General features: G+C 45.4%; 1 protein-coding gene and 1 long non-coding RNA gene across 3 annotated transcripts; one reads left to right on the top strand and one right to left on the bottom strand.

Annotated features, from left to right (window-relative positions):
• The first annotated feature begins 39,436 nt into the window (after positions 1–39,436).
• Positions 39,437–135,454, top strand: UXS1 (UDP-glucuronate decarboxylase 1). Of its 2 annotated transcripts, none has more exons than XM_058684593.1 (15): positions 39,437–39,648; positions 68,733–68,760; positions 70,028–70,091; positions 71,167–71,210; positions 76,236–76,296; positions 87,506–87,686; positions 101,455–101,559; positions 104,572–104,631; positions 107,419–107,540; positions 117,934–118,053; positions 125,493–125,536; positions 129,021–129,081; positions 132,159–132,216; positions 134,125–134,228; positions 134,586–135,454. In XM_058684593.1, the coding sequence occupies exons 1-15, from the start codon at positions 39,555–39,557 to the stop codon at positions 134,715–134,717; spliced, it is 1,278 nt and encodes a 425-aa protein (XP_058540576.1). In that variant the 5' UTR covers positions 39,437–39,554; the 3' UTR covers positions 134,718–135,454. The 2 variants fall into 2 exon arrangements, with proteins under 2 accessions (XP_058540576.1, XP_058540577.1); XM_058684594.1 differs by having other exon boundaries at positions 39,438–39,648; positions 70,043–70,091.
• Positions 111,300–113,651, bottom strand: LOC131485286 (uncharacterized). The gene is made up of 3 exons (XR_009248751.1): positions 113,228–113,651; positions 112,179–112,292; positions 111,300–112,057 (listed from the first exon to the last, which is right to left on the bottom strand). It is a non-coding gene; the product is annotated as an uncharacterized LOC131485286 (long non-coding RNA).
• Positions 135,455–143,599: the final 8,145 nt, after the last annotated feature.

Genomic DNA, 143,599 nt, shown 5'->3' with positions numbered 1-143,599 from the left:
GAACAATCATATATATGTGCATTGGTAGAGGGTGTATGTGGATTAATACTCTAATCAGGCATACATGCTCTAGGGAGGGATGGTTAGTGAGCAAGCTGAAAGATTCTAATCAAAGCCCCTGTCTCAAGAAACTACCACAGCCTTCATTATCTTCATCTTGAACTAGCAGAGAAGGTTGTGGTCTGTACACTAAATGGACCACAAGGATACACTCGAAGACCAGATTAGTGTATTTCTATGCCTACTTGACAATGACTGTTCATGTTGTGGCACTGTTGTATTTATGGACATGGTGGATTGTTCATACAGTGTCATTACCTTTTAGTGCCCGTAGTGACGAGCCTGACTCCATTGCCGATTCGGGGATCTTCCGTTTTGTCTGCACCTCTGTATCAATGCCACTTATTCTTTCAAAGCTTTCAATTTCTGTTGTTCTCTCCATTGTTTTTCTGCTTTTAATGTCATTTTTAGTCTCTGTCTTTACCAGTTTCTTATTTCTGCTTGGTTTGGACTTTACCTTGCTTTTCTTCTTTCTGGTTTCTTGATGTGGAAGGTTTTATTACCAATTCAAGACCTTTCTTCTTCTCTAATATAAGTCTTTCATGCTGCAAATGTCCCATGAGCACTGCGTGAGCTACAGCATGAAAATGATATACGACCTTTCGTTTCCTTTCTATTCAAAACATTTAAAATTTCTTTTGAGGCTTCTTTGACTCTTAAGTCTTTTATAAGTATGATATTTAATTTCTAACTGTTAGAGAATTTTCTCTTAAATGTATTAAGATTTGTTTTAGGGCCCAGAATGTGGCTGATCTCGTAAACATTCCATGTGGCACTTGAAAAAAAATATGTGTTCTGCTGTAGGGGTCTATAAATGTGTGTGTTCCATAAATGTCAACCGGGTCAAGTTAATTTATGGTGTTGCTTATGTCTTCTTTATTTCTACTGATTTTTTTCCTACTTGCTCTCTTGGTTACTGAGAGAGCAGTGTTGTCGTCCCCAACCATATGGGGGATTTGCCCACTTTTCCTTTCCTTTCTATCAGTTTTCGTTTCGTGTTTAGAAGCTCTCTTGTTCAGTGCATACACCTGTAAGATTCCTATATATTCTGGGAGAACTGACCCCTTCATCAAGTCTTGTCCCTCCTTACCCCTGATAATACGTCCTGTTTCAAAGTCTATTTTGATATTAACAGAGTTGCTCCAGCCTTCTTCAGATTAATGTTTGCACCGCATACATTTTCAACCTTCTGCTTTCAACCTATCACACCTTTATATTTCAAGTGGGTTTCTTGTAGATCGCATAAAGTTCAGTCTCATTTTTCCATCCAATCTAGTATTCACAGTCTTTTCATTGGTGTGTTTCGACCATTTACATTCAATATGACCACTGATAAGTTTGAAGTAAAATCTGTCATGTTTCTACTTGTTTTCTATTTGTCCCTTTTGCCCTCTTTTCCAGATGTCTCTTCGGTTAATTGAACTTTTCAATCACCCATTTTATTTCCACTGTTGAGTTATTATTTACACTTGTTTTTGGTTTTCTTGTAAAGCATTTAGTGAACCTCCTCCCATGTGGTTTCAAGCCACCAGGTCACAGCCCTCCACCCCAAACACACATCCCTCATCTTCAGTTCTTTTGCTGAAGAATTTGGCCTTCACCCTGACAAGCTGCCTTGGGAACTTTTCCTTCCCCAGAACTTTGTAGCAGTCTGGATGCGCCACACCAATGATGGGAGCGTCACAGTCTTGCTTTTGGCAGTGTTTACCCATATTTGCTTGCTGACCAACGTCGGCAGATTATCAAGGTTGACAGTCGGGCAGAAGTTCGGGGTCCTGTTTAAGTGGTAACCCCTGACACCAACCTTCCCTGGGCGATATTTGTCGAAATCGGTCCTGTGGTGACGCTCTGCCTCCAGCATTACCTGGCCTCCCACATCCGTGGCTATGGCTCACATGGCTCAGAAGTTTCTGGGTCTTCCCCTGTCTGCACAGCAAGTTGGTGGTCAAGATGAAAGAACATACCTGGTTTTTAAAAATGTAGTGGCTGCCTTAGTGTTTGCAATGTGCATCTTTAATTAATCAGAGTCTACCTTCAAATATTACACCTCTTCCCATGTAACATAAAGACTTTACAACAGTGTATTCCCAACCCCTCCCGTACCCTCCTTTGTGCTACTGTGGGCATGCATTCTGCTTTTATATATTCTATAAACACATCATATGTTCCCACTAGTTTTGCTCTACAAACACAGCTAAATTTCTTTTAGGGCAATTAGAAAGAAGAAAACATTTTACCTTCATGTACTTCATTTCCAGTGTTCTTTCTTTCTTTGTGTAGATAGAAGTTTTGGTCTGGTATCATATTCCTTCTTGTCTGAAGAACTTCCTTTAACATTTCTTGAATTGTAAATCTGCTGACCATGTATTCTCAGTTTTTTGTTGGCCTGAAAAGGTCTTTATTCTCCTTCATTTTTAGAACACATTTTCAGTATATGTAGAATTGTGGGTTGATAGCTTTTTTTTCTCTCAGCTTGTTAAAGGTGTCTCTGGCTCACTTAACTTCTGACAAGATGTCTACTGTAATTCTATTTATTCCCCATTTCTTTCTCTGACTGCTTTCAGAATCTTCTCTATCCCGTGTGTGTGTGTGTGTGTGTGTGTGTGTGTGTGTGTGAGAGAGAGAGAGAGAGAGAGAGAGAGAGAAATTTTAAATGATATGCCTAGGCCCATAGGTTTTTTTCTTTATTTTGTGGTTGGTTGGTTTTTTGTTTTGTTTTTTATTTACTTTGCTTGGTATTCTCGGAGCTTTTGGTTACATAGTTTGGTATCTATCATTAACTTTGGGAAATCTGCAGCAATTGCTACTTCAAATATTTCTTCTGCCCTTTCCTCTCTGTTTTCTCTTTTGGGGATTCCAATAACATGCACGTTAGACCTACTGATGCTGCCTCTCAGGATTCTCTGTACTGTTGTGTTGGTTTTTTTTTTTTTAATTTTTGTGTCTCAGTTTACATCTTTTCTATTTATCTATCTTCAACTTGTCTGATTTTCTTCAAAGGCATTAACTAAGTAGGTCAAGGCAGCCACGGCATGACACCTATGTAAGTGCTCCCTCCCTCGGAGAAGGGGAACAGGCCTGTTGGTTGCCCACTTGGCGAGGTGTTGAGCCCCTGGCCCCACCTCATTCAGGCACAGAGTGGCCCGTTGCACATGTAACATGAGCATGGCCTCAACTCACGGTCCCTGGGGTAATGGGAATTAGAGCAAGCGTGTTAATGCTTCTGCCATTTGCTGTGCTATGGGTAGTAGACTGTCGTGCTCTGGGGCACCTGGGTGGCTCAGTCAGTTATGTGTCGAACTCTTGACTTCAGCTCAGGTCGTGATCTCACAGTTTGTGAGTTTGAACCCCACATCGGGCTCCGTGCTGACAGAGCAGAGCCTGCCTGGGATTGTCTTCTCTCTCTCTCTCTCTCTCTTCCTCTCTCCCTGCTCCTCTTCTGCTTGTGCTGCCTCTCTCTCTCTCTCTCTCTCAAAATAAATGAATAGACTTAAAAAAATAAACTCTTTTGCTCTGAACCAACATGTCTCTTGTCTACTCTTGGCACTTACGGGGGAAATTATACTTATGACGAGGAGGGGCTCTTCCTGACAGGTATGTTACTCTTTTTACTTTTATATTGTCTGTCTCCAATCAGAATAGAAGCTTAAAACCACTTTCTGTAATAGTTATTTGTGTCACCTATCATATGCAAGGCGTCCTCTTAGTTGGGACAAAAGAAGTGACAGATTGAATGTCTGCCTCAAAGTGTTGTGATCCTGGGAGAAAGAAAAGAAGAACTCAGATATCAAACCACAAAGACTCAAGAAACTGCTCTCCACTCTCATTATTGCGGATTCCTTAAGCTTAATGTTATCCTTACATCATCCCTAATATTGTCTTGGAATTCGACATACTGCCTTGTACATAATGCCTTATATATAAGCATACAATAAGTCCATCAATAGATGTTAAACTGATGTGTACAGTGTTTCCTGGACTTTGGCACTAGGATGAATCATACAAAATGATCGATATTGGACCATTATAATTCTCAAAAATAGAGTCTAGATGTGGTTCAACTTAATATTAAGCTTCTAATAATTATTTTGAAATCCCTTCTTGAAAGAGTCCCAGGCTGAGAGCCATGCCAAATTTAAAAGACAGATTTAGTCCTAAAGATTGCACATTGAGAGACCTGGATTTTCACTCTGGATAACATTCCTCAAAAACTTTTTTTCCACAACCTCTTTGGCACTTCGTTTCACACCTACCTTGAAGGTTGAAGAGACAAAGTGATGCCAAATACGAATTTGAAAAGACTGTAGAGTTATGAGAAGCAGTACGTGGCCCGTTGTCTTGGCTTTCTGTGCAGGAAATAGGCATTAGTAATCAGGCTACGTCAACAGGATTAAAAATGGCCACAGCTTTCGGAGGGCATTTTGCGATAGATACCAAATCGGAGATCCAATGGGAATGCGTTCTGCAGCGGCCATTTGCACCCCTAGAGTCTAACCCACAGAGACATGTGACATGCACCAGAGATAACCTTACAAGGATGTTTACTGCAGAGCTATGAATAGCGGCAAAATGTTGGAAACAGCTTACGGGCTCATCAATATGGGAATGGTTATTAAACGAATTGCATTGTAGCCGTATGACAGAATACGATGGAACTCTCAAAAATAACAAAGGCAATGCCCTTATTGCAAAAACATATCCAAACTCTAGGAAAGGAAAAAAAGAATGTTGCTAAATATGTGAATGGCATACTAAACCTACCTCATGTGTATGAATGCTTTGAGATGCCATATATGTGAGATATTTGTGAAGTCAGAAAACAAAGCTGTTAAAGATGTGTGTTTATGCGCCTGTGTGTGTGTATGTACATGTGTGTGTGTTGAGAGGTGGATTTGGAAAGAGGAAGGCAGGAGAATTCGATCTGTCAGGGTTTGATGAGGAAAACAGTAGCTGTTCTGAGCACAAAGCATTTAAGACAGAATCGGGGCTTCATGGCTGTTGGAAGAGCTGGAAGAGAAGATCTCAGAAAACAGCCACTGAAGTTCAGGGAAGTCCACAGGGAAAGTCTTAGCCTAAGTGCCCAAAGGTAAAGGTAGAGCTGGAACCCACCACACCCACAAAGCAGGGGTCCCTGGAGAAAGCTGCATAGCTGCTGTGACCATGAAGGTGGAACTTGGGCAAAGGTCTGGAAACCTGCTTTGTCTGCCCCTAGCAACTCACCAAATGAGCCCCTACTGTGTTCCACCTTCCAGACCTCATGAATCTTTCTCTTGGGCCAATTCTAACCCAGAGCCTCAAGCTCAGGTGGCATGGCAGCGCCCAAGCCAAGGTGATGACAAGCCATCCAGCTAGGGGCCTGTCCTTTTTTACCAAACAGAATGTTCAAACCTTGCACCTTCTCTAAATCATGTTATCACATGTAACTCCCAGAGTTCTTACAGGCCTCCCACATTGAAGTTCCACTTGGGAGAAATTGTTTTCTAATACAATTACTGAAAATGTGACCATAGTTCCCATTAATTAACATGTCTTTATTTTCCTTTGCGCAGAAATAGATCCCAGAAAATTGATGGCCCTCTATTCAAATGAATCGCTAATAGCCTGCTGACAGCTGCATGCAGACAATTGTAAATGCCTATCATAGTGATTTATGAGCCATTGAAAAGCAGTATACTTCGCTTGCTATTTTCATTGAAAGTGAGAAATCCACAGGGGGCTTACCCTCAGGACTGTTCTCCAGACACATCTTAGCCTGTGTCTCTTTAGGCTGGTCTAAACGTCTTGACATTTAGGCCGACATATTTATTACCTACAATGGCCACTTCCCTCCTCCATGTTGGCAGAAGCCCCATTTTGCTCTGAGACTCAGGTACATTGTGACGGATCCAAGGCAAACCTGGCAATCCCATACCAGGAATTGGTTTAGCAGTGGCCAAATGAGCCCTGAAGGGAAGTCTGCCGAGGATACTTCTTGGAAAAGTCTTCTTCAGTCATTCAAAGAGCACCAAGGAAGACGGCGACTCTCCTCCCACCATACCTTGTGTCTGGATGTGATGCTTGGGACAGTTGTGGTCATCTTGAAGCCATGCTGGGACGCAGCCTTCAGACAAGGGCCAACCTGAGGACAGCACAGCAGAGAAGATGAAGGAAATTGATACCTGATAAGATTCCAGGACCACTGCTGTGTTGTGCCCCTTCTTTGGATTTCCAGGGACTTTTGACACCCAGTGTCTTTGCTTTAAGTCAACCGACTTAAGATTATTTGCATCCCAAAAGCACCTTACCTGATAACAACTGTTCTTACTCAACTTCCTGAATTATGACGATGGGTCATCTTTGTAATAAAATTTATTGATGGTGGGAGCACTAGATCATATTAAAATCTAAAATTGCCATTACTCCAGCCTCTTAGCTGCCCATATTCTATTAGTTGTTCTTTTATTAGATAATGTGATGGCTAATATTTCCATTCAGTCATGTTATGATTAGTTGCTAACTTTATCCATTCTCATTTGATTTGATTGAAATTCGGTAACAAAATCAGATACAACTCCAAAAGGAGACACTGGAGGAACAAGATGGTCTATAAGAGATTGAATAAGTGCTAGCACAAATATTTATGCAGCCTCAACATCACTAGGATCTTACCAAAGCAGCTGAAAAAAATCACTACTCCGAATAGTTGAACAGGTTTTACCGTTTATTTTTTTACTGGTTTTACTCACTGTTTTTGCTTTTATACTTCCTATTAATAGGCTGCCTCAATAATAAATGAGTACTTTCTTTTAGGAAAAAAAAGACTAGGCTAATCTATTAAGGTTAACATCTTTGGGGACATACCTCATCTTACCCCTCAGAATACATTACATAATAATTTGTCTGTGGTATGTGCTTAATCAGTGTATGAGTGAATGAATGAAGCAACTAGCTATCTAGGCAATGAGAGAAAAGACACTATTGCTTCTCTAACTCCATCACCTGTCAGTTGAGTGAGGGTTCAATCCGGGCTTGTAACCTGGTTTTGATTCTTACCAACTGTGAGATTCAGGAACATTACTGAAACTCTTCAAGCAACAAGAATGTTCTTGTCTACAAGATGAGGGTACCAGCAAATATTCTTGCAGAGGGTTGTTGTGATCATTAAACCAGCTTATGTCTGCTCCCTGTGCCTGAACACACACACACACACACACACACACACTCACGCATGCACACACACACACGCACCCTGTAGAAATAACAATATTGTAATCTCAGATTTAAGAACTCCCATGTTCCCAAAGACATGCACCTTCTGTCATTCTGGGTTGCTGTGTCCATCCCAGAGAGAGCACAGCTGGAAGGAGAGGCTTGTTTATAGACTGCAGGGCTGTGCGTCCATCTCTCCGGGCTCATGTTCCGTCTCCCCTCCCAATCCGCCTCTGCGACTGACAAGAGAGGAAGTTACTCCCCGCCAGAAGGACAGAAGGACCAACATCATCGACCAAGCTAGGGCCACATCCCAGCAGGGGCTGCTAACACCAAAGCAGGAAGATGCACCCTTAGGTGTTGCTAGCCTGGTCAACGTTGCTGCATCAAAGCCACCGAGATAGAGTAACCTGTAACCTGAGAATTCCCACGTCAGCACTTGTCTAATGTAACATTGAAATATTTCCACTCCAGAGGCCAACTTGAATAATTTAAAGATTTTAGAGACTGGCAAGTTAATAACCTGCCAATTATCAACACAATCATTCAGTCAAGCCTAGACTTCAAAGGGTCGTCTATTTTCTGCTAGTCTTTCTTCTGTATGAAATTATAATCCACGTTTTCCAGAGAAGACTACCCGAGAAAAAGTCTATAAATGAGACCCTTGATTAGGGAGCTGAGTCATCACAGTGCAGTGGTCCTCAAAGCGGGGTCCGTGGACCCGGAGCATCAGCATCACCTGGGAACCTGTCAGAAATGTAAATTCTCATCCCTCACTTCTCAGACCTACTGAGTCAGAAATGCTGCAGTGAGACCCAGCCATCTGTGCTGGCTGCACGCCCTCCAGGGGCCTCCTCATGCTCATCAAAGTTTAAGAATCTCTGTAAGAGTGGCTAGGAGGAAATTAGCAGGACAGGAATTATCTCAGACAGACGCTGGGAAAATAAAGCCCTAGTCATAACAGCTTAAAACCAATCTATTAACACCCAAAAACCCTCAACAAGGTTTAAAATAATAATAATAATAATGCCCTTTCTCTCTCTACAAATTCCCTTGGGGACAAATACGTTGGGATTTAGTTTTCAATGATGCCCAAACCATTTAGGTTAATTTACGACAAACGCTAACATAGAGCATCGCTTATGTGCCAGGCTCTATACGAAACCCTCTGTTACCTCATTTAATCCTCACCAATAAACGATGACACAAGCGTTATTACTATCACCTCACAGACGTGTAAGTTAAAACTGGGGAGGGTTTGGGGGATGCGCCCAAGGTAATTCTGTGCCCGTGGGTGCAGAATAGAGCCGGTTTCCAGTCCTCTGTCACGTGCCGTCAGGATCCGGTTCTCTTCCCCAGGCACTCAACAGCCTCCCAGACTGTGCAAACCAGCGCTGAACACTTACGACTTGCAAAACACCGTTCAGTGAGTGGAGGAGAGAAACAAGAAGTGTGGCCCTTCCGAAGAAAGAACAAGCCATCAGGTGAGGAAGGCAACCGGAATGTGCCGCCCTGGGGCGCCTGGGGGACTCTGTCGGTTGAGCATCAGGTAATGATCTCACGGGTCGTGGTTCAAGCCCCGCGTCGGGCTCTGTGCTGACCGCTCAGAGCCTGGAGCCTGCTTCGGATTCTGTCTCCCTCTCTCTCTGCCCCTCCCCCGCTTATGGGTATGTGTTCTTTCTCTCTCTCTCTCTCTCTCTCTCAAAAATAAACATTAAAAGAAAGAAAGAAAAGAGATTGTGCAGGTCTGATGCCAGGCACAAGGAAACAAATGTTCTAACGGTAGTGCAAGCATGGTATTGTGGAAGGCCAGAGCGAGGACAGTTAAATCCAACTGAAGGTTTGGGGAGGCTTCCCAGAGTGTTTCAATGGGCAAAGAGGAGGGAAACCAAGCCACAAAGAGGAGAGAGGATGAGCCAAACGTGACGTGACAATGGCTGGCAGGCTCCAGGCAGGGCAGACGTGTACCCAGCACAAGGGGCAGCGGGTGTGTGGAGTAGAAAATATTGTTGGAAAGTAGAAAAGTCCCATCCTGAAGGGCTGGGGGCCTCGAATGCCATGGTAAACAGCTTGGATTTCTGTTAGTAGGCCGCTGTGAGTCATGTACGAATTCATGGGCATGGGAACGTGCCCAGAAGACCTGGGACATGTCTTCATGGGACATGTCCCAACAAACAACAAAAAAAAAAAAAAAAAAAAGATAAGAGAAAGAGAAGAAAATAAATCTTAAGGAAGCTTATGTTTAAGAAGTCAGCGGGGTGCCTGGGTGGTGCAGTCGGTTAAGCGTCGGACTTCAGCTCAGGTCACGATCTCACGGTCCGTGAGTTCGAGCCCCGCGTCGGGCTCTGGGCTGATGGCTCAGAGCCTGGAGCCTGCTTCCGATTCTGCGTCTCCTTCTCTCTCTGCCCCTCCCCCTTCATGCTCTGTCTCTCTCTGTCTCAAAAATAAATAAAAACGTTAAAAAAAAAATTAGAAAAAAAAAAGAAGTCAGCAAAGGAAAGCCATTGAGATTTAAAAAAAAAAAAAAAAAAAGATAGGGGCACCTGAGTGGCTCAGTCGGTTGAGCACTTGACTTTGGCTCAGGTCATGATCTCACGGTTTGTGGGTTTGGGCCCCGCGTTGGGCTCTGTGCTGACGGCTCAGAGCCTGGAGCCTGCTTCGGATTCTGTGTCTCCCTTTCTCTCTCTCTGCCCCTCCCCCACTTGTGCTCCGTCTCTCTCTCTCTCTCTCTCTCAAAAATAAATAAATGTTAAAAAAAAATTTTTTTTAAAGATAATTTGTCTGCATGAAATGAACATGTTCAACCGAGGGCAGCCCATATGAATAAGTGACTTGAATGAATGACAACAACAACAACTTTGACAACAAGTGTCACAGTTTACAGAAAGGCCAAGAGCATCAACTCTCAAAGTGGATTTTGGCCCTGGGGGTGGGAAAAGCAGAGTGGGACTTGTCCCTGCCCCACCCGCTCGTTGGAGCAGGCCTGTGTTGCAGTAATTTATAAGCACTAATTACTAGTGCTTATGAAATGCAGAAGTGTGTTTTGAAAAACAAAATATATCCCTTTGACATTTCAAACTCAGAAAAGAAATTTCTGGGAAAACATATTGTGACCATCTTTTTAGTCTTTCGGGGGACCTTCGCAAATAAAAGGGCATGTGTCTCATAAACTAGCCTAATATTACTTCTCCGAAATTTATGGCTCTTTCAGAATAGTTGCCTCAATTAGAAAATAGAGGATGTGTATCTCTCACAATAGGTTGCCTTAATTGATGCTTTTGTAGTTAAACACAGAATAAAAAATCACCAAAGACAGCTTAGGCAAAAATGTATGTAACATCTAGAAGCATAGCATGTGCTAGAACCTGGTGGCAGGACAAACATCCGGCCCTCCTAAAAGAAGAACCAGAAACCAGCAAGGGGACTGAGGACGTCCTCTCTATCCCTGATCAGGTGCGGTCCTCTCCCGGCTGTTTATTCCAAGTCGGTCTCACTGTGACTCCTGCACAACCACTGTCTCTATTCCAGTGTAGACTTGTCTACAGGTGAGTCGGGGTTTACAGTTCTTTCCACATCAGGAACCTGATAGAGAGTATTCCTAAAACTCAATCCCAAAGTTGAGGGAGAAAATCCGAGTAGCCCAGCTTGAGTCAGGGGATCAGGAAGCATGGCCAGAAAGGGCTGTGTCGAGTGTCCATTCTGTACATCTGGAGGAGGGAGGTGGGGCCCTTCTTGTGGCCCAGGCTGGGCAGACCCCACTGAAATCATCCACAACAGGCATGCTGCTGAAAAGCTATGTGCATACCACATTTCAGGAGATCGCGTCCTACTCAAAATGCACTACAAGTAATTAACATTTACATAGCAATGCTGAAGTTAAAAAACTGTTTTCACATTATTCCAGGTATGCCCACAACAACCCCCTTGAGGCAGGCAGTATAATCTCTGTTGTGCTGATGAGAGACTGAAGGCCTCAAAGGATGGATGAACGAATGACAGATTGTGACACAAGCGATCATCTTTGTCAGGAACAAGCATCAAAAGAGCCGGTAGAGTATTCACAGCACGAGATGCTGATTGTTTGAGGGACTTGGGGCTGCCATCAGGGGCTATCACCAAGTGGGTAAAAAGACGAATGGCCAAGTCAGATCACACATGATGTAAACCAAGTGAACAGGAAAGGAAGTGAGGGCTGTAGTGGTCAGAGACGGCAGAGGTCTCAGGGCTGGAACAGTGGAAGGAGTTTGCCCCAAGGAGGTCAGACTCCAGTGGCTCCTGAAGGACACATGCGACATAGATGAGCTGCAAGACAGAAGAGCATGTGGCACTAGGTTCAGAAGCAGAATTACCCTCAGGTGTCCACTTCATGTCTCCACACACACAGAGGACAGAAGCCATCGTGTAATGGAATCCTCCTTAGCGAATGAGTTTTTCCATGCTAGTGAATTTTCCAACCAACTGCAACTTGAAATACCAAAACATTTTTAATGAAAACCATTTTGGATGGAAATAGTTCTCAAATGAGATGACCCCTATGAAGCATTTAGCACAGACCTTGACACATAGTGCCCCATAAATGTTAATTATTATTGTTGTTGTTATTCATAAAATATGTCATGTAAGTCCCAGCCTTAGGAATCAGAGTAAATAGAGTATAATTTAAATTTTCTGGATGGCCAAAGGTCATCATGAACATTAATGATTTCATGAAGCTGTGAGTACAGGAATGTCTTGAGAGTTACTGCCCCGGGCTGAAAGGCATGGCTAATGCTGAATCTGGTGGTTGGCTTGGCTTTCCCTCCTTTGCTGTCAGACTGTCACTTCTCATGGCTGACACTGTGCCTGCCCCGGCCATCCCCACCCCTGCCTTTAATTTCCTACCATTGTCTGTGAGATGAGACATTGAGCCCTTCCAAACTTAGAAGAATATTCTGTAATTGAGCAACCCATACAGTCTTTCTCAGCCTCACTTTCCCATTTGTCCACATAATCTTGATGTTTCCAGCTCTAAAATCTATGAATCTATGAAATGTTTCATTCAAAGTGAGAGTCAGAGGTCTTCCGACCGTCTTGGGCTTGGGGTTCCATTTTGTGTATTTCTTTTTTTATTTAAAAAAAATTTTTTTTTAACGTTTATTTATTTTTGAGACAGAGAGAGACAGAGCATGAACGGGGGAGGGGCAGAGAGAGAAGGAGACACAGAATCGGAAGCAGGCTCCAGGCTCTGAGCCATCAGCCCAGAGCCCGACACGGGGCTCGAACTCACTGACCGTGAGATCGTGACCTGAGCTGAAGTCGGACGCTTAACCGACTGAGCCACCCAGGCGCCCCCCATTTTGTGTATTTCTGACAGTACTCTAGGGAACTGAACACTTGCCAACTTTCTGACAGTCCCAAAATTAAAGGCTTCTTTCATTTTCAAAGCAGGAGAAACAGCAGCGAAAAATCGAGATTGATTTGCTGTGCTGATAGCATTGCCTTCACTAGGATTGTTTAAAAATTACATATGACTGGGGCACGTGGGTGGCTCAGTTGGTTGAGCGTCCGACTTCAGCTCGGGTCATGATCTCACAGTCTGTGAGTTCGAGCCCCACGTCGGGCTCTGGGCTGACGGCTCAGAGCCTGAAGCCTGCTTCCGATTCTGTGTCTCCCTCTCTCTCAGACCCTCGCCCATTCATGCTCTGTCTCTCTCTGTCTCAAAAATAAATAAATGTTAAAAAAAAATTTTTTTAAAAATCACATATGACTTAGGAAGGTTCTTCCTTGGGGCACCTGGATGGCTCAGTCAGTTAAGGATCTGACTCTTGGTTTTGGGCTCAGGTCATGATCTCACGGCTCATGACTCTGAGCCCCGCATCAGACAGTGAACTAACAGTGCAGAGCCTGCTTGGAATATTCTCTCTCTCCCTCACTCTCTTCCCCTCCCCCATTCGTGCTGTCTCTCTCTCTCAAAATAAATAAATAAACTAAAAAAAAAAAGGAAAGTTCTTCCTCCTCCAGTGTGCCTGTACTTTCCCATGAGGATGGAAGGAAGGGCCCAGAAAGACGTGCACCTTGTGGAGGAGACAGATCTGATGCCGAAGGAAGAGCATTGGATTTGGAGCCAGAAGATGCAAATTCTAGTCATCTGTGTGATTGGAAGGTCCTCAGATAACCTCTCTACACCTTAGTTTCTCTGTTTGTGAACGCGGGATCGCGTTACTTGACTCATCGGAATGTCGTAAGCACATCAGTACTCGTCTGCTAGGGCGGCCATGACAAAATGCCGCAGCCTGGGCGGGGGGTGGGGTGGCGCGGGGGGTGTTAAGCAACAGAAATTAATTTTCTCATTTTCTCACAGTCCTGAAAACTAAGAGTTAGAGATGAAGGTGTTGGCAGGTTTGGTTTCTTCTGAAGCCTCTCTCCTGGGGTCGCAATGGTTGCCTTCATGTCGTGTCCTTACATGGTGTTTCCTCGGTGCACGCACATCCTTAGTCTTTGTGTGTCCAAATTTCCTCTTCTTACAAGGACACCAGTCGGGTTGGATTAGGTCCCCACCTAAAGGCCTCATTTATTTTTTAGCTTTATTGAGATATAATTGACCTGTAACAATCTGTAAGTTTAAGGTGTACAATGTGATGATTTGATAAACTGATATGTTGGGGAATTACCACAACAGGGTTAGTTAGCACCTCCATCACTTCACATAATTAATTACCTGTGTGTGCATGTGTGTGTGCAGTGAGAACATTTAAAATCTACTCTTTTAACAATTTTCAAGTATAATATGTAATAGCATTAATTAGAGTTAACAAAGGCCTCATTTTGACTTAGTCAGCTCTTTAAAGGTCCTGTCTCCAGGGGCACCTGGGTGGCTCAGTCAGCTAAGCTTCCGACTTCGGCTCAGGTCATGATCTCTTGGTTTACAGGTTCCAGCCCCACGTCGGGCTCTGTGCTGACAGCTCAGAGCCTGGAGCCTGCTTCAAATTCTGTGTCTCCCTCTCTCTCTGCCCCTCCCCCCTCACGCTCTCTCTCTCCTTCAAAAATAAATAAACATCAAAAAAAAAATTTTTTTTAAGGGTCCTGTCTCCAAAACAGCTACATTCTGAGGTTCTAAGGGTTAGGGCTTGGACATAGGAATTTGAGGGGGACATAACTCAATCCATAACACTATCCACAAATGTGTTGTGTGAACTCCTTATAGATGAAAGGTGTGGTGTCTCCATCCCCAAAGCAGAGCAAGTCGCTGACGAGTGAGGCCTGCTGGGTGCGCCATGGCTGACACAGGATAAGCAGACTGGTAACACCAATAGGTGGTCATTTTGTACCCAGCAGCTGGTTTTACAGCTGTGTCCCTTCAGCACTTATCGAGTGGGCATCTGCCTTGCGTGCCAGGGCTTGGCTGGGCAACCTAAGGCTTGGGGCAGTGCTGTCCAGTGGGAACTAAGTGGGTCAAGACATGGAACAAAGACGTCCTGCTGCTCTTCCCTGTCTCGAGAGCCTCCTGCGTCCCATGACTAGGGCACTGGGCACTTCCAGATACATATGTTTCGTACTCTTCTCAAGAAGAGAAGAGCTGGGTTTTGAAGCCCAGGAATATGCAGTAAATTGCCCAAGGCCAGACTCCTAAACAGCAAGGTCAGGATTTGACCCCAGGTCTGCTATGCCAAAGTCTAACACTTTTCTGTTTAGAAGCATGGTATTATCAGAGAGAGGGGGGTCTCAGGGATAGAACCAAGTGTACTCATGCTCGGTTTCTTGTGTGAGTTTGGAATTGGGGCATGTGGCCATCCCCACTGAGAATGAGGGGCCAAAGGGTTGAACCTGCCCACCCAGAGGCTCTGTTTCCTTCTTCCTTCCTTGACCTCTGTCCTTTGCTGACCTCTTCTTCCTTATTCAGTGGACCCTGGTTCTCGGGGAACCCACCCTGGGGTGGGGGCAGGGAGGAAAGGCCTATCCACCATTCTTCTTGGTCCTCGGCAGGTTTGCCTCAGTGGGTAGATCATGGAATGAACTAGTTGGAAGTCTGCACTGCTCTGACTTCTTTCTTCTTGGTTAATAACACAAATGCAATGTCAAATATGCCACAATAAAGCTGAGAAAAAGAAAAGAACTGAAGGCCATGTTTTCTCTCAGAAACTATTCACGGGTTAGTGGTGATTTGGGTTTTTGTGTTTGTTTTTTTGTTTTCTTGTTTTTTTTTTCACATAGACTTTCACAATTAATACACTAAAAGCCCAACATGAGTCTAAGCAGCCCCAATAAGTTAAGAAAATAAACAAATGAATAAACAAAAAAATTAGAGATTAAAAAGGACCACAGAATTGCTAAATTTTGTTTTATTCTCCAAGTTCTAGCGAATGCAGAATAGGAGATTCATGAAGAATAATGTGGATCTCTTCTAATGAAGGCACGGTACCCCTCTTTCCTGCTGTAAACTATAACACCTTACCTCAGATTAAAATTGTCTTTTTGATTTTTCTATATAAGAGAAAGAAAACACCCCAAGTTTTGACTATCTGCAGGAATGCTGAAATCAATTTATTTTCTCATACTTAGATACCTTTGTGTCCAAGAAATTTTCACAGCATTAGTTAAAATTGGATATTTGAGGGAACACATCTAAGTGGAGACTTTATGCAATTTTCAGTGGAATCTTGTCCGAACAATGCACACATACCTTAGACACAACAGGGGACAAAGGAAGCCAGGATAAACGTTAATATTCTGTCTAGACATAATTTGATTGTCTAATGCAGGAACCAGGCACAACATGGAGGAAATGGAAATTTATAAACAAGCTTTTATTTTTTAATTTTTTTAACATTTTATTTATTTTTGAGACAGGGAGAGACAGAGCATGAACAGGGGAGGGTCAGAGAGAGAGGGAGACACAGAATCTGAAACAGGCTCCAGGCTCTGAGCTGTCAGCACAGAGCCCGACGCGGGGCTCGAACTCACGGACCGCGAGATCATGACCTGAGCCGAAGTCGGCCGCTTAACCGACTGAGCCACCCAGGCGCCCCTAAACAAGCTTTTAATATCTGATTTTGATTCATTGTCCAAACAAAGACAAGTCACTAATGAAACTTCAGAAGACCTTAGTAAGTAAGAAGAGTCTGATCTAAATCTATAGAAACTGTACCAAGATGTAACTATATTTTCTCCTTGGCTAAATCATCTTATGGGACAATTTAGGAAAAAAATATATTTCTTTAATTCAAAATTACATAAGTCAATACCCGTCTCTAAACCCTCTGATGGCTTTCCTATGTATTTTGGGCAATTCGCCTGCTGGAATTCCTAACACAAAATGTGTCAAGTTGAAACAGATGTTGCCTTGTGAAATTGTTTTCTTTCATTCTATATTACAAGTAGGCTGATCAATTGGTTGGTTGGTTAATTCTAAGCAAATCCTCAGAAGTCAATGAAAACTCTGTGAAGGGACGCCTGGGTGGCGCAGACGGTTAAGTGTCCAACTTTGGCTCAGGTCATGATCTTGCAGTTCGTGAGTTCGAGTCCCTTGTCAGGCTCTGTGCTGACAGCTCAGAGCCTGGAGACTGCTTCAGACTCTGTGTCTCCCTCTCTCGGCCCCTTCCCTGCTCATGCTGTCTCTCTCTCTCTCTCTGTCAAAAATAAGTAAACATAAAAAAAAAATTATTTTCTCTCGAACAGAGAAAGCTACAGAGACAGAAAGTAGATTAGTGGAGGCCTAGGGATGAAGGGAAGGGAATAGGGGGATGGTATCTAAAGCATATGAGGTTTCTTTTGGGGGTGATGAAAATGTTCTAAAATTGACTGTGGTGATGGTAACACGTGTCTGTGAATATACTAAAACCACCAAATTATGTATACTTTAAGTAGGTCAATTTTATGGTATGTAAATTATAGCTCAATAAAGTCGTTTTTTAAGAAAATCATTGGAACACACAGTCACATACACACACACTGGGGACAGACCTGGGAACACGGCAGTAGCATAGCGGTATAGTTTTTAAATCTTCCCAAACCTAAAAATCAAAATAAGAAATCCATAGAAAACAGTTGCAACAAAACTGCAGAACAAGGTATTTTTATGAGCCCCCAAAATACAAAGGGGGAGGGACAAACCACCAAGAGCCAGAACACATGCTTGGGAGCATCAGCCTCTGTGCAGAAGAAAGCAGAGGGATGCCCACTGAGCATGTACACCAAATTCGTCCAGGGAGGTGATGACTTCCAGACTCCAATTGTTTCAAATATTTGCTTCAAAGTCTAAAATGATTTGCCTTTGTCCTTACCCTTTAGAATGCAGGGTTTTTAAAACAAAGATCCTAGGAAAAATAAAACCAGTGTGCACCCCACCTCTGCACAACTTTGTGTCACATTCTAACGGTGACTCCACCTTCTTCCCCTTATTCTTCCAGCCAGATCATGTCCTGTAATTTTTTAAATTCCAACTCAAAACTCATCTCCTGAGGAAAGACTTTTAGGATTGATCCTTCCAGATTAACGGCTTCTCCAGGATAACTCAGGATGACCCCCTCCAGGTCTCAAATGCCTAGTTTCCACTGAATTAATTTCCTCTTGTTGAGGTTTTGTGCTTTTTCCAATTGAGCCTGTCCAATAAGATGAGACATTCCTGGAGAGGAGGCTGTTTTGTCTGCATCCCCCACTGTATCTAGGATATTAAGTAGGAAACAACTGGAAGGCAATGCTGGTGCCAGTTCTTAAATGATTGTGGGCAACTGGGGACCTTTCATGCAGCACTTTGAACAGTTCACCAACAAATGTATGATTTCAGCTTGCTCATCGAATTGCTATACATTGCTTTAAAACGATGAGCTATCCCGAAAGAAAACCGCAGTGTTCTTTCAAGTAATCCCGAGGAAAGTGTTGAAAGGGTTGGCCTATGAACAGTAAAGCTCCCAACAGCTTTTCTGTTTTTAAGACAGAGCTATAACTGTTTTTAATTTAAAAGGCAAAATGGTTTCTAGGTGAGCCTACATTAAGTTCTGAAACACATTCTCCTTATCCCATTCTGAGCATAATTTGCATCTGGCCAAAGGAAAGAAGAGAGGGGGACATCATGCAATGCCAATTGAGGAGCATGCTTTATAAGGCTGTCCTCCCACATGAAGAGTAATAGATAATACTGATTTGCAATTTACACACTAATTAAAGCATCTGTGTATTGGACCATCTTTTCCAAACAGCCTCAAAACCTTCCTTTCCATCTCAAACAGGTTTCACCTCTCCTCTTGGGAAAGGAAGAACCAACATGGGCTGTTAACACTTTTTCTGCAAGCCTTTTGCATTTTCACTCTTAAAATTGTCTGGTATCAGTATGTAACCATGTAATTAGAGTGCTTAAAATTAATTGGACTTCTAATAATGAACAGATTTATAGTTGATGAAGGTGACGATTTAAAAGGCAAGGAGTCTGCCTCTAAACTTGATAACAACCATTTTCGAAAGCAGACTTTGTGAATCGTGGTGTTGTGTATCTGACGGCTGCTTTTTTTCTCCACTGATGGGAAGTTAATTACTCAACACACCCCAGAGAAATAAGCTTCTTTAATGGGTAATGCAAACTTCACAAAATAACAAATTAAAAACGTAATTCGCCTGTCTAATGCACTTCCCTAAAGTCAGTTGGTCGATAAGTATTCACAGAACATCCACAGCTACAGCTGGCATGCCCATTAACCACGAGAATTTATTGCCTACTCATCAGAAACCTCTCCCAAGCAGAGAGACAATGTTACCACCCAGATACACAAATGACAGTTCACGCTTTCCTCTTGCAAAAGGACAAAAGAGGGAAAGCCTTAAGGAATTAGTGAAGAAAGCTTCTTTTTTTTTTCTACTCTATTCCTCACTCACAGATACTTCGGCACACAGGTCTTTGTGTTTTCTTCTTGTAGATCTTCCAAGTTCTACAGAAGCTTGGAATTAAGCACTTCAAAAATTACTAGTCACACCAGAGTGATCTATTTCTAAACTTGGACTTAGCAATTGCCAGTGAAATCCTCTGTTCTGATGCTCCAGGGCATGCCAGCGAGGGGGGCCAAAACGCTGTCATCTGATGCCTGCAAACAGCCTTCGAGGTCCTTGACTCCTTCAAGTGCCTCACTCAGCCCACACCCTCCAACAGACTCTGTCTGCCCCATAAAAGCAAACCTCAAACACCGGCAGGGGACAGAAGCAAGAGCCCCAGAACTGGCCCCCACGCCCCATAACATACATACTTAAGGGACTGGCTCTCCCTGGCTGTGTTACCAGCTTCCCATTTATTCCTTGTGGTCGTGACCATCCCTGGATTTCTTGTCCGGCTTGTGGGTGTCTCAGCTATGCTGGCTCTCTGCCCGGCTCAGTCCCTCGGGTATTTGGTGCCTCCTCACTGTCTCGAGTGAAACAGACTGCTTCCCAGCCAACACTGGCTTCTGGAAGCTCAATCCAGAGCCCATCAGGCCCCTTCAATAAGGGACTTGCAGGCAGCAGAGGGGAGGTGGAGCGTGGCTACCCCCAATATTGTCACCTCCTCAACAATCATCCAAAGATCGTTGTTCACTCCGACGATGAAAGACCACGGTGAGATGATACTAGGGCAGGATGCACACATGCCAGGTCTACATGTGGACAGGGAGTGGCACAGGGGTCAAGAAGTGTCCCCCAGGGCTCGGCATCACTGTCAGACCTGTGGCCCAGACCAGGCCTCAGCTCCGTGGGAGGAGGGCCTGGGGAAGAGAGGCAAAACCCCCCTCTTCCTCGCTTTTTGGTTTTTTGGTTTTTCTTCCAGTTCTTCCTGCAGGCAGCTGCTGGGAGGCTATCTGATGGAGGTGATCACACAGGCACTTAGCTTCTTGCTGATTGGTACAAACCTGACCGCCTCCCTCTCTTCTCCGCAAACTCTAACTCACAGGTGCAAGACTACTGCCCTCACGAGCAAGACCCCTGCTCCCAGGGCAGCCACAAGGCCATGCTGAGTCACAAAGGCAGAAAGCAGGTGTTCATTCTGCTAGGGTGTTTGTGGGTCTGATGAGGCAAGATTTCTATTCAAAACCAAGAAAACATTTATTACCACGTGCTAAGAACCAGGTCCTGTGCTCAACGCTTTCAGTATTTACCCAGAACCGTTTGTTTTCTTTTGTAGACCACTCGAGTACGGAAGTTTGATCAGGGTGAATATAGATTTGATCAGATGCTTCCCTGTAATACTTCTCTCACTTATTAATTTCGCTGTGATACATGCTACAAAAATATATTCACTAATACATAAATGTAGAAATATTAATTTTCGCACTCTCTTATTTCTTCAGTTTTATTCAAACTATGTGGTGTTGACATAAGCATCTCTCTCATTACCAGAGCCAACTTTGAGGCTCTAAAACCATTTTCTAGAGCCCGCAACCTTTAGCCCTTGACTAAGTTGAGATATAGAACTTTTTGAACAGTGTATTATGCGGCCAATGGAAAGTTCTGCCCAAATCACAAATACCCATTCTCATAGTACGTGCTGAAAGGCTGGTTTGTGCAGGCACACCCTGATTGCCCCTGCTAATCACGACTTGAGAATGTACAGATCCTGTCCTCCTCTACATTCCATCAAGCAGAACATGTAGAAGAACCTGTTGTTGGGCACTCAAGGTCAGGGGCTCAAGGGGTGGTCGCCCCAGAGTGTCTCCTTTGTGACAAGGAATGTCTGGGTGGCGGGCCTTGATCTCCTCGGAGCGTGCTGGCCATTCAAGGGGGGCTACGTACAGACAGTTGCTAGGCTCGTTGCTACACCGTAAAAGCCTGCTGCGTGTAAGTTCCAGGCTTAGAGTCCTTAGATAGTTGATTTTTCATTTATCCTGTTCACGATCTCCGTAATTTGAATAATTACTCGATTCCTTTCTTAACTGATCTTTATAAAGCCTGTGTGCTATGAGTAGTTGTGCTATGAGTAGCTCAACTACTGAGTAGTGCTATCAGTAGTTGAAAGCTGAGGTCATACCCTCAGGCTCATTATTAAACTGCTGCCAGATGTCTTCCTTTTTTTTTTTTTTTTTTTTTTCAATAAATGATTCCTTAGGTAACCTCTGGAAACGTCCAAAACTAGCATTTTTTAAGTCCCTTTCGAGCTTACATGTTCAAAATAAAGTAATTGAGATTGCATCTCATTTTCTGAATCTTTGTAATGCAAGTATAAGGTGACTTTTTTTTAATGAGGAGCAAGCTTTAGAGGAAGGAGAGACCCTTTGCTGTATGTTAGGGAATAGATGGTACATAAACTTGTTTGGTCATCACAATGACACACTTAAGAGTATAAAAGTGAAAACAATTTTACGACAGAATAGAATAGACCCTGCTCACCAGTAGGAATTTAATGGCTTTCTTAAAGACCAAAGATTTGGAATAATATCCAATATTATTGAGCATGTATAATATGCCACTTTCCTGAGTGTTTTCCGTGTGTTAATTCATTTAATCCATAAAAAAACACTATGTGGCAGGTACTATTCTTGATTCCACTTAAAGAGGAAACCAAGGCACTAGGTAATTTGTCTAAAATCCTTGATCTCATACCTCTTGCTCATAAAAAGTGAGACAACTGCTGGAGAACATATATTTTGTTCCTTCTTTAAAAAAGTCCAAAATTTCAGTGCTTGATGTACACATTAGAACCAGCAAGTGATGATCAGGCCCTAACCCAGATCAGCTCAGGCCAAATCTCTGTGGGGCTAGGTAGGGGTGCTTTTTTTTTTTTTTTAATGTTTTAATGTTTCTTTACTTTTCTGAGAGAGAGAATGCAAGCCTGGGAGGGGTAGAGAGAGCGGGGACAGAGGACCCAAAGCAAGCTCCATGCTGACAGCAGAGAGTCTGATGCGGGGCTCAAACTCGCAAGCTGTGAGATCATGATGTGAGCCCAAGTCAGATGCTGAACCAGTTGAGCCATCCAGGTGCCCCTAGGGGTGCTATTTTTTGTAAGTGCCCCAGGGGATTCCGATGTGCCACCAAGTTGAGAACCTCTGGCTAGATCCGTGGTTCTTGAGAATCTAAATAAGATCTTAATACACTGTTACCACATCACCATGGCCATCATCACCACAATTAGTTTCTCTTTAAATTGAAGTAAGTAGCAAAGTACAGACCAAGCAATGGAGAGAGAGTAACAATAGAAATAAAGACACCAATGGCTGGAGCCATTGTCCTCAGGAACAACAGAGATTATGGTCTCTCCTCTGCCATAGTATAATCAGGGTGTCTCCATGTATATACCCTCTCCCCCTCATAACACACATTGGTTTCACTTTCGAATCATGGGGTCATTTTTTAAACATTTTTTTAATGTTTATTTATTTTTGAGAGAGAGACAGAGTGTAAGCAGAGGAGGGGCAGAGAGAGAGAGACAGAGGGAGACACAGAATCCGAAGAAGGCTTCAGGCTCTGAGCTGTCAGCACAGAGCCCGACACGGGGCTTGAACTCGTGGACTGTGAGATCACGATAAATGGGGTCATTTCAATCCATACAAATGATTGCTTCTTACCTGCATTTATTCTACCACCACAGGAGGTTGCATTGAATGCCTATAATGAAAAAAACACCATGGAAAACAAGAAAATGGGCAAGATGTGGTCCCCACCCTCAAGAAGCTCCGTCTATCGGAAGAGATAATAAAATGCTGAGAAAATCCAGTGCAGAAAGGGATGACTGCTAACCAGGGGATCCAGAAAACTTCACAGTGGAAGTGCCATTTCAGCTGGACATTGTGGATAGTGAGGGGTTTTAAAGAGCAAAGCAAAGAGCATAAGATTAAACTCAGAGAATCACGTGAGTCAGTGCAATCGCCTGAGTTCAGTTCCACCAGCATTAGGTTAATGGGAGGAGAAAGAAGAAAAACAGATAAAGTGCCCCGAGGTTCAAGACCCAGCCTCTTTGCTCTCAGATCCATTTCTTGCCATTCCTCTGCTGTGTTCCGTATCTCGCAGGGGCTCAGGCTGCACTTCCCAGAGCCCCAACCAGCCGGCCTCCAGCTTGGTTAGCCAGGAGGCACGGCCAGATGGCTAGAGGCAACAAGAAGAGAGAAGCTGGGTGTGTGTTCAGCCCTTTTCCTGCTCAAACCTCAGACCCAGCTCCTGCAGTACCTGTTTTCTCTGTGACTCCAGCTCCTACTGGACAGGCTCATGGTGCTTATAGCATCTGCTGGTGACCCTGGCTTCTGTGCTCTGGAAACACTGGCAACCCACCTTTGTCCCTCTAGGCAGTGGGGGTGTCTTACTCAGTCTGGGCTGCTATATGCTAAAGTACCTTAGACTGGGTAGCAAACATTCAGTCCTTTGTGGGAAGGCAGGGTGGCAGTAATTTTTTGCCCGTGCCAGTCGCTGGAGTGCTTCACCATCCCAGCTGTCACCATTGTAACAAATTCCCTGTATTATATTCCTTGGCATTCTCTGCATTTAAAGTATTTTGAGCGGTGGGGCACCTGGGTGGCTCAGTCGGTTAGGCATCTGACTCTTGATTTCAGTTCAGGTCATGATCTCACAGTTGTGAGATAGAGCCCCATGTGTAGCTTCCCTCTGGGCATGGAGTCAGCTTGGGATTCCCTCTCTCTCCCTGTCCCACTGCCCCTCCCAGGCTTGCGCTCTCTCTCTTAAAAAAAAAAATTAAAAAATGAAAAAAAAAAGATTTTGAGTAGTTGCTGTTTTTCTGGTTGGATCCTGACTTAATCAAATGATCATTTAGCAGGAAAAAAAAAAAATCCCATGAGGTCTCTACAAACAGGAAGATTGCATGGGATTCTGGCTTAAAGAATAACCCTACCAGTACAGACTTAATGCTTAGAATCCAAATCTTCTCCTGATGCTTCTTGTCTGACTTTTACGTAGCATCCCACATTGCTGCCTCACCACTCACTCTTCTCTGGGTTTTTGCACTTCCACTCTGCTTTCTCTACTCCTCTGTCATTAGCTTTCCTTTATTCTCACTGCAGTCTGTCTCCCTGAGCAAGTTAATGTTTTGACATCATTCTATTCAGTTCTTCTGAGCCTCAAGTTCAAATTTGTATCTGTCTACTGGACATTTTCGGGGGGGGGGGGAGGGGGTATACATCTCAAAGTGTCCAAAATAAAAGGAGTTCTTTCCTCCCACCCCAGCTGTTTATCCTTCTTTCTCGACTAGTCTTGGTGTCCTTCTGTAAGTAGGAAACTCAGTATTTGATGTTAGAAATGTCTTCATTTCACCTTCCTTCTTGAATGATGTTTTAACTGTGTAGGGACTTCACAGTTGACCATTACTTTTCCCTTAGTACTTTAAGTTGTCCCATTATCTTTTGGCTTCCATTTTTGGTAACTGAGATGCTTACTCATAACGTAATTGTTAGTCTTTTAAACTGTTGATAGGTCTTTTCCCTCTGTTAGCTTCTAGAAGTTTCTCTTTGAATTTGAGTATTTGCAGTTTCTCTGCTGGGAGGGTCTTTGTATGGGTTTGCGTGTTTGTTAATATATGAGGACTTGTTATTTCTTTCCATTCTGAAAAAATTTAAGACACAATTTCTTCAAGCACTGCTTCTACCCCTTTCTCTCTATGGTCTCCTTCTGGATTCTTAGTCACATGTTGGATCTCTCATTCTTGATTCCATGGGGTTTTTTGTTTTGTTTTGTTTTGGGTTTGTTTGTTTTTTTTTATTCCACGTGTTTTATCTCTCATCCGGTATTTTCCACACCTCTGTGTTACATTCCTCATGGTGTCAACTCTAGCTCTCATCAGATCAAAATCCAATGAGGTTTTTAAAAAATTGCAATGTCTAGGGGCACCTGGGTGGCTCAGTCAGGTAAGCATCTGACTCTTGATTTAGGCTCAGGTCATGATCTCACAGTTTCGTGAGTTAGAGCCCTGCATCCTGTGCTGGCAGCGCGGAGCCTGCTTGGGATTCTGTCTCTCCCTCTCTCTCTGCCCCTCCCCCACATGCTGTCTCCATCTCTTTCAAAGTAAATAAGTAAACTTAAAACATTTTTTAAAACTTGCAATGTCTAACTTTTTTTCTTTCTAAAATATATATGTCACCACTTGTAATGTGGTCTTAGTCTGCTTTTTTATCTCTTTTCAACTAACATACTGCTTTTCAGATCTCCCAGTGACAATTTTTCCTGACTTTTTCTCATTCTCTTTTGTCATTCCACCTTGCAGTTACATGGGCACTGCTCGGGCTCTGTGTCATCCCTCTGGCTGCAGGGACTGGCCGGTGGCCCAGGCCCATCCAATCATAGATCATAATCTTATTGGCCACAGTTTTTGATTCAGGGATAGGATCATGATGAGAGTTTGGCTCATTCTTCCTCTTTCTTTCTTTCATATTTTTTTAAATGTTTATTCATTTTTGTGAGGCAAAATGTAAGTGAAGGAGGGGCAGAGGGAGAGGGAGACACAGAATCTCAAGAAGACTCCAGGCTCTGAGAAATCAGCACAGATCCCGATGCGGGGCTCAAATCCATGAACCGTGAGATCACGACCTGAGCCAAAGCCGGATGCTTAACTGACTGAGCCACCCAAGCGCCCCTAATTCTTCACTTTTCTAAGTGGAATCAGAGGTAAAAATCTCCTTTCTTCTTGGGCAAGTGTTGACAAACTTTTTCTTTAAGGAGCCACCTAGCAAATATTTTAGACTTTGCAAAACAAGAGGCAAAATAAGGATATCGTGTAAGTACTTATATGGCAAGAGAGAAAACACATTTCTACAAGAATTTTACTGACAAAATTCAAAATGTAATAATTGAGCGCTCTTTTGCATAATAAGTTTATTAATGAGAATAATAGAATTCTTTTTTGTGAGATACGATTTTGCTAATTTGGTGTTCAATGTTAATGTTCTTATTATAATCACTTACAAATGTTCATACGCTAATACTGAGACAGTATATATTTCATCATTGAAAATGTCTTTCCATACAGGTAAGTATGGCCAAATACTGGTATAAACCCATGAGCCTATGATTTTATTGAGAATATTCATTCCTTTTTTTAAATTTTTTCAATGTTTATTTTTGAGAGAGAGAAAGAAGAGCGAGAGCAGGGGAGGGGCAGAGAGAGAGACGGAGACACAGAATCCAAAGCAGGCTCCGAGCTGTCAGCACAGAGCCTGACGCGGGGCTTGAACTCACAGACCGTGAGATCAGGACCAGAGCTGAAGTCGGACGCTCAACCGACTGAGCCACCCAGGCGCCCCGAGAATATTCATTCCTCGGAAAGCACTGCTACAATTCTGTGATTGTTTTGATAATTGTATTTAGCATGCCATTGCATTTAAAATAGCCACTACCAGGGTGCCTGGGTGGCTCAGTTAAGCGTCTGACTTCAGCTCAGGTCATGATCTCAAGGTCTGTGGGTTTGAGCCCTGTGTTGGGCTCTCTGCTGTCAGCGCAGAGCCTTCTTCGGGTCCTCTGTCTCCCGTTCTCTGCCCGTCCCCTGCTTGTGCTCTCTCTCTCTCTCAAAGAAATAAACATTTTAAAAATAAATAAATAAAAGGAACCACTCCCAATGGACGGTGAGGGGAAGCTCCTGAACCGCACAGTTCAATAGATTTTGCAATACGGAAATTTCCTTTTCCTTTTGGCTTGCCTCAAGATTTGATAAACACTACTAGAACTGCAGTTTGAGCTAAGGATATATATATATATCGTCCGCAAATTCGTGTGGGAATGGAGATATCATTTCTTATTTTAGCTTTTGACAGCATGAGAAGTGTATAAAGCTGCTTGATGCTATATGTGATTTAAACGTTAGTTGCTATTGAAATGGCTTTACCACAGTTTAAAACAACACGTACAGTGTTGTTTTGCCTTCTAGTTTTAGGATGAATTCATTAAGAAACATTATGAAGCCTGCAGCAGAAGTTAATTTCGAGAGCTATTCGATGTGTGATAATCGGGGTTAAGTGCAGTTCTTTTTGTTCAGAAATTCAATCTAAGCCCTGAGCTGAAACTATTGCAATAAAACGTTGCCATTGCCAAGCCACTGAACTGCTGTGTGGTCGGTCAATTCAGGATATGCAGCTTCTATTTGGTAAAAAAACAAAACAAAACAAAACAAAAACAAATGCATGAAACTGACAATGGGTAAGCCCATTAGAGTGAATGAAGTCCACTGTTGATGCTATTTGTTCAGTAGCACATAATATGTTTAAATATTTTCTACCAAGTACCTACTGATAAATAATACAATGAGTAACTACAGGCTTTAAACACCTTAGGTTTTCACAAATTTTGTAAATCTCTCCAACTAAGCTGTTTTTCTACTTTATACATATTTAAATCACCATCAGAGTAACACATCTTAGGAAATTTCACTTCAAGTTGTACTCAATTCACATGTTCTCAGCCTCTTTGGAAATATTCTTACCTTCAGCTCTTCCACACACACTAGAGGAGCTAATTCTTGGGTTACTTCAAGCTCACCATTGATTTCTTAAGCAAACAAGGACAGCTGAACACATTCAGTAACATTTGCTAATTCATCAAGGACAAAGGAAAACCACTTGAAATCATTTACCTTTAAAAAAAAAAAAGTCCTCAAATCTGAGAGGAACTATTTCTCACCAAAAGATAATATATTTAAATAAGTTTATTTTTTCTGGACCCATTTCCTTGGCTGCTGCAATAAAATATGGTTTAATTTACTCACCATTGGTAAATAGCTGTCCTCGCTTAGCTAACAAATGAATTATTAGGAAACTTACTTTGTAGCCTTATTTTCCCGTTTCATTTTTGTGCAGGAATCTGCATGATGACACTTCCTATTTTAAAGGTTCTAATTTTTCTAGGGGCGCCTGGGTGCTCGGTCTGTTAAGCATCTGACTTCAGTTCAGGTTACAATCTCGCAGTTTGTGAGTTCGAGCCGCTCTGTGCTGACAGCTCAGCGCCTGGAGCCTGCCTCTGATTCTGTGTCTCCCTCTCCCTCTGCCCCTTCCCTGCTCGCACTCTGTCTCTGTCTCTCTAAAATAAATAGTAAAACATAAAAAGAAAAAAGAAAGAGAGAAAAATAAATGTTCTAAATTTTCTGACTGTTGCTTTCCTGTGAATTGGGAATACTGCTGTGAGCATTAAGTCTGATAACACTAATCTATGTCATATTCAGTTAGCATGCTGTAGTGTCATTGCATGACAAAAAAATGCTTTGCCATCTAATCCAACAAAGTAATCTACATTCTCCTGTGCCTTAAAGGCAGATATTCAAAGCCCAGTTTTCTCTTCGCTTTTGTATTTTGGCATAATGAGTACTCATTGGTGATAAAACTTAAGACCCTGTAATCTACTGGTATCTACGGCAGTGAAACGCCGTCATGTTTCAGTGTCACTGCCATGTGTAGTGTTTACAGTGACAAGTGTCATACATGGTGTCTGTTGTGTTTACTCAACTCTGCCCTTGTGGTGCCAGTGCAACCAAATGAAGGAGTGTGTTTATGTTCCAACACTCCAATAAAACTTGATGGACACGGAAGTGTACATTTGATACAATTTTCACGTCACAAAATAGCATTTTTTTTAATTGTTTTTAACCATTTAAAATGTAAAACCATTCTTGACGTGTAGGCTACCCAAAAGCAGGTAGTCAGTAGGCTGTAGCTTATTGATTCTGTACAGTAATCCTCGAACTCCTGGGGACCCATGTTTCCTGTCTTTAGAGGCAGTCTTATCCAGGATAAGAGAATTTGAGCGTGTGTGCATATGTGCGTGTGCCCTTGTGTGTGTGTGTGTGTGTGTGTGTGTGTGTGTGTGTGTTAGACACTTATTGGGCTCCCAGTTCTAGGCCCTAAGGCCCCAGTTCCTATTGTCCTTCCCTTGATTGTGTGAATAATTCCAGCCTCCTTCTTCAGGGGAAAGACTAGGATGAATTTGGTCATTTGCATTTGTAACTGTCCTAACAGTACAGCTGAGTTTATCACTTGCCAGCAACCTTAGATTAGGCAAAGACATTTGCTTCTCAAATGCTAAGAGAGACATAGCTGTAAGAGTAATAACACCACACTTGAAGGCTCCATTTCACTAATCTGACGAAAACTGCTGCAGGGATGAGGAGGGTTCGGGGGACGTTTCTCCTGGTGACTGACTTCCTTATGGCACCTACTGCTAAGTCCACGACCTGTAGTTTTCAACATCTGCTGTGTGTGATCATCCTGATAAGGTGATGCAACACATTTAAAAATAGACATTTCCTTTTTCTTCACTTAGTGAAGGCAATTGTCAGCAGGCCTTAATACGACATTTTCCATATGGTATTTCTGTCCCTGCGAATGTGAAGTTTCTCTCCAGAAAATTATCAGAAAAGTTCAGAGTTAACAAATCCAGATGTGAACGATTTTACTGAAATCATCCAATAATGCTATTGCTCATTATGGACACTCTAAATTCAGCATTAATATCAAAGTTTTGAAAAAGCACACTTTTTGCCAAAGCATATTTATTGTTTTAAGAGTCCGCCGTTGGGAGCAAACACTCTAACAAGGACAGCAATGATAAAAGCAATAGTGACCAGTGTTAATGGAGTGTCCATTCCCTGCCAGGCACTGTATGGCTTTACATATATTGTCTCCGATCCTCAGAGCAACCCTGAAAGGTGTTATTCAACCCATGTTACAGATGGAGGCTCGGAGGCTAAGTACCATATCCAGAGCCAGTTCAGGTATGGGGCCAGAACTGGAAACTGAAATCATGACTTGACTTTAAATGTTAAATACTGTGCCCTCCCATCCTTCCTCACAGTGTGGCTACTAGCCATCCTACTAGCCACGTTAACATGCACAAATACATACCTCTTCTCAGCAGGAGGGACATAAGAGTATGGGGATCAGAAAAAATCCTCGAGAGTGACAAGCTGTCACCAATGCCTAGGACTCATACTATTTTTGGACAACATGCGTAAGTCAAAAGAAGATGTCCTCTTTTTTTTTTTTTTTTTTTTTTCAAAGAAAGGATGTTGTAGTGAGGGTCAAAGAAGGGTCTGATGGGGAACTACTCACAACAGTGGCCACAATGCAATCAGACACATGTACCTTTATAAAGTTCTATAAAGCTTCAGAAAGGCTATCGAGGCAAAGAAATTGAACTTCTAAGTGAGAGTTCATGCAAATTGCATACGAAATGTTATAGTCTACCCTACAAGGCCCTTGCTGCTTTGTAGGATGGCATTGCTTTAATTTCAGCAAATCACAAAGTAAATGACCCCTTCTATTTGATGAAATAACTCAGGAGAATTTCCTTTGGGAGGTTTTGATGGACATCTTTGAAAGGGCTTCGGTGGGTATTTTAATGTCATTTTTTTTTCATTGTTAAGAATACATTTACAGTACTGGGAGAGAATACCAAACCAGAAGAGTGACACATCTGTTACATAATTACAAGTCAATGAAGTTCAGATTCTTATCAAGTTAGAGTGGTGAAAGTAGCAGTGTTCCTCTTTTTTTGTTGTGCAAAACACACATCACATGAAATTTACCAGTTTAACCATTTGTAAGCATACAGTTGGGTGGCATTAAGCGTATTCCTATTGTACAAACATGACCACCATCCATTCTCAGAACTTTCCATCTGTCCTAAAGACCCTGTACCCACTCAGTGTAACTGTTCTCTCCTTTGGTTTCCGGCAACCAATATTCTACCTTCTGTCTCTATGAATGTGTCTACTCCAGGTTCCTCATACTAGGGGAATCCTAGTGTTTGCCCTGTTGTGTCTGGCTTACTTACTACTTAGCACAGTGTCCTCAAGCTTCCCCCAAGTTGTAGCACGGGTCAGAATTTCCTCCCTTGTCAAGGCTGAATAATATTCCATTGTGTGTATATATCACATTTTGTTTACCCATTCATCTGCTGTTGAACACCTGGGTAGTGTTAATTTTACTTAGAAATTCACCTGGGGATATCTCTTTAGAGGTTCTTCTGTTCCAGTGAAAATATCCCTTAAGCCAACCCAGCATTCAGGACAAGTTGCTTCCAGCATATGAAGGGAGGAAGTCCTTTGGCAATTCTTGAGCTGCTATTTTATCACTGCTTCATGGGTCACCTTGAACCTGTATATGAAAGGAGGCTTCCCTATCTTTAAAACGAATAAACTGATATCTACTTGTACTCAATCTTCTGCCTTTTCTGCCTTCCCACTCTGGGTTTTGTTCTGCCCAAACACTTCACTGTTATCCCATTAACACTGGAAAATCCCCCCATCTCAGCCTTGGTTCTGACACTCCCCGATGACAGAGATCTGCTACCTGCATAAGGTCTCTGCTTTTCCCTGATGTCGGTAATTTAAAAGCAATTAGGAAGCTGCATATGAAGTGAAACATAAAGTAACTGATTTTTTTTAAATGTATGTCTAAATATACGTTGTCCTTCAAAATTATCACCTCCTCTAAATGTCTGTGGAATTATCTTCACATCTGTGTTACGGGTTTTATTACTTTATAGGCACAGGGTGCTGTCATGGCTGATTACCTCCTCCCTACTTGACTTAATTCCATTCCATCGCATCCCAACTTACCCTGCTGCTGTCAGTGACTGTGGGCCCAGACAGTGAAGTGGACGTGGAGGATGTGAAGATGCAGACTATTTCATGTGTGTTTTTTCATGACTCGGGTGCTTGCTTGCTCGACGTGCTTTACTAAGTTATCATTAGTTGTGCACCAGAAAACCCATCAGAGCAGGTCTCATTGTTATAACTCCATGGCTTCTTATGCTTACAGGGAAGCCATTTTCTTACTATCTTCTCCCCTTCTTGCAGTGTCACTTCATCTCACCCCACTCCTGGCCATGTATACCACATACAGTTGTGCAGGTTGTACACTGATTAAAGGCCTACTATCATAGAAAACATAGATTTATGTATTTACTATGACAACTTCCTGCCAGATAGGAGGAAGGCATATTGAGAAAGAAGAGCCTTTTTTCTGCTTCCTATGAGAATGCTGTATTTTGCATTCTCTGCTTCTGAAGATCCCATGCAGATGTTTGCTTACACGTGTGCACATGCACACACGCACACACAGAATTTTCTCTCCTGACCACTGTTTGTGCCTAAAAATTCTCATTTTAAGCTTTCTTCCTTAATATGTAAAGTATCACAAGGTCTGAAAAGCATGGTTTGGTGTCCAATACCTAACCCACTAAGGTAACTGATTACTTCGCTGTTGCCTTGTAACACAATGCTCTGACCAAAGTCCTAGGTCAATTTTAAGGTACTCATTGTTACCAGGCTCTCTTCCAGCTCCTTGGTTATTTTAGTCTGGAATACAGGACTGTCTTTAGACTAGACAAGGAAGGATGATGCCTACGGGATATGATACAGAGGCTTTGCTCAAAATGATCTCCTCCAATGGTAGTTTGTAGTATGTAAAATTAACCACAAAACCCCTGAACTAGAAGGAAGCTTGCAGATAGAACCACAACAACCAAAAAAGGCCTGGGAGACCCTGCCCCACTCTTCCCCAGCCACGCAGGCGTCGCTAACATCACAGCATATTTCCTGCCATGTCTGGATGCAGGAGCCCTTCCTAACTCCTGCTTCGGGCAACCGCAACATTGCTGCTGCAATTGGCATGCATTTGAAACCTCTTTGCCAATTCTGAATTCAAGACCAGGAGTCTCATTAAAATGCAAACCCCTGGAGGAAAAATGCTTTCAGTCTTCATTGAGTAACACCTCAGGAAGACCTGTCGCTCCAGCATGTGACATGACAGTCTTATGTGATTAATTTTTCTCCCCTTTGACCTCTGCAATCAACTAGAACTTCCACTGTTCTACTTTCGAAATAATCCTCAAATTTGACTCCATGCCCTTTCCACCATGACTGCTAGTGTGTTCCTGCTCCTGTCTACCTGGGCTGTTGTGTCAGCCGTCCACGCCAGGTGCCTCTCCCGTGACACCAGGAGACCAGCCTGATGATGGGAGCTGCTGCTCAGGGCCGGCCCAGCACACTCACTGTCTATAGACCACAGACCAGACCCGGAGTCTGATCGAGCTTAAGAAGATATTTTCATGGCACCTGCGTGGCGCAGTCGGTTAAGTGTCTGACTCTTGATTTTGGCTCAGGTCATGATCTCACAGTCTGTGAGTTCGAGTCCTACATCAGGCTCCGTGCTGACAGTGTGGGGCCTGCTTAGGATTCTCTCTCTCTCCCTCTCTCTCTGCCCCTCCCCTGCTCACACACACCCTCTCTCAAAATAAATAAACTTAAAAATAAAAAAGAAGGTATTTTAAGGGTGACACCAGAGTATTTCTTAGAAAGGGAACTGTGTTTGCTTAGAAAGATAAAAAGGGGAGGCCAGCAGGGTATGGACTAACCCAGGGGAAACAAACCGCCCAGCATAGAAATTCCAGGGTTGGGGTGGGACAGGGGGTCTGGGGGTGGGGGTGGGCAGAGGAGAGAGGAGGGGAAAGGGGCGCATGCGTGCGCCGGTGTGTGTGTGTGTGTGTGTGTGTGTGTGTGTGTGTGTGTAGGGAGAACGGGGTGGAGGACTGCACAGACGGCCCTCCCCAGGGATGCAGTGGTCAAAGAACTCTTGGGTGACGCTGCTGTACATAAGCACTGGAATCAGGCAATGAAGTGAATGGATGGTGGATGGCAGGGGCCAGGTTTCTCACTGATGGAGTGGGAAGTTGCAGCCAAGCAAGGGAGGAGGGTAGAAGGATCCACGCGGCAATGGATGGGAGTTGGGGACATCAGGATGAACGCATGCTCAGCGTGACACACATTGTTACCTGCAGAAGTGCTTACCGCCACATGCATGTGAACACACACACGGTTCTTTGCCTTGTCATCTAGGAAAGCCCGGAAACAACAACACTCCTGTACTAGCACATCCAGCACCCAGATGGTGGTTTCCAGTATCATTCTCCAATAAAAGGAGCGAGGACTCTTTGGAGAAATAGCTGATTCTGGGGCTGGGGCAGGAAGTATACAAGATGAACCCGGAGCACTTGTAGCCCCAGGAAACTAAACCAACAAAGGCAAAGTAACTACAATGAAGAGAGTTTATCAAAGGTGCAGAGGAGCCAATTCAAAGAGCTTCTAGTGACCCAAGCTGGGACAATTTGAGCAATGAAACAAACAAAGCAGTATGGCATTACAACTCCAAGTACAAAATCAACAGCCACGAGTCCCATGGAGGATGGATTGGATAATTAAATGACTGGATGTCTATGAATGGGGTAGAAGAGACAAAAGTCCCTTCAGGAAGAGTTCCAGATAATTCGTATACATACTACACCCTCAAGGAGATGACTTGTGACTCCCCGCTTCATATGTGCGAGCTGTGCAGAATGGCTTTCTTGCAAAGAGGACAGAATGGAAAGGGGACAAAGAGTAGCTACAGAGTAGAGAAACCAGAAAAACACACCTAAGCCTGGCAGTCAAGGCCAACATCAGCAGTCACAAATCATGTTGACAGTATGAATCCCTGACATGAAGGGACGTAAATCCTATGGGAATTCAAGATATCAACAACAGGGGGAAATGGGTGCGTGGGGACTTTCTGTATTATCTTCTCAATTTTTCTGCACATCTACAGCTGTTTTTTTTTTTTTTAAGTCTAAAGCTGTTCTAAAAAATAAAGTCTATTTTTTAAAGAAGACTCATGGTGGGTCTGAGTGGCATAGTCGGTTAGGCCTATCTGACTCTTGATATTGGCTCTGGTCGTGATCTCACATTTCGTGAGTTTGAGCCCCACATTGGGCTCTGTGCTGATGGTGCATAGCTTGCTTGGGATTCTGTCTCTCCTTCTCACTGGACCTCCCCTGCCTGTGCTCTCTCTCTCTCTCTCTCTCTCACACACAAAATAAATAAATATACTTAAAAAAAAAAAAAAAGACTCATGTGGTGGGGGGGGGCCTGGGTGGCTTAGTTGGTTGAGCAGCTGACTTCGGCTCAGGTCATGATCTCATGGTTCATGGGTTCGAGCCCCACGTTGGGCTCTGTGCTGACAGCTCAGAGCCTAGAGCCTGCTTCAGATTCTGTGTCTCCCTCTCTCTCTATCCCTCCCCCGCTCACACTCTCTCTCTGCCTCTCAAAAATGAATAAACATTAAAAAAATTTTTTTACAGACTCATAGGAATGGGAATGTTAGATATACAATTTCAGACTATTTAGGTGGCTGGCATATTAAACCCTCTTGTGTCCCCACACCTGATGGAAGGTACAGTACACTCATTCATTCTGATGTGACATTGGGGCAGGAAACAGAGATTGAGTACAGAGACCTACCTCCCATTTGTCCCTCTTCTGAGATCCATGGACGTAATGTCTTTTACGGAGGGACTCCAGTGAAGGAAAACAGCAGTGACCTGTGACACAGCTGGAGTGGCATGGAGGAGAAGCTTCATGACAGGCAACTCCAGAGTAAAGCTGAGCCTCTTCTTTCTCAAATATCTTACCAGAAGATGTATCAGCCAAGGTCTAGTCAGGAAAACTGTAAGTATTTCAAACATAAGGACTTTAATGCAGGAGATCGGTTACAAAGCTGTTGGAAGGCCTAAGAAGACAAAGGAGAGGAATTCTGAAAGAACAAGAAAGAATGGAGTGATACCCAGAGATGAGAAGCAGTGAATACCCACGGGTGGTCAGCCCTGGAGCAGCCCAGAAGAGAGGCCTTGATTCTCTGACAAGATGTTGCCTGGCTCGGGACGGCTGGGGTCCGGAATCACCCACCTTCGCTAGCAAATGCTAGCAATGTCCGGCAACCGCTAGCCATGGCCATATTGGAAGAGCCAGAAGCAGATGTCTCTTTGTCCTGCTGGTCTCCCACCGGGGCCTCCCACTGGCAGGACCTACCAGCAGCTGGATTATGCAGTGTACGGACTCCCAGCCCCAGCAGAACAAGCACAGATGGAGACTGAGGCAACTGGTAAGTAGCTAGCAAAGAAAGTGACCCTTGACCAGGACCAGACTGACTCTTGGTTTGTACCAACCCTCAAGGCCTTCCAGAATCTTTCCTTTCCAACATGTATACCTTCTCCTCGCAATCCCTGCTCCTCCAGCCAAACAAGCATCCCCACTACGCCCTATGGTATCCTTTCCTTCCCCAGTGTCCCTGCCCTTGCTATTTCCTGAGGGAAACCCCTGCCCAACGTGTGTGAGTAAAAACTTCCCCATGCTTTCAAATTCTGCTCACATAGCTCCTGTTCTGCCAAATGTTCCTCTCACTATTCTCACCTGGAAGCCGAAGTGTGTGGGTTAAAAGGAAAAAAAAAAGAAAAAGAAAAAGAAAAAGAAGCCCTGATTCAGAGCGACTGCTTATTTCCATGGTATAAACGCTCCCACTGGAGGTGCGGCCACTCCGCTTTGGTGAGCGTGTACCACAGTACCCGGAAGCAGTGTCTCTGTCTTGTGAAATTCCTTAGCCATCCATGGAGTCTGTCCCACAGCACTCACCGCTTTCTACCATGAATTACAGTTGTTTCTGCACACCTCTTCACCCTCCTGCAGAAAAGCATCCTTAAGTAGCGCAAAGGCTCGAGCTAAAATCCCAGCCCCGGGGATTTCAGTCCCTCCTCTATCAAACACAGCAGCAGCAGCGACCCTATACCACAGAGCTGTTAAAAGAAGCAGAGTGCCTGGTTGGCTCAGCCGGTTGAGCCTCTGACTCTTGATTTCAGCTCAGGTCATGATCTCAGAGTTCATGAGTTCAAGCCCCACAGCGGGCTCTGTGCTGACAGCACAGAGCCTGCTTGGAATTCGCTCTCTCTTGCTCTCTCTCTGTCTCTTTCTCTCTGCTCCTCCACCAGTGGTGCATGCACACACCGTCTCTGTCTCTCAAAAATAAATAGACATTTAAAAAAAAATTACATGACGCAACATGTCAAAACATCCTGCGTAACAGTCCCTGGCACGTGGTAGAAGCTTTATTAAGTGCAGTTTCCTACCCTTCTTAGGATTTTTAGCACTCTAGGAGAAGAGCCATATTATGATTCAGTTTTTAATCACCCCTTGTAACTAGTAATTGCTCAAAAATATTCTTGTTAACATATCCATTGAAAGAATGAAGTAACTGATAGCAAGGATGGGGTAGGGGTTGGGGACGTGAGCCCGGACCTGTTGGAGGAAGTGGAGGTGAGCCAGTTGGAGAAAGACCAGAGAAAACAGAGAAGAGGAGCACAGGGAATGACAGGCCTAAGCCCGCGGTTTCCCTGATGAGCTTGGAGGGCCTCTTTGGCATCCCCTTCCCCCTGTGCCTTCCCACCTCCACTGGGCACAATGTGTACTACTGCCTACGCCCCAATTCTGGCTTTGGTGGAGCTGGAAATCGGGATCCTGGGCCACTAACAGCCTTCTTGGTGGTAATAACGACAGCAGCAGAATTTTACCTACAGCTGCTGATGGCATTTCCATGTATTTACTCCAGTGGGGCAGGAGCAATGGAGCATTGGCATTGGTGCGTGGTGGCAGAAGAGACGCTCGACTAGGAATGCAATTACACACTGTTGTACAGAAATAGCATGTATTTCACAATTTCTGTCCCGTCTGAATTGATAGATACCTATCAACGACATCCTGCCGATAACCGAATATGCTTGAAATCTGCTTACAGCTTCAATCTGATTTTCCCAGTAGGACAAGAGTCAACAAAAATCTTTTCTCACATCTCTGCTCCTCACCTTTAATCTAAAAATATTAGAATCAGAAAAGCCCAAAGCTCTACCTGCTCTAGGCACTTTTGTGCAACAATTATAGAACTAACCCAAACCCAAAATGTTAATGAGAGGTAAACTAAGCCTCACAGGCAAAAAGTGGTTTGTTTCAGGCTCACAGCTGGGCTCTGGAAACCCCGCCACTGTGGGAACCTAGGCTTCTGGCTCCCAAGGCAGGGCTGTCTCTGCCTCCAAAGGAAGCGAAGGAAATGTCACTTGGCAGCGTCCTTTGATACTTCAGAGACTGGGATGGGGCTTCTTGAAAGTAGGCCACACCGTTTGTGGGTGGCATGATTGGAGGGTGGCTCTTCCTAGGGCAAAACCCCTCAGCATGTTTCCTCCCATTCAGTGATTCTCAGCAAGTTACTGGGGAGACCAGGTTTGGGGGGAGGTTGTATTTAGAATCATACAATCACAGCATTTGGGCTGTGTAGTTTAAGGCTCTAACATATTGCTGCTTTGATTTATTGCTACTTGTTTATTTTTCTTGGAGGTTTCTAATAAAGCTAACACAAAGTGTTTGATTTTGGCAAAATGGCCTGGCACTCCAGGGATGCCGCTGGCTCCTCTGACTTCTCTCTGTGGCTGATCAGCACTTTTAGCCAGTACCCCAACATTTTCTGGGGTCTCACTTGACTTGGCATCGCAGATCTATGTGTACCATCTTTTCTTTTCTACTGGGACCAGCTTTCTGTGGCTCCAATGACGAGCTTCTGGTGTCCATGTATCCTCTGACACACCTCCTTGTTTGCAGCAGGCATTCAATAAATGCCTACGGAATAAATACATTCAGCCACCACACACGCAATCGGTACACCACAGCAATTCACTTCCATAACTACTTTACAGTATATACACTCAACAAAAAGCTTGGAATGAAACACATGTGATGACACGTTTTTCTCTAGGCAGAGACAAAGCGCGGCTTCACCCTTTCCTTTTCCCGGTTTGTCCTAATTCTATATCACCAGCATTACGTTTTCACAATAATAACAAAATATTTTAAGAAAAAAGACATCCCAGTCGATCACAGCAGAGAAAAAAGGCATCGGGTTTTCACTTTAGCACAGTTTAGAGGATTAATAATTTTCGCTGCTGCTCCTAACGAAGTCAACACAACAGTCCACAGAATTAGTCAACTTTCTGAAAGAGGCGTTCAAAGAACTTCAAAGACATGGCCAAATTTAGCATAAATATTTCTTTTGATCGCCACATATGAATGCCCACAGCTTGCCACCCCCTGGGCCGGGTTCGGAAACTGGCGACCGCGGTCCCGCCCTCGGGTCTGGGACGTACCTCTTCGGTACAGCGCGCCAGCAGCGCTTCGGCAGGGGGAAAACACGCCGGTACGCGCATGCGCCGCGCCCGCCCCGCCTTCGGTTCGCGGCCACATTCTTCGAAAACTGAGCAGAGGCGCAATTGCGCCTGCGGGCAGAGCAGGCGGAGGGGCTGCGTGTTGGGAGGGCGAGGGAGGAGGCGGGGCGAGGGCGGAGTGGCGCATGTGCAGTGGTCCCGCCAGCAGGAAACCCGGCACGCGGGGGCGGGACCGCGCGGGCCGGAGGCAGGAGGCGGGGCTCTCCCCGGCCGCTGCCGCCGCTGCTGCTGCCGCCGCCGCCGCCGCCGCCGTCCCCGCCGCCGCGCATTGTGCAGCAGGCGGGCCCCCGCGCGGCAAGGGCCCTGGACCGGCGCGGCTCCCGGGTATGGTGAGCAAGGCGCTGTTGCGCCTCGTGTCTGCCGTCAACCGCAGGAGGATGAAGCTGCTGTTGGGCATCGCGCTGCTCGCCTACGTAGCCTGTGAGTTCGCGCCCGCGGCCGGCGGGGAGCCCCATTCATTCCCGGACGCCGCGGCTGCGGGGCCGGGGGTCGGGGGGCTGTGGGCAGGGTGGCCCTGCTGCCCGGTCTCCCGCCGCGTACCGGACGGGACCTAAGCTCCCTGCTTTCACTCCTTTTCGGGGGCTGCGAGGACCCGTTTCCCCTTCTCCGCTCTTGCGGCAAAGCAGCTGGCCAACTTGGGCGCAAACCCTCGAGCGCTTAGGCCCCGGCGCGGAGACCTGGCGGTCCGGCGGAGGGTCCTTGCCCCGGAGCTCTGGGACTGCCGGGCCCGGCACGGCCGAGGCGCCAGCCGAGGCCCCAGCCCGGTGTCCCAGTCCCCCCGCCCCGACGCGTGGGACTCCCGTCCACGTCGTCCCGACAGCCGGCGAGGGTCCGGCAGGCGATTCCCGAGCGTGCCGCGCGGGGACACCCTGGGGACAGTCGTGGCCGCGCCGCCGTGTTGGTTAAGTAGGATAAAAATACTGTTGCCGTTGGCAGAGCCCCCGCTCCGACTGTTTGCTCCGCAGGAAAATTACTCAGCATTTAACTATTGGGGAGCCAAGTGTTGCTGATCCCCGCCGGCCCTCGGCCGCGCCCAGATGTCCGGGCGCGCAGGGTCCCCGGGGCGCGGCGGATCGGCCCAGTGGGGAGGCGCAGCTCCCGGAGACCCGGGGCGGTGCTTTGCTATGTAAGGTCCTCGTGTCTATCCTGACTCCCGGCCTCTGCCTGAGACAGGGCAGGAGGGGCACTTCGCAGGCAGGTGGTGGACCCTGTGTTTTCTAAGAGGCAGACCCCCCCCCCCTTTTATGTTAAGATCTTTTCGATGAGCATATATTATAATTGTTGCTATTAATACTTTACCAAAGACCACAGTTGGACTAGAAATAGCTTACAGTGTAAGCTCCCTTTGAATCCTAGTCACCACACAGACATGCTCTTAAATGAAACAACCTGCTAACTGGTTGAATTACCAAGATCTGGTTCCCGAGATGAGAGGGGACTTGGGAAAGTGACTTCAGTTGAGCTCTAGGAGGACATGTGTTATTAAGACCCAGATTGTCCAGCATAGCCCAGCTGTTCCAGGAGGTGGAGCAGAGAAACCTCAAGCAGGGCTTTTGGATCCTAGGCAGAGGTTCATGCCGGGTTGGGTGTTAGATGGGAGTAGTTTGAAAGGGAGAAAGAGCTCTTAAGTGAATGTGGTCAATCTTGAGCAAGAAAGCTGAGACCCAGGGGAAAGATCACTTAAAATTGCATAATTATTGTTATGAAATAATAATAGCACCTAAATTTGCTAAGTGTTTACATATGTGTGCAGGCATGAGTCTCATTGGCTTATTTAATTATCTCAACAATCTTGGGAAATACTATGGTCATTCCCATTTTAGAGGTGGGAAAATTTAGACCAAGAGGAATTAGGAACATTTATGGATGATTATACAGATGACAAGCTATAGAGAGCCAAGTTTTGAACCTAGAAAGGCCAGGGAGCTGGGGGTAGAACCCAGGTCTGCAGACGGTTCATTGTTGATCTAGGTTGGACAGAGGTGTTTAGAATTAAATTTTTTTTTGATGTTTTATTTTTGAGAGAGAGAGAGAGAGACAGAATGTGAGTGGGGGAGGGGCAGAGAGAGAAGGAGACACAGAATCTGAAGCAGGCTCCAGGCTCTGAGCTGGAGCTGTCAGCATAGAGCCCCATGCAGGGCTTGACCTCATGAACCATTAGATCATGACCTGAGCTGAAGTCAGACGCTCAACCAACTGAGGCACCCAGGTGCTCCATCGTGATTAGAATTAATAAAGGGAGATTTAGGGAGCCCTGGGAAGTTTTTCAGCATTCATTCAACCAGGAAATCCTGCCAAGTCTTTTCCCTTGGCTGTTACTGTGCATGGTGCTGGGGGACACTGAGGAAATGCCATCTTGGTGCCTAGAGCAGGGGTTCTCAAACTGGGGAGTATATCAGAATCACCTGGAGGGTTTTCAAAACACAGATTTTTGCCTCCCACCTCAGGGTTTTGATTGAGTAGGTCTGGGTTGTGTATTTCTAATAGTGTCACCTGGGAAGTTGTTGCTATGGTCAGGGGACCACTGGTCTAGAAGGTAAGGTGGCCAAGAATGAGATAACCACCTCGTTGAGGGCTGAATTACAAACTGGTATAAAGGAAAGGAATGCATGAGAGATCATGCATGGGACTCCTGAATTAGGGTGATCAGGGACATTTGTTTCCGTGAGAATTGAGGCTTGAGCTGAGAAGTGAATGATGTGTGGAATAGGGAGGCTTAGGGGGGAATGTGTTCCAGGAGGACCAGCATGTGCAGAGGTCCTGTGGCAGCCAAGGGCTGTAGGAATGCAAAGAAAGATAGTGTTTTTGGAGCATGAAAATGGTACAGTGATGAGGCTGACCAGACAGGGGCCAAGAGCTGGCCGGCTTGGGAGAGGCCTGGTGCCAGCTTATAAAATCTGATTTTAGTTATGAGGGGCTCAAGAACAGGGTGGAGCAGTGTTACTAATGAGCAGGGATGGTACATCTGAGACACTGCCGGAAAAACGTTACGGGGCTCCTGATAGGTGGTGTCCAAGGATACTGAGAATGTAAGTCAGCAGGGAGTCTTACCGACAATCTTGCCCTCCCTGTTAAGAGTGAAATCTCTTTGAAAAAACTGTCCATACTCCCACTTAACACAGCCTCACAGCTAGCCAATTCCCTTTCTGGAAGTGCACTGTCTGCTCCTCTCTCAAGTTCTGCCAGTCTTTCTCATTGCACTTGGATCTTTCTCAAAGGGCTGTTTTTTTGCCTACTTGGGCCGGAGTCTCCCTTCGTGCATCTGAACTCTTCTGGACCATGCCTAGTGGAGTCAGCCCATGACACCTTGCACTGCACTAAAGGTCTTTCCCATGCGTGTGTTTTCTTCTCAGTAAAATTCCCAGTCCTTGAGAACAGGGCTTCTATCTTCAGTGTTTCAGCCCATGGAGTACTGAAGAGCTCAGAGGTCTGATTGAAAATCTTGCCAACCTACTAGGTAGGTAGCTCCCCAGGTAGAGGCTCAACTGGAATTACCTTTAGTGTTTCTTTAACATGCACATAGTTTGAAAAGTCAAATAGAGTCTTCAGGGTTTGTTAGGCAAAACAGAGTCCCTGCCACTATTTTCCCCTGCTGGGAGGCAAGCACTTCCCTTAGCTGATTGTTTTTGGTGTTTATCTTTGTGCCATAGAATCATATGCTCGTTGATTTTTCATTTGTAGGTATTACCTAGTGACTTTATTCTTTGCAAGATGATTGATTATTTTCTTACCTCCCTGCTTCCCCGGTGTTCACCATCCCCCATGTAGATGTGGTGTAATTTTGAGATCAGCATTTAGTGTATATGTGTATGACTAAATGCTATTCTTCTTGTTAGTGAGCTGTGTTGTGCATGACTTTTGTTTTCGCTGGAGTTAATGAATGGCTTTTTCTTTTTCTTTTTCTTTCTTTTTTTCCCCCCCCCTCTCTGTCTACTATTTCTGATTCAATTCCACATGTTTTGTCAGTTGCCCTAAGATGTTCAGAAGCATCAGGACCTCTTGATGGGGCACCTTCCTGAAGAATGGCCCCCACAGCCTTCAGACCTGCTCTGCCCATTACAGATGTCTTATTCCCTGACTTCCTCTTGCTTATTTCGCACTTACTTCACTTGAATGTGCATTGGAGGAGAATTTTGAGACATGTGATAAATGTCTTGTCTTCACGTTTAATTGGTAGATTGATGATGTAGAATTCTAGACGAAGATTCCTTCAGAACTCTTCAGGGATTATTGCATTACTTTCTGGCTTCTACCGTAGACCAGTTGTGTCAGGTCAGTGCCTTTTGTGGGGCTTGTGTTTTCTTTCTGGAAGGTGTCAGGATCTTCTTTTTGCTCACAAGGGTCATTGTAGACCACACGTTTCCAGCTCTCTGCTGCCTGGCCTTTCCTCTCTCCCAGAGCTTGGTGGCCTCATGCAGTCAGCATGCCCAGGAGCCGAGGGGGGTGCCCTGCTTCAGTTCTGGGCCCAGCGATTAGTTGTAAACATGTTTCCTCCCCTCTGGGTTGATAACTGACATCATTCAAGGTGATGGTGCTCAGTAAAGAGCCTACCCCCACCCCCCTACCCCCACCCCTTCCTTAGAGTGACACAAACTTGAATAATACATCTTCGTTTTTAAGCCTCATAGGGTCTGGGCTCGCTCATTGCTGCAGCTCAGCAGAGCCTGCCCTGACGCACCTGTCCCCTGATGTGGGAGGTGCACATAGCACCTGTGCCCCATGCACTGGGTCCTCTGGGTCCTTGCAACCCAAGAAACTCTTACTTTTCAGTTCTGGGATTTTCTTAAATTATTCTTTGTTTCACCTCCTCAGTCTCTGTTTTCTCTCTCTGAATCTTATTACGCTGATGTAGTATTACCTGCTCTAGTCCTTTTATTTCCTGTTTTCTCCCCTTAAAAAAAAATTTTTTTTAAGTTTACTTATTTTGAGAGAGAGAGAGTACAAGTGGAGGAGGGGCAGAGAGAGAGGGAGAGAGAGAATCCCAAGCAGGCTCTGCATTGACAGTGCAGAGCCTGATGCAGGGCTCCAACTCACGAACTGTGAGATCATGACTGAAACCAAGAGTCGGATACTTAACCAACTGAGCCACCCAGGTGGCCTGTCCACTCTTTAAAAGTTTTGCTCGGGGCGCCTGGGTGGCTCAGTCGGTTGAGCGTCCGACTTCGGCTCAGGTCACGATCTCGCGGTTCGTGAGTTTGAGCCCCGCGTCGGGCTCTGGGCTGATGGCTCAGAGCCTGGAGCCTGCTTCCGATTCTGTGTCTCCCTCTCTCTCTGCCCCTCCCCCTTCATGCTCTGTCTCTCTCTGTCCCCAAAATAAATAAACGTTTAAAAAAAAAAAAATTGTTAAAAGTTTTGCTCTACTTTCTAGACACTTCTGCTTTATATATTTAAAAAAAATTTTTTTTTTAATATTTATTTTTGAGAGAGTGAGCATGAGTGGGGGAAGGGCAGAGAGAGGGAGACACAGGATCCGAAGCAGACTCCAGGCTCCGAGCTGTCAGCACAGACACAGGGCTCGAACTCACTGACCATGAGATCATGACCTGAGCCACGGTTGGTTGCTTAACCGACTGAGCCACCCAGGTGCCCCTACTTTACATTTTAAAGCTTCTAATGATTTTTTAAAAAAATTATTTTTGCTATCATTTTTCATTAATATGAGTTCTTTTTTCCTCTGGATTAAAAAAAAACAGAAACAAACAAAAGCAGTGGCCTTTATTTCATGGCTGTATTCTTTTCATGGTAGTTTTGTTTATTTTTCATTCTCACTAAAGAATCTCTTCCCTCCTGGTCCCTTCCCACTTTTCTTCTTGGAGGCTTTCGTTGGCCTTCTGGTGGCCCTAGGTTGTCCACTCCTATTTGAGAGAGTGCTGTAGGTCTGTCCTCTGAGCCCTGGTGCCCAGGCTCTGCCAGCTGTCTGCTGGACGAGGAGGCCTGGCTGCCCGCATCCTGGAGCCCCCGTGGGGACAGGACTTCAGGTCTGAGCGGTACCGTGATCACCGTCCCAGGTGGACCTGGGGCTCCCCAGTCTGAGACGACCTTCCAGAGAATGGACTGCCTATCTGCTGCCGGGCGGGGAGTACAGCTGCCAGTCATGCTGCTGTTTGCACACATTTGAAAGCCAGAACCCCTGTCTCGGTGGACTTGTCACCCCATTTCCAGAGGCACAAGGCAAGACCATTCCTGACTCTGCCGGGTGCGGCTGGGCCTCCCCACTGTCTGTCCCAGGTGTTCTCTTGACTTTGCCTCATCCTCCTCTTGCCTTCTAGCTGCATTGTGTTCCCCTTTTCCCACCCCCACCCCCCAGGCCCAGACCTTAAACAAGAATGGAAAAGAAGTCTCCTTTCTGCTGTAGTGATTTCAGGAGCCATTACTTTCACCCTCAGCTCTTGAAAGCTAGAGTTGTGATACCCTGTCATCCTCATGTAAGTTTTGGCATATCAGGGATCTTGTGGTAATGACGCTGCAGCCATGGCACCCTTCAGTCCTGTCGCTTGCACCCCACTGAAGAGAAACGCTACGAAATGAAACACTGAAAACCATATAAAAGCGCGGTTTATGTGTGTTTGCTTTCCATTTGTGGAAACAGACTGCAAACTTGTCTGATTCGGGCTTTCGTTAGAACAGCTTTGCCCTTAATCTGATCAGCCCCGCGTGACTAGGGACTGTCCCTCGAATTCACTCGGTAAACATCCACCGGCCTGCTGCCAGGGAGATAGCATCCTGATGCCAGCTGCCTCCAGGGAGGAAAGGGGGGGGAAAGACAAAGCAAATAGTACAGGTGCTCGTTCTAGACTTACCTGAGCATGAGGATCAGCCAGCGCTTGTGAAGTGCACGTTCCCAGGATCCTTGAGACCCTGGGAATCCATTCCTTGGGGGTTGGGAGGGGCACCTCAAAGTTGTTTTGAGCCCTCAGCATTTTAGTTTAATAATTTACACACCTGTTTTCTCTTATTCCTAATGAAAGACTAATTCAGCAAACAGGCAAATACTCTTCTGCCTAGATTTACCAGCTGTTCTTTGTTTCCACATTTGTTCTTTTTCTCTGTTTTAACGTGTACATCTTTGTGTTGAAATATTTGAAAGTTACCCCACCTTTAAATACTTTCACGTAGATCCCCTAGAACTAAAGGCATCTTCTGTATAATGTCACCACCATTACACACTCTAAAAATTAACATAAATAATACTGTCTAGTGGACAGTCCATGTTTGAGTTTCCCCCAGTTGTACCATCAATGTCTTTGATAGCCTTTAAAAAAAAAAATCTTAATGTTTATTCATTTTTGATGGGGGGAGGCAGAGAGAGAGGGAGACACAGAATCAGAAGCAGACTCCAGGCTCTGAGCTGTCAACACAGAGCCTGACGCGGGGCTCAAACCCACAAACCATGAGATCATGACCTGAGCTGAAGCCGGATGCTTAACAGACTGAGCCACCCAGGTGCTCCCCACCCTCCCCCACCTTTTTTTTTTTAAACTCTAGGATCAGTTAAGGTTTATATGTTGCATTTGGCTGTTACGTCTCTAATTTTTTTTTTTTTTAATAACATGTACCTTTAAAAAAAAAGCCAGTTGTCCTGTAAAACATCTCACATTCTGCGATGTGATTTGTCTGATTGCTTCCTTATAATTAAAGTCAGCTGAACATTTTTATAATAGTGCTTGATGATTTGCCTTCCATCAGGGTTGCCCCACTGTTGATGACACGTTTGATGCCTGGAAGGGTTGGCCATCGCCGCACTTCATATTAAAGGTGCAAGGTGCCTTTTCTTGGTACAAAGTCCCAGAGGTGGTTCTCAGAGACGGAGTGGCTTCTCGTCCAGCGAGTGCATTCAGTGCCCATTGGCAGTCCTCGCCTAGATCACTTTTCACACTGGGAAATCCAAAATGCTGCTTTTCTTGAGTTTATTTTTATTTTATTTTTTAATGTTTATTTTTGAGAGAGAGAGAGAGAGAGAGAGAGAGAGAGAGAGAGAGAGAGAAGAGCGCGCGCAAGCGGGGGAGGGGCAGAGAAAGAAACACACACAGAATCTGAAGCAGGCTCCAGGCTCCGAGCAGGAGCCTGATGCGAGGCTCGACGCAGGTCAGGTCAGGTTAGATCTGACCTGAGCCAGAGTCGGATGCTTAACTGACTGAGCCACCCAGGCGCCCCTGCTTTTCTTGAGTTTATTAACTTGCATTCTTCTGAAAAGAACTTGCCTCCCTCTATCTTCTCTCTCTTTCTGTAGTAATTTCCTGTGCCTGTTGTAATGTTGCCACAAACAAGGTGGTTTTCAAACGAGAAATTTATTCTCTTACCGTTCAGAGGCCAGACGTCTGAAATCGAGGTGCTGACAAGGCTCCTCTCCCTCCGAAGTCTCCATTGAGGCTCCAGATGTTTTGGCGTGTGGATTCATCCCTCCCATCTTCCTCTGTGGGTGGTCACGTTGCCGCCTCTAGCTGTCACATCTCCCCTGGGTCCCCTATGAGGACACATGGTGCTGGATTTAGGGCCCAACTGAATAATCTAGGGTCATCTTTTGGTCTCAAGATCCTTAATTACACCCGCAAAGCATCTTTTTCCAAGTAAGGTCATAGTCAAGGTTCTAGGGATTAGAATGTGGACATATTTTGGGGGGTCACCAATCAATTCACCCCTCCTGTTTAAAAAAAAAAAAATACCACTGTGGACTCAGAGTCTTTGAGCACTACCTTGATCTCCAGATGTTCTGGGCTCATCTTTCCCTGCTCCAGTCCTGGAATTAGCCATTTCTCCAAGGCTCCCTGCTTTCTCTCACTGGAGAATGTTGTTTAGGAATCAGAGCCTGGGCCCTGGTTGTGCACATTGCCATTGAGGTGTCCTTGCTCCCAGGGCTTGTAGGGAACAGAGCCGGGAAGCATGCACACTTTATCTTCCTTACCTTCCCCCATTCCATATTGCTGTCTCCTTTTTCCCACTGTGAAAATCTCATTTCTAGCATCAGTAAAAAAGTCATCAGCTCTCTACCACCATACAGACAGAACAGTTTCAGAATTGCTATGTCAGTACCACTACCAGTAACAAACTTGGCGAAATTCAGGATTTCTTTGGAGTTCTTTTTGTCCTCAGAATATGTCCTACTGAGGATGTGCAGTTAGAGTATTGTGTTCAGAAGCTACTTGTGATAATTTTTTTTTTTAATGCTGAAACAAGTTAGGGTCATGCTTTGGTTTGCGACCAACTTCTTTTTACTAAAGTATTTCAGCCATGTACATGGTTCTGAGTCGAACTACATGAAACATTGGATTTGGGGGCAATCTCGAGCCATCCGCACACTTCTGGTTTGTTTTACGCATCTTATTACAAACGTCAGCATTTAGTCCAGGTGTATGTATGCCCTTGCTATCCGTTTTTACTGAGCGGGTAGCATCCTGTGTAGACTGTTTGCCTCCCTTTCCTGGAGAGTGAGGGCTCTGTGTGGGTGCACACAGCCGCCCCCTGTGCTGTTGTGCAGCTGCATAGTACTCCTGTGTGCACGCACCAGTCACCTATGGAAGGCGTTTATTTCCAAAATGCTGCTGTCGCAAGTACTGCTGCAGTGAATAGACATGTGCGCATGCTGTCACCAGGGGTTGTGAGCAGCCGTCTCCTCTCAGCCTCCCCAGCCGAGGCTGCTGGCAAACGTTTGACTTGTCACCAGCCTGAAAATGGCATCTCCTTGTTTTAATTTGCATTTCTTTTATTGTGTCATGAAGCTGCTTTTGAAATGTTTAAGGACTATATATATATATATATATATTTCTGAGAACTGTTTATGGGTTTGCTCATTTTTCTATTGAGTTGTTGGTTCTCTTTTGCGCTTATTTATTTATGTAGGTTTCACACCCAACATGGGGCTTGATCTCATGACCCTGAGATCAAGAGTCTCATCCTCCCCTGACTGAGCCAGCCAGGCATCCTTCTTTTCCACTGATCTCTCAATCTCTCTCTCTATATATGTTAACTGTCCTCTGTGAAGTGAATGGCGACTATTTTCTCACGCCTGGTGTGGTAGGAGGAAAGTATATTTGGTCTTTGTCTCCTATTCTTGGCAGAAAGCTCCTAAAACCCTTGGGATTTCCTGAGCGATGGGAGTGTCTTTTGTTATTCATGAGAGCCTCTCTTTGATCACAGGTGAGCTGATGCCAATGAGGTGACTTAGGGTGGGTCCCTAGGTAGCCATGGTGGGCCAGTCATGAGAAGGACCGGCCATGTGCTTAGAGGGTTGGCACTCCGGCCCCACCCAGCGTCCTCCAGGAAGAGAGTGGGGTGCTGGAGATAGAGCGCTACAAAAACTTGAACAGTGGGATTTGTTGAACTCCCCGGTTGTTGAATGCAAGGAGGTACTTACGGAAGGCTGTGGGAGCTCCAGTCCCGTCACCCTGCCTTGCCGTGTACATCTCTTTCACTTGGCTGTTTCTGGGTTGTATCCTTTATAATGAACCAGTGCATGTAAGTAAACTGTTTTCCTGAATTCTGGGAGCCATTCTAGCAAATGATCAAACCCAGGTATGGGGTCATAGGAGCCCTTGCTTTGTAGCCACTTCATCAGAATAGGGACTTGTGATTGCCATCTGAAGTGGGGGGAGTCTTGTGGGATTGAGACCCTAACTGGGGTCTGTCCTAATTCTAGATTGTTAGTGTCAGAATGAATTGGAATTGTTGGACACCCATACAGTTAGTGTCCAGAGAGTTGGAGAATAGGTTGTTAGTGTGGAGGAAAAAAAAATCCACACATTTGGTGTCAGAGGTGTTCTGACGGCAGAAACAGATTGGACCTGGGAATCTTTGTTTCCAACAGTTCTATTTTCCCCACATTGTTCTTAAGAAACTGGTCAAGGTATTCCTTGAGAGAAATGAGACCAGGGACTATAAAGGAATGGAGATGCCCTCAAGGCCCAGGGGTTGCTACTTAGAGGAGGGATAAGATTTGGACGGTAGGGTTGAAGGCAAAGATGCCAGCATGACCATGGCATTGGAGGAGATAGGGTGCAAGGAGCAGGAGTCCTTCAGGCCCTTAAAGGCAGCATTTGAAGTCTGTCCCCAGCATAATCTTTATTCAGTGAGACGAATTAACATTTGATCAAAATTCATACGGCGCAAGAAGAGATGTTGGTGAACATACCCTGAATTTTCAAGCATTAGGGCAGGGTCACGTGGAATCAGTTTTGCGTTTGGGGGCAGCCTGTCTAGCCGGGATGTCGCAGTCTGCTGTGTGCATCCCGGACCTTGTGTAGATGTGCTGGTGGGTTGTAGGCCTGCTGTGTGGTACTGCTGTGTAAGCCAGGAAACCCAGAGCATGGTTGTTGTGATGTGGAAGAGCTTTCACGAATGGATGTTTAACAGGCAGGGCCTGTTACCAGATTCTCCATGTGCCTTGAATCCACATTAATGCCTGCTTCACTTTTTCCCCCCTTGCTGTATGTTCTACAGATGTCTTGGGTCTTAGGAGTTCCTGAAAGATCCATGTGGGAGGAGTGATTCCTCCCACAGAGAAGGGTAGTTTCACTTGCTCTTGTTAGCCTCCATAGTTTGGCTTGGAGACAGTCACCTAACCCTGTTGTTCCATTTTTACGCACTTATAAAATTGGAATACTATGTTCTCTTACTACCTTGCAGGCAGTGGTACTTTTTAATGTTTATTTATTTTTGAGAGAGACAGAGACAAAGCTTGAGCGGGGGAGGGGCAGAGAGAGAGGGAGGCACAGAATCCAAAGCAGGCTCCAGGCTCCGAGCTGTCAGCACAAAGCCCGACGCGGGGCTCGAACTCACGAGCTGCGAGATCATGACCTGAGCAGAAATCTGATGCTCAACCGATCGAGCCACCCAGACGCCCCAGGTAGTAGTACTTTTTAAAAAGCATTATGAGGAATTGAAAGAATTTCTTTAAAGAGATGATAGCTTCAGTTGATGAGCCACCTGGGAGAAAAGATGTTTCCAGGTGTAGGTGTGAGAAAGTGACCTGTGGGGAGGGACTGTCCTTGCTCAGGAAGGGCAGTGACAGCGGGCAAGTGGGTGCTCCCCAGACGGTGGACCGAGGAACCCCTTTGAAGAGCAAGGGTGAACATCAAGTTAATCCATCAGTTTTTTTGAGTTTCTGGTTAAGCTTTCTATGTTTCTAACCAAAATAAGTTACGTGCTGTAAAGTATCAGTAGCAAACGCTTGGACTGCTTTATCGTAGTCTTTTTCAGAAAGGGTCTGAACGTCTTGGAAAGTGAAAACAATTTTGTTAGGGTGGTGAGACCTTGGAATTTTATTGTTAGTATCTTTGAACATTTTTATAGTCTTTCTGAAAACAGACATGCTGTTTCTAATTTAGAATTCTGTTGACATATGTAATGTAAGTGATCTGAGTTTCGTTTATTTATTTTGAAAGATGTGAGCAGACAGCCATGTTATACCAGCAACAGAAGACTGAGGGTTAGGATGGCTCCATTGGAGTCAAATGAAAGAATCCCATTAATCTGACGTGACAATCCTTGGGAAATGGTTACTAGCTGTGAATGATAAGGGCCACAAACAGTGGTTCTCCACATAAGGATCTTAGGTCTGTTCTTCCTTTTAGTTTTTTTGTTTTGTTTTGTTTTTGGATAGAATCTTATTCTAATTCCTTGATCTCTTTATTCCCAGTGCATCTTAATTATTTAAAAGACATAATTCCTGTCCCAGGCTCTCAAAGTAATGAAAGCCCCCCCCCCCCCGCCCCACTTCCTACTCCCACCCCTGGTGCACATGCTATAATGCAGCATGAGGAGTGGCCTGCTTTGATAATGCTACTGTCTGGCAGGGAGGCGGGGATAATCTCCCCATTTTATAGATGGGGAAAATGAGACATAGGGTGATTATATGACCTGCCCTGGCACTTAGCCTGATACTCCATCATGGTGTAGAGGGACCTGAAGGAACCCCATTTCTTAGCTTCAGTGTAGACTTTTACAGACACTTGTGCTGAAACAGTGTTTTACTCTGAAGCAGCCCCAGTGGGGTGCCTACAAGGCGGAGGGGCCAGGAGGTTTTGTAGAGGACCCTACTCCTGGGCATTGGTCCTTGCTGGTGGGTGATCGGCTGGCTTCTGGTCCTCCGTTTGGCCCTGCAGTGGGAGCACCCCCTCTTCTTTGCGACTGTAACCTGGCTGATGAGCACTGTGGGTCTAGGTGGCTGCTGGGCAGCTGGTCTGCGTTGAAGCCCATGCAGCTTGGGTGGTTGGAAGGCCTGTTCCTCTGTCCCAGCAGCAGCATCCTGTCCAGGCCAGGGTGCTGAGTTTGTAGGGCCCGCAGCCCTTCTGAGCCAGAGTGGCGGGTCTTGTACCTGCATCTGCCTGGCTCACCTACCCTGACCCCCACCACTGAATGCCGGGACCTTCCTGAGGCCTCTAAGGCACCTGCCCACCTCACGCCTTGTGCTCCAACACCCTTGCCCCTCGTCTGCCTATCCATTCTTCCCCTCCCCCCTTCCACACTCCCACCTCCCCTTTCTCACACACCCACCTCACCTACAGTCCCTGCTACTCCCTGCACTGCCCACTCCCTTCTGCTTCCTCTCTCCCTCTCCATCTCCCCCTTCCTCATTCCCCACCTGTCCCCTCACCCCCTCTCCCACCCTCCTCCCCAGTCGCCCACCCAGTCTGTCCTGTCCTACTCATGTCTCTCTCTCTCCCAGCTCTCACCCCCAGCCCCACACAGACACCCCCGTCACACTCACCCCCTCATCTGGCTTCTCCCAGATACCTCTTCCCTCATGTTAGTCAGGGGCTTTCCTCATGTTCTCCAGGGCTGTGCTATTCCTGACTAACGCCATGGGTAGAAGGCTGGCATTTTCCAGGCCTGTTCGGGTGACCTACGGACACAGCCATTTCATGGGCTTCTGTCCCTGTGGATGGCCACCTACCAGTGGGGAATCATTGCATTGGTCATGGGTGTGGCACACGTGGCTGTGGTCTAGATGACTCCAGTGGGCACTGTGGTCTGAAATGTCCCTCCTGAGTCCCTCCCGCACCTTCTTTCCTTCTCCACCTCTTCAAATACAAAATGAAAAGGCCAACTTAAAACCATCCTCAAGGGGCGTCAGGGTGGCTCAGTCACTTAGGCGTCAGACGCTTGGTCTCTGCTCAGGTTGTGATCTCACGGTTTGTGAGATCGAGCCCCAGAGCCCCGAGTTGGTCTCTGTGCTGACAGCGTGAGGCCGCTTGGGATTCTCTGCCCCTGCCCTCCTCCCCCAACCTAAATAAATAAACAAATAAGAGTAGATAATTCGTAAATAGGAAAATAATGTACTTTACTCAGTGTGGAAAAACAGAATGAAGTACAATGATAAAATCAGTCTTTCAAATTTTAGGATAGTAAAATGTCTTCCCACATACAGGTAGTGATGTCTCTTCATTTTCAATGAGATCTTTCTTTTTGGCCCTCAGTAAAGTTTTATAATTTTTTTCATGTAGGTTTTATTTTTGTGGAATTTATGTCTATCAAGTTTCTCTTTAGTATTTTACATAAATATCCAGTAGCACACATATTATTGACAGCAACTTAAAAAAACAAACAAACCATGTTTATTGATTTTGAGAGAGAGCACACATGAGCCAGGAAGGAGCACAGAGAGAGAGAGAGAGAGAGAATGAGAGAGAGAGAGAGAGAGAGAGAGAGAGAGAGAGAGAATCCCAAGCAGGCTCCGTGCTATCAGCACAGAGTCCAACATGGGGCTTGAACCCACAAACCGTGAGATCTTGACCTGAGCCGAAACTGAGTCGAATGCTTAACTGACTGAGCTACCCAGGTGCCCCGACATAGCAACGTTTTTTGTTTTTTTTTTTTTAATGTTTATTTATTTTTGAGAGAGAGACAGACAGAGCACTAGTGGGGGAGGGGCAGAGAGGGAGGGAGACACAGAATTTGAAGCAGGCTCCAGGCTCTAAGCTGTCAGCACAGAGCCCCATGCGGGGCTCGAACTCACGAACTGTGAGATCATGACCTTGAGCCAAAGTCGGATGCTTAACCTACTGAGCCACCCAGGCACCCCTCGACACAGCAACTTTTAACAGCAAGCTGCAGAATTTCCCCCAAAGTTGTATTCCATTTTTAAAAAGTTTCTCCTTCATGCTTTGTACTGATCCTTACATATACACATTTTCTTTTTCCATCTTGTTCTTAATCATAGTGTTCTACTTTCTAAAAACGGTTACTACACCTTTATGTGTTCTGTCATAGTTTCACATTCTGGGTTTGGCCACATGAAGGCTCCTTCCTCCATTTGGAAGTTGTGGTGAAGAGTCTGAACTGTCCTTTCCTTCCTACCTACTTAAAAAAAAAAAACAAAAACAAAAACCAAAACAAAAAAAAAACCCAACCTTTTCTTCCGGCTTTCTTTGCCTTCGGCAATCTAAAAATAGATCCAACCAAGCTTACTATCAGACCTAATCAGTGATGCTCATTGGAAGTTAGTTGAAAAGGAAGTCGAGCTGTTGCTTGTTAGTTTTCAGCAGATTCATCATCTACTTGGGCAGCAAATGTTTTTTGAGTGGCCTGCTCTGTGCTAGGGTCTGGAAATGGAGGCTTTCTATGGACTTCTGTTCCCACTGGGTATTAATTGATCAGAGGGCAAGAACTCTGGGTCAGTTTCAGGGTGAATCCTGAGAAGTGAGGTCTGCGATTGTGATTTAGGCTTTGTGATCTGCTACAGCGATGGTAAAGGCATGCTCTCGTCTCTCCTGCCCATAGCACTGATGCTGGGCTGGACTGGGAAGGATTCACCCTTTGTTGCTCTCCTTTTTCTTTAATCTGTTTCTTCTTTTTGTCAGAAAACTAAAGAGATGCCCTTATTTGGTAGCCTTAGGCAAAGATTGAAGAATCCAAGTGCATGTTTGCTTTCTGGGGTGGTCTGGCATTTTTCTATCTTATTCGTACCTGTGTCTCCAGATTTTATGTTACTGTCTTGTGCAGATTAAGCGGTTTTTGAATGTTTACTTAATTGAATATAATACCATGCAGTAGAACCTTGAGAATATGTTTGAGTGGAACGAGTTTACAAATTTTTTGCCTCCTTTCCTGAAGAGGCAGTAGTGGTTTTCTCAGGTGAAGATTTGGGAACAGAATGTATTTTAATTCCAGCTGCGAGAAATAAACACATAGTTGTTACAAGTATCATGGTAAATACCATGTTATCTTTCTGTTGATAGGTTGTTGCCTCTGAGTACCCAGCTGAATTAAACCTGGAAGAAAGAAAGGTTTTCAGTGGTTAAGGGTAACTTACATTTGGATAGTAAGGTGCAGAGGGCATTGATATGTGTCTTTGGGGGTCTATTTTTAATTCATAATTTTAACATCCTAACAGTATGGAAGCACTTGGAAGATCCTCTCCCTGCTCCTCCCCCTTCTAGCTAACCCTGTTTTCCCTTCCTGTCTGTTACTTGTTGACAATTTAGATGTATGTATGAATCACCTAGATAGTTTCCTGTGCATTATGTGTTCATAAAATATATTTAGGTGTTTTTGAAATGTAAATGTTTTTATACTATGGATTTTCTGTGATTTGCTTTTGTATTTAATATATGGAAAAAATCTTTTAACACAGATTTCATTCAAAAATCTAAATGGTTGCTTAGATCTCAGTGATGTATGTATCATAGGCTGTCCTCATTTAAAGGAAGGTTTTGCATGGCTGAAGTTTTCAATGGGAGAGTTCTTTCCTTTCAAACTCTTGTTCTTACAGCTTTCTTGAATAAGAGTGACACCTGTTACAGATAACTCAATATTTGGAATTTTAAAGCTTTATTTTTTTAAATGTTTTTATTTTTGAGAGAGAGAGAGAGAGAGAGAGAGAGAGACAGTGCTAGTGAGGGATGGGCAGAGAGGGAGGGAGACACAGAATCTGAAACAGGTTCCAGGCCAGAGCCCAACACAGCACTCGAACTCACAAAGTGTGAGATCATGACCTAAGCCGAAGTTGGACGCTCAACCGCCTGAGCCACCCAGGCGCCCCTTAAAGCTTTACTTTAAAGACTGTCTTGGGTTTTCAAGGTCAGTGTGTGGAAGTTCGATTGTAATTTTCATTCTGCTACATTGTTTATGTGAGTGATAGGATGGACAGGACAGGGGCCTTGACCTCAGTGACCTTGGTGAGGAGGTAGAGACAGAAGCAGGTATAAAGCTCTGCAGTGGTACCAAGAAAGGGTCAGAGAGGGCATCTGAGGGATGGTAAGGCCCACATAGGGCTTAGAAAGACGACAGAAGAGAGTCACCTGACCCAGAGAAGTGGAGGGTTGGGAGGGCCTCTGTGAAAAGGGGAAGAACAGGGCCAGGATTTGAAGTCAACGCAAGCACAGTGCACTCAGACATCAGGGTTCAGTGTTACTGTGCCGGGGGAGAGCGTGAAGGGGCAGTGAGTAAAGCTGGAGGGGGCTGCAGAAGGGTCCCTCGGGTGTCCTGCCCAGGAGGACAGGCAGAGAGAACCCAGGGATTGGCTTGCATTTGGTGAGGGCACTCCTCCTGGGCATGGGGGAACCAAAGGGAGGGAGCAATAGCCCCTTTGGGGAGAAAGTCAAATGCTGTGATTATGTCAGGACTTGGCTATGCAGTGAATGTAACACAGAGGCTCTGTCCCTAAGTGTGCTGGGTCAAGCTCATAGTGACCCATTCCTAAACAAACTTTATCTTAACAACTTGGTTTCTATCAGAGACGTCAGACCATCTATAAGGCACTGATTATTTCCTAAGTGGGAAGTAGAAATATGATGTAAGAATCCCTAAGACATTCGGTGGGGTAGGAAGCCTAGGGAGGTTTGAGTATGTTCGGAACCATGCTGGCCTATTCATGACAGGTGGAGGAGTGGAGGCCAGGATACTGGGGATGAGCTGTGCATCCTGCGTGGCTGGCATTAGGGTGGGGGAGGGTGTGCCCTGGGGAACCCTCCTTCACATGGCGGGGGGCAGTGAAAAGAAATTCTGGAACTTTTCTAAAGTATGTTTGTTTACTTTGAGAGAGAGATCAGGGGTGGGGCAGAGAGAAAGAATCTCAAGCAGGCTCTACTCTAGTTGCATGGAGCTTAACGTGGGGCTCAAACTCACGAATGTCAAGATCATGACCTGAGCTGAAGTCAGTAATTGGGCACTTAACTGACTGAGCCACCCAGGCGCCCCAACTCTGTTGTCCTCTTAACAAAACATGGGGTGTCTGAGAATGTGAACATGGGAGAAGATCAAAGGGAGGCTGTTTCCTGAAGAGGTGCTCAGATTGTAGGGCAACTGGCATCACTTGGAGCCCTTGTTAAAACCCAGTGGCTGTGCCCCACCCCTGTGCCCCACCCTACAGTTTCTGATCTGAAGCCCTCAGTGGGCCTTAGGCATTTCAGACAAGTCCCCACATGATGCTCCTGCCACTGCTCGGGGACACACTTCGTGTAGCTCTGTTCTAAACAACCATTTGTCCTGCGCACCTATGGAGAGTCCCCATGGAAGAGAGTTTCTCTTATCCGGGCTTTAAATTGTTTTTTTTCTTTTTTTACATTTATTTTATTTTTGAGAGACAGAGCACAAGTGGGGCAGGGGCAGAGAGAGAGGGAGACACAGAATCTGAAGCAGGCTCTGGGCTCTGAGCTGACAGCACACAGCCCAACTTGGGGCTGGAACCCATGAACTGCAAGATCGTGACCTGAGCTGAAGTCAGACAGATGGAGGCTTAACTGATTGAGCCACCAATGTGCCCCTTATCCGGGCTTTTAAAACAGAATAGTAGTTTCTTGAGATGATAATTGAATTAATCGTTTTGGATTTCAAGTTTTTCTCACCAGTTTGGGAGAATTTAATAGGTCACCCTGTGCTTTGCAGGCTGTGATGCTGCCCTACCTGGAAGGGACAGAAGGAACTCAATGTCCTCTCCAGACCAAAAAAACATATTTCACACTTTCTTCTTGCAAGATGTAGAAATTAATAGAAAAGTATAGAAACGTATTCTGTGAATACACTTGTGGGTAGTTTTAAACATGTATACAGTTTTAAAAGGCAAAAAATATTGGTTCTACTAAGTTTCTGTTCTCACTTAATATCGACATTTTTAACATGTAAATACTCTTTGGAGGACCAGATGTCCTGTGTAAAGCCCATGCTTTCTTGCCTTTTTAACCACTTTGTAAAAAAAAGGAACTTCCTGGGACAAAATTTTTTCCCATGGGAATGTTGGTACGCTTTTATTAGGTAAGCCTGTGAGGAGGTCAGAATCATTTCAAGTGTTTTACAGCTCAAGTTCGGGACCTGCCAGCCTCGAATGCAGGGAACACAGGGCAGGCTCTAGAAGGTGCTGTCCCTGCAGCCTGGCCTCCGGGAGGGCCCAGAAGAGAGCTAGTGTCGCAGGGAGGTCCGATAAGCAGGTGCTTTCTGTGAGGACTGTGAAGCCTGCCAGTTACTGGGGTCTGCTCGGCCACCCCAAGTATCCTTTTCCTGTGGGGCAGTTTTCATCCTGTGTAACTGCTTAGGACAGTGACAGACCTGGCTGGCTGCCCAGCGTTCAGGCTTTGGAGCTAGACTCCTTCAGGTCAGGCAGAAAGCAAGGATCCCCATTCAGTAGCTTCTTGTTTAAAGAATTAAAAACAGAAGAAGATCTCCTAATTTGAACCTTCCAATCCATTTAAACACTTTTAATACTTTTCTTATTACGAGAGTAATGCATGAAAGAAAAAGTAATGTGTATTCTTATCTTGTTTGAAAAGCTTCAAAGGTTACCCAAGGGGAGTCAGATATTTGCTGTCTCCTGGTACTAGGATTGTTGAGGCTCATGGCTGGGAGCAAGGATGCATCTTTCCTCAGCACATTTAAAGTTTTGTTCAGGCGGAGGCAGGCAGCCCAGGTGGTTGGGGAGGGAGGGATTCCCCACGACTGTAGCCCTGACCCAGGGTTTTACCAAGGCGACGAGTCTGTGCAAAGCTGTGCTTGGACGCGGTGAAGGGTACACATGTACTTGGTAGGGGATACGTCGAGTGGGGAGGAATTAAATCCTGTACCCTGGGTTGAGTCGAGGTCTGCCTCATCGGTAGACGAAAGGGCTAGGGACATACCTGTCTGTTTCGTTTCTATTTATGTTGTACTGCTTTACCAGTTACTTCAAAACTTAGTGGTATAAAATAGCAGCCGTTTTGTATGCTATGTAATAAAGCAGCGGGTCAGGAATTTGAAATGCAGATGTTCTCTGCACAAGTTTTCTGGAAATGCAGAAGTTCTCCGGAACTTCAGCTGGAATGGCTCAAACAGCTGGGGCTGGAGAATCTACTTCCTGGAGGTTTCTTTGCTGCCACATCTTTGCCTCTGAGGATCGGCTCAGCTAGGACTGGCTGTTAGCCCCGGCAGGTGACCTGTCTGCCAGCGGGGTGATCAGGCCTCTTCCACAGCGGCCCAGGGCCCCCAGAGCCGGCGTGCCAGCAAACTTAGCGGAAGGGCACGCTGTCTGTGACCAGCTCCAAGAGCCACATGGCATCACCTCTGCCCTCCCCTGTGCTGGAGAGGGTCACAAGTCCACCAGATTCAAGGGGAGGACGCACACACCCCACCTCCTGACAGGAGGCGTGTCCAAGAATTTTTGGTCAGGTCTTTAGTGCCGCCAGGGAGGCACTGTGTACAAAACACAATGACACCATACAGCTTTGCAGTGAGCACTTGGCACAAAGTGAGTCATAGCCCAGACGAGGCGTTCTGTTGTAGTTAACACACTCAGAAAACCTTGAGAGGAACAGTAAACAGAGTCACAGAATGCGTGCAGCCGTGTTGATGTACTTCAGTGTGGCTGGAACTTCCTCTGCCAGTTAGACTCACTTTCCACGAGCTCCAGGTGCCTGGTATTGTACAGGGCTTATGATTTGAATGCTTCTCTAAATTAGAGTTTCCTTGACCTGAGCAAGCGGGGATGGGAATAGCTGCACACTCTGCTGAAATAGGGAGCATCTTCAGCACTCATGGGCTCTGTTGCCTTCCTTAGGACTCATGACCTCAGCGTCACTCAGTTTTAGTTGGAGCACACGCCACACAGGGCCGCTGAGGCTGGGGGATTAGCTTGGAGGACAGGACAAGAAAAAAACAAAATCAAGATGTCTTTTTTCACCAGACATGGGGGTGACTCTGGGGCCTGGGAATGAGGCCTCACACTTGGAAGTGTTGGGGGAGTGAGGGCTGTCACTGGCCTTGTGACCTTGAGCAAGTCCCATGAGACTCCTCGTGGCTCCTGTCTTCAGCTGTGAAATGGAGATAATAGCATGACCTTGTGACTAGAAACAGTGAGCAAGAAAGGCCCGTGGGGGGCCACTGGCGGTGACACTGGCATCGCTGTGCTTCCTGGTCACAGACCTTGGCCTTGTCACGAGATTCCCCAGGGCTGTGGCCATCACCTGGCTGTATGCAGCAGTCAGTGCCACGTTCTCTTGAACCTCTGACATATGAGTCACAAGCAGGTGTCCTACCTGCACCTCTGCCTGGCACTGGCCTTCCCAGCTCCAGGCCTCTGTTTCTACTTGCCTAGTAGACATCTTTAGCCTGGATCACTACGGGATGCATCCAAGGGAATATGTGCTAATCCCAGACCATGGTCCCCTCCCCCAGCCGTCTCCTGATAACACCCATTCACCACCCCACCCTGATACACCGCCTGTCCCCTCCTGTCCTCTGCATTCTCGACCCATCTGTCCCTCACACCCCTACTTCCTGTTAGGCCAGAACACAGCTGCCCTGCATCACACTCTGAGCTGGTCGCCCACTAACCAGAGCCCCGCTGTCTGGGAATGCTAGGAAGGGGAACCAGGGGTGCCCATGTTTGGTTCATTAACAGAAAATCCCCATGGGGAGCTTGTCAGGAAAGCCCTCATGGCCCACGTGACCCTACACCTTCATCTTTCCCTCCCCAGGGTATTTCTGCTAGCATTGCCCCCCTCCCACCCCTCCGAGGGCATCCCCTACACAGGCCAGTAGATGTCCCTGGCTGTATGCAGCCCGCATCTTCAGAGTTCAGTGACCTCTCGTCCCCTCTCTGCTCCCCAGGACTGGGTCGATGGCAGCCTCTACTTCTCTGATGTGTATTATGCATCGGTGGCTTTGGGCGGTTTTCCCTGCAAGGACAGGAACTCCAGCACTGGGATGGCACCTAGTCATCCTGGTATCTCGTAGAGCACAGAACGATACACTATGCACCGTGAGCCAAATCCAGCCCACCCTTGAGCTGAGAAAGTTTCAACAATTTTTACACGGTTGAAGAATAAGGCAAAAAAAAAAAAAAAAAAGGAATCCTATTTCATCACACACGAAATTCACATTTCTGTGTCCTTGAATGAAGTCATGTGGGAGCACAGTCACGCTTTTGTGAATTATCTATGACTCTGCCCACACTACACTGACAGAGTTGAGTAGTGGCTTCAGAGATCCTATGGCCCACAAAGCCTGAGATATTTATTCTCTGCCCCTTTACAGAAAAAGTTTGCTGATGACTCCTGCCTTAGAACTGGGATTCCTAATCATTTGGGAGAGCTTTTCCTTCATTCTTTCAGCAAATACTGAGTGAGCGCTGAATATTTCGAGGAAGCATCTCAGTATCCTAGAGAACAGTAGTGAATGAAACAGTCTTTGCTGTCTCGGAGCTTCCATTTTCTGGGCTGGAAACATACAAGCACATATAGATAGATACATTGGGTATATTGTCTGATGATAAGTGCAATGAAGAAAAAGAAAGCAGGTTGAGTATGGGGAGGGAGGAGAGAAGGGGGATACTATTAATAGGCTGGTCAGGAACACCTCACTGATGAGGTAACTTGACCCAATACCTAGATGAACTGAAGGAGGCAAGTTAAAGAGGCATTTGGGAGAAGAGTAAGTGCAAAGGCCCTGAGGCAGGAGGAACAGCCTTGGCATGTTGGAGAAATTACGAGGGACCATAGTGTTTTGAGCCTGGACTGTATAAGCAGATAGGTGGGCAAAGGTGAGGTGTGGCTATGGCAGGTCACCAGATCCCTTAGGGCCGGGCTCTCTACCTTCCCCAGGGGGCACTTGAAAAAATACAATGCCCAGGCTCCTCTGCAGAGATTCTGATTCAGGAGGTCTGTAGGGCCTCACAGGTTCTGGGAAGCCAGATTTGATCCCTTGAGACTAGAGAAGACAGACCCTCACTCACTCCACTCTCTCCCTGCCCCCTGCTAATTCTTAGCCATTGTTAGGTCTCACAGAACCTTTTCAGTCCAAAGGGCAACATGGATTAGGAGCATTTGCTGCAAGACCTCATACAGTGCTTGGCTTCTAGCAGGGGCTCAATATGTAAATGTTTGCATGTTTAAAAAATGTTTATTTATTTGTTTTGAGAGAGAACGTAAGCAGGGTAGGGGCTGAGAGAGAGGGAGAAAGAAAATTTCAAGCACAAATCGTGAGATCATGACCTGAACCAAAATCAAGAGTTGGACACTTAGCTGACGGAGCCACCCAGGTGCCCCTAAATGTTTGCATTTTTAAAAAGAGACCTACATTTATGCTGATGACTGTCCTCTCCTACTGCAGTTTGTGGGCATGCCATTTCTCCCCACTGCCCTGTCTTTGAAGGCCCGTTTATGATCCGGGTTCCCCATCATTTTGTGGGTGGCTGGCGCTCCACCTTTTCCTGCATGAACGGGATCAAGCTGTTTCCCCTTGTGGTTCCAGGTGGACCCTCCTGCTTCTTGCCAGCTGAGCCTCACCTCTTCCTCTGGTCCTCGCTGACCATCATGTGTATGTTGCCTACCATACAGGTGAAGTTATGCACAGGGTCTTAGCCCTCTGCATCTGTGGGCACCAATTTTGTTGGCTAGCTGGCTGGCTGGCTGGTGAATGAGCCAGAAAGGATTTTAGCAAACATTGAAGACAGAGGGCAAATCTTGCATGGGTTCTCCGTGTGGTTGTACTGTCCTAACATCACCAAGCTGAGTCGGTGAGCCCCTGGCATGCTGGTTTATAGTGTGTCTGGCTGTCCTCGCCTGCTGGCACATGGGGCATACTGTGTGTCATGCAGGTTTGTGCCCATTAGCTGGGCCAGAGAGCAGCTTTCCTAATTCATTCTTCTGCCTCTGACTTAGGGCAAAAATACATGTGCATTCTAGGTGAAAATGGTGATCAGAACGCCCAACAAAACATTGAGAAGCATATTTCAACCATTGAAAATGTACAGGTGTGAAACAGAAATGGTAGTTTTGTTTGATCCAGTGTTACAACGGTACTTAAAACAGGGGAATAGGGTTGCTGGTGCAGAATCCGTGCCTTCACTAAAGTCTGGCATTCAAGAACTCAGAATCTATCCTCATTCTAAAACATTCTAAAACCAGTGCACCTCTGAAATTTCAAACTTTTATTGGGGAGTTTTGAAAGCTTTGTATGTGTGGTTTTGTGTGGACTTTCTAGGATTTTCCCAAGACTTCCTGAAACTCATTCAGGAATTCAGTGGAGACCCACAGATTGCAGATTGAGAAATTACATTCTAAAAGTGATACTTGGGGTGCCTGGGAGGCTTGGTCGGTTGGGCATCCGACTTCAGCTCAGGTCATGATCTTGCGGTCCGTGAGTTCGAGCCCCGCATCGGGCTCTGTGCTAACAGCTCGGAGCCTATTTCAGATTCTGTGTCTCCCTCTCTCTCTGCCCCTCCCATGTTCATGTTCTGTCTCTCTCTGTCTCAAGAATAAATAAAAGTTAAAAAAATAAAAAATAAAAGTGATACCTGATTAATATTTAAGAAACCATGTTAGATTAATAGAGACCACAGAAGCATTGAGTTAACATTTTAATTTTTTCTTTCGTGGAGAAGGACACTGATTTTTAATCATACCCTTAAAAATCACTCAATTTTTTCTGCCCTAAATGAAAATTTCTATGTGATCGATTTTCTTGAACAGGGTTTCCTTGCATAGCATGAAATTTGGATACAGACAGTAAAAGAATCGTGAAACCAGTGTGCCTCAGTTTGCATGCAAAGTATTTTTTGCAATAAAAATTAGAATAAATTAAAATATCTTGAAAGCAGCGTAAGGGAATTTGGTGTTAAGCCATTTGTTAGTGATGGCGAATGATTATCTTTTTTTCCTTTTAAGTTTATTTACTTATTGAGAGAGAGAGAGTGAGAGAGTGAGAGTGCTGGGGGAGGGGCAGAGGGGGAGAGAGAGAATCCCAAGCAGGCTCCAGGCTATTAACGCAGAGCCCAACCCTGACTGGATCATGACCTGAGCCAAAATCAGGAGTTGGACGCTCAATCAACTGAGCCACCCAGGTGCCCCATAATTATCTTTTTTAAAAAATACGTTTCTTAATATTGAGTCCTTATATGGTATGTAATTGACTTAATTTAGTTCTATTTAGTCCAAACACCAATAGAATACGGCTACTCGTAATTCTCAGAGATCCTTTTGAGACACTGTAAGGTGGGTCAGATTAACTTAAGCAGGTTGCAAAATTCTAAGAGCAACATTAATTTTTAGCAATGTTTAACTTTTAAACTCCATGCTGTGCAAGGTTCTAGGCTAGTCTACACTGAACACCAGGGACAAGGCTCTGTAATTGTTGGAAATTGCTTGTGTTTTCCCCCCTTGAAATGAGTCTGCAGTAATTCAGGAGCTTTCCCTGCCTGCTCTGTGTGTTTTTTGTCTGAGCTGGGTGCTGAGTCCTTTTTGTTCTTCAAAACAAAGCAGGCGGTGTAGCTGTTGAGAATTTAAAAGGAGGCCAAAAACACTTGACATAAAAACATCTTAAAGATTAGTTAGTAATAACACTTCTGAAGATAAAAGTACTAAGCGAGGGATAAGTGTAATAAAGTGAAAACATTCCTTACCTCCTCCATTCCACTAATTTTGGTGGCTGGCTGCTTGTGTTTGGTGTTCAGGGAAACCCACCTGTAAACCACCTATTAAAAAGAGGTGTGTAGTGTGGGTGCTGTGACAACATGGAGGGTCTCCTCCTGTCCCCTGGAGCAGGGAGGGAGGTTGAAGAAGTTTTCTCAGCAACGGAATGCTCAGGTGAGGCGTTCTGGCCAAGGAGACCACCACAGGTGGAGCTGCTTTAGGGAGGGTGGAAGCTGCAAGTGGTGGGCGGGGCTTGGGGGTGGGTGGGCGTGGAGGTCTGATTGGTGAGGAGGGGAGATGGGGTTCATGAAGCTCTGGGGGGTGAACTGGGAAGTGCAGGAGGTTTTTCCAAGTGCAGGGAGCCAGTGGAAGAAGTCTGAGCCACAAGAATAGGTTTGGGCATTAGCCATGATGGCCATTATTATCCCCTCATTAAGGGTGGCAACGATGTGGTCATGAGCATTATTCCTCAGGACAGATCCCAGGGTCCTCACCTGCCACCCAGGGAGGAGTGTTTATGCAGGACCAGTAGGGAAGGGGAGAGCCCTCAGAGCCCTGGTGTCTGTACTTCAAGTAGGGAGAAGATGTCTAGGAGAGGGGGCAGCCTTATGTGCTCTGAGGTAGTCTAAGGATGATGGAAGGATTGAGAAATGTCTCTGAGACATTTTAAACCCACTCAAGAAAAGGTTAAAAAGAAACCGAATAAACTAGTAACCATGGAATGATTTGAAAAGGCTGTCAAAGGTGTTATCTATCCTGAAGGCATCTTAAGTTATGGATAATTAATTTCCCCCCTCCTGAGGTTCCACAGCCAGAGAGGGACTGCTTCCTGGCATATTCTGACAAGCAGAATCCTAAAGCCAAAATGAGACGATATGTTTATTTGAGATACATAGTGGAGAACAGGATCCATGGGGTTTGGCAACTGCTGGTTGGTCCACAATGCTGGGTGTCCAAGCTGACCACTGACCCAGATGTTCCTGGGCCTTCTGGGTGGGGGCCACCTCATGGTAGTGGGGGGGGGGGGCACATGGTGTGGGGGGCAAAGAATTCAGCAAAGGTTTGGAAATCTTTTCCCTCCTTTGTTAGAAAACAAGGTAGGAAGGAACATAGATGCATGGAAAAATAAACAATTATGTCACCATTTGAACAATATTTTGGCATCTTTGGACCATCTTTTTATTCTACGTGGTTCTTAGTAGTGGAAGTCATACTGCATATGTATTTTCTCATCTGAAATGGTCATAATTGCATTACCATGTTATAATGTATTTTCATAGTTATATTTTTAATTGAGATATAATTGACATGTAACAGTATTATTTAGTAACATAGCAATATATAATGTATTAGTACATATTACATAATATGTATTTATATATATATACTATATACACTATATATAAATACACATAATACATAATATATATTATGTAACTCTGGTTACCATCAATTACATCACATACTTACACTGTGTGTATGATGAGAACTTTGAAGATTCACTCTTAGCAACTTTCACTTATGCAATGTTATATTATTAACTGTAGTCATCATGCTCTAAATGACATCCCCAGGACTTTTTTATTTTGACTACCTTCACCCATTTCACCAATACCTACATGTTCACCTCTGGCAACCAGTAATGTATTCTCTGTATTTATCAACTTTGGTTTCTTGTTTTGTTCTAACATTCCACGTATAAGTGAGATCATGCAGTGTTTGTCTTTGACTTATTTCACTTAGCACAATGCCCTCAAAGTCCATCCATGTTACCTCAAGTGACAGGATTTCCTTTTTTTTGTTTGTTTGTTTCTTTTTATGGCTGAATAATATTCCACGCATCCAATGATGGACACTTGAGTTGTATCTGTGTCCTGGCTATTGTCAGTAATGTTGCAGTGAACCTGAGAATGCGTATCTCTTCCAGTTAGCGTTTTTGTTTCCTTGAGATAAATACCCAGAAATGGAGTTGCTAGATCACATGGTATTTCTATTTTTAATTTTTTTGAGGAACCTCTTACTGTTTTCCGTAGTGGCTGCACCAGTTTACATTCCCACCAACAGTACATGATGGTTCCCTTTTCTCCACATGCTTGCCGACACTTGTTATTTTCTTCTCTGTTTGATAAAAGTCACAGTGATATTTAATGGCTTTGCGATTTCATTGAATGGCTGTATCATAATTTATATAATAGTTCCCCCATTCTAGGGTATTTTGATTTTTCCCTCCCCCCTTTTTAGTATAAATAAAGCCATGATTTGTGAAGGCAACTTTCCTGTGTATAAATGTGTATCCTGAGGATAATACTCAAAAGTAAGATCACATGGTCCGAAGGTAAAAAACATTATTTTTTTTAATGAATAAGGAATGTAGTATGGACTTATTTTAATTTCTCTCATTTCTTGCATTTTTGCCACTTTTAGTTATTTATCGCTGTCTTATGTATTAGTTGCTTCCTCCTTTTGGAGGGGAATGTGCTTTTATGGAATCAGCGAAATGTGATTTTGGGAAGTTAAGTCCTATTCTGTAAATATTTGTTAAACCCTACTACGTACCAGAGGATGACCATAAGAAGGTGCCTCAGAGTAGGTACTAACCTTAATGCCTTTCCCAGCTCACAGAATCACCATCCCCGGGATGGGGAGGGTCTTTGTCTTTGCTCTCTCTCTTTCCCCACCATGTAAGAGCACCTGGCCCTGAGGAGGTGTTCACCATTTGGGGAGTGACTACATAAGAGCCAAACAGAAATGTGTAGGGGCGCCTGGGTGGCTCAGTCGGTTAAGCGTCCGACTTCGGCTCAGGTCATGATCTCACGGTGTGTGAGTTCGAGCCCCGCGTCGGGCTCTGTGCTGACAGCTCAGAGCCTGGAGCCTGTTTCAGATTCTGTGTCTCCCTCTGTCTCTGACCCTTCCCCGTTCATGCTCTGTCTCTCTCTGTCTCAAAAATAAAATAAAAATATAAAACAAACAAGCAGGAATGCATACACAATATTAGAACCACTCATTCATGCAGAAGGTTTCCTTATGAAGTAATCCTCTGTTCTGTGACGTCACATGGGCGCTCGTGATCTGGTAGTATGTTTCAAAGTCAGCCATGGCAGGACGTCAGTGTTGCAGCTGGCGCTGATTTGTGCACATTTACTGGGCACCAGCTGTGTACACATGGTGACCCACCCTCCGGGTGTCTATAATCAAGGAGGCAGGCCAGCCGACTGGAAACTGGAATATGAGAGAGACGTGGTAAGTGCTGAGAGATGATGGACTTCCAGGTGAGGTTAAACCATGGCTTCGGCCCATTATTTAACTTCTCTGGGTTTTGGTTTCGAAGAGATTTAAAGAAAGAGGTTGCACCGAGCCCTGGGATCTCTTTCAGGCCTGCAGTTCTTTGATTCTCCTGCCTGGCTTTTCCTCAAACAAAGGTTGAGGACATACTGTTTATCCAAACACAAGCATAGTTGAACTCCAGACCCCACAAGAGGTATTCCAGAATTAAAGAGAGGCATAGGATCCTTTTTCACTTATGTTTTAGTAGGACTTAATCCTTTAAAAGTGTGCATTTTGTTGTCTTCGTGAGCTGTAATTCAGATTTCTTAGTGTACTTGAAAATACTGGTTAAATATTAAAATTCTATTCGTTGGAATCCTTGAATGTCATGAAGTTAAATATTGACCTGTTTTCTTCTTCTTTCCCTTACAGCTGTTTGGGGCAACTTCGTTAACATGAGGTAACTCTTTTTAATAACTTGGATGCTGTTGGTGGGGTTTTGTAGATGCATTTCAGTCATTACATGTCATGGGTTAATTGCAGAATATTTACAAAGCGAAACTGAGTCTTTCTGCTATCCGCACACCTGAGCTTTGTCTTTCTCCTTACGTTCTCGAGGAATACATCTGATTTTGCTACTTACCCATTTTTACCGGTTGGCTCCCTTGCATTGCCCACCTCAGGGTCCCTTCCCTCCTTTGGTATGCAGTAAGGGGCTGACCCTAGCTTTTACACGGCTGAAATGTAAGGTGTGTTTCAGGGTGGCTCAAGCAGGCACACAGGGGGCGTGCTTTTCCAAAGCCTTTTGAAAAAGAGGCTGTCTTAGGGAAACCACGGCTGGCCCCTGGCCCTGGGAGCAGACCGTGAAGGCTGAGGTCATCTGTTTACCTCAGGATTAGGCCCAGGGAGGCTTCCGACTGAGTGTGCATTATTTGTTCTTCATGATAAATGCGGGAGGGGCACTCAGAAGAGTAAAATCTTTGTGTTTATGTTCTAAAAAATAATAATAACAGGCGTTCATCATAAAAACAAATTTGGCACTGCTAGTACAGTTTTACGTTTGAAGCAAAATTTGCTCCACTCTCTACTTCTTGCTGGTGAAAATAAAAGAGCCACAGCCATGGTGGCCGTGCTCGTGGTGAGTTTGGAAGTTGAATGTCCCTGCAGGAGGCCACTAGGGCAAAGGGTTGCTGTGTCCCCACCAGGCTTTTCATATTGAGTAGACTTTGCAAGGCTGGTGGGGCCGTGTTGATCTGATTCCCACCACTAGGTCATGAGTATCTCCTGACAAAGGCTTCTTTCTGTGTATGACTAGGAGGGGTGCTCAGATCCCATTTAAAGGAACTCTGTTTTTTCTCTTGGAAAAGCTCCATTTTGCATTCAAGCCCCAGGAAAACCCAGCCGAGAGACTTGGACTCCTATAGACACGCTTCCTGCCTCTAATTTATAATCCCACGTTGGGTGTAACATGCAAGTGAGATTATTTTAGTTGAATAGAAATAACCCTTCTGCGGTAGAGGTGAGGGGGTGAGATGAACTTGAGGTTTCCTCTCCTCTGCTGTCTTCTGTTCCTCTGGTGTAACCCCCTTCTGGAGGGAACTGGAGCCCGGGACCGATGTTTGGGAAGGGGAGCGGTGAGGTGGTCTGCAGGCGTTGGTGTGTGTTGTACTTTGTTCACAAATAAATCTTGAGGTCGCCAAGCCTTTCAGTGGATCTCAGTTTTGTAGCTTTCTACTCAACAGGTCTATGCAGGAAAACGGTGAACTCAAAATCGAGAGCAAGATTGAAGAGGTTAGTCCCTTTCCCATAATTTGTTTCTGGTTTTTTCGTTATGTTTGTCAATTTCAGCTCCTTCACTGGTGCTGCTGTCTTTAGTGTGGCAGCTTGCTGCTATTACGCGATTTGGAAAACATCTCCAAAATTTACCCTTATTTAGAGGAGCCTTTCTGTCTCTTATGCTCTGGATGCATCCCTGTGTTAGCGTTTGTCTGTTTTATCAAGGTGTGATGTACTGAATTCCTACTCAGAGGCAAAATGGGTTTAAAAGTTTGTTACGACTTCTCAAGTGACCTTCGAGAATTTCTTAGAGAGGGGGAGGTGAGTACCAGGGGTGGAGGCAAGTGCCAGAGCAGATGTCGAAAGGAAAACCAGCCCAACTCAGATGCTGGGCCTCTGGAAACACAGAGGGTGCCCACATGCACAGATGGGGGAAGTCACACACCCACCTCCGAGAAAGCTAGCTCCTCTGGTGGATTTATACACCTTCTGTTTGAAAATAACCGCTTATGCTTTTAGTCAAATAATTGCAGATATAGGTATGCTAGTGTGACGTGGGCTATGGGAGGGGATGGAGAGTCCCTCATTTTGGTTCGAAGCCAAATGTCACAGTCCTGGAGAAGCCCTTGGATTGAGCTCCCTGTGTTAAAACACAGCATTGTGGGTCGGCTCACAGCCTGCCATTCATTCATGTGCTGAGCAGATGACATGGCGATTATGTGAAGAAACAAGAGGTTAAGCTTTTAGGGGAGGGCAACATTTAGGGGATTCTTTAGTTCCTAAAAAGAACAGGTGGTGGTGATCTGTCTGTTTTTTGTGAGCCTCAACCACTTTGCTCACTAGTAAGGAAAGTAAAAAGTTAATTTTCTGAGAGACTTAAGTGTCTCTGGAGTAAGAGTTCCAACATACAGTTTATCATCTCAATTCTTAACGTGTGATTCAAGTGATCTAACTTAATTTCAAACTGGAAGTGGATAGTAGAAGAAATTAAAATCTGATTTGTGTTACATCATGTCTGTGTGGAACATCAGAGAGGGATGGTGGAGAACTCTCTTTGCTTCAAAAGTAATTTTGGTTATTTTTGTTTTAGATTGTTGAACCACTAAGAGAGAAAATCAGAGATTTGGAGAAAAGGTATGTGCACATTTTTAAGGAAAATCCTTCTATTTACTGACTTTAGAAGGTCAGCATCTGATATAAGCTCATCTCACCTCTGTCATTATTTTTTTAACCATGTAATTCTATAATATGAGAGGTGTTAGGTGCTTTCAACATAAGAACTTTTTTCTGTGAGAAGGTAGATGTTTACTGTCAAATTTGATGCAGTGTTTTTAAAGCTTTATCTTCCTTTATTTTGCTTTTTACAAACTATTTCTGATGAAAGCTATGGATTCTCTCTAGGGAAAAAAACTTATTTATTTCAATAAAGTTAATTGTTTTAGGAGTCTTCCTGAAGCTCAACCACACAGATCCTACACTAAAAGTCCTTCCTCTGTTTTCCCATCCGTTTGGTTTCTACAAAGTCTCATGTCTAAACAAATAACCACATAAATGTTTTGGTTTTTGTTTTTAATCCTGATTTGAATATAATGCTCAAATATTCCAAACATTAGAAGAAGATAGGATCTAGGTGTGTTGAAATCTTCCTTTTCTGAACCCTGTGAATTTCTCAGTTCCTGAAAATTCGTGGCATACAAGTTGAGGCTAGGCCTTATCTTCTTTTAAGTTATGCAAGGCAATCAGATGGTTTCTAGCATATACTGATTAATCTGAGGGAATTCCAAAAGAAGAAAAAAAAAAACAAAACAAAACTGGAGGGTCTGAAATCCAGTACTATATGTAAGTACTGTAAGAAATTAGGGGTCACTTGTTTGCTTGTCACCATACCTCAGGAAGTTTCCAGAATTGAGTCCAGGTGAAGTGGCTGGGAGGGAAGAATTGTATAATATGGTGGGAACTTACTTGAATCAGATTCCAGAGCAAGTTGCTCCTCACCATTTGTCTTAGTGTTTTCCCCGACTCTCCTCCTGCTGTGTGTAGTTCTGTTGTGCCCACATTCCCCCTCTCTCCAAAACATTGGAGCTCGGGGCACTGGAACTTGTCCCTTGAGTTTATCTGGAAAACCGTGCATCCAGCATAACAGTTGGGTTTTTAGAGGTTTAAAACAGAAAAATGAAAACCCTCATTAAAGTTGACGTTATTTTTTTTTTTTCCTTACCTTGGCATGGGTTTGGATGATGTGTATCAGTATTGTATGAGCCTTTATCAAGCCCAGATTCATAAAAGAAATGGAGAGCAATTTTTTCTTTGATTTCGGTGTCTGCAATAAATGATCGCAGAGAAATAAGGGTGAAGAATCATCAAACTAAATATGTTCATTCATTTTCTTCTTTGTCCTCAATTGATAGTTTATATGCAGTCATACAAACTATTAATTTCAACTCTTGCTGTACTAAAAGTTTGTTATTTTTTAGCAGATTGAGTTAGTAATATAAAGTTGTGATTTGTTCTTTAAATTTTTCTTGCTGTGATTTGGGATGAAATTATGCTGCTGGTAACATTTCACTGGATGGGAGCCAGAAATTCCACCTTTAATAAGACTGGTAGAATTTGAGAGATTTTAGTTGAAACTTAAAAAAAAAATTGCTTATGGTAAGAAATAACCAACCAGGCTTTATGTTGGCCAAAAAAAAAAAAAAAAAAAAGGCCCGCCATTGATTATTTTCTTTAGAGAGTAATATTCACTTATGAAAAGTGAATCAATTGTATAACCCTTCCCTAAAGCAATGGCTTACACACGAGATCTCTTGAAATAGGAGAATTTTATGATTCCTTTTGATACTTTTGTGACAATATTTGTGCTAATTTTTAAATAGGAAAGAGAAGCACAAGTATGAATGTAATGTTGAAGAAACTACCAGTAACTCATTCTTGTCAAGCTGTGAGAGCTCCCTTTAGGATGGGTGTAGAGGTTAAGCATTTGCCTCTTGGGGCTGCTTTACTAGTTATTCATCCTCAACTGGTTCTGTTCTCCAGTTTGGTGATCAAGTCAGGCGACGGATGAGCCCGAGTTGTTGTGTGTGTTAGAAAGTCAAGTATGGACAAGACTTTGTGGTAGAAATCGATGGAGCTCTGTCGGGTTTTATTTTTCTTGACTGATTTATGTGCTAAGAATGATCAAACACCCATCTTGACGTGAGCAAGATAAGAATGTAACTGGACTACATTGTGTTGATGTGCTTGTCACCTGGGGGCAAAGTGGCCCCCAAGATATTTAAGGATATTTTTGAAAGGTAAAGATTATATTCATACAAGGAAAGAAATGGGGACAGTGCCCTTCGAGAAGCCTGAGTAAGTGGGTTGTGTGAGTTTTTTCTCTTCTTTACAACACCCCCTCCCATTTCTTAAGAGTTTGATTGCCTGCCATTTGTTTAATTTCATCTCCAACCTTTATATTTTCTGTGAATAGATAGCAAGTCATGATGAGAACTTAAATTCTAGGTAAAAAACACTTCTTACTAATGCTACTTTAATGAACACTAAGGGTAGAGTCTGGAATGGCATAGAATAATTACTAAAGGATTAATTTTGGGGGGTAAGAAAAGTTCCATTATTCAATTCGTGCTACATTCTGCCTCCCTTGCTTACTTGTCTCTCTCATACTCAGAAATGCCGACTGCAGGCTTCATGTGGGCAGGGCCTTGATCCTCTATGTTGTTTGCTTCTGTATCCTCAGCGTGTGGCACAAAATAGGTGCTCATTAAAAAGCTCCCAAATGAATGTATGGATGAGCCAGTATGCTACTACATAGGGTTTTAACCTACTTCATGCCTTTAAAGAAGCCTATGCCTCTTCCTTGCCCACTCTGTTCAGTGCTTGGCAAGTGCAGCAGGGGAGGGCTGAATGATGTGCTGAAGGAGTGGCCCAGCTAGCACCACATCAGAACCAGCTCACACTGTCACCACAGAGTTACCACGCAGTCACCTCAAGCGGTGACCTCAGAGTTCCCAAGCAGTCACCTCACCCAGTCACAGGTTACCATGTGGTCACCCCCGGAGTCACTGCCTCAGAGTTCCCACACGGTCACCTCATGCTGTCACAGAGTTACCATGGGGTCACCTCACACAGTCACCTCAGAGTTGCCATGCAGTCACCTCACACGACCACCTCAGCGTTGCCGCTCAGTCCCCTCATGCAGTCCCATAACTCTGTCGTCTGTGGCTGCAGGAAGGCCAACAGTGTGAAGTGCGGACTGAGGAGGACCCCGAAGGAGCTTTCCGCCTGCTCTTGCTTCTGGCTTTGTGTGCCTGGCTTCTAAAAGGAAGAAATGAGGGTTGTGAGAGTTTTTCCAACACTTTAATCACTTGATCATACATATGAAATCTGAAACTTGGTTGCTACATGTTGAAGAAAAACAGCAAGAAGCCCAGCCAATGTCTTCTTTTTTTTTTTTTTTAAGTTTTAGCACACACTGTTTGAAGTAGGTTTATCAGTCTGTACTTCACATGTGACCTTGTGTCAGGCAGTTAATGTTTTTGCTTCAGTTTTATTTCTTTTAAGTGTATTTCCTGTAAGAAAACTGTTTGCTGTTTTCTTCCCAGTACAAGTGGGCCACAGTGGGCAGGTAGGCAGAGGGTCGGCCTGGAAAGAGAGAGACATTGCAGATGCACCACGTGGCTGGTTGCAGAATTTGGGACTGAGGCAGAACGGTGGATGTGGGGCGCTCAGAGAAGAGAGGGGACATCGGGCCCATGCGAGGGGTGCACACAGGCAGTGCTGTCTTTTGCTTGGCCCCCCTCCAGCTGACTGATGGAGGAAGTACTTGGAATGACAAGAAGTGTCACTTTGCAAACAAGACATCTGTCAGGCTCCCTGAAGGCTGCCAGTGTTCTAGCAGGCGGAGCTTGCCCTGTTCCACGGCCGCTGTGAGAACATTCACTCGGCCCTCACCATGGCGGCCTGTGGTAAAGACAGTCCGTGCCAGGGCAGCCCTCTCGGGGAGGTGCTGTGGTTACCATTGACGGAGCAGAAGGCCCTGATGTGCATAGAGCTCTTGGGGGTCTTGCTCTGGGTCACAGAACTAGTAAGGGGGAAGCCCAAGATTGTCACCAGTTCCCTCAGATGCTCCCACCTGCCTGTGTCTGGTTTTGTAGTCTGCAAGGGGAGCTTGACCTTTTGAGAATCTGGAAGCTCTTAATAGGGGAATTCATCTGCATTGTAAGAGAAAGCCCTCCTGCCCCAAGCTCCAATTTAAGCATGTTTCCACTCTTCCAAGAGATGAGAAACACTTGCTTCAAGGTCTTCTGTCTAATGACCTGTCATATTCTGTTCAGTTCAGCGACCATTAGGGAAATGCATTCTGTATCCCAGCTGGGGATGTGGAGGGCATGAGACAGTGCCCCTGGCACCTCTCCAATTAAAATAATGACTGCAAAGTTGATTTCTCTGAACTTCCTTAAAGCACTTTTGTTCCTAACTGAACCACTTCAAGAATGGATGTTTCAAATCTGCATTTATCAACTCTCGGTTGATGTTTTATCTGCCACTTGCGTTGCCCTGCCCCAAAACATCAGTGTGGGTTGGGGACCATGGAACCTTTACCAGGGGCAAGAGGCATTGGAAGGGTAAAGTGACACTTAAGATGGGTTCAGAGCGGACTGTGGGAGACAGAAAGTGCTGATGCCCAGTCATCTTGTCCGGGGGCACTGGTTTAGAAACAGATGATCCAATTGTGAAATCGGCCAGAATAAGGGAACAGGCTTCGTTTTTTCATTTCTTACCCTTGCAAGGCACAATCTCCTGCTTTGGATCTGTGACTTCACAAGGCTGCTTTCTTCCTTCCAGACCCCCAGACAGCATTGTGAGGACGCTGCCACCTCCCATGTTTTGTGTTTAGCTCTGGCTCCTCACAGCCTGTGCAGTGACAAATGTTCCCTTCTCAAGCACGGACTCGCAATCCTCAGCTTGATTCCGCCCAAGGAGCGGGTTGCATATTTCTTGAATTCAAACGAGCCGGGAGTTGCTTGGTTCCTGTAGCCTCTTTGGAATGGCTAGAAGGGCTGACAGTGATGATTCCACAATCTAGCCTTTGTTTTGTTGGGACTAGAGAAAATCTTCACAGGAGATGTTTGACTTTTCTAATCTCTTCACGTTCTACAGCTTCACCCAGAAATACCCGCCAGTAAAATTTTTATCTGAAAAGGACCGTAAAAGAATTTTGGTAAGTTTGCACATCTGATTAATATTTGTAATATCCAGACACTTGCTTTTTTTGTTGTTGTTAATGTTTATTCATTTATTTTGAGAGAGAGAGGGAGACAGAGAAGGGGGGAGGGGCAGGGAGAGAGGGAGAGAGAGAATCCCAAGCAGGCTTCATGCTGTCAGCACAGAGTCTGACACGGGGCTCAATCCCATGAACTGTGAGATCATGACCTGAGTTGAGATCAAGAGTTGGATGCTTGGGGCGCCTGGGTGGCGCAGTCGGTTAAGCGTCCGACTTCAGCCAGGTCACGATCTCGCGGTCCGTGAGTTCGAGCCCCGCGTCAGGCTCTGGGGTGATGGCTCGGAGCCTGGAGCCTGTTTCCGATTCTGTGTCTCCCTCTCTCTCTGCCCCTCCCCCGTTCATGCTCTGTCTCTCTCTGTCCCAAAAATAAATAAAAAACGTTGAAAAAAAAATTAAAAAAAAAAAAAAAAAAAAGAGTTGGATGCTTAACTGACTGAGCCACCCAGGCACCCCAAGAAACTTGCTTTTTTTAAATTTTTTTTTTTAACGTTTATTTATTTTTGAGACAGAGAGAGACAGAGCATGAACGGGGGAGGGTCAGAGAGAGAGGGAGACACAGAATCTGAAACAGGCTCCAGGCTCTGAGCAGTCAGCACAGAGCCCGACGCGGGGCTCGAACTCACGGACAGTGAGATCGTGACCTGAGCCAAAGTCGGATGCTTAACCAACTGAGCCACCCAGGTGCCCCAAAACTTGCTTTTTTAAAAAGAGGTATAATTCACATACCGTAGGTCATCCATACCAAATATGATGTATAGTGTGTTCACAAAGTCACAACAGCATCATATTATATTTCTAGAATGTTTTCATCACTTCAGAAAGAAGCCCCACCCCCTTTGCCGGCCATCCTCCTCCCAGCTCCTGGCAAGCACTGAAACTACTTTCTGTCTCTATAGATTTGCTTGTTTTGGACGTTTCCTGTGAATGAAATGATAGACTATGTGGTCTTTAGTATCTGACTTCTTAGAGTAATGTTTCTAAGGTTCAGCCATGCTGCAGCACAAATCAGTGTTTCATTTCTTTCTGTGGCTGGATAACATTCCATATTATGGGTGTACCACATTTTGTTTATCCATTTATCAATTGATGGACAGTTGGGGTTGTTTCTACTTTAGGCCATTGTGAATAAAGCTGCTGTGAACCAAAGGTGTATTTAAGTTTTTGTGAAGACCTAGATTTTCCTTTTTCTTGGGTATATACCTAGCGCCATTGGCTGATGAGACTGATCGTCTCCCATTGAATTGTCTTGGTACCCTTGTCAAAAACCAACTGACCATAGTGAAAATATTTATTTCCGGACTCTTAGTTCTGTTCCATTGATCCTGTCTGTCCTTAGGCCAGTATTACTGTCTTGGTTACCGTATGTTTATACTAAGTTTTGAAATTGGGAAGTGTGAATCCCCCTCACTTTGTCTTCTTTTTTTAAGGTAGTTTTGCCTACTCTGGATCCCTTACAGGCCTGGTGAATTTTAGAATTAACTCATCAGTTTCTTCAAAGAAACCACCTGAGATTTTGATACAGACCGCATCACATCTATAGATGAATTTGGACATTATTGCTATCTTAACAATATTGTCTTCCAGATCCTTGAGAACGGTGGGGAGGGGAGGCTTTCTATTTATTCACATCTTCATTAATTTCTTTTAACATTCTTTTTGTTTATAGTTTTCACAGTATAAGTTTCACACTTCTTATGTTAAATTTATTCTGAATGAAGTGTTTTATACTTTCTGATGTTGGCATAAATGGAATTGTTTTTTTCCATTTTTCTATTTTGTATTTATTGCAAGTAAATAGAACTACAGTAGATTTTTGACTTTTCTCATATCCTGCAAATTGCTGAAATCATTGGATTCTAATAGTTTCAGGTTCCTGAGGACTTTTCAATATATTGTATAAGATCCTACCGTCTGCAGTTATAGGTGGTTTAACTTCTGCCTTATCACTATGAATACTTTTTGTTTCACTTCCTTGCCTAATTGTCTTGGCCAGAATCCTTAATACGGTGTTGAATAGAAGTGGGAAGAGCAGACATCCTTGTCTTACTCCTCATCTTAGGGGAAAGCTTTGTCTTTCACCGTTAAATATGGTGTTAGCTGAGGGCTTGTCATAGATGTCTTTTATCAAGTTGACCAGATTCCCTTCTGCCCCTAGTTTGTTCATTTTGCAATTGATCTTGCATATCTGGGATAAATCTCAATTGGTTAATGTAGGATCCTTTTTTTTTTATTTGATCTGAAGAGAAACCAGAGTATTTTTTTAATGTTTAACATTTATTTATTATTTTTGAGAGACTGAGAGAGACAGAGCATGAGTTGGGAAGGGCAGAGAGAGAGGGAAACACAGAATCCGAAGCAGGCTCCAGGCTCCGAGCTGTCAGCACAAGAGCCTGATGCGGGTCTCGAGCTCACGAATGGTGAGATCATGACCTGAGCTGAAGTCGGTCACTTAACTGACTAAGCAACCCAGGTGCCCCTGTATGATCCTTTTTATATATTGGTAGATTTCATTTGCTAGCATTTTGTTGAGGATTTTTATGCCTGTATTTGTAACACATTTTGGTCTGTAATTTTCCTTTTTTTATGATGTCTTTAGCTGGTTTTGGTACTAGGGTAATACTGACCTCATAGGATAGGTAGAGAAATGTTCCCTCCTCTTCTGTTTTTTGAGATGCTTTTGTGAATATTTGGTATTAATTCTCATTGAAGCGTTTGGTGAATTTCACCACAGAAGTTATCTGGGCTTTTTTGTTGTTAATTTTTTTTTTTTTAACATTTTTAATTCAATCTCTTTCTATAGACCTGTTCAGATTTTCCATTTTTTCTTGAGTTAGTTGTGGTTGTTTGTATCTCTTTAGAAATTACATTGCTTTAGCTGCCTACCCTAAGTGCTGTTTCTTTGTTTCACCGATTTCAAAATACTTTCTAATTTTCCTTGTAACTTTTTCTTTGATCCATTAGTTATCTAGGAGTGTGCTGTTTAAATTCTGTGTACTTGTGCATTTCTCAGATTTCTTTGTTTTTGAGATCTAATTTCACTCCATTAGAGTCAGAGAACTTACTTTGTATGATTCAAATCCTTTCCTTTTAAATTTATTGAGGCTTGTGTTATGGCCTAGAATATGGTCTGTCCTGGAGAATATTTCATGTACTCTTTTTTCTTTTTAAGATTTTATTTTTAAGTAATCTCTACACCCAACGTGGGGGCTCAAACTCACAATCCAGAGATCAAGAGTTACATGCTTTGCCCACTGAGCCAGCCCAGCGTCCCTCATATACTCTTAAAAGGACTGTTGTTGTTGAGTGTTCTACAGATAAAGATATCTGTTAGGTCTAGGTCTAGCAGGTTTTCAGTGTTTTTCAAGTCTTTTTATTTCCTTGCTAATCTTCTGCGTAGTTCTGTTTATTATTGGGAGTGAGGTGTTGATGCCTCCAATTATTGTTGTTAAAATCTCTATTTCTTCCTTTAATTCTTTCAACTTTTGCTTTGTATATTCTGAGTCTTTGTTGTTAGGTACGTAAGTGTTTATAATTATTACATTCACTTGATGGATTTTATCATTATAGAATGCCCCTCTGTATCTCTTAACAGTTTTTGTTTTAAAGTTTATTTTGTCTGATACCATCAAAGCCACTCCAACTTTCTTATTATTTTTCTATGCTGCGTTTTGTATCTTTTTACATTCAACACATTGTATCTTTGAGTCTTCAGTGTATTCCCTTAAGACTTCATATAGTTGGATCCTGTTTTGTTTTGTTTTTCTCCCATTTGACAATCTCTGCCTTTTGGGTGTTTGCTGAATCCATTCACACTTAAGGTTATTACTGACATGGTTGGAGTTACAACACATTTTCCTTTGTGTTTCTTGTATGCCTCATATCTTTGTTTCTCTCATTTTCCATTATTCTTTTCTTTTGCATTAAGTAAATGTTTCCTTATGTGTAATTTGAATGTCGTTAATTATTTTTTATGTATTTTAAAAATTCATTCTGTTCCTACTTACTCTAGTGCTTACCATGTACATCTTAACTTATGATACTCTACTTCAGATTTACCCTGAGATGTAGACTTAAGATCCAGTGAGATGTCAACCTGCCACTCCTACATAGTTTACTGCCTTTACCCCTTCTTGTGATATTATTTCTATCCATTTTATGTATTACTTCAGTTCATGTTATAAACCCCATAGTACATTGTTATATATTTATATAATTTTACATCTTTTAAATAAGCTGAGTGAATGAAGGAGAGTAAAGAGACATTTGCAGAATTTGTTACATTAACCTTTTAATTACCTTGTCTGGTTTCCTTCATTTGTTCCTGTGGGTTTGAGTAAACTTTTGGTGTCATTGCCTTACTGCAGTACAACTTTGCTCCCACCTACCCTCTTCATTCTGTTGTCAGACAGATTTCTATATTTTACAGGGCAAGTAATACAGTAATTCACATTATTTTTTACAATTGTTTTGCTGTGGTGGTGGTAAAATATACATAACACGGTTTTTCATTTTCACCATTTTTTTTTTTTTTTTGAGAGAGAAAGCATGCTTGCAAGTGTGGGGGGGGGAGGGGCACAGAGAGAGGGAGAGAGAGAATCTTAAGCAGGCTCCACAACTGGAACAGAGCCTGTTGCGGGGCTTGATCCCATGGGCCTGCGGTCATGACCCAAGCTGAAATCAAAGAGTCGGTTGCTTAACCTACTGAGCCACCCAAGGTGCCCCACATTTTAGCCATTTTAAGTATATAGTTCTGTGGCTTTAAGTGCATTCACATTGTTGTGCTGTACAATTTAGTCTTTAAATCAATTAAGAGTGGAAAGGAAAAAGTGCAATTACATTGTCTTTTATAATTACTAATTATTTGTTCCTTCCCCTTTTGTTTCCTCTGTGGGAAATGCTCTCTGGGATCATTTGCTTTCAGCCTGAAGAACATCCTTTAGTATTTCTTGAATGGCAGGGCTGCTAGCAATGAATACTCTCATTTTTTGTTTATTTATTTATTTTTATTTTCAGAAGTTTTGGTAGTGCATAAAATTCTTGGCGGGCAGTTTTCTCTCTGCACATTGAATATGTTAGTGACCCTACTGCTTCCTCCATTATTTGTGATGGAGAGTCAGCTGTTAATTATGTTGGGGGTTTCCTTGTACTTGAGTCCTTTCCTTTGTCTCCTGTTTACTTTCCAAAGGCTGCTGTCACAGTTACAAGCTCAGTAGCTTAAAACAAGCAAAATTGAATCTCTCCCAGTAGTGGAAGCTAGAATTCTAATGTGAGGGTATTGGCAGGGCCGTGCTATCTCAGAAGTTTCTAGGAGGAAATCTGTTTTATGCCTTTCTCTTAGCTTCTGGTGTTGCTACCATCCTTGATTCCTTGACTTGTAGATACATCTCCCCAGTCTTGGCCTCCATCATCACATGGTGCTCTCCCTGTGTGTCTCATACTGGATTCAAGGTTTACTCTACTCCAGTATGACTTTATCTCAAACTGATGACACCTGCGATCACCCAACTTCCAAATAAGGTCCTGTGCTGAGATTCCAAGAAGGATATAACTTTTGTAGGACAGTATTTTAACCCAGTACAACTGCTTCCAAAACTTTATCTTTGTCTCTGATTTTCAGCGTTTCTAGTGTGATATGGGTTCATGCTTCATATTTGCATTTATCCTACTTGGAGTTTGTTCAGCTTCTTGAATGTATAGATTCATGTGTTTCATGGGATTGGAGAACTTTTCAGCCATTATTTCTTCAAATAATTTTTCGGTTCCTCTCTTTCTTCCTTTCTGGTGCTCCCCTTACGTGCCTGTTGGTGAGCTTATTGACGTCTCAGACTGGTATGAGGCTATTCACTTTCCTTTCGTTTTTCTCTCTGCTCTTCAGGTTGCATAAACTCTCTTGATGTATCTTCAGGTTTGCTGATTCTTTCTTCTGCCAGATCCAGTCAGTTGTTGAATCTCTCTAGTGAATTGTCCTATATTTGTCAACCCCCAAATTTCCATTTGTTTCTATTTTATAATTTTTCCCTTTTTAGTCTTTATTTACTTCTTAAAGCATGGTTTCCTCCCATTCTGTGAACTTATTTATAATGGCTGACTTGAAGACTCTCGTAAACGTGGTAGCTGGGCCCGCGCACGGATGGGCCTGGTGGTGTTCCCTGTGTCCGGGTCACACATTCCTGTTTCTTTGCCAGTCTCAACATTTTCTATAGAAACCTGGGTATTTTAGGTAGTATATTGTAGCAACTCTGGATACTGTTCTCCCCTTTCCCTAAGCCTTGTTTCATTTTTGCCTGTTTGTTTATCTGTTGAGTATCTTGGCTGGTCTCTTTCAGTGACTTGCGTTCCCTGGAGGATGAAGCTCTGATGGGCACTGCTCAGAGGCTGCAGGCCTGGGGATGGACACAGTCACCCTGGGATGGCAGTGGTTCTAGCAGGGCTCTTGGTGACCATCTTTTAGCTTGATTTCTCTGTTAAGCCGTCTGCCTTATGTGGTATCCACACCAACTTTTAGGCACCAGTAATCTCTACTTGAGCAAACTATGCTTTAATCAGTGCTTTGTGTTATAAATCGTTCCTCAGTCGGAGCCAGTTAAATTCTGGCCCCTTTGCAGAGGTAGATTTTTAGGTCGATTGTTAAGCCCGGGAGGGCTCTTAGGTGTGTCTTTCCCTGGTTCTCTGTACTAAACTGGCCAGCCTGTGCTCAAGCTTATTGTTCTCAGAGAGCTACCAGGCTCCTTTCTGTTGCTTACCACTTCAAATCTCCATTCATTATGCTTGAGATCACCTTTATGCTTGAACTTTCCCACGTTGTCTTTCAAACTTAGTTTATACCTCTGTGGGAGCTTTGGAGCTCTGTGTTTTTAGTGACTGCCTCTGTCCCCGGGGGAAAATCTCTGAGTCACTGCTGTGGAACTGGAGGAGGGAGTGACATTCCTGCTTACAAGCAGGGGGCAGGCAGGAGCAGTACCCCTGGTCTTCTTGCCTGGCCTCTCTGGACATGGAATCCACTCCTTGACTGAGCTTGGGCAAGGGTGACCATGGTCCCATATTCATCCGTTCACCCCCTGCCCTGCCTGGGGTGGGTAGAGCTTCTGCCCTGTGAGTGGGAGCTGGAGGAGGAAGGTCTTAACCACTTGGCTCACACCTTAGGAATTTAGCCTGTGCAGCTCACAGCTGGAGGGAATCAGAAAGGCCTGAGCCCTGCCCTTCCTGGTGAGATACCATGATCTTTTGACTGCTAGCTCCGTTGTTTTGGCCACACCTAACACTCACCCACTCTGAACTCTGGGCTTGTAGGGTGGAAGGAGGGAGTGGTCCATGGCTCAAGTGTCACAGATTCTCACTGTTCTTACTGAATTTTTGTAGATTTTCTTGAATAAGTGTTTCTTCATCTGCTGTATGTATACCCTTAGGACAATTTCCAAAGACTTTAACTGGTTAGGTTTTTGAATTGATCCTCCCTAGTTATGGTTTTGCTGAGGGACAGGTCTGTGGAGCACCTCACAGTGCCATTCTGCAGGAAATGCTTTATCTGTGACCTTGATATATAAGTGGTTGGTGCACAAGCTTTTCTGTTCTTTTACCCGTTGTTTAGGCTGTAGGACTACTTGTCCCAAACAGCCAAGTAATACTCCTAAATCATTGTTAAACTACTTATACCACATAATCGCCTTTCTCTTCTGGAAGTTATAGAAGACCTCGTGCCTTTTTAGATGGTTTACATAAATCTCACCCTGAGCAGACTCTAAAGTCTATTATACTTGTACACCCATCTTTTTGGGTTATTTCTATCATATCAAAAACGTGTAGGCATTTAAGCATGACTTGAGAAATACATCCATGTCTTCAGCAGCAGAGAAAAGTTAATTTTTCTGATCTCTCTGCTACCACATGTCAGAGCGATCAGAATGTTTATTACCATACACTAGTATATGAACCCTGCACACAAGGGTTATTATTATTTCCACACGAGATGATCTCCCTGCTGATGCCGGGAGCCACTTTACATGTAGCCACAATAAATGGACTGAGCGTTCTTCACTCATCTGCTGGCTCATAGGTTAAGCCACATTTCAGAGTCATCTGGTGCCATGTTGTTGCTAAAACCCAAAGTCTTTTCAGTGATTGTTGGAGCCTTAGCACAGAGAAGAGGTTTGTTCAGAAAGGCATTCTTCTTGCTGACTTACTGAGCAGCATGAGTTTGAATGCCACCCTTGAACAGGACCACTTTTCACTGCCTGTGAGCTTCCACCAGCGCAGAAGTACAAGCAGTGGAGATGAGCTGCTAACTGCAGAGCCCTGCAAAGCTGCGTGGAGCACAGTCAATTTCAGCATAAGAGGTCTCCTGTCCTTTCTTCCTACTGTCTTCTTCGATGTTACCTCCTAGTTATTGGGAGGGTAGGCCCAGGTTTGGTAGTTAGTTTTCCTGAGGAAGCTTGTAAGTGATGGGCTTCTGCCAGTCTTGTTTCTGTTTGAAATGCTTGCCTAATGGACTGAAATTGATTAGGGAGAGCCAGCTATGTTACGTAAATCTTTAAGTATTTTCTATAGAAAGGAATTCTTCAAGAAAAAACAGTTCAAATGCATTTTAAGGAGGGCTAAGGTGCTTCCAGCAATTTTATGTCCCCACTAAAACTAGTAAAATGTTGGAGGCAATTGTGTATAATTTAGTACACTGCATTTCTGCTTAGCTGAGTCGCCGCTAGGTCATTTTAGGTGCGGAGGTAAAGTTAGCATGCTACAGAATGTCTTAGTTTAAGAAACATTTGTGTATGGATATAGAGTTACATTAAAAGAGGTTAAATTTCTTTTTAAAAAGATGTAATTTTTCTGATTTATGAACTTAAGTGGGGAGCTTGGGAAAATGCAATGAAATGAAGGCAAAATAAAATGGATTTTCATCCCCTGAGTTAAGCACATATAGTGAGCGAGAGTTGAAATTTAGTTATCTTTCCCCAAAATTCTCTTTTCAAATCATTGTTCAGGTATACAGGTGAAATACAGGGGTGCTGAAGATAAAACATGAACCAGAAAAATCTGCAGGTAGTGGAGAGAATATGAAATTAGGAAGGCTGGGCTTATTCTGTCATTACTGATGACCTGGGGACCTTGGTCAGAAATTCAGTTCCTCTGGGTGTTTGTTTCTTACCTCAGAAGCAGAAAGGATTTAGGAAGTGGTGCTCTCCATTAAGAATGAATGCAGCTGTGGGGCGGCTGGGTGGCTCAGTCAGTGAAATGTCCAACTTCGGCTCAGGTCAGGATCTTGCAGTCCATGGGTTTGAGTCCCACATTGGGCTCTGTGCTGACAGCTCAGAGCCTGGAGCCTGTTTCGGATTCTGTGTCTCCCTCTCTCTCTGCCCCTCCCCTGCTTGTGCTCTGTCTCTCTGTCTCTTTCTCTCAAAAGTAAATAAATTTTGTTTTTTTTAAATGAATGCAGCTGATTGAAAGCTATTCAGCATCAGGATTTTTCAACCATCCACATTCTCAACCATCATACAGCTGACCCTTGAGCAACTCAGGGCCGAGAGGGGCCGACCATCCACCCCCGACATCCCCACAGGCTGTCAAAAATCCACATGTGACTTTTGACTCCTTTTGCTTGCTGTTGACTGGAAGCCTTTCCATAACATAAACAGTCGATTAACACTGATCCTGCATGTTATGTGTATTATGTATTTTGTTCTTAAAACAAACTAGGGAAAACAGAATGTTATTAAGAACATCATAAGAAAGAGAAAATACACTCGTAGTACTGTACTGTATTTATCAAACAAATCTGTATACAAGTAGACCCGTGCACTTCACACCCTAGTTGTTCAAGGGTCAGCTGTGTCTGTGATTTTCATCAGAGCAAGTGTAAATGTCTGGTTGGTGCTGGTGGCTGGCATTTCTCCCCTGCACTGTCTCCCAAATCTACCTTCTTCACCCCAGGCAGCTTTGCCCTCACCCGTGGTCAGCATTGGAATTACGTGTCAGATCACAGAGGGCTTTGTTGCAAACTAAATGGTTTAAAACCATAGGCCTAGGGGCTTTTGGGCTTTTTTCAGTGAGAGAATTGGTGGGTTTTTTCCTTCTGTTAATTCTTTCCGTTGGGAACAGAGAAGGCAGGGCGGAGGACAGAACAGGGCAGAGAAGATGTTTGACTTCACGAGTCTGCTTTCTGAGTTTGTTCTTTCTAGTCTTTCCTCAAAATACAGTACATGCTCTATCTGGCTCCTCCACTTACACCATTGAATTTGAAGAAAGTATCTATGACCTCAAGCTGTGTTTTTCAATCGCGATTGCCTCTTCCGGTTTTGGCAGGATGGCATTGCTGGCCCCCTGCCCCCCACAGCTGCATCGTGTCCCTGTAGGCCCGTTGGTGGACCCCACGCAGTGTTTGTGCTCCCGCTCAGACATTGACCGAACAGTGGACCTCAATCACTTAGCATTTAGGTCTGAAGACAGTAGCTATTGCTTATTCATTTGTTCTCATAAGCAGTTGGGAAGATAATAGTTTTTTTTTAATGAGTTTTTTGTGTCCAGTTTAAAAGCCACAGAGGTGCCTGGGTGGCTCAGTCAGTTAAGCATCTGATAACTCTTGATTTTAGCTCAGGTCATGATCTCATGGTTCGTGAGATCAAGCCCCGTGTTGGGCTCTGTGCTGACAGTGCAGACCCTGCTTGGGATTCTCTCTCTCCCTCCCTCTCTCTCTCAAAATAAATAAACATTTAAAAAAAAAACAACATATATCATTTGGTGGCTCACCAAATCTCTGCATGGTATAATCACTTTTTAAAACATTCTGAAACTCTGCAGGAGTGTTAGAATTACACAAGTGATGTTCAGTGTCCCATCGGCATAAAATAAGAACCTTTTAATGTGAAATTCTCTGTCAGAGGGGACATTTGGAAACTTGTAGCTGCTTTTCTGTACTGATATTTACTGGGTGGTAGCTTAAGTTTTTAGGCTGCTTAGAAATTGACAGTAGTATGACGACTTGTTCTGGAGGGAGAGAGAGGACGCTGCCCTGAAACCATTAGTGTCCTCCTTCCTTGCTCCCCTCCCAAGTGTTAAGTTGTGGCTGCACCAAAGGCATATCCCCTTGAAGCTGGTTGTCACCGTGTCCTCTTGTGCTTTCTCTGGGGACCTTGGGCACCCCGTCCTGGTGCAGATAACCGGAGGAGCGGGGTTCGTGGGCTCCCACCTCACGGACAAGCTCATGATGGATGGCCATGAGGTGACTGTGGTGGACAACTTCTTCACTGGCAGGAAGAGGAATGTGGAGCACTGGATCGGCCACGAGAACTTCGAGCTGATTAACCACGACGTGGTGGAGCCACTCTACATCGAAGGTGAGCGAAAGCGCACATCAACAGCACGGTGAGCGTGGTGGGGCTGCTCCCCAGAGCAGCCAGCCGGCCTGGCCACAGTGAGTTTGGGCTCTGCCTTCTTTCTGAAGTAGTCTCACCAGGTACAAGGCACTATCCTAGTTTCTGCGATGAGAGAACAGTTACGGCAGCGTGGATATTTGACTTCGCCGTTCCGAGCACCCCTGGCTTTGGGCATAGCGGTCCTTTCAAGGAGGGCTTGTGTAGTGCACAGTCCTCCCCACTGCACGGCAGGTCCGGTGGCTGTCACTCGTGTGACAGTACTCGTAGCTTCATGCGGGGCGCCGGCTGGTGTGGAATGTGGCACTAGTAGTGAAATTCCACATCTGACTTTGCCACTCCACAAACTTTGCGGGTTTGGGCACTGCAGTGGGCCGGATAGATCCCCCCAAACATATGGCTTAACCCCTGGAACCTGTGAGTGTGGTCTTATGTCGGGGAAAGATGTTTGATGACATAATCAAGTTAAGGATCTCAAGATGAGCTCAGCCTGGATTACCCGGGTGGGCCATATGGAAATATACGTGTGGAAGTGCCATTGGAAAATGGCAAGTGCCTTTATAGGAGACAGAATGGACAAGACACAGACGCATGGGGAGAAGAGCAGGTCCATGAAGACCAAGGCAGAGATTGAAGCCATGCAGCCCTAGGCTGAGGACCACCTCAAAGGCAAGGAGGGATTCTCTCCTAGAACCTTTGGGGAAAGTGTGGCCTTGCCAACACCTTGTTTTCTAGATCTGTGGGAAAAGAAATTTCTGGTGTTTCGGTTCACCTGGTGCATGGTACTTCAGTTACAACAACGGCCACAGGAGGCTGATATGGGGGGCCTCCGGTAGACATTTTTCGAGATTGTCTGAGGTGTACTGAAGAGAACCTCCAGCAGGTGCTTGGCTAGCAGACCTCCTAGGATCAGCAGACCTGCTGTTAATTCTCATTTAAATCCGACCGGAGCCCTGAGAGGTAAATGGTGTCATCCCGTTTTGATTATTTATGGAAAACCGGAATCGGGTCGTGGCCTGCCCAAAGCCATAGGGCTATTAGTGGTAGAGCCAGAATTCAGCCTTGGGTTTCAGGCTCCAAAGCTCGTTCGTCACCCGCCCCTCCTCCTCCTCCTCCTACGGGTAGTGTAGCGTTCTACTTTTCAGTATTACCATGTCGGGGACATTTTCCTGCGTCTGCATAATGCAAAATATCTTGGAGAGCCAGTGTAACTGTGCAGTATCATTGTATGGGGACACCGTGCTTTATTCACTCCTGCCCTTAAAGTTCTCCAGGATTTCATTTATAACTGTCTTTGTCTGAACTTTATTTCCTTAATCAAGTGTTCAAATATGAATTACGCCAGATGCTGATCCGTTTCCTTCATTGTTTGTTGGGGTCTGTGTCACTAATGCATGAGTGGCGTTCAGCATTAGCTTCCAAAACTGCTAACAAGATGGTTTGCTAATTTGGTAGAAAAACCCACGACTTCCTGGTGACAGAAGAAAAAAAAGTTAGATTTTCTAACATGTTAATTCAGAAAAGAAATCTAAACAGTTTATTTTGCTTTTTTAAAAAATGTTTTTTATGTGAGTTCATAATAGGGATGTTAATCATCCGGTATATACTACTTAACACCTGCCCTTCTTCCCAAATCTGGCTTTTGCCTTTAATTTTTGTAATTCTAGGCTCATCTGTTTATTTCCCTCTTTGCTATTCTATTTATTTTATGCTTATAAGAGTCCCAAGAATAGAGAAATATTTAGCCATGGCGTTTTTGGTTTGTGTGATATTTTTTGTTTCTTTTTAAACATTTAATTATTTAATCTATCTGGGATTATTTGGGGGTTAGGCTATAATTTGTAAAGCGAACCAGATGATTTAGGTAACAGATAAATTGGCTGACTTTCCCCCTGGACTTGACCATGGGTTTGCTCTGAGGGTTAACTGAGGTCATGCATGTGATAGGCAGAATTGCCAAGTGCAGGAGTCAACACGCTGCAGTGAAAGGCCCTGCTCTTGGCATTGAGGCCATGAATCAGCTGGCTGTAAGATAGTGAGATTACCTGGGATTATGTGGGTGGACCCACATAATCACATGAGTTCTTAAAAGCAGCAGCAGCAGGCGGAGAAGCCAGCTGGGGAGATCTGGTAGAAGGGATGCCTCAGAGAGACAGGCAGTAGAGAAACCCGGAAGATTCAAGGTATGAGGAGGACTTGACCCACCGCTTCTGGCTTCAAAAGCAGCCGTTGTGAGCCAGGGCCCATGGGCAGTCTCTGGGAGCTCCCAGTCGACAGCCATCAGGGAGATGGGGACCTCAGTGCTGCAGCCTCGTGGAACTGAGTTTTGCCAACACCTCGAATCACCCTCTGATGGCAGGAATGCAGCCCTCCCTGCTGATACCCTGATTTCAGCCTGTGAGGGCAGAGCAGAGAACCAGCTGAGCCACACAGTGCCTGGCTTCTGACCTGCAGACCCAGTAGATGATAAATGGATATTTTTGTAGCCTCTAAGCCTGTTAGGGCATCAGTAGAAAACCACAGGGCTTGGCACAAGGTCTGGCCCACAGTAAGTGCTCCCCAAATAGTAGCTATTATTATTATTATTACTCTTTTCCCTTTTTGCACATGCGAGTAAACATTTGTGAAATGTAACTACTGATTACATAATTTGAGTACTATGGAGAAACCAAAACTTAGTAAAAATGGTATGTTGGTAAGTAAATTACTTGCTTTGCCTCTGGGCTTTGACACCAAAACTATCCGAGGCCACATCTGCTTCTGGAAGTAGACTCTGTGTGGAGAACACACACGTAAACTCACGACGTGGGCTCACGAGAAGGGTTGACATTTTCTGTCCTTTGCTGGCAGTGGGAGTGGCACCAGTGTGGCAGAACAGAAGACGTTTCTCCACCTCCGTAGTCCAAGCCCGTGTTTCACTTTCTCCAGCTTTAGCGTGAGTCTTCCATGCCCGTGACAGTCTGCCCACCCCTGCCCCGATCACCCCATCTCACTGCTTCTACCCCCACAGTGCCCACCTGAATCCAAGCCCCTTATGGGAAGATGGGCATTGTTCAATCCTGCGTGTGGGTATGGTTGTGTGTTTCAGAGGGAATAATCCTTCCCCGCCTTAAATCAGATACAGCATGAATTTAACTGGATGAACTTAGTTTGATTTGCCTCCTTTCCTCGGTGTTGCATTCACACAAAGGAGGACATAAGTTAGGGCACCCTTGAGTGCCCCATCATTGCCTCGTGCTTCTAGTACCTGCTATAGTTCACTTAGACTTCTCTTTAGATTTTCCTCAGATTGAATTTCACAGCCTGTACTCACCTGAAGCGGTGTTACCATTGGTGTAGTGTGTATGCAGATGTTTTATTTTTTTATTTTATTTTTTTTTATTTATTTTGAGAGAGACAGAGACAGCACTAGTGAGAGAGGGGCAGAAAGTGAGGGAGAGAATCCCAAGCTGGCAACGCAGAGCCTGATTGGGGGCTTGAACTCAGGAAACCAAGAGAGATCATGAAATCGTGACCTGAGCCAAAACCAAGAGTCGGATGCCTAACTGAGCCACCCAGGTGCCCCAGTGTACGCTGTTCTTTTAGCAGTGATGAACGAGTTAATATGTCCTGTTGATGTCGTAAATTATTCTCCTCCTTTGCGCGGTAGAGTGTATTACAAAGTATGTACACCCAGCATTTAATACGTAACTATTTTTTCATACCTTTTTCCTAATAAAAGAAATTCCAGTTGATCTGAAATTTACACCATAGCAGTAACGCTCTTCAGCTTCCAAAAGTATTACATGGGATTTGTTTTGGTTTGTTTCTCTGGAGCTGGCAAAATTTTGGACTATAATGGGTGTCACACAGAGGTGTCACTTAATTTGGCAGTGTCCTAGCGGAGCTTCATTAGTTTCCCTTCGGCACAGGTTTCCTCCTCTTGTTATTTTCAAAGTATAACCATTATGTTTCAGAAGCAGGGGCATTAGCCATGTAACTGTTGTGGGAAAGAAACTGTCATCTGGACTCAGATTGTGGTGGTGGAATTGGGAAGGAAGAAAGTGATTGCTACACACGCAGGGTGTGCACGTCAGGGCTGGGAATGGGGTACCGCAGAATCTGGGGACCGCTATGTGGTCATTAACCGTAAAACTGACTTAGACCAGAGGTGCTGTTGTCACAGGAGTTATGTTAGAGGCCTCTGCATTGTCTGGGCTGCACTGTAGAGAAGAGATGGCGCTTCTTTGGAAAGAATTGTAATACTCACTGAAATAACTTGATCTGGTTTTATATTGCTTGAAAAGAACTCTGGATTTTACCAGATGTTACCATTTAAGTTTCAGAAGGTGAATCTGTATTGAGCTCTGGAAGGAGCAAAGTTAATTCTTCTTCCAGCCCATCTATTTAGGACATGGGGAAGTTTCAGAGAAGCGAGAGTTGGTGGGTAGCAGGTTGTGTTTGGGTTTTGCGAGGGAGATGCCAGGCCATGGAGATGGTGAAAATGAGGTGCAGCGTTGGGACAGCCCCCTCGTTCCAGCCTGGAGGCCTGCTGGGAGGGTGTTGGCCACGGGTGGGCTCAACGAGAAGGGAAGATGTCTAGAGAAAGAACGTTGTGACCGTTCAGGCAAGGATTAAAGACACACAGGAAACCGAGCACTGACCCTGGAGGGTTTTCAGAATGGAGCAGACACTGCTGAAGGAGGATGGAGGTATAGATGGTCCCCGATTTAATGATGGTCGACTTAAAGATTTTCCATCTCTACGATGGTGTGGTCACAGTACACATCCAGTGGAAACCATGCTTCAGAGTTTTAATCTGGATCTTTTCCCGGGCTGAGGACATGCAGTCCTGTCCTCTTGTGATGCCGGGCAATGGCAGTGGCCACAGCTCCTAGTCAGCCAGTGATCGCGAGAGTCAGCAGCTGGTACACTGACAACCACTCTCTGCTTTTGCTTTCAGTACGGTATTCGACAAGGTACAGGAAATATTCAACGCTTTTTACAAAGTAGGCTTTGCCCAACTGTGGGCTAATGTAAGCATTCTAAGCATGTGTGCGGTAGGCTAGACTAAGCTGTGTGTTCAGGAGGTTATTTTATTAGCACTTCCCCATCATGTGAATTTCACATAGTTTTATTGGTGTTGTCTCGGGTGTCTGCAAGTTTGCAAGTATGGGGCCATTATGAACCTTGCTTGAGAAAGCCGCCCCGTATACACATTGAAGTCACTGTTGTCATTGTCTTAGACTCATGTCCAGGCTCCTGATGTATATATAGCCTGGGCCCCTCCCAAAAGCTGTTCCAGTTTACTTGTCCGCCATCTGTACAAGCAGCAACCTTGAGACCAACATTTCTGTAGAGGACAGAAAACGACAGAGACGTCCATTGCGTCATGGGAAGCCCGGTCCTGGAACATGCAGTACCTGTGAGTAAGAGGTCCAGAACAATGAAAGCAGAAAATAACAATTGCAAACACTTAATGAATACTCACTGTGTTCCAGGCACTATTCTAATCACTGTGTATAATGAACAGATTTCATTCTTTCAACATATGGGTGAGGTAGGCATTTATTATCCTCATGTGCAGGTGAGGGAACCAGTGCGTGGAGCCTTATTACCCACCTTGTACCCAGGTGTGGAGATCCTGTGCAGGGCCAGGAGAGGTGGGCACCAACACAGGGAAGACAGGAGAGGCTGGACTGTCACACCCAGATCCCCCAGAATTGTTCAAGAAAGATGGATAGAAACTGTGTTTGCCAAGGACACTGGGTCCATGTTGACGTAGGTATTTGAGGAGTGCTGTTCTGATGAGAATATTTTTGTTGAATTATAATTTAGAAAATTTTTTCTCTCTTTCAGTGTTTGTTGCAGATGTTAACATAAAATGTAGAGGCTGCAGATCCGAGATCCCCCGCTTTGTTCAGCTTGGAGCCATGGGGAAATCCTGCAGTGAATCTCTGGCATCATAGGTGCTTTCTCACCATGGTGTTATCACAGTGACCCCCTGGCACTTGGAGGAGATTCCAGGGGAGGTGCGGGTGGCTGCCAGCTGCAGTAAATTGACAGGCAGCAGCACTGACCATAACTTTGGGTCCTGGGGCTGAGCCAGACCTCTGGCATGCACAGTCTTCCCTTCGTATTAAGTCAATATTATTTGATATGAAATGAAGGCAAAATCCCACTGTTTGAGTTCTTTGTGCCAAGAGAAATTTGGTCTTTACACTGAAACGTTATGTATCTTCTTAAATCCTGTTTTCCATCGTAAATACTGGTGTTGGGGGACAAGGGTTAGGCCTCGCGTTGTTCCATGTTGCAGAGAGGGACACCTTGTGTAGTATTTGTGGCAGGGCTCCAGCCTGGACTGCAGGGAAAGAAAACGTGTAAGGAGTATCTTTACGTCGGGGTTCTGCTGTATGCTAAATAATCCCACAAGTTCACAGCAAGAATCAACCTTTTGTTTTATTTTGTAGTTTTTCCAAAGCTGCAGGGTGCAACTCCTTACCAGTTAAGTAAGGTGTGGCTCTGGCACAGGGAGGCGGTTGGACTGGGCTATGCTAGGAAGTTGCGCCAAAAAAAAAAACAAATAAATAATAAATAAATCACCAGGAGATGTAAACATTCAGTAGGCTTTTATGTGGATTTCGCCTTTGGTAGGAGAGCACACTTGTTTTTTTTCATGGAACCTGAACAATTTGGGGTTTCTCAGGAGTCATTCAATTTCTACACCTTATTCCTTCTATATTTGTATATCATCTGTGTGGACTGCAGGCACAGTGAAATTCATCTTGAAAACATATAAAACGTTCGTTGTGGTGCGTGTAGTTGCAGTATTATTTTCAGAATCTGTGGTGGGGCCGAACGAGCCTCTGCCATACCCTCCCCTGGCCCATCCTCTTCCCAGCATGAAAATAATGTCCTGTGTTTTTGGCAGGCATACTGTTTTGGACCTATTTAAGGAAATTCTGTGAAAAAGGAAAATACTGGCTTGCTTTACTGTTTCCCTTCCTTGATCATTAATTTGAGCTAATCTTTTAGGGCTCATTTCTCAGGCTCCTATTTTTCTCTCCATGATTACAGCACATGGCCCTGGAAAACATGACAGGGTCGCAGGACTGTCACGTGGTGGTCAAGTCCAGAGGCACAGCTCCAGCAAATGAGAGGGCATGCCTTTCTACTTGTTTCTTCCTCTCCCTCCCCTGAACTTAGATTTTTGAATGGCACGCTCATTTTTGGTGTACTTTTTGATAAGGCAGTTGACATTTTTTTGAGGGCTTTTCTCCCCCTCTGGGATGTGAGGGTTAACTTTACTGTTCTGTTATTATTAATATTACTTAGTACTTTCATAGCACCTCTCATTCCGATTATTTATGTTATGCGTGTTCTAAAGTCCCCCCTTGCTCTCCTCTTCGTAATTCCTTACCCGGATAATTAGTCAACAGCCTCCATCATGTGGTCCTTTTTAGGACCGGAACCAGAGTTACTGTCATTAATGCTATAGGCAGAACTCGTTCTCATGGGAAGGAGGGGCTGTTGGAAATGATTTTCATAGGATTTCAGGTTCTTCTTCAGTGCATCAATGTTGCTACTTAGGCGTCATGACATAGTTTTTATAGGGCATACCTTACTTACTAGCCTTTCCAAGGGGTAACAGAGGCTGCACTCAGGCTGAGCTAGCAGATGGAATAGTCTTTTGGATGAAAAGGCCCCAGTCTATGGCTCGTCTCTTCACTCAGCTAACTTTTAGTGAGCACCATTCCCAAATTGGCCCCGGCCAAGGCGCCATGTAGGGGAATTTATTTTCCGTGGCAGATTCCTAGGCCTGTCTAGCCATTCTGATGCATTAGGTCTGCCCAGGAATCTTCCTTCATGTGTGCTCATAGGTAACAAGGGTGGCCCCCCTGCTGCAGAGAGCAAAGCTGTGTGGAGATCTAAGGAGGAAAAAGGATTGCTTCGTGTGCTCAGTGAGCTTTTCATATGGTGAACAGGATGTGTAGGAAGCACTTGACAAGGCAGAACACAGTAATTAACCAGTGGCACAGGCAGCCGGTGATAAGAGTGATTATCTCTGACCAGGGAATGCAAGAAGGCTCCCCACACAAACTGACATCTGAATTGAGCCTTGCAGGAGAAAGTATGGATTCTGCATATGCAAAGGAGATGGAGCGGATTAGAAATGCTAGCACCTTTTATTTGATGTCAGACTCACAAGGGATGAGCTCTCAGGGCACCCTTTTCTCCCACGGTCTTTGATGCTTTGGGGACCTTCCTTTCTTCGCTGCATAGCTTGTCACCTCAAGAGTAAAAGCAGTGCTGAATGATGTCTTCTGTGAGATCACAACCCGTACCCTCGATTTGCACGGTCTTTGGGGAGCACGTGGCAACTGCACCTGCATGAGCAGAAATCCGGAGGTCGCAAGCTCAGTTCCAGGCACGCGCGAGTAGGCTCTTTGGGGTGGCACTCAGCTCTGAAGGTTCGGCCAGATTTACTGCATTGTGGATCTGGCCTGCTTCTGCCCGAGAGAAGCAGTGGGGTGTGATGAGATGTTTTATAAAGAGAAAATGCAAGGACTTCTGGGCGGCTCAGTCGGTTAAGTGTCCCGACTCTTGATTTTTGGTTCCGGTTATGATCTCGTGGTTCATGGGAATAAGCCCTGTGCCAGGCTTTACACTGAGAGAGCAGAGCGTGCTTGGGATTCTCTCTCTGTCCCTCTTTCCCTGCCCTCCCCCACTCATGTTTGCACTCTCTCTCCCCCTCTCTCTCAAAATAAATAAACTAAAAAATAAAAAAAATAATTGGAAATGCTGTAGCTGAATGGAGTTAGTGGTCAGCTACATACACCTGTGTTCTTGAGCTTTGAAGCAGGTGAGCACGAACAGACTGCTGTTACCGGTCCTGTCTGTAAGCTGGAAAGGACTAAACTGCCTTAAAATGATGGCATTTTGTGAGACCTGTCTTGTTAACTTACAGGTCTCACAGTAAAATCTTTGTTTGCTTCTTATTTTCAGCTATTTATCAACTGCGAGTAACTTGGGGGAGGGGGGAGGGTCAGAAAACAATCCTAGGATTTTCCTCTTATTTAGATAGACGCTCTTAACAAACTTGCATATTAACAGACTATAAATAATTTTCAAAGGTTTTGTGTTTTCTTAAAGAAAGATTGGTCTTTCAAAAGTGTGGGTTCTACTTTTAAATTAGTAGTCTTCAAATGTGGCTTTAAAAGTATCTGTGTCTATAAAGGTCCAGAGTCTCCCTGCCTGAGACGTCTGCCCCTGGATGCCAGGGGTCTAGGCATCTTTCACTCGAAAGCTTCAGTGGGTGACAGATACATAGCAAGGATTGACTGAGAATCTTGAATGACTGGCAGTGGCTCATGAGCCTTATTTTTAGCTCTTATATTCCCAGAGTAGAGAAAGGGAAGAGAACACATATGTACACAAAAAACTATTCATTTTGACTTCAGCTTTTGTAAGTTATACCCTTTTTCCACTAATACTCTTTTTCATCTGCTTTTATGGCTCATCAGTATCTTTGTTTTTTACCATATGAACCATTGATTTCAAGTGTTAGTCTATAGTGTTAAACATGTTATGTTAGGACAGCTCTCCAGAACTTTTTCACCTGCAAAACTGCAACTCTGGACCCACTGAACAGTAACGCTCCTCCTGGTAGTCACTGTTCTTCTACCTTGCGTCTCTGAGTTTGACGACTCTAAGTACCTCGTGTAAGTGGAATCCTACTTTTCATGACCGGATTATTTCACTTAGGGTGATGTCCTCAAAGTACATCTATGTTGTAAGTATGTGACAGGATTTTTTTCAATTTTAAGGTTGAATAATATTTCAGTGTGTGTGTGTGTGTGTGCGCGCACATGCACGCTAACACTATATTTTGTTTATCTGTTCATCTATCTGTGGATACTTAGGTTGCATCTACTGGGGGCCATTGTGAAGAGTGCTGCTATGAGCATGGGTTTATAAATTTCTCTTCGAGGCCCTGCTTTCAGTTCTTTTGAGCATATACCCAGAAGTGGGATTCCTGTTCTTACATTACTTCTGTGTTTAAGACTTTGAGGAATCATCACACTGTTTTCCATAGTGGCTGCACCATTTTCTGTCACTGCCAAAGTGTACAAGGGTTCCATTCTCTCCACATCCTCAACAACACTTGTTGTTTTGTTTTTGTTTTGTTTTTTTTTTAAATAGTAGCCATCCTAATGGGTGTGAAATGATACCTCATTGTAGTTTTGATTTACATTTCTGTGATGATTAATGATGTTGAGCCTCTTATCATATGCTTGTTGGCCATTTGTATATCATTTTTGGGCATACAAGTGCCTTGCCATTTTTTGAGTTATTTGATTCTGTTGATTTAGAGTTCTTTATATATTCTGGATATTAACACCTTTTCATATATATGGCTTGTAAATATTTTCTTCCATTGTATAGTTTGCCTTTTTACTGTTAATTGTGTCCTGCGATTCTGTCAGAAAAGTTTTTAAGTTTGATGTACTCCTATTTTTCTGTTTTTGCTTCTGTTGCCTTTGCTTTTTGTGTCCTACCCAAGAAATCTTTGCCATGATGTCATGAAGCTTTCTCCCTGTTTTCTTCTAAGAGTTTTATTGTTTTAGGTGTTACATTTAGGTCTTTTGTACATAGCGTAAGATAAGAATAAAATTTTATTCTTTTGCATGTAGATACTCAGTTTTCCCAACTGACAGTTAGAGACTGTCCTTTCTTCATTGAGTGACTTGATGTTCTTATCAAAGATCACTGAACTATGTATACAAGGCTTTATTTCTAGACTTTGTATTCTATTCCATTGGTGTATACATCTGTCTTTATGCCAGTAACACACTGCTTTGATTAGTGTAGTTCTGTACTGTTTTGAAATCAGGAAATGTAAGTCTTCCAATTTTGTTCCTCTTTTTCAAAATTGTTTTGGCTAGTCAGTGTTCCTTGAAATTCCATATGAATTTCAGAATGTTTTTTTTTTCTGTATCTGCAAAAATCGCTATTGAGATTTTGATATAGTGTTGCAGAAGTATCTTCTTTTTAAAAAAATTGAGACTTTTTAATTTTTTTATTTATTTTGAGAGAGATAGAGAACAAGCAGAGGAGAGACAGAGAGGGAGGGAGACAGAATCCCAAGCAGGCTCCATGCCGTCAGCGTAGAGCCCAATGCAGGGCTCAAACTTATGAACTATGAGATCGTGAGCTGAGCCAAAATCATGAGTTGGACACTTAAGCGACTGAGCCACTCAGGCATCCCCAAAATTAAGACTTTTTAAAGCAACCACATCAGAAGTTTTCTGGAATAGTCTTGGCAAAAAAGAAGCCTTGTAAATAATCCAGAAGATGGGGCCTATAGTCTTTTACATGTTGTTTTTGCTTTCTTGAGGGATGGTCATGGTATTGGAAAAACATATCCTTACCAGGTTTTTCCATGAGCCTGTGCAGTACCTAGAACCCCTTCCCAAAGATACTGTCTTCATAGAACCATCCGGCTTCTGCTTTCTCCTAGTCTTGGTGGCTCATGTGTACTGAGCCTCCCAGATGTGCTTGGGCTTGAAAGACTGTGATAATTAGTGTGAATTAAGTAGAGACCAAGCTCACAGCCTAGAATATTATGCTCTTGTGTGGAGGCATCATTTCTGCCCCTTGTGTGAAGATAAACTGTCATCGGCTCTCACCCCTGGGTGAGTGTTCGGAAATAGCCCCGGCCCCTGAAGGCACTGTGGTGATTCCTATGCCATCCGGGCACGACAGGAGATTTTCAGGAGGGCATGGGTGGTGAGTGAGTGTCGGTGGGGAAGGTGGGCATTTTTTGGTGGGAGGGGATGTTTTCTGAGAAAGTTACATTGGAGAATTCACCATGGGAACTGTTTTTCCTAGTTTGCCGGTTTGCCTGTGGTTTCTAAAACCTAGCCCCTAATGTGCCATTACCTAAAAAGAGAGCAGTGGTCCCTGGTTAGGAAGAGGGTGGGAGGCCAAGGAGGTCCCTGCGGGCCCTCTTGAATGGGCGCTGAAGCCATGTACAAGGAGGTTCGTTTTGGCTGTGGTGTTTCATATCCTTGGCTCGCTGTGATGGTGGTGACATTTTCTTTCACCTGGAGCTGAAGTGCAGTGGCACAGAATAGACTTTGTCTGGAGGGATGGCTTTCCTATACATGTTATTTGACAGGGAGACATTGCTTCCCAAGGGCCTCTCTGCTGTGTGGCAGGTGCTCCTGACCCTGGAGAGCAAGGGTTGGGGATGGGGATGTTCCAGTGAATGCCTATACACAGGGGAGTCATGCGGAACACAGTCATTTCACCATTTGTGGCTTTAAAAACCACCCTCCGACTACAACTCTAGTGATGGCAGTACCGTATAATGCTCAGAAAGCTCTGGGTTTGGATTAAAATGGAACTGGGTTCAAATCCTGGCATTGTCATTATTTAGCTGCTTCACCTGCAAGCTTTATAATCTCTTATGTAAAACAGGAATAATGGTGTTTTACCCTCAAAATTATGGTGATTATTACAATGCGTTATCAGCTGCTTAGTGATTGGTGCCAAAATCCAGGTTCTCAGAATGTCTCTTGCTCTGAACTAAGTGGTCTTCATTGTCAGTGCAAATCCAGATTCTATCTTGGTATTTAAAGTCTCACATGCTGTAGCTGGACTAAATTTTCACTGAGACCTTTCAGAGCCGCAGCAGAAACTCTTGCCTTGTAGCCTCACCCTTTCCCGTCCCTGGTATGCAGCACACCCACTCCCAAGTAGCCCAGCTGGGAATGAGCTCCTGGCCCATCTCTCTGCACAGCCAGGCCCGCCTCAAAGCAAGACCCCCTCGCCCAGTCTGCTTCATTAGGCCAGAATCCCCCAGAGCTGGTGATTTGTCATTGTATCCCCACCCTTGTCCTGTGTCCTTCACGAAATAGGCATTCAGTGAGTGAAGTCTTATTAATGTTAGTTTCCAGTGTGTCTTTTTGCTCGTGAGCCACTAAGCAGATCCTCAATAAATAATCAGTCAATGAGGGGGCGCCTGGGTGGCTCAGTCAGTTGGGCGTCCCACTTCAGCTCAGGTCATGATCTCACGGCTCGTGAGTTTGAGCCCCGCGTCACGCTCTGTGCTGACAGCTCAGAGCCTGGAGCCTGCTTCTGCTTCTGTGTCTTCCTCTCTTTCTCTCCCTCCCCCGCTCACGCTGTCTCTCTCTGTCTCAAAAATAAACAATGAAAACAAAAATTAAAAAATAATCAGTCAGTGAAAAACAGAAACTACCCCCCAACTGTCATCTCAGGGTCTGGTTTTATGTACACAAGATTTGCAAAAACAAAGCCAAAGATTATTTCCTCCCATACGTTAGTGCTTTTATGTCAGATTGGTTTTACAAATTAAAAACCTTGCTTGCTTTGGATGTTCATGTTTAATTCAGTGTCTGAAAAATTGGTCTTCCTCCTGATTTGCATGCTGTATCTGGGACAGATCTCAGAAAACAGTCAACTCTGGAATCAGATTGACTCTCGTTAGAGAACAGGCCCAGATTACTGGGCCCCCATGTGTTTTTGTTGCAGACAATTAGACTTTCTATTTTTGTTTAAAGTTCTTCTAATTGCAAAAGCAAATTACTTTTTATGAAGAGTAAAACAGTAACAACTAGAATTTCAGTGCTACAGAAATGCCTGTATCATACAGTCTGATTCTTGGGACTTCAGAGTATTTTTAATGTTTTCCGTGGAAATCACGAACTTCCATTTTTGTCTCCTTTAGTTGACCAGATATACCACCTGGCCTCTCCGGCCTCCCCTCCAAACTACATGTATAACCCCATCAAGACGCTGAAGACCAATACGATCGGGACGTTAAACATGCTAGGTAAGTTGTCCTTCCCTTATTTCGCAGCTGTTTTGGGGAATGTTGTAGGCAATCCCAGGCATAGGCCATCGACGTTCTGTTAGAGCTTGGTCTTAGACTTTAGACCCCTCCCTCACCCCTGGAGTGACTTTACGAGCCATCAGAGTTGTCATGGGGGACACCACCATCCTAGTAACCAGTCTGCACTGCCACAGTTGAATCCCCTGAGAGTGACCACCTGTCACTGTGACTGTGTGTGTGACTGTGACACCTTCCTTCACTTTACCCTGTGATACATGGTGTGTGTGCCTCTGAGCTGGAAGAGGCACTGGCGACTCTGATCCAAGGCCAGGTCGGTGCGGACTGCGCGCACGGGGGTTTCAGGAGTGCCCCTGGGAGGAGCAGAAAACCAGCCGACCTTATGGGGTTGTCCAAGCTGAGTGCCCAAGTCTAGGCTGAACTGCGGGATTCACCAAAGGGGGCCACGGGTGCGTGTTACAAACAACATGCCGTAGATTGGTAGCTGTGGATAATGCGTACCTATGAATGCTTGAAATCAAAGGCATCTCAAGTTTGACACAGGTTTCAAAAACTGGGAGTTTTGATTAGTTGCAAAGTGGGGAAAAAGGAACCACTTTTTAAAATGTCAAGTGAAAAATGGATTTAATTATGGTAACATTTAAGACAGCTTCTATAAATGGGTTTGGGAAATGCAGCACTAAATTGTAATTCGAGGGAAGCATGGAGACAAGGGACCGACAGGGATGCCCGAGACTGGTTTTCAGGCCTCGTAGACTAAACAGTTTGAGGGGTCCAGCTCTGCAAGAAATAGATGATTCATTCTCCTAGTGTAGAAGGGGCTTTGTTCCCTTTGTTACAACCCCTGCCCTGGTCACTAGACAGAACAGGGTCTCCCTTCTGCTCAGAGGTAAGACACTGGTAGAGCTGCCTGCTGCTCCCACCCCTCCCCACACTCCCTCTGCCGCCCCAGCCGCCTCCTTCGTACCCAAGTGAGATACAACAGAGGAGCCACCAAGCATGTGATGTTTAAGAAGATAGCATCCATTGTGCAGTCACTGTGCCCAGGCACCGTCCTGTCTTTTGACAGGGAACTTGGTGTTTCCTGGAGAAGGCGATACATGGGCCCAGGCACCAGTGACACCAAGGAGGAAGGGAATGTTCCCAAAGGGAGGTGCCAGTGAAATGCTGTTAGAGTTCCAGGCAGAAGGGACTCGTGGGCCATGGGTGAGATTGGACCTGGAAGTCCTGAAGGAATGATAAACTCCTTTCAGGAATGACAGGGACAAAAGCTGAAGGTGGGGGACGGTCGCTCGGCTGCAAAGACTTAAGAGGGACTTCATATTCCAGACGGAAAGAGGTGCTGTCATTAATTGCTTTGCACTTGAGACAAGATGCAGTGAACCCCCCCCCCCCGGCCTCTTCCTGGTGGGGCCCTTCCCTCTCTGTGGCTCCCCACTTCTCTGGGCCCATGCTCGGTTTCTTCAAGATGAGACCCCTTTGTCCAGTCTCTGCATAAACATCTGGGCTCTAGAACAACACAGGTGGGGCTCCCCTGGCTCCCCGCCAAGGGGTCCTCACGATGATGGAGATGCTCTGGGTCCTGAGTGTATCCATGTCAGTGTCCTGCTTGGGATATTGTACTCTGGTTTTGCAGCCTTTTACTGTTGGGGGGAATTCAGTAGAGGCTATGCAGGGTCTCTCTCTGTTGACTTTGTATGACCACATTTGACTCTACAGTTACCTCAAAAGTGTATTACAAAAAAAAAAAAAAAACATCCTGGGGTCCTTCCTTTTGAAACTGCTACCGATGCGTCTATGCAGTGATGTGGTACAGTGATCACTCGGCAGACTTCCGAGGGCTGAAATAGAAGTGAAAGAGACAGACCTGTGGTGTTGGTAGCCTTAGCCTATAAATTCCAGATCCTGCTACGTCCCTTTTTAGCATTTATTTGTTCCAGCATGTTGTGGCATTTGCACAGATGATCTCCAGATCCTTCCTGTTTGGCAGCCCTGCTCTCTTGTTCTTGGGCGTCTTCATGGCTCCCTGCTTTCCTCCCCTGGGTGCTCCCACACCCACACCCCAGGACCCCTCATGCCAGGGCCCTTCTGTGTCACCTGGCTGCCTCCAGAAGTGCCCGCAGGCTGTGTGCGTACACCCAGCTCCCAGCCCCAGCACTTCACAGACACCTCGCTGGACCTCTGCCCCGTGGGCGGGCATGCGTGCAGCACTGGGTGTGTGGCACCCCCGGCCTGTCGATTTGGTGGCATCTGTCCACAAAGGCTCCATGGGGGAGTACGTTCGGGAGCCATTGGGTTAAGTGAAGGGCGATGGGCCTCTTTGGCACACAGCTGCCGTGAGCCTCTGATGAACATTGGGACTTTGTGAGTGCCTAGAGACTTTCCATACCTACCTGACTACCACCGAGCACAGTGTTCTAGTCCATTTTGCCTGCAAGGGGTCTGTGCAGGAAAGCGTTTAGAGCCCGACACAGGGATGTCATGACTTGTTTTGGAGAAGGGGCTGTTGCAGCCGAGCCTTGAAGGAGATGGGGGGGGGGGGTGGTGTGGAGGGGCCCAGCCGGCGGGGGCTGGCTCCGGCACAGTCAGAATGCCAGGGGGCACGTCGAGGAAGTGGCAGGTGGGCCGCGTCACAGGGACGGTGGAAGGGAAGGTGCGTATGGCCTTGCCTTCTGCCTACTGGTGGTAACCCCGAACCCACACCTCACCAAACTAACAGATTCTCCATTTGGCCCTGCCTGCACCTACACCTACAAGTGTCCAACTAAATACTGTGCCTCTGAGGTTTCGTTTGTGTTCTTCTATTTTGGTTTTTTGTTTGTTTGCTTCAAGGTAGATACAATATGAGTGGATGGTGCACAGGGCACAGATGATCAGATACAATTAATACTAAAAAACTGCATCAGCTGGCCACAAAAACATGCATGCGCTTCTGTAACTTCCTCGTTTCCCTGAGGTTGTCAGCTTCTCTGATCGTATCTTTGCTTTCTGTAGGGCTGGCAAAACGAGTCGGCGCTCGCCTGCTCCTGGCCTCCACCTCGGAGGTGTATGGAGGTGAGTAGTGGGGCTCCCCCAGTTGTGCTTGCTCTGGGCCCATGGGACTGTCTCAGGTGAAGGAAGGAATCAAAAATGAGTGCAGGATTCCGTGTGTAAGACGGCCCAGCCCACTCTCCCTGCTTGTGCGCCAGCCAGCAGCGAGGCCACCTGTCAGCCACCCGTGGTCTGCTCTCGGAAAAGCACGAACCCCTTTTCCTCCCGCCGAAGAACACCCTTGGACGACTGCTTCATGTCACCTTGTGCAGGAGGCCCCGCCATTTACAAAGCCACAGAGGGGTGTTTCCCATTCGGCTCTGAAAGGACCCCAGAAATCATGCAGTAGGGATTTTTTGGCCAGGTTAGCTGGAGCACGTTATTCTTCAGTATGAGCAGTGGGTGCTGTGAGCCTGACCCACCAAGAGCTCAGGGGTTGGCTTTTGCTTGCTTGGCAAAGAGATATGTACTGATTGCCTCACCTGTTGTATAATGACTTCTGGAAGAACCTTAAGTAGGGAATGCCAGAAAACCACGAGCCTGTTTTGCCAACCTGCAGAACTTTACCTCCCCTCCAGGCCCATTAAGCCAGCCTGGGTTAGGAGCAGGATGAGGGGTGCAGGTTCAACCCCAAACCAACGGGTGCAGGGTTGTGGAGGACGGCATTGTTGAAGCAGCAGAAGCTAGACCCTGACGTGCAACTTATCTACTTCACATTACTGTTTTGGACAGAGAAATGAAGTGAAGGGGCAAAACAGGAAGAGATGTTTGTTTTGGTTTTTTTTCTTTTTAAATAAGGGAACTGATTGAAAAAAAAATCTAGAAAAAGAGAAGTTCTACTAAATGCAGTTCTATTCTTTGTAATCCCTGTGAAAATGAAATCTTGGCAGTTAAAAGCATCCACCCCCTACCTGTTCCCCTCATTGCTTTTAGAACAGACAGCTGAGTGGGTTTGCATTCCGCCTCCCTGTTTCTTTCCATAGCAAGACTTTACATGGGGTCAGTTTCCCTTTATAAGTCATTGGATGATTCCCCTTCTCTTCCTCTGATGAGCTTTATATATCACAGTTGAGAGGGCTGAATTTTTTTTTTTTTTTTAAATTTGGTGAGAGAGCACGCAGGAGAGGGTCGGAGAGAGAGAATACCAAGGAGGCTCCACACTGTCAGCGCAGCGTCTGACGCAGGGCTTGATTCCATGAACCGTGAGATCATCACCTGAGCAAGATCGAGAGTAGGACACTTAATCAACTGAGCCACCCACATGCACCTCAAAGGGCTGAATCTTTTTAAATGTCTCAGATATAAAGGTATTCCTCATATTGGCCAAAAGGGCACAGTGACATCTTTTCCCTGTCCAGCCTTCTTCCTCCTCTCACTTCATTTATTATCTGCACATTTGATGACAGTTTGTCATCAGTTTTTAGGGTTCTAAGTAACATCAGGGTGTAACTGGTCTGCTCTGATGTTTGAATAGTGCAAGAAACTGGCATTTTGTGGAGTGGGTGCTTAGTGTGTTAGCCTCACAAAATGCTGAGAAGGGGAGACTAATTGGAAATCAATTGTGACTCTAGACCTTTTATCACAGAGAGTGGGCACTTTTAAAGTGGTGTCTTGAACCTTGGGCACCCTGGACACTTCAGCCCAGGGTGCCAGTTGAGGGACAGATGCATGCGTGTGCCTGGTCTTCTTTCTTACCATTTGCCAAATTTATGATGGTCTCTTTGGAGTCTAGCTTGCCTGGCCCTTGTCAGAAATTCCCAGAAAAGGCCTAATGTCAATCATCTGTTAACATCTGTGTGAAATTAAGTTGCTGGTTTTCTTCTCTCAGGGAGTATTTGCCATAGACCTCTTCTCTCATGCTGTAGTAAAAACATGCCCCCTTCTTAAGAGAATTTTAAACCACAGCACTGGATAGAGAGGTCTGAACCTGCCCCTGGATTCGGCCACACTGCAGGGGTGGGGGGCACCAGTCTCCGAGGGGGGCCGGCCGACTCGGGCACCTGTGTATTCGTGACTCTGTATCCATGAGCTGCAGTCAGATTTTGGCTATAAGATAAGCACGAGATGAATTTATAACACAGAGCTCCTGTACACTGTCCAGGTTTCTTGGCTATGGCTGTATAAAATTCCTAGTGTGCCATATAAATTAGGTATCCACATTCCCAAAATACACTTGTGTTAAAAAAGAATTTGTTACTAGGTTTCTTTAAATGGTCTGTGCCTTTGGCACATCTTAAAATGTGATTGATTTACACACCAGAAAAACAAAAGTTGGGAAATATAAAATGTGTGCTAAGGGAACAAGCGGTCATTTGCCTTAGGGATGCTCCGTCCTTCCACCTACACAGACCAGGGTACTAATGTCTCATTGAGGCTCTCGAGTTTGTTCTAGGGTTGTTGGCACGTGGGGAAGTCCTTGTGTTCCACAGAGGTGCTCCTGAAGTTATTTCAAGAAGTACAGGCTTTGCTGTAATTACATATTTTATAAATATAAAGTTGAACCATACATCCCTTCACGTAGATTACATTTAATTATAGCTTGTATAATTAAGTGTTAAGAACAGTTTACGGGAGAGGGGCTTGCAGTTGAGAGAACCCTGGTCTTTTACTTTATTTCTTCCCCTGTAAAAGTACTGTCCAGCCTGTCCCACTGGAACTTAGAGAATGGGCAGTGCAACATTGATCAGGGTCTCTCCATTTGTAAATGTTTACCCTGGTCTTTCTAGAGCAGTCTCTTGCATCGTAAATATTCATTGTTCACGATGCATACAAGCTTGATGAACACATGGTCTCACTTTCCTGCACTCACAGATCCTGAAGTCCACCCTCAGAGTGAAGATTACTGGGGCCACGTGAATCCAATAGGACCCCGAGCCTGCTACGATGAAGGGAAGCGCGTTGCCGAGACCATGTGCTATGCCTACATGAAGCAGGTATCGAACCGCATCCTGGGGGTCTTGGGGTGTAGACACATGGAGCACCTGTCCTGTCAAATGCAAAGCACCATACAGGAATGAAACGCCATGATTAAGTGGCTACTGGGAGAGTTTAGTTTCCCACTACTGTAAATTAATAGTATTATCAGCAGCTTTTCCCGTGTATGTCCGTTTTAAAAAACAGTTTCCTGGAGATACATTCTTTGGTTTGGAATGCTGTTACATGACTATGAATGGTACATTTCTTTATTGCCTAATTGCTCATCAGCAGTTAGTAAGTGCCTGTGTTTTCCTGAAGCCTTCAAATTAGTGAAGTTTATTTTTGTTGTTGTTTACTTTTCTTCTGAGTTATTTAATAGGTCTACAAATGAATTTATTATTGCTTTAATTTGAACTTCCTTAGGAATTGTTGTTTATATTTATTTCATACTGTTTCCTGCCTTCTTAATTATTCATTGCTGTACTGGAGGTTTCTCCCATGAATGGTGTCATGGGGCAGATCTGGTCAGCCACATGGTGTAGCCAAAAGAGCCCACTGACCAAGAGGTGGAGGGCCTCGGTTCCCACCCCAGCTCTGCCTCCAGGCAAAGACCCAGGCTAGTCCATCCTTTCCTTGGTCACTGTCCCTGAGCTTGGACCAGCTTTCTGAGGTGCCCCCAGACATGCCCTCTAGTAGAGGGAGGGATATGGGCATAAATCATTGTGGACTGCAGTCAGATGGTGTGGCCCATACTCCTAGGACTTAGAGACTTGATTGCCTGTCCCTGGGAGCAGCAGGCGACCTCAGATGGCAGTGCACGTTGCATGAGGGGAGAGGCATTGTCAATGTGCCCGGCGCTGAGTGTCCCTGAGCATCTTTCTTTTTTTCAGAGGAGAATTGTCAGGAGGGGTTTTTTCCCCTTATATTTTTAGTGAAATACCAACATTAAAGACCTATAAAATAACCTCTGCCTATGTGGGCATTTATTTATTCTGTCTTTTTTCTCAGCCAGAAGCAAAACTAATTGCTTTCTAAGCTACTTTGGGCAATCGGCTTGTATTATCCATTTATTTTAAGAAACATTAATCAGTGGATGCCTGGGTGGCTCAGTCTTCAGAAGCGTCAGACTTTGGCTCAGGTCATGATCTCAACAGTTTGTGAGTTCAAGCCCTGCACTGGGCTCTGTTCTATCGGATCTTCTGTCTCCCCCTGTCTCTGCCCCTCCCCTGCTCATGCTCTCTCTCTCAAAAATAAATATTAAAAAAATTATTTTAAAAAAGGAGAAGCATTAATCAGTTATAGAAAGGGCATAACTTTCTCATTCTTGAGTCCAGAATACCTTGACCCCGCAATTTAAGATTGCCTCCCGGGGCATCTGGGTGGCTAAGTCAGTTAAGTGTCCGACTTCGGCTCAGGTCACGATCTCGCAGTCTGTGAGTTTGAGCCCCACATCGGGCTCTGTGCTGACAGCTCAGAGCCTGGAGTCTTTCAGATTCTGTGTCTCCCTCTCTCTCTGCCCCTCCCCTGCTCTCACTCTGGCTCTCTCGCAAAAATAAATAAATATTAAAATAAAATGTACATAAGATGGCCTCCCAGGTACAGAGAACAATGTCTGGATATGTTGGTACTTGAGAAAACTAACCTGTGTTCTTAAGGGGCACGTGTTGCGATTTTATTGTATAAAGAGTTTGAAGACTTGTGTTTCTCAACTGTTTTCTTTTGCTTTCATTCTTGTGGTGTTTCTTAGTGAATTTTTAGATAGGTTAAAGCTGGTGGGCAAATAGGTCATTTTAATTGAACTTTTATTCAGTGAGTCTAAGGAGTGTCTATAGGGAATAGCTACCTCCTCAAGGTATGAGCTCATGGTAATTGTGATAGTAATAATATAGCCAGCATTTATTGAGCACCGACTGTATGCCAGGAACTGTGATACACATCCACACACTAGCTAGGGTACTCATTTCAAACACAAACTACCATTGCATCCGATTCATCTGGCTCATGATATCGGGAATGTAGCATCTAGATAAATCTGGATCTGTCAGCATTTATGTTTCTGCTCACGGAGGTCTTGGGAGGTTAATGGCACAAGTAGCATTACTCTGAAAACTGTAAACTCATGTTCCCATTAGAAGCCCCTTGTGTGTACAGTTGGTCTGTGCCTAAGTGTCCCTGATAAGAGCCCTGTCAAGAGGGTGTCCCTGCATTGCAGGGGCTGTCCTGGTGAAGGACAGTCCCTCACTTGAATGATGCCTTTACTGTGGAATGTCTGGGATGTGCTTCACACACCGAAGGCCCCAGCAGACGAGTGTTGTGTGGATGGAAGAGTCACATCCATGGTCAAGTTAATCGTGTGCTTCTCACTGGAACACCAGGGGCTCTACCCGTGGGAACTATGTCCTGGTACTAGGTCTGAGAACGCCTTGTAGAAGAAAGGCTCTGTGCTTTTGAGAAGCTTGGGGTCTCGGCTGACAGCACTCAGTGGCCTGTAGACTTGTCCAGACTCATCACATTGTTTGGCACACCTGTCCAAGGACTCGTGTTGGGTGAGTGTTACGGTCACTGTCATCTGGAAATAGCACATGCCCCTTGTGGCCAGTTGGGACTCGTAAGCAGATGTGATGCACTTCCGCCGTAGCACTGCTCCTGCTCCTGTGGGGTAGCCATTAGGTCAGGGAGTGGCCGTGCCTCTGGGTGGCAGGGTCATGTCTGGTTCTGGTGGCCGCACAGCAGACAAGTAGAGGTCATGCCTCTTGATGTGTGGACAGCACAGCCAAGGGCCATGCACTGGGGCAGAGGTCACTGGCCTTGCCCGAGTTCTGAGAGGCCTGTGAAGAAGGCACAGCATGGGCTTCCCACCTTCACCCCACTATTATTTGCCTTACAAATAACTCTGCTTCCTTGCAGGGAGAGCCATGGGTCCACAACTGGGCCCCCTACGGGTTCTCTCTCCCTCCTTAGTCTGAATCCATGCTGAGGAGGAGGAGAGAAACATTGGTGCATTTCCTGCAGTCAAAAAGTGTTTTGTGTTCCTGCTCTGGCAGGATGCAGGGCCAGGAATAGAAAATAAGAAAACACAGATGAGCAGGAAGGAAGAAAAATTGTTACCCGTAATCCCATCCAGAGATAAAAATAAGGACAAAACAAATAAAATAAACACCGCCATGTGAAGACTGTGAAGGATGTAAACGTTTAGGACCCAAGTAAAATCTTTTACTCGGGATTATTATATTAGCTCTGAGAAAGAGTAGGTCGGACACTTCCTGTCCATATGGGGTTGCCTCCTCTGGGTGTGGCCTAGTCTTAGGGAGTCAGTGTTGGCCCCTCCGGGTGTGGCCTGGTCTGGGGCAAATCAGACCATCTTTGGGGTTCTCACTCCCAAGTGACTGATTTTCAGAACTCTGACTTTGCTGCTGCTTGTGCTTCCTTAGTGGATGTAGCCCTTGTGGACCCTAAGTGCTCAGTTCAGTGCCCCGCAGTTCTGGAAGTGCTGCCCTGCAGGCCTGTTCTGGGTGGCGCAGAGGAGCCGGACCCTGTGGGCTGTGAGGGCCTGCGGTGTGCTGGCCTCTGTTAGGGCTCAGTCTGTAGGGCTTAGTTTGTTTAATATCCCCTCATTCTCATGATGCCTTTGAGGTAGGGGTGGGTGGCCCATTTTCCAGATGGGAAGGTGGGCTACAAAACTTGTTCTTAGCTCCCCCGCCTGTAAGTGGAGTCAGGACCCACACTGGTGGCAGCGCGTGCTCCTTGGCCCTTTCCTGGTGGTCCCAGTGGGGCATTGTGGGTGAGGAAGCTTGGCTGGGCGAGAGAAGGTGCAGCTCTGAGTCCACGGGCGTCGGCGCTGCCCTGAAGCACACGCACTCAGTGAGGACACCTGGGCCGGCAGTCCACACAGCATTGCTGTGGAATGACCAGCCGCTGATAGAGCGGTGAGGTTAACCACCAAGGAACTGTGCCAGTTTATAGTTATAAATTCAGCCTTTCAAGATAGCAAGATACATTCAAAGCTTCAGGTGTATGATTTACGCTGTCTGGAAACAGATGAAAAAAGAATGACCAGAGAGAAGGATAAACCATCATCCTTTGGCATATTTTTACTTAGTTATTTCAATAACTTAAACTCTTTTCTTTTTTTTTTTTTTTTTTTACATGACACATCTCCTCTGAAGTGTCAGTTGTCACTTCATTGGGAAGACCCCATATGGTATGTGGTTGTATCTTACTCTGAATAAATCCAATAGATAAGGATGGAGAATATAATCAAGATGAAAAGAGACATGAATAATCTTGGTCTAAAGATTTTAGAGATCTTTTTCTAAAGATCTAAAGGACGATTTTCCCTTTTCTAAAAGATTCTCAGAATCCTGAGTTTGTTTTCATGTATGGAAATATGCTAACATATTCTAAATAGAACCTGACTTCCCAGAAAAATCTATCGCACGTACACGTTTCAGGACACATCCTTTACAGAAGGAGAAGCTCCCATGAGTCTTCTTCCAGGGGGTAGAATGAGATGGAACCCAAACAGGATCATCACCTTTACAAAAACACGTGAAAGGCAAAAATAGCATTCAGGGTTGGTTTTTCAGCGAGCCGTTACAGAGGCTGTGAGCCCTCCCCCCCCCCCCCCCCCCACCCACCCTCCCCAAGCGCCTTACCCAGAAGCCACACACAGCATCTCAGCATCGCGCCAGGTGCCAGCGCCTTGACCTGTGTCCGGGACCATCTGGGCTTTGTCTCGGTTTATTCTGTTCATGTTAGCAAGGTGTGTCCTTGGGTATCAGAAAAGGCGAAGAGAGGTTACTTTTGGAGTCCGGGAACGCTCAAAAATTTTCCCATATAAATTCATGGTAATTGCTTCTTTGTTTTATGTCATCCCAGCTTATGAAGGGTTTCATAGAAACACTCTACTTCTGGATCCCAGGGGAAACCTGTCCTTTGAACTTGTCAGGGAGGAATTAAGGTCTGCGTTCTTTGTGCACTTGGATGAATCTGGGAACTTCAAATGTGGGGACTTATCCACTCGCTGTGGTCAGTGGTTGGTGTGCAGTTGAGCTCATGGCCCCACGTGAGTCTGACTCTCTGGGGTCTGTGGCCCACCTACAGGACTGGGTCTGCAAAACAAGCCACCATTCATAAAACCATAGATTGGCCAAGCAGAAAGACTGAAAACTCAGAAATCATCTAGTCCAGTGGCCTTTTGGGTTTTGTTTTATTTTCTGACATCAGGGTACTTTTTTGTTTTAATTTTTTTTTAATATTTATTTATTCTTGAGAGAGAGAGAGACACACACAGAATGCGAACAGGGGAGGGGCCGAAAGAGAGGGAGACACAGAATCCGTAGCAGGCTCCAGGCTCTGAGCTGTCAGCACAGAGTCTGACATGGGGCTTGAAATCATGAACTGTGAGATCATGACCTGAGCTGAAGCCGGACACTTAACCGACTGAGCCACTGAGGCACCCCAGGGTACTTTTAAAAAATTACATAGTTGGTATATATGTTTTAGTTTGAAAAATATATATTCAGCAAGCAGCTTATAAGTCAAATGTTTGAAGGTAGTATTCACCCGTAGGGGTCAAGACTCGTGGCCTGGAGTTGCCCAGTGCCGGCCTTGTCCTGTCTCCTGGCTCCGCAGCTTACTCGCTGAGCACCTGGCCCTCCACACCCCACAAGTCCCAGCTGGAAACTGGCAGAGTAGTACTTACCCCTCCTGGCTTCACCATGCGCTGCACAGCGAACACTCTGGGCTGATTGTTAAGACCAAAGCAGGGCTGTTGAGGGTGATTGCCAGGCAGACACGTAGCCAGCGGCCCCTGACCTTGTGTGTCCTCCTCCCTCTGCCACCACTGAGAGCGAATTGGAACTTTTTAGCACTTTGGAGAACCCTGCACGGCAAGACTGCTCTGTGTTCTGTAACAGCCTGCAGACCTCATCAGTATGCATTTAGGAGAGGTCGTAGGGGAATTACCCAGGTCACTGTTCAGGGCCTCATGATCCTATTGCTCTTGGGACGTGAGTGCACTTCTCCCAGCGGTGTCAGGAAGATTATGGAAGCATCACAGAGTCAGGCCCGTCGTATCCAGGAGCACTTCTTGTTTCTTCTGTCCCCATCCCTGCCTTCCGAGCAGGCTGCCCACAACCACGGAGCGGGTGGCAGATGGTCAGCTCTTGGTCGGCACCTGCTCTCCCGAAGCAGGGCTTCTGTGTTCTGTCCTCCGGCACCTGCCATCAGCGAAGACAGTGACTGTGATCATGCTGTGTTGTTCAGTAGCTGGCGACAGTAGTTGCCAAGCAATGATTGCATTTTAAAAGAGAGCGTTTGAGGGAGAGCTCATTTAATCCCTGCTGGCAGCATTTGTGTCCTCTGGAGATATTTGGGGAGGGAGGAGTCTTTGTTCCCTCACTGTATCTCTTGAGTTACCACTGGTTGATCAGTCAGGCCTGCCTACCAAACCCTTCACCCTTCTTGGGCCCTAGAAATAGGGGAAGAGACCTTCTGATGCCAGCTTACCATCTGGGGTTGTGTATTACTGCAGCCTGGCCACGGTTTCCAAAGCCCAGTTATCGAAGCAAGCCACGTGTTCTTTACCTACATGTGCTTACATATGCTCACTCGGGTGGCACCCCAAGCATTGTCTCCTCTTAGGTTTCCACTGGTTTTGTGTTGCTGTGTCTCAAACTTAGAGGAGTCGCCCTAATGCTTGATAAAAAGCTTCCTGATGCTCGGAGTCCTAAGTGAATGACTCCTGATCCCCACCCAGGACAAAACCATGGACACAGTGAAATCCAGCCATTCTGAAAGACTCGGCAGTTCCTTTTCCGGGTTGCTGGTGTGTGTGTGCACGCACGCGTGTGTGTGTGTGCAGAGATCCTGCAACATGCCATGGTGGAAAGTCACGCACCAGCGCGGTAGTCACCCCGACTCTGTCCCTGGCAGACGGAAGGTTGAATATGAGTTAGGAGTTTGTGCATGCGTTTGCTCATTGGTCCTTCAGAGGAGGGTCTCCCCGAAGAGGCATTGCAGCCTGTAGGCACCTTCTGGGGTTTCATCCAGGGAAGTAGGCTTTGTGTCAGACACTGGCCCTTTCCTCAGGTGTGAGACGGGGAGTAATTATACCTTCCTCCAAGGTGCGTACGTGTCCACCCACCAAGCTGCCACCATAAGCAACCGTGTCAGTATCTGTTGACTGTCCACCCTGTCATGCAAGGGCCCTGCAGGATGGCAGGGGAGGAGGGCTGTTAGACTGTGCGTGCAGAATGGGGGTGGCCTTTGTGTCCTGAGGAGGCAGTATGCAAACTCCAGAGCCACTGCATGATAGGAGAGCGGGTCTTATGTTGCATGAGCCTTGGGTTTATGTTGATTTCATTTGAGAGCTATGGATTTCATGTTTCAGAGCTCGAATTCTCGGAAAGGTGAGGTGGCTATCCTGGCAACCGCACCTATCCAGAGGCATTGTCCTATAGCACCTAAGTTTATAACCCAAATGGGAAAACCATAAAAACAGGCTCCTTTACATCCTGGTCAGTTCATGTCTTCAGAACACGGCTTTTATAAGACCTTGTTCTGGAAGGTTGTTCCAGAGGATAAAGTTCAGAGGATGAAAGCATCTGATTTGTTGCAAACCTTGTATAGCCCACGAGCTTACCCCTGCTGGGCACGTGGGTTTGGCTCTTGTAAATTTGCTGAGGCTTTTCCAGTCTTTTTCTAGAATAATGTCATATTCATCCACTTCTGATCTTTCCTCATCTTAACAATTAAATGCAAGTGGCTACTTTTCGAGTTCTTTTCTACTGAGGTCAACATCTCTGCTTCTTTCTCCCCCTCACCCCATTTTGGAAATATTTTCTGGTTAGTTCAGTACAGAAAAGAATGATTTATTCATGGACCTAGAATTAGAGCTCATACCTTAATCCTAAAACTCTGAGTAGCTCATGTGAACATTATAATGTATTGCTGGGAGGCCCTAGCAAAAATGTAGCCTTCTGGTTTCTAGAAGTGAGCTGTTTGCTGGATCCATGCTTCCCAGCAGTTTCACATCTTGGTGCCCATAAAATTGCTAATGTTTGTCTAGCAACTGGGACAGAGATAAGGCTGCCGTGAGCAGAGGTGGCCAGCCAGGTGGTTCCAGCCACAGGGAGACCTCATGGACCCTTGGGACACTGTAGCTCATCACCTCTCAGTCATCCCAGTGGTGGTGAAGTCTGTGCATAATCAGCCCGGTTAGCTGAGGGTCCATTGGCTCCTAGCCTGTGCCAGATCTGAGGCAGTAGAATTAGAAAAGATAAGAACTTTCTGGTCAAGTAAACACAATAGCAACTACTGCTTTTGGCTGCCAGGCCCGTGCCAAGCGTTATGCAGGACCGGCTTCCTTTTTATGATCCCCCTGTGAGGTACGTACTGTTCCTCTCCAAAGAATAGTGCAGCTCAGTGAGAACAAGTGGAGCTGGAGGGCACATGAGCCCCTGGGCCTCACGCTGCCATCCTGCCTGTCCTCAGACGCCTGGAAAATACGTGTCTGTAGTCTAATGGGTGAAACAAATTAGAGACACAGATGCTGTGGAAGTCCACTAATTCAGGGTGTAATGCAAACATTTAACTTTTTTTTGAGAGAGAGCGAGAGCACACATGAGCACATGCACAGGGGAGGGCCAGAGGGAAAATCTCAAGCAGGCTGCGCACGCAGCGCAGAGCCTGATATGGGGCTCCATCTACTGACCGTGAGAGCATGACCTGAGCAGAAATCAAGAGTCGGACACTTAAACAACTGAGCCCCTCAGGCGCCCCAAAACATTTAACTTTTTGATTCATGAAAAAGTAGCCTGTGAAATTAAGAATTGCGTGAGATAGTTTAGAGAAGCCTTTTAGGGTTTAAAAATGTACTTTCCTGGGGGCACCCGGGTGGCTCAGTTGGTTAAGCATCCGACTTCGGCTCAGGTAATGATCTCACTGCTCGTGAGTTCGAGCCCTGCATCAGGCTCTGTGCTGACAGCTCAGAGCCTGGAGCCTGCTTCAGATTCTGTGTCTCCCTCTCTCCGTGCCCCTCCCCCATTCATTCATATTCATTCTCTCTCTCTCTCTCTCTCTCTCTCTCTCTCTCTCTCTCTCTCTTTCAAAAGTCAATAAAACCATTAAAAAAAACTTTTCTGATTATAGATTTGAAAGTATACTTTTCTTGATTACAAGAGTACTACATATTTCCCATGATTATAGCAGCACTATCAACAATAGCCAAAGTATGGAAAGAGCCCAAATGTCTGTTGATGGATGAATGGTTTAAAAAATGTGGTATATTATAGACAACGGAGTATTACTCGGCAATCAAAAAGAATGAAATCTTGCCATTTGCAACTACTTGGATGGAACTGGAGGGTATTATGCTAAGTGAAATTAATCAGAGAAAGACAAAAATCATATGACTTCACTCATATGAGGACTTTAAGAGACAAAACAGTTGAACGTAAGGGAAGGGAAACAAAAATAATATAAAAACAGGGAGGGGAACAAAACAGAAGAGACTCATAAATATGGAGAACAAACTGAGGGTTATGAGAAGGGTTGTGGGGGGGGGATGGGCTAAATGGGTAAGGGGCATTAAGGAATCTACTCATGAAATCATTGTTTCACTATATGGTAACTAATTTGGATGTACATTTTAAAAAATAAAAAATAAAATTAAAAAAAATTATCTTACTATAAAAAAGAAGTAATACATATCTATTGGAACAAAAATAGAAAGATTTAAAAAACACGTAGAAGAAAGTGAGCACCTATAATCCGACCATGTAGAGACAGCCATTTTAAATAATGTTGGCATGTATCTTTCCAGGTCTTTTAGATACCAACCTACAGGGGGTGCCAGATTGTCTTTAGGTTTTCACTAAAACAAGTTTTCCAGTGGACCAGATTGGGAGTGTAAGACAGCGTGGCTCTTCAAAAGAATACCCGTATGTCCCTTCTTTTCCAGGATAAAGTATTTGCTTGTTTTTCTTCAAATCAGCTATTAAACATTCATTGACATTTAAATCACTATTGACTAGTAAACCTGCAGGAAATACTGTGTGAAGAAGATTATAAAGGACTATGCATGGCATGGTCCTATTTGGGAAATAGATATTTATTTGCTGGGAAAAAATTTTTCTCCAAACGTGTTTTCCCCTTGTACTGTTTAGCTACCTCTCAGGTTTTCTGGCAGAGGGTTGATGCCAGTGGCCTGATAGTGGGATTGGGGACACATTTGAGTTTGGTATAACTGTGTGCAGTCCTATTTGTTAACGAATGCATCATGTAGACCGAACCAGAAAACCACTCTCATCTGGGAGCAAAAAGCCAGACATTTTCAGACTTCCTTTATGGGCCGGGCACCAGAAACACGAAGTGAACTGCATCTCACGTCCTCTTCTGCTGTTCCAGGAAGGCGTGGAAGTGCGGGTGGCCAGGATCTTCAACACCTTTGGGCCACGCATGCACATGAACGACGGCCGGGTCGTCAGCAACTTCATCCTGCAGGCGCTACAGGGCGAGCCGCTCACGGTTTGTGCGGGCCTCGGGTGGGGGCAGAAAAAGTTGGCAGTCTGCCAGCAAGTGACAAAGGAGCAGTGCCTCTTGGTTCAGGGAATAACTTTTCCGCAGTTGTCCCTTTGCGCGGGGCACATCCTGCTGCCCTTAGTGACGAGGAGGGAAGGCGCGGGGCTAAAACCCAGAAGAGAAGCAGCAGAACCTGGTGGGCTTGTTCTCCAGGCGCACAGATAGTCTAGTGTGCAGGCTACAGCCTGGTCCATGCTGCTTGGGTCCATGCTGCTCGGTATGTCTGGCCGCACCAGCCTGCCAGCAACCACCTTTCTGGACACTGTTCTGGCCCTCTGGCTGTAGCCAGGGCTGTGTGTGTCCTCAGTGACCCTCAGATTGCTAAGTGAGGTGTCTGGGCAAGTCTTGGCAGTTGTCATGGTGACGCCCATATGCCCTCTGCTGGTTGCACTCAACCTGGGAGGCTTCAGGACCCTGGTGGTTTGGGGTCAGTGGTTCAAGCGTAGAGTACAGGTGAGCACCAGCCCCCTGATGCCCTCAGATACCCCTGTGGCGTCAGGATGGGTAGCTCATCTCCACCACCCCCTGTCGCCTCCTCGGGGAGGAGTGGCTCTCACCTGCTCTATGTGGGGTTTGCTAATTCAGTTCAGATGGTTTTCTTTGGTTTTGCTCAATCCTCAGTTCTCTCTTCCTCTCCTCTTCCTGCTCCTCTGCCCTCCTGCCTCCTTCATCCTCCTCCTCCTCCTCCTCCTCCTCCTCCTCCTCCTCCTCCTCCTGTCTTCCTCACATCTTCCAGCCCTGTAGCCTCTGCGTCCTTTCAGGCTCAGTGTTTGGTGGACATCCAGGGTAGATAAGGGTCTGGTTACTCTGAAAACTGCAGGATGGTTTGCTTATCAGCTGAGTGGATTCCGGAGGAAACGTTACAGCTCTGTGTACATATGTATCCATCCATCTGTCTCTCAATAGAGTAAATTTACCGTCTCCTATTCAGTGATGTTTGCATCCATTAAGTCACTCAGTGCTCACGACAGATGTGGGGGACACAGATTCTATTAGCCTGTTGTCCAGATGGGGAGACTGAAGCTCCATTAAGTCACTCAGTGCTCACGACAGATGTGGGGGACGCAGATTCTATTAGCCTGTTGTCCAGATGGGGAGACTGAAGCTCCATTAAGTCACTCAGTGCTCACGACAGATGTATGGGGCGCAGGTTCTATTAGCCCACTGTCCAGCTGGGAAGACTGAATCATGGAGGTTAGAGGAATTGCCAAGCTTATGTGGCCGGACAGCGGCTGCCAGTCTGAGCCGGAACCTCTGCTCTTGATCGCTGTTCCCTGTGGTGCTCCTATTTCTTCTTGGCTCGTTGGCTATACCACTGCCTATTCAGAACAAAATGCTGAGCCTGTTACAAGATGATGTGCCCCCTGATCCAGGGCAAGACACATGTTGTGGGTGACTTTCCTGCACACATGCGGGAGAGAGGTGAATCCAAACCCTTTCTCAGGGTGCCACACACCTGCTCCCCCCTCCCACTTACCAGCTGCTGGCTCCAAGCCTCGGGGCCTGCAGATGGCCACGCCGTGGACACCCTGGCTCCTCTCCTTCTTACTCCATTGGCACAGCCTGGTGGTCTTGCCATAGAGAGATTCAGAATCCGGCCCCGTCTACCTCTTCTGTCACTGCCCCTGGCCCTCATGCCACACACTCCCAGTTTATTGCCCTGGCCTTCCAGCCGCTCATTCTCCCTGTCGGGGGCTCTCTGCCCAGCAGCCAGGGGATCCTTTAAAGATAAGTAGAAGCTCGAGAGCTTTCACCTGCTGAGAGTGTGATTCACGGGCCTCCCTGCACACCCCAGCTTTTTGCCCCGCTGCTCTGCAACCCCAGCTTTTTGCTTCTACCTTTCCAGGGAGCACGTTCCTTCCAGGCATCTCCTTGTTCAATCATCCTCTCATCTGGACCATTCTATATGTAATGACACCCACCTGCCACTCTCCCCTCCTAACCATGCTTTCTGTTGTTTTCCCTGCACTGATCACTGACTGAAGTATTATTTTTCCAGCCACCAATCCCCTCTCAAGTGTCAGCTCTGGAATCAGTATCTAGTTTCATTCATGGCCGAGTCCCCAGCTGCCAGAAGAGTGCCTGGTGCCCAGGAGGCGTGTGATGAGTGCTGGTCAAGCTAACGATTGGGTTTATAGTGGCTGCTTGCCTCTGTGATGAGCACAAGGGCTCTGGGGCTTGTTCTGGAAGTAGTGGGCTTAGTGTTACTGAAAGCTAAGCTGCCTCTCCTCCATGTTCCCCTTCTGCCTGCTGTTTGGGCCCCCCGGGTTCCTGCACGGGGACCCCTCAAGTCCAGCTGCTTGGTTGAGAATTCCTCACCCTCAGGGACACTCCCGGAACTTTTTTAGCCACTGCCCTCCCTGACTATGTTCACACCCGAGATCAGAGCTGCTTTGTTTGCAGAGCAAACTGTTAAAAGCTTTCTGAGAAACAGCTTCTTGACTGATTGCCTTCTGGGCTGCAGCCAGTGCTCCAAGTGTCAGGTGGGAAGCTAGTCCTCGCCCGCCCAAGAAAGCACCTATTGTGGGCAGATGGTGGTAACTCATGTGTTGTCTCCTCGCCACCAGAGCTTCTGTGCCAGGGACCCGGCAGCAGGACGACTGGTGCCGAGCAGGACTGCGATGAGTCCAAAACACGCCGCGTTCCATCTTTTCTAGGCGCCTCTGGTGGCAGGAGTCCTCAGGGAGGCTTTTCAGAAGTGTCTGGTCCCTCCTGTCACACAGCATTCTATTTCCCTTTAGTGATTTGATGGAGTCGCTAAACTTTTTGTCCTTTGCTGCCCCATTGAGATAGCCTCTCTTCTTTCGTCAGATGGCTCTGTGGAGAAGTCTTGGAGGAGGAGGTCATGTGTCATGACTCTCTGTCCAGCCCATCTTGGGGAACACTTTGCTTAACGAGGAGGTACAACCATCCTTTCCCTTCCTGTTCATTGCCAGCAAGTTCTTTCTAAGACTAAAGATCTCATTTGTAGCAGCTTAGTATCTTGCCTTCCCTTTTCCAAGCTGGATTACTGTGGTCACCCGCCTTCCAGCTGCTATTTCCCTGAAGTCTTTTGTTATCTTATCTCTGGGCAAATACCATTCTTTGGACCTGTCCCCACCTTGAGTCATAGACCTCTGTTAGGGTAACTCGGAATATTTTGCTGAGTTCTGTGAGTCAGGCACAGAAGCTCTGTTCTGTCTAGTTTGAGCACACAGAAGCTCAGAAAATCCTGCAATCCAGTTCAGAAAGTTTAGAAAATAGTTGAGTTTAGAAAATAGTTGAGGAGGGCTAGCTTACTAAGTTTATTTTGAAGAGACTTGAGTTCACCATTCAGTTTAAGCACTTGATCGCTCACATGTGACCTATACACATGTTCACAGTGGGGTTTAATTCTGTCTTGCCACCTTCCTGTGATTTATTCCAACTAGCAGATAACATTAATTTTTTCTGGATGTGTAAGATTTGGGGTTTGAGTCACAGTCTGTATCTTTTAAAAAGTCTTGCTGTTTTTCTAAAGGGAAATTTTGGAGAAACCCTACTTCTGAGACCAAAGTCTGCATTTTATTTATACACTGTTTGTATCCACAGTGTAGTATCGGAAGTGCTCTCTGATTTGGGGCCTTCGTTGACAGAGGCACGAGGCACAGCAGTGGGGTTTGGGCTGATGCATGCGCCCCATGCTGCCCCGCAGGGCTCCTCATGCCTCGCCCACCACCCCCCGTGTTCCTTATCCTGACAAGCTCCTTGTGGTGCTCTTCATGCTCCCCCTAGTGCTCCCCTGCAGAGCTCGCTATACTCCTGCGTGTTCCTCATGACCCCATGCTCTCTGTGCTCCCCTGCAGTGCTTCCTGTGCTACTCTCTTTGCTCGCTACATAGTGCTCCCCATGCTCCCTGGCTGTCCTCCCCATGACCCCCATCGCCCCGCAGTGCTCCTCATGCCCCCCACGTTTGCTGCGTTCCCCCAAAGTGCTCCCCTGTGGTGCTCCCCTGCAGTGTTCAGTATGCTCCTCCCCTCTCCCCTGTGATGCTCCCTGGTAGTGCTCCTTGTGCTCTTGGCTGCCTCCCCGCCCACTGGCTTACCTCTCCCTTTTGGGAATTCCTGAATCTCCATTCTGCTTTGACCTGCACACAGCCCTCGCTACCAGACTGAGCAGGACCCTGAATCTCCTTGCTCTTCTCTCGTTCCATGAAGCGAAGCCAGAGCTGCTAAAAGCCCTGCTGTCTTCCCGTAGAGGAAAACTAGGCAGCCGTGGGAGCTGTGCCATACTCACCGGCAGCACCAGGCCCTGGGTTGTTCATGTTGTAACATTTGTTGCTTATCTGCTTGTTGTCAGGACTGTGGGTGAGATTCGGTGCCTGCCCTGGTGTGCCTTATGGTTGGGCCAGGGGGTGTGCAGGGCTCCGGGTGCTCTGAGGTCAGGGTGGGTGTATTTGCTGGGGAGAGGGGCATCTTCTCTCTCCCACGTGCACCCTTTCTTTATTTCTTCACGTTGCACACAGTGAACTGTACACACAAGAATTCAAGGTCATCGTATTAATAAATACTGGGGACGTATATAGGGAGACGGATTTAAACCAAAGCAGAGATGAAGGATACGATACTCTACAGAAACTTAAATCCAATAGGACTTTATAAGGATGCAAGGGAAGAAGGGTCTGGGGACACCGCTCACAGTGCATTTGAACTAAGTGCACACACTGGAGCACATCTTCAAAGTCGATCATTGACAGGATCCAGGAGAGTTGTGCGTGGGGGTCCCCGGGATCCTTGCATTCCTCCCACAGCCTGGGCATAGGGGTCCTCCCATTGCCTCCTTCTGTAACAGGGACTTTTCCGAGGGCCAGTTGCTACCCCACTTGGACATCAAGTGGGATCTCAGTGGAAGGTGTCTGCGGTGGGGGTGCTGCTGAGGGGCTTTTGTCTCTGGGTCTCAAAGAGACAGACTGAGCCCTGCCTCTGCCGACTCAGGTGCCTACAGCTGGGGAGGTGTGCCTAAGGACATCCTGGCCTCTGGTCATCCCTGCCCCGTCTGGGAGGGCCCTCTGAACAAGGTCACTGTGCGAAACACTCAACAGACGCAGCTTGCTTGAGTTTTCCCTCTGGGTTTACAACGTTTTGTGAGCGTCACCATCACGATTCTCTTAACTCCTGTTGTTGAGAAGGCGTGTGGTGTGATTCTTCAGAGTCCTAACACGGGCAGCCCACTTAACCTACCCCTGGCTCTGGCTCAGCCAGCCCGCGGCACTGGGTCCCATCAGGGGGACGGAGGGCTCGTGGGAGTAGAGACCACGCCTGCAGCCAGGCACGTTGAAGGCCGTTGCTGCTCTGCACGTGCAGTGGGCTTCTGTGCGTGTTGCCGGCACGTGGCAGCAGACCACCTGACCCGCTGTCGCAGGGACCTGAGCAGGGGCGGCGGGAAGGTGCAGGCAGAGAGGAGTGTCTGCACCCTCCGTGTTGACTCCACAAGCCGGGAGCAGCAGGTACATGGCCGACAACCAACAGTACGGCTTTCACATCTGCAAACCTATGCATCGAGGATGCGGTCACTCGGGTTGAGGGGGGTCTTTTAAACGGATCACATTATAATGAGATGGGAGAATGGCTCAGTGCCAACTGGTAGGCCATCACTGACAGCTGAAGCTACAGGCCGTTCTGAAATTACTGATGTGGTGGGGTAGGAAAAAGATCCCCGGACTTGGAGTCAGGGTAGACTTTGCTCTCCTGGATGCCGGTCACTGCAGCGCTCTGAGCTTCCATGACCCCATCTGTAATGAGGTTGTACGAAAAATACTATGGGCGTCACACCTGCAGGACCCCTCGGATGGAGGTGGATTTCCAAGGGGACGAGCCAGCATTGCAGTAGTGGATGGCCCTCCCCCACTCCCAATTCTACTTCCTACTTACTGGGCCTGAGGCTTCCTTTCTGACTTGCCCAAATGTAGCAGAAGGGCCAGCAAGACCAAGGCTTTGGGTTCAAGCAGAACTGCCCGGAAAGGGTGGGTCTGCTTCTGAGAGGTGCACTCCTCTTTCTTCGATGTTTTGTGTCTTGTAGACAGAAAGCTCCCTAAATCAGTTCCCTGGGCTTTTCTCACTGGGAGGGCCTTCGCCCCAGTAGGTCAATCTGATGCCCCTTTGATGTTGGTATATGCAAATGTTTATTCAGGTATAAACCTTTTAAAGAAAGAAAAAGGCAGGTGCCTGTGAGGCATGCTTTTCTCCCTTTACCTGTCCCTTCCCATTTGCTTCTCCAGTCCGGCGGCCCGAGCCCTGCATAGCCCTGTTGGGAAGCAAGGCCAGGAGGCTGGTGTGGACTGTGGTGCTCTTGGCCTCCGGCTCCTCTTTGGCATCAGGCGGCCTGTGGCAGGAGGTGCCGGTGTTGTTCTGTTCCGGCTTGGAAATCAGGCTGTCCCAGAAGGCGGTTCATCCTCCCCGCTGCCACCTTCCCACCACAAGCAGGCAAACAAAAGCCCTGTGGCTCCTCCCTTCTCTGTGACTGTAGGGGGTGCTTCAAAGAGCCTTCTGTGTCCATCTCTTCATTCTAAGCGGTTGTAAACTGCAGAGCTTACAAGGTTACTGTTCAGCACATGTTCGTGGAGCACGGGTGGTGTGTGCTACAGCAGGGAATGGGTGAGTCAGACACGGCGCCTGTGCCCAGGAGCCCACAGCCTAGGAAGCTGGTGTGAGTGGCGGAGAGAGTCTAGAGGAATGGTGTGAATGGCTGAGCATCAAGGGCAGAGTCGTTCATTCTGGCCTGGAGAACGAGCCAGAGAAGTGTCACAAGGAGGGGACGTTTAGACAAGGGGGTCTGTAGCGGTAGAGGAAAGGAACCGAGTGGAGGCCCAGAGACATGACGATGTGCAGGGGACACAAATGGAGCGTTGAAGCCCTCCCCTTCCTCTCTCCCGCCACCTCTATCTCCTATCCAGAGTTTCCTGGGTGGTTCTCAAACTTGGCTGCACATTAGGATCGCTTGGGGAACTGGTTGTAAACATACCGAGGTGCCTGCCGCCTCCTCCCCAGAGATTCTGTGACTGGTCTGACTGAGCACCAGCTGTTCTGATGGGCAGTCGGGGTGGACTGTTCCATGTACTGCTCACTGTTTATGCGTGTCCGTCACCCTGCTGGACGCAGAGGCCCCAGAACCCAACGTAATCCATGACCCATCACAAGACCGCAGTAGAAGCAACTCCTCCCGCTGCCGACTCTGGAGGACAGACTTGACGTGTGTGTGTGCACGTTCTCGTGTTGGGGCATTATTTTGAAGTACAGAGTGAGTTGTCGCATCACTGCCCCTCCGCTGTCAGTTCTGAGGTCAGTCTGTGCCCCTGGAGTTCTCAGGAACCCCGTTTTCCCATTGCAGTGTGGTTTTCTCGGGCAGCCTGACTGTTGCTTTCCTCCTAGGTGTACGGATCCGGGTCGCAGACGAGAGCATTCCAGTACGTCAGGTAAGGCAGCTGGGCCGCTTCCGGCAGAGGTGGTGCGGCCCAAACAGCCTGTGTCTGTTTTATACGTTAATTATTTTCACATCACTGTCGTGGCTCGGTTAAAAGTCCGTTTTAATTTTCAGATGGAAAGCCCTTGGGGTTCTCTGTTTAAAAGCTAAAATTCTAGGGGCGCCTGCCTGGCTCAGTTGGTGGAGCATGTGACTCTTGACCTTGGCGTTGCGAGTTCAAGCCCCACATTTAAAATCTTTAATTTTTTTTTTTGCAAGTAAGTCCCAGACTTTTATGACTCATGTGCTAATCTTTTACTGCCACCTAGTGTTTCATAGGGAAACTTGCCCAGTTCTGAGGGCGACTTGATTTCCGGTTCACACCAATTGGAGAGATGGCCTTAATCATCCAGCAAACCCACAGGTGCTGAAATCAGACCCATTTGAAATGTGGCTTTCTGGGGCGGGTGAGACTGTCCTCATTAAGGGAAAGATAAGGTAGACTGTCCTCATGTCAGATTTTATGCTGGAACGGAAAAAAATACATTTGAGAACTTTGTTGAATAGTCTCACGTGGTAATTTTTATTGTTTTCTTGTTAATCCTCATATGTCTAGTTTTCTTGTCAGTTCAGTTGGTGACATTTTAAAATGCAGCTTAGGTTCTGGGAAGAGAGTTATAAACAGTTGGATATACCAAAATATTTCCCCACATGACATGGTTACTATGAGTTCTTTATTAGTTTCGGATATCCTAAATCTTCATAAAATCCAGCTCTGCATCTGGGTACCCTGTATTTTTCACTTTTCAATGCAAATACCCTGGGATGCCTGTCATTCAGAAAATGCTATTCCTGGTGTGTCCCGAGGCCATCCCAGGGGTGCTACAGCAGTGATGGGGTGGTGGGGGGGCGGGCACAGGTCTGGGCCATCTTGGCCAGAGCAACCGCATAGACTTTTGTCTGATTATGTGAGAGTCCTGGGTGGAAGTCTCTTTGAAAAATAGAACTTCTAGGAAAAAAAAAAAGTCTTTTAAACAAAAATAACAACAACTACCATAGATTTTTTTTTTCCCCCGAAAGTATTTGTTAATTTTCACATTTAGTCTAAAAGAAAGCTATGAATAAACATACATCACGGTCAGTGGTTGGTTTTGTTTTTTTGTTTTTTTGTTTTTTTGTTTTTCCTCCCTGGCCTTGAGTGTCTTGCCGAGCAGGACACAAAGCCTGGGAGTAAAATATAACTGGTACATTTTGTTGCCCAGATACTCTTAAGAAGGATTTAACCAGGAAATTTGCAGCAGCCACTCCTTCAGGATTGTTTTCATTTCAAAGCACTTACCCCAGGAACCATGTGCTCAGAGAAAATTCATCATGCTACATTTCTGTATCCGGACCATCTTAATCGGACCTCTGGGTATCGAGCACCATCTTTCCTAATAACACACTTTCATCCCACCTGCCTTCGCCCACCCCCCAGTCTGTGCACATTATGAGGGAGTCCTGCAGTTCCTGGCATTTCCTGGAGCCACCTCACCGGTGGCCCCCAAACGTCTCCAGCGGTGACAGCTCGTGAACTGTCATGGAGACTGTGCAGTAACAGAGCAGTTAGAACTGGATCTTTTTCGCCGTGCTCATTATTCCAAAGGCAGCAGATACAAAATTCATTTAAAATAGCCTCATACCTCTTCCGCCAGTGATTAAAATATTTTAAGAATTCAGTGGTGCACATACCGACACCATGCCAGCTCAGGACCAAACGTGCCCACGGTGTGTGCTCCGATGGCTGTAGCAAGCTCGGGCACACCACTCTCCTGACTTCCAATTTTTGTTATTCAAGACCCTGCTGAGGCAGATAACTTACAGTTTTGCTATTTTTACCAAGCTGTTTTTTAGAAACTGAGAATTTGTTTACTTTGCAGTTAAAAATGTGCAACGTCTGAGTCTGTGCTTACTGTACTAAGTTAACTTTCCAAAATCCACAGTTGCCCTGAAGCGACATTTCATGGTTTCTGAGGTCCAGGTGATCATACCATACACATTCATATCTTGGCATGACTGGGTCTGATGTTTTCACGGTCAGGTTACGGCCTCATTCACACAAGAAAGTCATGCTTTTTTTTTTTTTTTTTTTTTAAAGTCACTTTGTCAAAATGACACTTTCAAAGAGCTTCAGGTTAAAAGTGTGATCTGTGCAATTTTGACCTTAAAAGTTGCCAACTTATTACATAAAAGATGCGTGTCCCTGCCACGAGGATGATTGCACGAGTCCGTTGCCTTCCAGTTTAATGCGGGCCCTCCCTCCCCCACCCCACTTCAGTTCAAACAATGATTGTGGATGCTACGGAATGGCAGCTTTTAACGTCTTCTTACGAGTTATGTAGTGGCCTATGCCATGAGAGACGTGTTGTGATGTAATATAATAATTACTGCCATCGTGATGAAGCTTGACCTATGAGAGTGGAACGGACTTTAGGCATGTTCACATAAAATACTCAATCGTCAGAGACAAAAATTCAGAAACTAGTTTGCTAAATATCCCACCCCCCAGATTTTTTTTTTTCCCCAATGAAAAGGAAAGCAAAAACAGGTTTTCTTTTGGAAACTGACCCTGGCAACCTGCTCCTTGCTGGTAATGACAGAGGAGGAGGGGAAGGTTTCAACATAGACTGCCTTTGGATCACCAGAGCAGAACTTTAAACATCTCCTGAGCAGCACAGCTGATGAAAGTAGACGTGGAACAAGTGCTTGTGTGCCACAGTGAGGTGTCATTTTTACGAAGTAACTTTTTTTTAACAGAGCCACACTTTAAAGCCTCTGAAAATAAGAACCAAACCTTGGTAAGCGAAAGTTTGCTTACTTCTCTTCACCTTCATGGCCCAGTCGGTCACGATCCATCTGAAACATCCAGATCCCCTGACCGTTCCATGCGAGGAGTCTGGGGGAGGGGGGGCGGGGGGAGGTGGCAAAGTGAAGTTTGAGGGGCGGCAGCAGTGGTCCGGTTTATTTCAACCTGCATTGTTTGGCTTTATCTGTGATTTGCCAGTATGAGAATTACATACTGGAGTGCTCTCATTTCAATGGGTCTTTTTTTTTTTTTTTGAATCATTGCTTTTTCACATGGACCAGCTACATGGTTCACATTAAACATGGACTTTTCATCAGAAGCTGTAGAAACACCATCTTTTGGGGGTGTACGCCTATTTTATTTTTATTGCTTAATCGTTGAAGTGTTCCAGAAATATACAGAAGTAGAGCACGTAGGTCCATCAGTCAGCTTCCATCCTGTTTAGCCGTCTGTCCCCCACACAGCGAATCCCAGACATCATGTCATCATCCATGAGTACAGCATTCTCAACGCTGCTGATTTGCAGGATTTTGTTTTTGACTGTTGGTTTTCCATTTGGGTTTTGGTTTTCTTCCGGGAGATGGGGTGGGTCTGCAGGGCACCTGGGCACCATAGCAGGCGACGCCTGACCCTGCCTTCCCGTCTTTTCCAGCGATCTGGTGAATGGCCTCGTGGCTCTCATGAACAGCAACGTCAGCAGCCCTGTCAACCTGGTGAGTACGTCCGCCCCTTCCATGCCCCCCAGGTCATGTTAGAGTTCCGTGCTTTTGTAAAACCATGCAGGGCAGCAGGCTGTGCTATATTTCCCAGCAGCACACGTAGGCCATACGTGTGTATTGCCTGCTGAATAACAGAGGAAAAAATAAACACAAAACAAAGTAAGAGTTTGCAAAGGAGTAAAATGTCTGCAGGCATGGATGAATGGCATGATAAACGCTCACCCACCTTCATGGGCGCCTGGGTGGCTCAGTCAGTTAAGCGTCTGCCTTCGGCTCAGGTCATGATCGGACAGTTTATGGGTTCGAGCCCAGAGGCGGGCTGTGTGCTGTCATGACAGCTCAGAGCCTAGAGCCTGCTTCGGATTCTGTGTCTCCCTCTCTGTCTGCTCCTCCCCCGCTCACGCTCTATTTCTCAAAAATAAATGTTAAAAAATTTTTTTTAATAAAACAACAACAACAACAACACCCACCTCTGTCATCCTGAATGGCCTGGGTCTAAAAATGTGTGACAGCCTTTGTGGCTGTAGATGGACATTTTTTTGTGTGCATTCCTTTCTCCGTTGTTTGACATAATAAATCTACTCTCTGTAAGACATTGTTAAGTGAGAGTCAGATCACAGAAGTTGTTAAAGTTTCCCAGTTTCTCATCACATCTGTAGTTCAACTGATTGCCCCGAGCACCTTTGTTGCTTCTTCCTTCATTGCTTCCCATGGTCCCAGAGTCTCTCTGTTAGAGGGATCAGAAGGTGGTTTTGCCCCACGGTTTTCTGCTTGGTGAACGTGCTTCCCTTCAGAGCACTTCATTGGCAGGAAGAGTTTCCTTATATTTGGAACTATAATCTTGGTGTCTGTGACTGTGAGCTACCCACTGGCCTTACTTCCCATCATGGGGGCCATTCACAGCTAGTCTGATGGCTCTACAGTGTGGTAGCTTTCCAAGCATTTGGAGGGCAAGGTCAGACCCTCTGAGTCTCCTCCCCAGCTCTCAGCCAGAGTTCATGTTCATGTCTGGAGTCCCCCTACCCTCTTGCTTACTGTCTTCTGAATGGCTTCATTCCATCTTGTTTAATTTTTTTTCAATGTTTATTTTTGAGAGAGAGAGAGAGAGAGAGAGAGAGCGCACAGGGGAGGGGCAGAGAGAGAGGGAGATACAAAATCTGAAGCAGGCTCCAGGCTCTAAGCTGTCGGCACAGAGCCCAACATGGGGCTCGAACCCATAAACCGTAAATCATGACCTGAGCCGAAGTTGGACACTTGAACCAACTGGCCACCCAGACACCCTCATTCTATCTTGTCCAGTGTATACTGTCCATCATTCAAGATGTTCTGCCTATGGCCCCTGACAGTAGCTTCTTTGGAGCCATGGCCTCACCTTGACAAGACTTGGAGTCTGTTTCAGGTGCTTCTCCCAAACCACCTCTTCCTGCTTCCTGCACAGGAGTGGTCATGCCTGCTTATTTCTTGAAACCACTTCCCTCAAAAACCTTTCCTTGTACTTTTCTTTGTAACCAGCAGTCAAGCTGTAGAGTTCCTGTCTCCCTGAGTTTGGAGGGAATTCTGACCAAACAGGAGACATGGAGACGTCACTCCCTTGTCTGGCTGTTGACCGATCATGGGGGCCAGTTGCTGCAAGGGCCTACGTAGGGCTACCTTCATGCACTTTTGAAGAAACGTGAAGTTAAAAATAGAATGAGACACGTCTTGTGAGCCTCAGTGTCTTTTGAGCATTTGCTTACCTGATACTTTAAAGGCCATGCCACCCTCATCCTGGGTTTTTGCTCCAGACCCTTTAAAATGTGCATGTTGTCAGTTATCGCCCTCCTAAAGTAACCAATCTTGTCTTAGATACCCGGCTCCTTCCTTCTTTTTTTCTGGGGGTTATGTGGCTTTGCACAGGGCCATCTGGGAACTTCCATCTCTTATAGAAACCTGTCTTCCCTGAAGTCTGAAAAATGTCTGCCAGTAGTCCTGACATAGACAGGGCCCCTCCCTCCCAAGTTCCTATCACTCCACTCTGCTAATTAGTCCTTCCTTTGTGCTCATATGTAAGACCAGGGTCCCTTCCTGCCTCTCTTTCCTTCCAGCTTTGACCAGACCAGGAAGTTGAGAGTGCAGCGTATTTAGGATATGAAATTGCCAAACTTGATGGTGGTCTCTTATGATGGAGAGGAGGTGACAAATGAAAGTAGCAGAATTGGGGGGCACCTGGGTGGCTCATTTGGTTAAGCGTGCAAGTCTTTCAGCTCAGGTCATGATTTTATGGTTTGTGGGTTCAAGCCCTGGGTCGGATTCTGTGCTGACAGCACAGAGCCTGCTTAGAATTCTCTCTCTCCCTCTCTCCCTCTTTCCCTCTCTCCCTCTCTCTCTCTCTCTCTCTCTCTCTCTCCACCCCCATCCCTGCTTGTGCGTGTGCACTCTAAATAGATAGTAGCAGGAATAGGAAAGGAAGGAGGACAGTGGCTGCTGTCATGTGTGAGGGAAGAAAAGAAAGGAGAAAATGATTTTCCTTAAAGCCCCCAAAAGCAAGCTCACTTTATAAACCACATCAAGTCTTTCCCTCTGGCTTGCCCAGAGCCCTTATCCATGAGTGCATTTCATTTCTGTTACAGCTTCCTTGTGCAAGTTTGCAAATCCATTATTACTGAAGTTGTTAACACAGTGCATCCAGAGGGAAATATATTGTCTTGGGAGAGCTAATTTGCAGCACCAAACTTTTATGCAAAGTGACAACGCAGTTATAGTAACATTAGATACAGAAATTCTCCTGGTCTTCTAGGCCAGGTAACGTGTATGTCCTTATTAGATGCTCTTGACCTAGCTGAGGGGTGTTCTTGTTAACAAAGTCTGGAGGACAAAAGCAGTACTCAGTACAATTTAGTACTTCGCTGGATGGATTAGTCAGCATCCCGATCAGTTAAGCACCTGATGAAACAGGAAGAGGCAGGAGCCTGGTGACTTTCTAAGATGCCAGAGTTAGCCCGTGGATGCTTTGAAGATGTACATGCAGTTTGAGTGGTAGAGATCTCTGCTGTTGGGATTACACTTCTAATCAGCAACCGTTTCTTCCTTAGGGGAACCCAGAAGAACACACAATCCTAGAATTTGCTCAGTTAATTAAAAACCTTGTTGGTAAGTAGGACAAACACCGTGCTGAGTGAAATTGGCAGCACTCGCGCTATCAGTTAATAACACCTTGACTAAAAAATGTGTAATTAATACAAGCTAATTGAATTGGATAAAAAGCAGAACTTTATCAGGAACACTTAATTGTTTTCTGATTCTTTAATTAAGTAATGGGAAGATAAAGACGAAGGGGCGTGGGAAAGGAGATGGGTTGTGGTCACAGCTGCGTCAGCAGGTCGGGGTGGAGCAGGAGGAAGCGCTTGTTCCCAGGGCTCAAGACACGGTTCTGGTGGAGCGCTGCACAGGTGACAATTGTTTGATGTCCAAACAGTCATCACTGACAGTGATGAGAAGGGGATTTTGGAGGTCCAAGAGGGAGCGACACCAGCTTGCATGTTTCTGACAGAACCTGTTGGCGATTTCAAGCTCTTTACAGCTCTGGCCAACCCGGCCATCACCCACTGGAGGCAGCGTAGACACTGGGAGTAGCCCCAGTCAAGGGCGTACTCTAAAAGCTGTAAGAAGCTCGTGTATCTTCAGCCAGCCCTTGGGCTGCAAGTGTGCACTGGGCAAGCCTGTCCTCACTTCGGCACGCTTACTGGAGCTCTGGGAAGTCTGGCTCGTAGGGGCTGTCTGTTTTCCATAGTTGATCGAGAAATTTGAGTCAAGACACAACTAGGTTGGAGTGGTTAGACCTGGGGTAAGCCTAACATAGGATGTTCTGAAGTGCCTTGCCTGTTCAGACCCCACACTTAGGTGTGCTGATTCTTCAGGGCTGTCCTTCCTGGCATGGGGCTGTCATCTACCAGCATGTTCTAATCAGCTCCAGACAGTTGTACAGGACGGGAGCTGACCTTCCTCAGACGTAAATTGCAGGATCTCACAGCCCCAGTTGCCTCCCCTAGCTCTATTCCCCCTGCCTTCCCACTCTGGGTCTGCCCATCTCTACCCAAGTAGGGAAGGGATGTACTCAGATAACAGCTTGTCTGGGATCTAGACCATTCAGAACCTCTACCCCAAGTGGGGCCCATGGGATACTTGTTAGAAGTGGAGAATCACACACACCACCCATGTCTTCTGGATAAGAATCTGCATTTTGACAAGATCCTCTGTGGTTCTGTGAAAGGCTGAGTAGTAAGTACACCAGCCCAAACTGCAGAGGCTTAAAACAACAACCATCCTGTTTGTTCACGAATCTGTGATCGGGGCTGGCCTCCGCTGGGGGTTTCTTCTGCAGGTCTTGCCGATGGCCCCTGGTATGGCTTCATTCTGCTGGCCAGCAGGGAAGGGGCCCTGCTAGGATGTGGGACAAGCCAGGTTCTCTGTCCTTCTGCATGTGATCTCCCCAGCAGGGTAGCTGGACAGCTTATGTGTTGGCTCAGAGCTCACACCTGCAGGTGCATAAATGGTCAGGCCTTCCATAAGGCATCAGCCCGGGACTGGCCCACGGTCATTCCTCCTGCACTCTACTTGGTTAAACGAGTTGACAGCCGGCCCAATTCCAGCGAGGCGCTCCTGCGGCACATGAATGCCTCAGATGTGGCTCACTGGGGCCATCGGCATCACAGATGACCACACTCCCCATTCACCATTTTTACTTACTTCGGAGTCAGACCCTGTGGGCATGCCTGCTATGTTCGCTGATGGTGGCTGGTCTGCCCTGGAGCTGGCAGCTAGAACAGGCCCTGTCCTTCCTCTCAGGCCTGTGGAGGCAGAGTAACCGCCTCTCACCAAGCTCTCGTAGGACCAGAGGTACAGTTCCTCACGTGGCTCAGTGACTCCGTGAGAAATGTGTTCTGCGATGTGCTCCCTTATTCAGTGCACAGATGGGATTTTGCTTTGAGGCGTATAGCAGAAGTCACACCCAGAGTGGTTTGTGATTCTCTTACCTTTCTTTTTTTTGCAACAATTCAGGAAGTGGAAGTGAGATTCAGTTTCTCTCCGAAGCCCAGGATGACCCACAGAAAAGAAAACCTGACATCAGAAAAGCGAAGATGATGCTGGCATGGGAGCCCGTGGTGAGTGCGCGGGCCCGACGCTGCCCTGTTGACAAAGGCCCGTGGTGGTTTTCTTGGGCGCTGGCGTGGTTGGGCAGACAAGATGTAGGGTTTTCTCCAGGCTATTGCATGGCTTCTCCTTTCATGTGTTGTCTTCTGTTACGGGGGGAAATGGGAGCCCACGACGTAGCCTGCTCTTGTAAACTTGCACACGCCCGTGGCTGAATCCGTGAAAGCAGCATCCAGGGTGGTGGCACGGTGCTGTGAGTGTGCCTCCAGAGGGCAGACTCCATGTCAGCACTTCCTTCCTGCTTCCCCAGGAAGGTAGGCTGTTTCTTGACAGTGACCTTGTCTCCTGTTCTCTTTCTCTTTAAACAGGTCCCGCTGGAGGAAGGTTTAAACAAAGCTATCCACTACTTCCGCAAAGAACTTGAGTACCAGGCAAATAATCAATACATCCCCAAACCAAAGCCCGCAAGGATAAAAAAAGGACGGACACGCCATAACTGAAAACCTCACTTCTCGGGACGGGAGACTCCCTGTTTCACACTTGATGGGATGTATTTTTTTTTCTTTTCTTCTTCTTCTTTTTTTTTTTTTTTTAAAGGAAAGACTTAAAACAGGTGTCATGAAGAACAAACTGGAATTTCATTCTGAAGCTTGCTTTAAAGAAATGGATGTGCCTAAAAACTCCCCTCAAAAAACTGCAAATTTTGCCTTGCACTTTTTAAAATCTGTCTTTTTATGTAAAATAGCGTAGATGCATCTTTGCGTATTTTCACGTTTTTTATCTTGCTACGAGAGCATATGTTGTGACTGTCGTTGACAGTTTTATTTACTGGTTTCTTTGTGAAGCTGAAAAGGAACATTAAATGGGGTGAAAAATGCCAATTTTATTTATAAAAGTGGGTACTTATAAATGAGACGTTGTACTATGCATAAAGAAAAAAAAAGCAAACTTAAGCAGTGTTGTCAGTTGGGTGGCACACCGGCATTTATTCCTCAGGCAGATAAAAGAATTCTGTTTGAGGGCTTTATGTTTCTTTTAATTCAGAATTTTTCCAAGGTCTCGTTTTTAGTTGCAAACTTGACTTTGAAATACTTCTGTTGGTTATCACGATCAAGGATATTCAGAATCACTACTGTGTTGTGCTGCGTATTTGGGGTGGGGGTGGGGGGACAAAGTTAATGTATTCTTGGTTAACGGTGGTTAAATATATGCTATTTTAATAAAATATTGAAACCCACTTGTAGTTCTAAAGATTGGCTTTCTGCTTTGCATGTGTATTATTGAATTGCTAAGAAAAATACTGTAGGGGGGCACCTGGGTGGCTCAGTCGGTTAAGCATCCGACTCTTGATTTCAGCTCAGGTCATGATCTCACAGTTCATGGGTTCAAGCCCCGAGTTGGGATCGGTGCGGACAGCAAGGAGTCTGCTCAGGATTCTCTCTCTCCCTCTATGCCCCTCCCCGACTCGGCCTTCCTCTCTCTGTCTCTCTGTCTGTCTCTCTCTTTCTCTCTCTCTCTCTCTCTCTCTCTCTCTCTCTCTCTCAAAGTAAAAGAAGAAGAAAAATACTGCAGAATTTAGAGGAAAAATCTGAAAACAACCAGGTTGGTACATGTAATTTGATGAGTGGATATTAAGAACTGCTAAGCTAGCAGGGCTGAATGTGCGTAGCATGCTAACTGCAGCGTGGAGAGATCTCAGCGTTCACCCAGGGTCTGAGTCTGCACGTGTCCCTCTCTGGGCAGCACAGACCAGATGGAGAAAAAGCAGTGCTCTTTGTTGTACGATCTGCAAGTGAGGCTCATTGAGTGAAAACTTTGAGAGCTTTTGCTTTTGTTAAGAATTCTTTCAAGCTTTGGGGCACCTGGGTGGCTCAGTCGGTTAAGCAACCGACTTTGGCTCAGGTCATGATCTCACGGTTCATGAGTTCAATCCCCACATCAGGCTCTGTGCTGACAGCTCAGAGCCTCGAGCCTGCTTTGGATTCTGTGTCTCCCTCTCTCTCTGCCCCTCCCCTGCTCACACTCTGTCTCACTTTCTCAAAAAATAAACATTAAAAAAAATTTGAGGGGGGGGTGCCTGAGTGGCTCAGTCGCTTGGGCATCTGACTTCTGCTCAGGTCATGATCTTGCGGTTTGTGGGTTCAAGCCCCGCGTCGGGCTCTGTGCTGACAGCTCAGAGCCTGGAGCCTGCTTTGGATTCTGTGTCTCCTTCTCTCTCCGCCTCTCCCCCACTTGTGCTCTATCAAAAATAAACATAAAAAAAAAATTTTTTTTTAAAGAATTCAAGGTTTAGCATTAGGATTTTTTGTTATTCCTTTTAAAACAAATGGAAGAACAATGCAGGAAGTTAGAGCGACTGCACTTTCCAAGCCAGGTGGCTCTGCATGAGCAGGCAGAATGCTTATTTCCACAGCTAACCCCGGAAAGCCAGACTCTCCTGCCCTTCAAAAGCACTTAGGGATTTTTTTTTCTTAATCGGACATGTTTTTCCCACTGAATCTCAGAGGCCAGGCTAAGGAAGCTGTGGTTCTGTTTCATTTGTCATGCTAATCCCCAGAAGGCTCCTGGAGCTGAGGATCATTGCTAGAATGGACCGTGTGTCAAGGAGAAAGAGAGGATTCAGGGAAGGTTTCTTATTTCAGTTCTCATTATTTTGGCCTGAAATGTGCGATACACCTTTTCCTGGGCAGAGGTAAACAGCTGAGAGGTTTGAGAGCCGCTAACAGTGATCCCAGACATGAAGAGCAAACAGAGACCTGGAGTGAACTTCTGTAGACCTAAGGTGGGCAGTACAGTTTGGGGGTACCCAAAAGCCTTGGGTGCACAATTCTCTTACTTGTTATTTGCTTGTGTGTAGAATTCTGGAATTCTTTTGACTTCTGTCCCCATGATTTTCATAAAAATTTTCAGGAAACGAGAAAGAAGGGGATGAGGGACCATGTCTGATTCCCCCTAAGGAAAAGGGTCATGCATCCAGGGAAATAATGTAAGCTTTGGATTGAGCATATGAAGGTCCCAGAGAGAGAAGAAAGCGGTATTGAGGGAGCCTGGAGAGGGACAGGGGGGTGGGTAGTGATGATGCCCCTACGTGTCAGGATCAGCTCCTGACCTGGGCATCAGTGCTGGGGCACAACTCCTCTTCCTTCCATGACAATGGGCTCAAGCAAGGTGCACATCACAGAATCAAAATTACTGGTTTTCAGCTACACACTCTTAGATACTGATCCTGGCCCACCGTCCCCAGTTAGACTCTCGCAGCAGCCTGGTTACCACTCCGTGAGCCCTGGTGGCATCTTCAGTCACGACATTGGTGCTGCATGGGCTGCCTCTCTGAGGGGTCTGGGCTGGACTGTGAGCTTGACTTCATCCTCAATTCCAAAGTTGTATTGAGTGAAATGCTGGTCTGGCCATGGAGTGATTTACCATTTAGCCTCATAAGGGAGACGGGGAGATCTGGGAGCTTTTCAGTGATTTCCTGGGGCAGAGGAGCTGTGAGTTTCAATTTGCATATACAGGTGATTTCTGTGTATTACCTAGACTTTCTGTGGTTGATCGTTATATCTGATAGGGAGTTGAAAAACTGCATTGCCCTGAGAACTGTTTACTATATGGAGGAAGGGACACACACTGCTTCAAAGACTCCAGTAGGGCTTTGTTCTAATTACCAAGATTGACCCACCTGTTTCCTCTGTCTTAAAAATTCTTGACTGTGTCCTATTTGTACCTTAGGCACATTAGGAATCAGGGTCATTTTTTTATCTACAGCTGTGCTGAGGGAAGGAAAAAGGAAGGTTTTACTATCAAAAATCCCTTTTTTTTTTTTTTCTCCTTTTAGGCGGGAAGGTGTCTAGTGGGGGCCGGCATGATTTCCCATTCTCCAGGTCAGTTAGGCTCTGAGATAACCCCAGCAGGTTACCCTGGTTGACTAGTGTCTCTCGAGGGCAGGTCTTGTTAGGGACAACTGGGTACTCTGGTGTACTCCACAAACAGTTCCTTCCTCTCTCCTGAGCACACCAGGAGCATGAAGTGTTTCTCCGCTCTTTGCCGAGAGAACCAGGAGGAACTAGAGATAAAACACAAAACCGCGGGTCCCCCTGTGACCGGCTCCCCCTGGGCTTCTTAACCAAGCCTTGTCCACACTGAGCCTCCAGTAGTTTGTGCGTCACAGTTCAGACTTCACTCCCATGGTCCTTGTTCGCTCAGAGCTTGCTATCCTGCTAAGTTGTGATTCTGTATGTTCTCCAGTCTCCACTTTGGGGGAAAGCACTTTGCCCTGTGACCTCACTACTCTGTTGAATGTAAGAAGAATTGGTGGTGGTTCCAGTTTTGCTTCTTAGCAGTTGGGACGGAGGAGTGACTTGCAAGCTCCTTCTATGGCGGGCGTGTGCAAGAACTTTAACGGTGTTTGAAAGTCTTGCTGTCTGGGTACACTTTGAATTTTGTGTTGCTGTGTTTGTTAAGATATATTTCGTTCGGAATGAAACTAATGTGATGTGATCTACAGACCCGGGATGCAGGAGGCGGAAGATTCACTGGCTTTACCATTTGCCAGCCACAGAAGGTGAGTTTTTAAAGAAAAGATAAAAATGCAAGGGAAAGACTTCTGTTTCCAAGAATGGAGTAGATAAGACTTTCCCTTTTCTTCCCAGGAAGCACAATTTAAAATTCTGGACATTATATATAAATCAAACATAGGAAGGCTTAGGAAATGGATAGAAGAAAGCAGACAACTGCATACCTCAGGACCTGAGGAAGGTCACAGTGGTGTTATGTGTGGACTTGTGTCCCTTCAAAAATTTACATGTTGAATCCCTAATCCCCTGGACCTCAGAATGCAGGAGATAAAGTCTTTAAAGAGATTATTATGTTAAAAATGAGATCTTTAGGATGGACCTAATCCAGTCTGATTGATGACTTGTGAGGAGGAAATCTAGACATCTGTGTGCATGTGCACAGGAAAGACCGTATGAGGACACAGCCAGAAGGCAGTCATCTGCAAGCTAAGGAGAGAGGCCTCATGAGAAACCAAATCTACTGACACCTTAGCCTTGGGCTTGCAGCCTCCAGAACTGTGAGAAAATAAGTGTCTGCTGTTTAAGCGCCCAGTGTCCAGTGTTTGTTATGGCGACCCTAGGAAACTAATACAAGTAGGGAGTTCCCTGGATTTTCTTCTTGCCTCATACATCCCCGAATGGAGAAGCCACAAGCCAGAAATGCCAGTGGACACAGTCAAAGCCCCTCAAACCTGTTCGCTGTAACAAATGTACCAGGAAAGGGGCAGCCTAGTAAGGCAGAAAACTTTCAAACAATAATGGATCTACTCCAGCCGAATACCACGTGAGAAAATTGTAGCTCAATCCTGTTTCTGCCATTAAAGGCCAAGTTGGGCCTGGAGTTTCCCTTGCCTGGCTGTGACAAGATGCCTCAGCCAGCCCCCCACCCCCACACCTCTCCCTGGTGGTATCCTGGAAGGCCTTGTGGGAGCTAGGGACTAGACAGCCTGATATGGGACTCGCATCTCTGATGGCTGGTAATGACCCCATCTGTATGATGTAAGTAAGACCACATGGGGGTCATGGACTTCCACCTCCACCCAGTAGTATTGATGTGTCCCTTTCATTTGCCACTGGGGTGGTGTCAGAGGCCTTGTGGCGAGTCAGGACTTTCAGCTCTTTGATCAGTAGTTACAAAGCAACCCCAGTGGGGACCACTTGGGCAGCAGTAATGAAGTGCCCCTTCCCCTTCTGGCCTGAATGTCATCCGTGGAGACCCAGTGAGGAGCCTGGACCTCCACCCCCACCAGGTAGTAAAGAGCAGTGCTCCTTCTTACTCACAGGAGCAGTATCAGAGGAGACCTGCCAAGGCCCAGAGTTTTCTCTTAGAATATTGACCAGGTGTCCATGGAAAATCATGTCACCCCAAGAACCAAGATCAAACTGAGTAAGAGAAGACAACAGATGTTAGCATTATCTGACAAATATTTAACTTCTATGTATCTTTAGTTTTTGTTTACTGTGAATTATTTTGAATTGTAGTCGACATAATGCTACGTAGTTTGAAGTGTACAAAATAGTGATTTGGCAATTCTGTATGTCGCACTATGCTCACAAGGGTAGCTACCATCTGCCACCGTACAATGGACACTACTTCAATGCCATTGACTATATTACTGATGCTGTACCTCTCTCATCCTCATCTGATAAATATTTTAAAGCAGGCATCACGAAAATACTTCAGCAAGCAATTACAAACATGCTTGGAACATGAAAAGTGGAAAATCTCAGCAAAGAGGAGATATGAAGAATGAAATGGAACTTGTAGAAGTGAAAAATAAAACAATGAAAATAAAAAGCTCTGTGGATAGATTCAAGAGCAGAGTGGAGAGGACAAAGGGAAGACGCCATGAACTTGAAGATGAAACGGTAGAAATTACCTAGTCTGAAAAAGAGAATAGACCAAAAAAAAAAAAGATGTATGGAAGTATCACAAAAAATCGGTCATGTCATTGGAGTACCAGGAGAGGAGAGGGAGATGGAACTGAAAAAAATACTCCAAGAAAAAGAACTGACAATTTCCTAAAGTTGGCAAAGCAACGTAAGCCAACAGATTCAAAATGCTAAGCGAACCCCAAATAAGAAAACCCAAAGGAGTCTGTGCCAAGACACGTAATAGTCAAACTGAAAAACTAAAGCCAAAGTAAAACAGTCTCAAAGGCAGCCAAAGGGACAAGACACATTGCCTTGGGGGCGAAACAGAATGACCGGGGAATTTCTCATCAGAAACCATGAGCCCATGAGTAAGTGGCACATTTTCTAAGTGTTGGAAGAAAAGAACTGTCAATCCAGTGAAAATGCCCTTCAGAAATGGAGGGAAAAGTAAGACATTCTCCTCTGAAGGAAAACTATGAGACGTTTTCACAGCAGACCCACCCTAAAAGCATGACTAAAGTAGAATTCTTTAAACAAAAAGAAATGACAAAAGATGGAAACTTGGGATATCAGGCAGGAGGGAAGAACATTAAAAGAGCAAAAATAAGAGAAAATGTAATAGGTTTTCCTTAACGTTTTCTAAATTACGTTTGATGGTTGAAGGAAAAATTATAACACTCTTGTGGTTTTCAATTAATTTAAAGGAAATAAGGCAATTGTGTATAAATGCTGGAAGGTAAAAACCTTCCATATTTTACTCAAACTGGTGACAGTTGATGCCAGTAGATTTTGAGAAGTCGTGTGTACATACAATGTAATGTGTAGAGCAACTCCTGAAAGAGATATACTCAAATGAAAAAATAGAGTTGTAAAAAAAAAAAAAAAAAAAAAAAATGTGTGACCCACAGGAAGATGGGAAAAAGGAAACAAACAAGTAGAAAAAAAAAAAAAAGGCAGATTTAAGCCTTAATATGATAATTACATTAAACGAAAATGGCCAATCACACCAATTAGGAGACAAATCAAGAGAATATAAGGGAATACTAGGTACAACTCAGTATGTAAATTTGACAACTTAGATGAAATAGACCAATTCCTGGAAAAGCACAAACTAACACAACTTACCCAATATGGGATCTGTTACTTGAATAGTCGTATAAGATAGAATTCATAATTAGCCTCCTGAAAAATCTCCAGGCCCAGAAGGATTCACTGGAGAATTCTACCAAATACTTAAGTCACATCGATTCTACACAATCTTTTCCAGCAACTAGAAGAAGAAGGAACACTTCCCAATTTGTTTTATGAAGTCAGTGTTACCCTGACATCAGAACCAGACAAAGAGGGGAGCCTGGGTGGCTTAGTTGGTTAAGCATCCAACTTCAGCTCAGGTCATGATCTCATGGTTCATGAGTTGAAGGCCCACATCAGACTCTCTGCAGTCAGCACAGAACCCGCTTCGGATCCTCTGTCCACCTCTCTCTTTGCCCCTTCCCTGCTCATTCTCTATCTCTCTAAATAAATAAATAAAAACCTAAAAAAAAAAAAAAAAAAAAAGGCAAAGACAGTACCAAAAAAAGGACAACTACAGACCGATATCTCTCATGAGTATAGGTGCAAAATTTTTTAAATTTAACTTTTAGGTGCAAAAATTTTAAATAAAATGTTAGCAAATTGAATTAACAACATATAAAAAGAACTGTGTACCAGGACCAAGTGGAACTTATTGCAGGGATACAAGGCTAGTACAGTATTTGAAAACCCTGATCAATATATTCCACCATGAAGGAAAACAAATCCCATGATCATGTCACATGACGCTGAAAGATCTAATCATGTTAAGAATTCCAGCTATACCACGGTCTGTGCTTGATGCCCTGTGCTGTCTTTCTGACAAAACTTGAATTTGAAAGACTACTTTAAAAAAAATTTTTTTTAAAGTTTATTCATTTTTGAGAGAGAGAGAGTGTGATCAGGGGAGGGGCAGAGAGAGAGTGACAGACAGAATCCAAAGCAGGCTCCAGACTCCGAGCTCTCAGCCCAGAGTCCGACGCGGGGCTCAAACCGCGAGATCATGACCTGAGCTGAAGTCGTACGCTTAACCGACTGAGCCACCCAGGCACCCTGAAAGATTACTTTTAAATAAAGGGAGGAAAATGTGATAGGCACTGAAAAGGATTAAATAGGAATCAGTAGCTAAAAAGGGAATTTCAGTAATCAAGTATTAATGAAATAAAACTCGTTGAAGATATTAAAAAAAAAATAAGTGAAGGTGATAACACCTGATTTTCCTACTTTAAAGGTGATAGTGATGTTGCAGTGATGTAATATACAGATGGGGGGAGGAAATGATGATGATTGTGTTTATACTTCCCACAACAGAACCGTGTCTGAGTCAGCGGCCAGCTGGAAAGATCATAGATGGACAATTAGTCAAAATCATCATTCCTAGCTCCACAGGTCAAATGGCAGGAGGTAAAATTCATCTGTCGTCAGTGCAATAAAGACCCACTCATCAGCGTTCTTAGCAGCACTTGGGCTTCTTTAATGTTAGATGCTTACCATGTTCTATGTCACATTTGCTGGTCTGTTTTCACAAGATTTGTTTCTCAGCAAAAAGAGAAAAGAAACTGGAAATCAGAAAGGAATAGGATGAGAAAGAGCTCAATTAAAAGCAACAAAAAACTAGCCATGAATTACAGGCAGCGCCCACCACACATCCTTTATAACAGACTCCACTCTACACGGTTTTTTTCCCCCGGATGCGCCTCTTGGGCTGCTTCTCGGCTTTTTCATAATGCTGGTGGTCACAGCAGTGGCGCTGCTTGTTTTTGTCTGCCCTCTCCCCAGGCCATCTTACATTAGCGAAGCTAGGTATTTATTTACAAGAAAAGAAATGAACTTTCAAGGGAAAGACGCAGCTCTTTATAAATCCCGATTCCCTGGAGGTATCT

The sequence above is a fragment of the Neofelis nebulosa genome, chromosome 9, assembly GCF_028018385.1.
Source record: "Neofelis nebulosa isolate mNeoNeb1 chromosome 9, mNeoNeb1.pri, whole genome shotgun sequence".
NCBI lineage: Eukaryota > Metazoa > Chordata > Mammalia > Carnivora > Felidae > Neofelis > Neofelis nebulosa.
The sequence above is the reverse complement of the archived record's forward strand: the minus strand, read 5'-3'. Positions and strand labels throughout refer to the sequence as shown.

Bases quoted from the DNA above. Each gene is read 5' to 3' on its own strand.
- UXS1 (XM_058684593.1), top strand. From the start codon at position 39,555: ATGGTGAGCAAGGCGCTGTTGCGCCTCGTGTCTGCCGTCAACCGCAGG. The intron at 125,537-129,020 runs GTAAGGCAGCTG...CGTCTTTTCCAG, and splicing joins AGAGCATTCCAGTACGTCAG to CGATCTGGTGAATGGCCTCG. The intron at 134,229-134,585 runs GTGAGTGCGCGG...CTCTTTAAACAG, and splicing joins TGCTGGCATGGGAGCCCGTG to GTCCCGCTGGAGGAAGGTTT.